Consider the following 144,179-nt stretch of genomic DNA (forward strand, 5'->3'; position numbering starts at 1 on the left):
AAGCGTCGACTCTACGTTCAGCGCTTAAAAGCGTCGATTCTACTTTAAGCGCTCAAAAGCGTTGACTCTACGTTCAGCTCTTAAAAGTGTCGGTTCTACTTTAAGCGCTCAAAAGCGTTGGCTCTACGTTCAGCGCTTAAAAGCGTCGACTCTACGTTCAGCGCTTAAAAGCGTCGATTCTACTTTAAGCGCTCAAAAGCGTTGGCTCTACGTTCGGCTCTTAAAAGTGTCGACTCTACGTTAAGCGCTTAACGCTCAAAGCTTACTCAGCGCGTAAGTTTACAACACGGTTAGCAACGCGTGACGTCACTATATAAATTTAAAGTTACTTTTTATGAGTAGTAATATATTTATATAAAGTCTGATTTTTAATAAAAAAAACAGTACAGTACAAATTCCAATCAGCGCCCCTAGCGGTTTGTGTCAGAACTAGGAAATCGTATGGGCAAATACGTAAACAAATACCAAAACAGTCATATTTGTCAAAACGTAAAGACTCCTGGTAAGGGTACAGTATGTTGAGTATATAACAAAATTAGGCCATACACGTTGACAGGGTCAAAAAAATAAAAAAATATGTAAAATAAAAAATAATAAAAATAAAAATCTACGAGTATTAATGTTTTTCCTGACTGCCAAGGAAGGGTTAAGGGTTATGTTTTCGCGCGTATCATGTTTGTAAATTTCTCTATAACGTCGAATCTTCCAAACGGCTGGATGGAGTTCAACGGTTCAGGTATAGTTATCTTTTTTTAAGCAACCAAGTGTCGTTAGATGTTTTTTTTGAAAAATCTAGCGTATCTTAGATGGATTTTTTGCCGTGTATAGTGTTACGATTAAAATAAATAGTTAAACCTATCGAGTAGAGTATTAAAATAAATGGGTGATTACAAAAATATTTATTGTATGCTCTAGGTATAATAAAATAGTAAAGTTACTGACTTATTGTCTGTCATAGAGATTAACACATAGCAGACATTAAGAGGGTAAAATAGGGGTTGAAATATGGTATGAAAATCCTTCGACTGTGAACTGGTCATCATATTTGGTGATAATATGATAATACTTCGTATCATGTATGTAAATTCATAGGTGGGACAATGCATATATTTTTGGTATAACACACTTAATTTGCTTACCTGTAATTGTTTAGGTAGATGTACGTACCTACATCTACCTACCGACATGTCTGCCAAAATTATAACTTATTATTTTATTTTTCGTAAGTTCTAGTAACTTTGGTTCTACTAACTTTAATATGGTTGCAAATATCCGACCTGTACCTAACCCTTATCATGAGTTTTTACGTTTCGACAAATATGACTGTTTTGGTATTTGTTTACGTATTGGCCCATACGATTTCCTAGTTCTGACACAATCCGCTAGGGGCGCTGATTGGAAATTGTATGGGCAAATACTTAAACAAATGCCAAAACAGTCATATTTGTCGAAACGTAAAAACTCCTGGTAAGGGAAGGGTACTGTTTGAAGAAGATGACGCTTTAGTATAATGAGTGGGTACCGTTACATAAATATATATACCTGAGTAGGTATTGTCTGAAGCGTTATGCGTTTATCGTAATACTTATAAAAAGTGGATCCTATATCTACATATTTTAAAGGGAATGGCGTTGTATACTCGTACCTGCCCACTTACTTTAGTAGCTCTACGGTATCTCTTCGCATTTATAACGGTAGACACATATAGGTAAGTGAATGGGTTATTATAATAATCACATTTAATGATCGAACCAACGAAAAAGGGCATAATTATATAAAATAATAACATCGAATATTTTTTGTTTACTTGCCCTTATTCAGATGGACTTTTAAAAGGAATATATTTTTGATTTTTATTTTTATAATTTCAAAAATTATGTCCTTTTTCTGTCTAATGATCGTAATTATTTAGGTAGGAATTATAAACCCTCGTATGTTCTATGTAGGTATTTATAAGCTACAGGTTTATTTTAATTATAATTATCAGGGTGTGTTTTTTCTTAATTGTACAGTTATTTAATTTTAACAATTTATTTTTATGAACTACGTATATTATTTATTGTCGTTTAGGTACCTACCTACTTACCTATACTGGTCTATAGGTAATTTTCTTTACTACTTTCAGACTTGACGAAATTGGTATAAGGTTAATATTATTAGCTGCATAGAGCACGAAACGTTATTTAAATATATATAATTGATTTTTTTCTTACATCCTGTATACATTGCTTTGTATGTTCCTACTTAAGTGAACCTACCACGGTAGAAGTAATTTTATAATACAGTTAAATAAAACATATTTTTGGATATTTAATAAGATTTTTGTAACTTATAAAAAAGTATATAAGAATATATCTTAACAGATATGCTTATTTATTGAATTTCCTATTACTCCCTAGTACCTACGAGGGAGTAATAGGAAATTCAAAGGTACCTACCCAAATATTTTTAAAGGCAATAATAATCTGAAAATATATGAATGTCTTATTTTAATTATAAATATCTACCTAGAAATTTGTTTTTTGTAAAGCTCAAGTTTTTAAACACTGCGTTAGTCTCGCTCGAAATACTCATTGAATATTCGGGTAGGCAGCCACAAACTTCCCGAGCTGAACGCTGGCGGTAAACCGAAATCGGTTTTCCGAACAATTACCATAGCATAATTCGCGACAATGAGGAACTGGGACCGAAGGCTCGGTATCAAAAAATTGAATTACAACTTTTGCGGAAAAAATGGAAAAAAATTCTGGTATGCCCACCATCGACCGGGGGCGTTGCTGGGGGCGGCGCCCGTCCCACCTTCGGTCCGTGGTGATGTAGAGGCACGCAGTAGTCCATCGGTCGCGACGCAACGCGCACGTCGTCATGCTCCGCGCGCCAGTGTGAGTGTAGTGGGGCAGAGGCCCATACGTTTGAAAATAGAAAACGGAAAAATTGACCCCCAGATGGGAGTGTACGAAGAGAGGGGCGCGATGCACTGGGTGAGACCTCACACATATTATATTATTAAAACAACATACGACAAATTCGAATTGTTCCCGCGAATCCGATTTGAAACGACGTTTGAATTAGTGCAAAATTGTTGTAACATTTGCCAATCGACTAGCAATATTACTTAACATGGAAAGCTTCATTCAAGAGTTGTTTAATGTATGTGGACATTTCAATTACTTTTAGAAAGTTATTAATAGTTTTTTGGTAGCAAACTTTTATGAAACTTTAACTATAATGCTTTAACAATATTTTTTTTAAAACTTTAATAAAAATTGGATGTATATTGTCCGTTGATTTATATTTTCGGAATTTATAAAAACTGAAAGTATAATTCTCAAAAAGTGACTTTTTAAAATAAATCCTATTGATAAATATGCATAACATTTATTTTAGAAACACTTTTACCTGCAATAAGGGGAACCGTGGGTAGATTAAATACATTTTCAAATCCATAATAATAAACAACTTATAAAGACTTGAAAAATAAATAAAAAATATCAATAATATTTAAATGCGACATAATAAACAAATATAAATGGTAGTTGATGTTAAAAGTAATCGCGGTATCAGCGTTGAGATCTTTTACAGGTTGATGTTGGGCGGCTGCCGTCTCTACATTTATCTGCGTAGAGTTACATTGTAGGTAATGAAGGTTTAATTAAATTGCGAAGGTTTAATTAAATGGGTCTAGTTATTTTCATTCATCGGAATTAATGTCCAGTCAATATGCTTTATATTGTACATAGTATAACAAATAGGTTTTCGCATTTGGTAAAATTGCTTTTCTTTTTAGAGCCATTTTCTTTTAAAGTGATAATATTGTTTCTTAAGTTTAAATACTTTTGACATGACTTTTCCAATTTTGTCCTCATATATTAACGTTACCTACGTTCCTATGCAAACGTTTGTTTAACATAAACATAACCTATACAATTTATCAGTCGATGTCAGATATCTTTGTTTTGTTCTAACGGGCGAGTTTTATTTATCTCTTATTCAAGAGATTAACTTATATTACTGCGACGTATGTAAATGACCGTTTTGATTAATAGCTGTAAAATTCCCATTAAGATTTTAGCAAGTAGCATCAATAAAATTTGTTTCAATATTTGAAGTGTAGGTATAATAAAATTTAAGAACCTTTAGACACAAGAAATCAATTTGGGCCGTCGTATTTTATCATCGTTAGATAACTGGATGGGCCGTCGGGCGGCGCTGGAGGTGCGCTTGAGACAGTATCGTTATGTATTTTTTATTTATTATTCTCACGAATAAATCACGGGGAAGACACTGAGACAATTAAAGATCTTAATTACGTGCATTAGTTATTTATGTATGTCCTAAATTAATATTGAATACAGCTTGCATTGAATAATCAGTTGCACAGTCTGTGATCCGTCGTATAAATTCGCGTCGAATTATTATTGATATCACATAATAATTATTATGAGCTTTTAAATAGTTTTAAAATGTGTACAACTTAATGTCGTCTTGGTTGCTTACGTAGTTCTATCATGGTGTTTTTTTTTAAAGTTTGATTATTGATCTCTATCACCGTTGCATCCAGCTTCAAGTATATAATTTTAAAATGTATTTATTTAATTTCTAAATATAGTACGTTTGTTGATTTTGTTTAATATTTAATTAAGTTAATTATAAATCGTAAATTAACGGATCGCGCAATATCTTATAGCTGTGATGATATAGGTACAACGAGAATAAGTATGATTACCTATCATAGTATTAAGTAAATAAATATAAAATATTATTACGGATTGTATATTAATTACTTTTAAGCTTACAATATCGTAGAATAAACCATAATGGACTTAAAAGACCCTGATTTCTTGGAAATATTTTAAAGAATATTGATTTTTAATTTGCCGACGCTACGGAAGTTAAAAAATAACATTTCATTTGACATAATAAATAGATAGTTTATTGGAATGATACAAGAACTAAATTAAAATTTACTTTTTTAGCTATAAAATAATGACAAAAATATTTTATTTTTATTTTAACCTCAAAATATCAGCCAACATCACATTAATTACTATTCGAGTTTTCGTTACTTTCTTTAAATAGGTTCTTTTTATTTTTTAATAAATTAGTAAACAAATATAATTTCACAATAAAATTATAATGTTCAGTATATTAATAAACTTCACTCTACCTTTATCTTGAAATGGATTATTGTATTATTTTTAGATAACTTGTCTACAATAAAACAAATAACAAACGTGGGTATTAAAATCCAAAAATGTAATACGAACTATTTTATATACCTGTATATTAATTTAAATTTAGTCGGATGTAGATATGAGTCATACTTATAGAATAAAGATTGCGAGTGTGAGGTGCAGTTGGGGCAACAAACCGATAACCTAACAATTATTACCCAGTAATTAATAATAACTGCCAGTGACATTCAAATTTAACGTATCGGTATCGCCTTTGTTGCTCTTAAACTCGGCATTGAAGCGATTGTGGAGATAACTCTTTACTCCAATTGAGAGACCGAAAGAGACCAATTTAAAATTGTAGAGAAAGAGAACTTTCTACTTTAGAGGAGAGACTGAAAGAGAGTAATTTAATTTCGTAGAGCAGAGTAATAGAGAAAGGGAGAAGAGAGTAGAAATGTAAAGTACTACAGGCTAAAAAAAAATATTATGCTAATAAAAATAAACAACTTTTAAAATTATAATCTTACTTGCACATACGAAACTTTGATTAAAATTTTACAAACCATATAAGTTTAACTTAAAAAAAGCGTGTTAATACAAGTTACTAATTAAATTGATCTAAGAAAACAATGGAATTTAAAAGTTTAAAAGACAATACAATATATTTTGTTATCCTCCAAAGCATTAATTTTATTTGTATTCTATTAAAAATCAACATTTCATAATATGTTATCAATAGCATAGCAAGAACATTATATTGTATGTCCATAGGCGATGGTGACTGCTTTCCACCAGATAACCCTGCCTTATCCTTATGTATACCTTATGTATACCTTAAAAAGTTTCTATTTAATTTTACATTAAAGGATAGTAATATATTAGCACCTACTTCAAGATTTTTCGGATTAATATTGTATAATTATTTTTATAGATTTATTTATTGCTTACTCTAATGACTGTCAATAAGACTGCATTTCTACGGCTCTAATTCAGGGTTAGGTACCATGTTTTAGCTAATCGGATTAGATAAGAGCAGCGGCCTAGTTGATTCGCAGGTCAATGCGGAGCACAGATCTCCAGGCGAAGGTCTTATGGTTATAGAGCTACGCTTATCGCCTCCATTTTACTTTACGGTTTCGATGTTAGAAGTATAACAATACTAATAACCAAGTTAATTAAGGCCTCGAAATAATGATTACTAGAAATTGATTATTGATCAGCAGATTTACAAAAAGACCTAAAAGAAATTACAATTGTGAATTATTGTACCTAACTAACTAACGTCTTAACGAATAACCTTATTTAAACCGAAACGTATTAAACAAATCATTTTAAATATTGAATTTGATGTAGATACTTCATAATAGAGATATCATTGCTCGTTGACTATCATTAATAATATAATTGACTATAACTGACTATCACGTAGGCCTCCCTTCGAAATGCTGTTTTGCCGTAATCAATACGCTTGACCGCAGTTGACCCGCAAATTGGAATAGAGGCTCCCATGTTCTGGATTTCCTTTGTCATCCCCTACAATATTCACAGAATGGGAGTAATGCTGTTTGGAGTCGACAACGCTAATCAATCAAATCAAACATTTAATTACGTGAATTTAAGTTCTACTTAAATCTATAATCTATGAAATCAATTTTAAACAATAATCTATAAAATCAATTTTATACAATTTTGCACAGAACAGTTGTCAAATTTTAAACATTGGTAAGTAAGCAAAATTTAATCAAGTATTAATTATTAGGTATTAACAAAACTCCGGGCGAAGTAGTAGATATCGACTCCTCTAATATTGCTTCAATTAATTTCCCAATCGAGATTTGCAAATTATTTAGTATCTCTTAATTGTTACATTTAAATAAGTTCTTAAAGCGTTAAACGTTTTCATTCCCTACAATTGCCTCCTGTAATTACAAAGAAAATGAAGGATTTCCAGGAAAACATTCGCTTAATTTAACCTATATTCAAGACGTGAGGGCACTTACACATCTCATCGGAGTGTGTAATATTGGTAAGACAATAAATTAAGTCTGTTCTAAGGCTCTGTGAGTTAGCAATTCTGATTAAATATGCTTCAAGATTTCTCGGTTATAAGGATTTTAGCAGTAAGTACACAGAGCTAAATTTATTAACTTTTCTTGTGTTTAGATTTAAATTAATTTTTATTTTTCATACTCGTTTGACTGTACATACTTTTTTCGTATATTCATAATTGTAATAACTATAAATATAAAACGCGGGAAATATGGCATTGCCCTAACGCTCGGTTAGCTACAGATTCATCTAATAGTAGTTGATTTTGCTCCAAGAATTAAATACATTCCAGGTGAAACGTTCTCGGAATATTGCCGCGTATGAATGGAAACAGATTGTATTCATAAAGAGGAATAACGATGCATATCATAACAATTTTGCGTAAGTTATCTGGAAGAACACTAGGAACTTTACAGGGGATTTTGTAACTTAAATTTATGTCTGCGGTAAAATAGGTATCTGTGATTTTTTTCAAAGATATTAGTAGTGTATTGGAAACAGCAAACGTAAATGTAGCCGACCTTTTTTTTTTTTGTTAACGAGGGGGAAACCTTCAAAAGGTATCCGGTGCCGTGGGAGGGACACAGGGTTATGTGGGACTCTTACCGCACTAAAACTCCCCCGGTGGCCGTCATCGGCGCTGTGTAGAGGACTCCGGGATCTCCAACGGAAAGCAACCGGAGTCCTCTTAGCGCTGTGCCCCGTCGGGCTCCGCCCAGATGAGCTTGATGCTCACCACACCGTCTGGTGATCACACATACCGCCGTCCTTCCCGGGGTCGCTGGCCGGGCGGTTTGAGCTCCCACTCTTGCCGTCCGCAACCCCGGAAGCCCCCTTTTAGTCGCCTCTTACGACAGGCAGAGGATACCGTAGCCCTATTCTGGTCCCGGAACTACAGGGACAGAATGTAGCCGACCTAATAACTAGAGGTAAGTATCACCTATAGTAGTAGCCTTCATGATAGGTATGGATAAATATTATTATTATTTTTTAGTATGGTTAGCGTTGAGGCCTAAGCTAGAACATCTCAATGTAGTATTCTACTGGAACATAACATCACTGTTCGAAGATGCTCCCATTTTTTTATTCTCATTATTTTTAGAAATTCGTCTAGGGGCACAATGGGTTGGTAATAGAAAGCCTTTTCTTAATAAAATATAAAGGTCTACGTTTAATTATTCAAAACATTCTCCAACTGATCAACTCTTTTAAAATAATTAAAATCTACTTTATTTATTTCGATTAATAAATCTATACCTACTAAAAGAAATAATTGAAGGTGGTAGAACCCTTTGTGGTTCGACTTCGGCGGCACCACCGTCAAACCTATTTCTACCTAATGACACCAGTTTTAGGTGCTGCTGTGTTCCGGTTTGAAGGGTGTGGTAAGGGAGACAGACTTTTCCGAGGCGTTCCAGCTTAGTCCTCAGGGGTAGCGGCGCATCTGTGGCCGACCTCAGGTAGGAATATCTAATCCTATCTGGGCTTGATTACAGATGTCCATGGGTGGCAGTAGCCACTTACCATCAGGTGGACTGCATGCTCGTCTGCTACTCTTACACTATAAAAAAAATTGGCCGCAATACTTTCTTAACATTAAATTACATACGTTATTTAATTAAAGAGCCTATAATAATATTAGTAGATACCAGTGAAATATAAAAAAACAGCGAACATACCGACGTAAGTAAAAAGCTATAGTGATACAAATGATTTTAATTAAAATTAATGAACCTAAGTAAAAATTCCAGTTGGATGTTTGATATGAGGTCACTACATAGGTACCCGTAGGTACCTACATATGTAGTAAAATTACCGTTAATTTTAGTGATCTTCTAATATACTTGAGTTACAATTGTGTTGCGCCCGGCGCTCAAAATCTCATACTATATAATAATACTAGCTGACCCGGCAAACTTTGTACCGCCTCAAAATCTATTTATCAAATATATTTGATATAAAATATAGCCTACGTTACTCGTGGATAATGTAGCTTTCTAATGGTGAAGATTTTTAAAATCGGCCCAGTAGTTTTTGAGTCTATTCATTACAATCAAACAAACAAACAAAGTTTTCCTCTTTATAATATTAGTATAGATTTATTTTGCATTTATATGCATTCGAATAACACAGCATTTGACGACCCTCGTGGCGCTACGGTCGCTATACCGGTCCGACGCGCAAATTGTTCCTGTTCGATCCCCGGTCAGACAAACTTTTGAATGATTCATTTCGATATTTTTTTTGAGTGGGCGTTACTGTCTTTACGTGTCTTCATGGCACCCACGACACGGATTATAGTGTGGGCTGTGAGTTTAAAGTGGTAAAGTGTAATTCCTAACTCTGATTGTGGTAATAGTTTCGTTACACAGACATCCACATGTTTCGAATTACTAAGCCAACATTATAATTTAAAGAAAATAATATAAAGTTTAATGTTTTAAATAGGTAATATATTCTGTTATGTATACAAGTTAAAATAAGATTAACCTTACATGTATGTAGGTATGATAAATTTATTATTTTCTGCACCATATCATAACCGGTGACGTTACACTGTAATATATAATTATATTACAAGTGCATTGAACTCGAATTAACGTGTAGAATGTAAAGGTGGGATCACTCTTCGTGGTTCAAGGCTGCAATGTTACTAGTAGGTACTATTTATACCTCATAGACCCAATATCCAGTACTTATAGTTGGTGTGGAAGCGTATGATAAGTTAAATATATGTAAAGTTAAATAATTGGTAGAGTGCGAGTCGAACTCGCACTCGGTGGGTTCTGTACCACCAATTTTTTATTTCATTTTTTTATTTAGTATCTGTTATACATATATAGCAGCCGTAGAAGTAAATGCATTGTAAAAATTTAAACTTCAACCTATTACGGTTCAATAGATAAAGCGAAAAACGTCGAAAAATAGAAGTTTATTTTTAGTATTTGTTGTTCACCGTTATACAAACTAAAAAAATCATATGTCTATATATTATGGTTAAAGAGGTGAGCCCTGTAACAGACGGGCAGATGAACAGACACGGGAGGTTTAGTAACAGGCTTCCATTTTACCTTAATATACATTTTAGGTACAAATGCCATGCAATGCGATGGGCCCGCCGCCGCCAGTGATGCATAAAATGACGTTTCAATTTGCAAAGGACCACGCTAGGAATCAATCAATGCCATTAGCATTGACGATCGACCCTTTATTATTGCATGGTTTGATTCAGCTGTAGACTATTGTGTTACGAAGCGATTTGTCAAGTGTAGGATCATAATAGAGGTTCCGCTGCAATCTGTACCCTTAGTATGAGTTTTTATGTTTTTACAAAAATGACTTGGTATTTGTTTACGTACTCGTATTTGCCCATACATTACTAATCAGCGCTCCTACCGGATTGTATTAGAACTGATTGGAAATATATGGGAAATACGTAAACAAATACAAAAACAGTACATTTTTGTAAAAACGTAAAAACTCATACTAAGGGTACTCTAAAGATGCAACGTTTGTTACAACTATTTATTCTGCAAATGAAACAATAAGTATTTAAATTTTTCTCGTCTTTTGTCGTTTTCCTGTCGTGTGTACGTTTTACTAAGCCTAAAGGCAAGTTATAATTGCGACATCCCTATACAGTATTCGCCAGATTTTCGCTATAGTAAATACAAGTAGTTTAGAAGCATGTAATATATACGTTTTATTAATTCTAATGTTAATCGTCCGCAGATTACATATACGATTGAATTCAAATTTAATACTAGCTCATAGTAATACTAGCTGGCCCGTTTTTAAATGTAAAGGGTGATCAACCTTTATCACTTAGGGGTAGGAAAAATAGATAGTAGCCGATTCTCAGACCTACTGAATATGCATATAAAACTTGGTAAAAAATCGGTAAAGCCGTTTCGGAAGAGTACGGTAACTAACATTGTGACACGCGAATTTTATATATAAGATAATAAAAAAGATAATTTTGTTGAAAACAAAAGATTTTGCTAAAGTACAATTGGAGCTATCTTGTTCTAATGACATCATCACTTCTATTTCTAATGAAAAGACAGTATTGTGCATATTTACTATTTTATTAAGTAACGACATCTACACTTACGTTGGTGACTACAGATTGGCAGACCGGTAGATATCATAGTAACAGTGACTTTGTTTACAGCAACAGAGTGAGCGGTACCTATCGTCAGCGTACGAAGCAGGGGGCGAGCTGTCGCCAGTAGCACCCGCCACCTCGCCAGGCTCGCCGCGCGACTGCACCTCGTGTCGCAAGCGGGAGCCCCCGGATGAGCCGCCGCCGCCGCCCCCGGAGGACGCGTGCGCCGGCTGCGGGGCTCGCATCACAGACAGATACTACCTGCTAGCGCTGGAGCGCCGCTGGCACACGCCCTGCCTCAGGTGTTGCGAGTGCAAGATGCCCCTCGACTCTGAGAGACGGTGTTACGCGCGCGACAGCAACATCTTCTGCAAAAATGATTATTTCAGGTAAGCGAACTTTTTGTTGCTTTGTATACTATTTATTATTTGTGGATGTACGTGTATGTAACGCTTTATACACGACAAAATACACCAAGATTTTACGTGCCCTGAATTTTATTTTATAAGACGAACCCTGATGTAGGTACTCCGACCCGCAACAGTAAATTTAAAAGCACAGCTTTGTTGACTAAAGTAGCCACGATTGAACATGGAACTTCCTACATGTCCGTGTTATAGCGACCGCGGGTTGTGATCTCTATTCGTTTTCATTTTTCATCTCACATACTTGCATAAGTATAACTCCTATAATCGTTACTATATCTACTATCTCCTATAATCGTTACTATACTGTTACTATATCGTTACTAAGTAATTATTACACCTAAGAGAAACTACCAAACTTAAAGATTAACGGAAAACGCGATAGTAAAAAATTATAATAAAATCTATTAACCTATTTTATTCAGAAAGCGATTGTTTAAATAACGGTTACCTACTTAAAGTGCAGCAAACAACATAATTGATGACGAAAACATGCAAATCAAAAGGAAAGATTAATCAAAATGTAATTACACTGATTAACAAGCAAAGAGATAATATTTAAGCGATGCATCATAAGATTAGTAAATAAACTAATGTAAATATTGCATCAGAGCTGTTAAAATAGAATACTGAAGAGCAGAGGGAACAGAGTTACGGGAATAATATCACTTTTTAAGTTTAGTAACTTCGGCACGTAGGCAGATATGAAATTGTAGTGGGTTTTTCTATTATTCGTAGTAAGAAGATCGTGAATTTGACATAGGTACTTAAGTATTAATAGAACTAATATTATTACGTAATAAATGTAATACTCATTTCAAAGGAATTATTTGTACTGAACCATTTTAAGGAGAATTTGCACGTATGTTTTAAATAATATTAATTGTTTATTTACAACGTCATGACAAGCGAGTACAATTTTAACAGCATAATTTAAAGTAAATAACTAGCTTATTCTAAAATGTTCAGTTAATTACTTTTTACATATTTACTTAGTGTCCTCGACTGTTTACCGCCGTTTTACGATTCATTCATACTAAAAATATATTATATTTTTACTATTACTTATAGTATTACTATATTTTTAACGCCGCAACAATTTACTATTTATATCGATTGCAAGTCAAACATAATTCCAAAACGAAACTATCATTGATTCGTTACAAAAGAGTAAAAAGTAGTAGGCACTTACTTATTCCTTTACTAACTTACTTGTAAAAGGTAACCATTGTAAAAGATAATGCATTAATAATCAGATTAGACCAGAAATCCCGATATTCACAGACGCTCAAATAATACCTAATATGTGGAAGAAGCTTCAAGTACCGGTAGTTTGGTTATCATTGCAATCATCTTGTAATAACGTAGCATTATAATTTTATTTATTTTTGAAAAAGTATTTATTTCTATCTTAAATTAAAGTTCGTCATAGAGTTGCAAAAGTTAACGTAAATCGATCCGAATTTCATAAATAACAAACTTATAAAATGTTTGTTTTGAGCCGTCACAACGATTCACGAAAGCTGATATAAAACGAATAGGTACTTACGGATAATATACGATCACATGCAATACATATCTTTACGAAAAGTCGCGTCTGGCGCTTGTGACAATTTAATAAAATTACAATTAATATTTTACCTTATCTAAGTATCGAAATGAAATACTTTAAGTAACGATGTTTTTACATTAACATTTTGGTGCAACGCAAGTGACGTTGACAAGCGGTCGAGTATTCGAACGTCGCCGTCGCGCCGCGATAATGTCATTTTACTCAATTTGCAGCGATAACGCAACGACAGCGAATTCAATTTCCGTATGGATGTTTGGTAGCGAAAATGTTTGATCTTAAAAAGTAGTGTGTGTTGCCAAAGAAAAGACTTTGGCGGTGTGAATGGAAGTGTGGGTGGTGAGATATCAGTTTAAACACACCAAATTTAAAGTACTTGACGATTAGGTTATATTTATAACCTTGTAAATATAAATAAATATATATATACATTTGCTATTGCTTTACTCGAGTGCGGATGGCAATATTTTCTGAGCCTATGTTTCACATTTTGGCACGTTGTAGCCCAAACGGCTTGACGGTGTCATGAGGGTTTGTTTGATTCGTCTCAATTGTGGGAGCGATGTAGGCTATATGTTCTAAGCAGTAGGGTTTCACTTTTTATAATCATTGCTAAATCAAATCAAATCAATTTTTTTTCATTCAAAATAGGTTCTTTACAGAGCACTTTTTGAATTGCTAATACTAAGACTAAAAATTTCTCAAATATTTTTAAAGATTATTTTTAACGTTAAGCATAACGTAAAACATTTTACAGCTGTATATTATTTAGACTAGTTGTAGATTGTACGATAGATAGTTATTCACTCATAATATGTGAAGTTAAATATAAAGTGATCGGTCATATTCATTACTTTTTTGGAATGAGAGATCATTATAATGTTTACGATATCATTATAGTGATAGAGACATCATTATAATGTTTACGATATCATTATAGTGATAGAGACATCATTATAATGTCTACGATATTATTATAAACAACAGTTTTTGTAATAAATACTAATACGTATTTTATTTATTTAATTTTTATATTATCTTTGGCAGATTTTTAAAAAAGTTACAGATGTTTTGGGAATTGCGGTTAAGAATTTTTATGTTTAATTGTGATATAAGAGCCATAAAATTATTATTATACTTTTGTAAGCAGAGACTTTTTAACTAATCCATGTCACACCAAAATTAATCTATTACAGTACCAGAGATAGAGTCCCTCGACAAAGGGGCAGACAAACAGACGGACTGACAACGGAGGCTTAGAATAGGGTCTCGTTATTACCCTTTGAATACGGAACCCTAAAAAGATTTCATATTACTAGCAGAATTAAAAATACATTTACGTACTCTCTTACAGTTATTTTTTTACAAAACAGGTTTAAACTATTGTAGAGTACGCGAGTTTTATCAGTAACAATGACTAATTACTATAAGTTTTATAAATACGTATTTATTATACATAATTTGTATAAAGTAATATTGACGTGCACCGTTTAATTAATTAGACACAGTCGGGAATCAAATCCTGCGGCGTAATCACTGACGTAGAGTTCTGAATTTCATCGTGGTTACGCTCTATTAGATTGCATACTACGGATAATGCATAAGTAGCGTAAATTATTTATGGTTTAAAATACATTAGATATACGATTATATTATCAGATTCATAGTAATATGATTTGTATATTGCGGCATTTTTATTTTACTTTTTTCTTTAGATGTGTTTATTCGTTTTTCATTTTTTGTAGATAATGTCATATAACACGGAAAAAAATACTAATGTATTATATACTAAGACGTATCTCGTAAAATATGCTTCAAATAACCAAAATCCTATTTATATTAAATGAGTAGTTATTGAGAAAATGTGGGACATACAAACTTACATACGTAGCGGTCGAATACAGATCCTCCTGTTTGGCGTCGGTAAAAAATGGCCATAGGTAATTTTGAGTAACAATTTCATATTACATTTTTAGAATCTAAAATTGAACGCTCTGAGGCGTAGATTTGTTATGATTTCATAAACAATAGTAATGTTTTATTAAATTTAAGGCAGCCCACGAAAATCTATATACCTAACAGTTCTCGACATGAGTATGACAGTTCTCGTATTAGTACAATGTCCGCGTAAAACTGCTAGTCCGCTCTGAATATAGAAATGAATCGCGCCGTCATAGCAAATTGTACTATACCTGCTCGCAACAACTTCAGAGCGGACTAGCAGCTTGGCGCGAACTAAACTTGCCTTCATATTCATGAACTACGCTATAAGTTTAATACATACTTATATCATCTGATATAGTACATCGATTTGAAGTACGACGTATGTTTCTATTCCCGTAATACACAGGTAATCTGTTATTGTCTATGAATATGTTATGAAACAACGGTTTTAATTGATAGTTTCAATGTGTTGTATGTAGATTAGGTAGATGTTTGGACTAGTTGTAATGTTGTATTAAATGTTGTGCTGTTTTAGCATACGTGCAACTAGAACCGACGCTGCTATACAATACGTAGGCGCAGCCACGTCTTGTAGGTAGCATCAGGTTTGATTCCCGATTCAAGAACAGATATTCGTTGTAACAATGTTGGGTGTTATTGTAAATCAATGATTCTATAGTAGGCTGTATCTAATACGAAGCTACTCGTAAATTTGAATTTGAAAAAGAAAATGGTATTTTTTTTCTATCTGAAATTTTAGCTGCGTTGTGGCAACTAAGTGAAAAATAAACAGAGAATATAAAAAAAAACAAACAAATGATAAAAGTAATATAAATTTAAAATTGTTTTTGTTCTTTTTTGCTCTTAACACAGTTATAAAAACATCGCATACTACTTTTGTATACTGCTAGATATACGCACCTATGGAAATAGGCATACATAGACCTACCTACTTACGTGTTGCATCAGTAAACATGAAGCAACCATTAGTCAGTTCTTAGGTCCATTGAGTAGGTGTGTGACGCTCATAACAAACGGGCGATGCTAGATTTGGGCGCCACGTCACGGGCCGTCACCCATCTGGGCGCTATCTGATGTACGTTTTACAGCCCACCCCGGTCACAACTCACTCGGCATTATCGCTGCTCACGTCTAACACGCACGCATCTCAATGGCACATCTCTACGGGACGTCAAACGTTTGCCTTAAAGCATGAGCGAAGCGGATTTTGAGGAGCGTATGAACGGATTTGGAATTAACAAAATTGACAACATTTTAATCTTCGTTGTGAAGAGACCATCAAAAACATCAAGCTTGAAGATATTTATCTACTAACTTTTAAGCCCAGATTAATGGAGTTTCGATTTGAAACACGCAATAGACTTTTCCAAAACTACAAAAAAGAAAAACGGAAGTCTTATCATTTTTTTTCGTTTTATACATACTTTGAATTGTAACTTGGGTTATTGGCAAGGCGGCGGAAGGTAACAGAATTTATAAAAGTATTATAATACAATGCCAAGAAATATATTGTTGAACAGAAATAAGCATGCTTTTTGCATAAGCATGTTTTGCTAACATTGGATTAGAACTATATTTATAGGAAAAGGAACTTAAGCATTGTATACAAACAAAAATCAAATGTCGAAACAAGGATATTGAAAGCCGCTTAAGCTTATACCTTGGACCAAAGTGTTAGCATTAGTTAAGATTCTTTTTTATATTTCTCATATATTCAGTTTTTACTGTTGACTCTGTCGTCGATATGTCATATTGATGTGAAACACGGAGACCGAGTACAGGTGTAATTGCCTGGGAAAAATTGTAGACGGAATTTTATACGTCGCAGCTTCTGTTGGCCCAAGGAACAAGCTGTTCCTATGAGGCATAGATAAGTATAGATATCTCAGCGCCTTGTAATCGAATAAAGCCATTAAATGGCTTAAAAGGCTGACAATTCTGTCAGCCATTTAAAGGCTGTCATGGTGTAATTTACGCAGAACAATGCCGACATGCGTAGTTAAGTGGTGCAAAAACACGAAATCGAAGAAAAATTGCGGAGAAATATTGTTTCATTCGTAAATGATCTAAAAACTACAGTTTTTTTAATATTTTTGAAACACGAAAATAGATGACGGTGACAATTTCAATTGTCATAACTCTTTGTTACGAGTGAGTAATCTTTACTAATCTATAAATATGAGGATGTAATCACATTATAAGGTTTCCACTTTTGCGTAAATCATTCCAAAAAAATATTCCAAACAAAACGAACAAAAATCTTAGACAAACGAAGACGGACAAAAATCTTTATAGGCAGGTTAACTGTGATTTACACATGTTGACAACATATACAAATGAACTTAAATTTTATAATAAGTACTTTTGTATAATATCAATATTTTGTTACCATTTTAATCATTCTACAACTAATGTTTAATAAAAATGAATTAGGCCCAGGGAGATTGTCCGTTGAAAAAGAATGTCATGCGAAAAAATAAAGAACAACCTAAAATAGATACCGCGTATACTTATATTGCAATAAACGCAATTATTTGCGATCTTGTGAACGTGCCAACGTTATCTCAATCTTCCATTGTTCGCAATCTTCAATTATTTTCTCAATATTTAAAGTATTAAATAACGTATTTCATGAATTTTGAATGTAAATTACATCATACATAAAAATTGTTCCAAAGATGAAGAAGTGAAAATGAACATCAACTTTTTTCTACCCTTATAAACATATCAATCACCTACCGTATAAACACCGAATTGCGTTGAATGATCGGTTAGAGACCACTTTGTGGGCTATCGGGCGGCTTTATCTCGGCGTCCTTTACCTCTCAAATAACATTATCAGCTCCCAGACCGGGTGAAATACAAGAAACAATAAACGTACATCGTAAACGTGCGTTATGTGGGCATAAATCAAATCGGGCCCGAGTACGAGACACTTGTTAAATTGCTCATAAAAGTCTTCAACGCAACGAATACGCGTATATTAGAGTGGGTTTATGGCGACTTGGAGCCGATGTTGGGCCGATGTATCGGCACGTTTGATTGGTGCGACCGCACTCAGGTCAAAGGCAAACTTGGTTCGGACTTCGAAGCTCGTTCTGTGCTATTCTGTGTATTCGCTTACTATTTTAGCAATGAATTCAAGCAAGAAGTCACCGAACTGGTTAAATGCAAATTGAAAGACTACACTTCTTTGAGAACTCCTTTCTAAAGTACTTTCAGGAGTAATTTCCTCAAGTTGTTTTCATTCGCTGTTATAGCAAATGATAATTGCCAATCGGAAAAACAGAAGTGATTTGAACCTCAGCACCCGTCAGAGAGACCAAATTTCAACCGGTAGACTATCACTGCTTTCACTATTTAGTATACTAGTATTCGGCTAGTTGACAAAGCTTTTCTCATATTTTAAACCACGTATGACGTACATACCGTCATTGTCAACGTAAATACGCTCATCAATCAATCGGTTCGTTCGACTAAGCGGTAGAAAATAGGTTTGTAAAGTTGAGCGAAGTACTCACTTACTTTATCTAAGCATACTAACAGAAAATAAAAGAGACTCGAGGTTGTAAAACTAGAATATTTTTATTAAAATAGGCGTGTAATGTAATATAATGCCAGAGATTAATGTGGGAACGGGTGAAGAGGCCCATTGTCTGGCGGTATGTTCCTCGTTGCTCCACTATACCCGGTTAAACTACGAAATTGATCTACTTTACGGGCGGATTTTCTGCATTTTATTTTTTGAGCAATATTTTGTTAATTTTTAGTGTTACATACGAGTACGTTTATAATACGAGTTTATTGATGATTTATAAAGTATGTTGAGGAAGCGCTTTTTTTAATTGCGTGGGTCCACCTACATCTAGAGTTAAATTATGTTTATTTCGTTTCTGATATGTCATCCAAATAAAAACTACGCTTAGTATTCCTGAAAAGAATGTCTAAATAAAACAAGTAGCAACAGATAAGCTGTATGAGCATTTTACGCAGGTTCCCTCCACAGTTTAAAGTAAAAAGCAGTTTTTTCTTACAAATAAAGTTCCTTTTTGTAAAAGTTACATCAAAATCTGTTCAGCCGTTTCCAAGTTTAGCGAACCAAAAAACAAACCACCTTATAAATAAAGTAGTATGCTAGATTTATAAAAGAAAATGATTAAGCTTTTTATGAAAATTGGAGTTAAAAAATATTGCAGTTTACTTGATGGTAAGTGTTAATTGCAGCCGAGTACATATGTGATGTACTCCTTAAAACAAGTCCTACCTGCAGCCGATGCTGAGGACTTAGATGGTCGTCTTATACTTCAGCCGTTATCCACAAATATAAACAGATGAACAAATATAAAAAATACAGATTTATTATACGTATATATACAAGTTCTTGCAAGCGGAGCATGACGCCGGCGAGCGCAGCTTTGTTTATCGCCCCACTCATTGTACCGCCGGCTCTAAGCATGCGAAATACCATTATTTAAACATGTTATTATTCCACGACTTGCTCCACATTCTCTAGGAAGCTTTTTAAAGGTGAGAATTAGACATCTCGATGTCCAATTGTCTCTCATATTAAAAAAATACCCATGAATGCTCATTAATTATACGTATTATCTATTCATTTATACTCGTATGTAGGTATAATATGTTTTCACAGCTATTCTTTCGACATTGTTACTGTCCCATTGGTACGCACGGGTTTCAGAATGAGGATTACTTAGGCCACAGTTCATTAAGCTGGCCACGTGTGTATTGGTATCTACACTTCATGTTTTGAGAAAGATCTCTAGTACATTTGAGAACCATTTTTAGGGTTCCGTACCCAAAGGGTAAAAACGGAACCCTATTACTAAGATTTCGCTGTCTGTCCATCTGTCGTTCTGTCCGTCTGTTACAGGGCTCTATCTCTGGAATCGTAATAGATAGACCCTCGATTTTTTTACAGAGATCGTATAACGGTGGCGGCTATAAAAACAAAAACAAAAACTAAAAATAAAAAAGTTAAATACAAAAAGGAGTTCCCATACAATAAAGTGCTATTCAATATTTTTCCAACTAACTTTTGAACCTTTATAGGTGGACGGTTCAAATTTTCACAATGTGTGTACTTCAATGGCTGCTATAATAATAAATATAAGAAATAAAAAAAAAAGAAATCTTGGTTGTACGGAACCCTCCGGGTGGGGGTTTGACTTACACTTGGCCTATTATTTAATATGATGTTTTTCTTCAAATTAAAATGTTTGATATTTAATTTCTAACACGCACATATTTTTCAAAAAATATGTGCCTATCTGGGATTCGAATCACCGATATATAACATCACCCAACTTAAGATTCCATTATTTGAAGTGATGTTAAGTATTAGTGATGTGAAGTATCAATACAATAATGACAACAATAACAATATGTTGTCGTTACTGTCAGTGGGTAACTCAAGCGTGGTCAGTCGTGTTTCTTGTACGTATAATCTCTATTTTCTTATTTCTTTTTCCACCTGTACCATACATTAGTAAAGATACTTCGCCGCCTTGAAATTGAATGAAGCCACAAACGGCTTATTTTAGTGAGTTCTTTTTTTGAATTCTTGACAAATAAAAACATTTTTAGAGAAAAATTACGAATAAATAACTACTACTGCGTAATTTACGTAATAAATAAATATAGTTCAAAAAACTAAAAAACACGCTTTTATGATAAAATCAACTAAAAAGCTTTCGGTATTCTATTTCATTCTTTCATACATGCAGGGTAAGATAAGGATGTATGTTGATCTCTTTCTACTGAAAAACGGAGTTACTCACTGACAAACATACAAATGAAGCTAATATAAAGTGTGTAATAAATCTACAAAGTTTGAACGAAATCTGGCCGTTTAAAGTGGGTCAAAATCGCGCCCAAAGAAGTCGGTTACAAACATACAAACAAACATACAAACATACAGGTGAAGCTAATAAAAAGCGTGTAAAAAATAATTATTTCAAATATTTTAGGGACATTTTAGCACGGACACGTGGCAAAACTTTTTTACGCAAGTATTTCAATTCTCAAAACTGGGTGTACATTTTCTTGTTAGGAGTTAGTAATCTTTAGTAATCTATGACCTGTACTTATTTTTTATCAATTTACATGCGTGTCCGATGTGATTGTGGCACGGTGGTAATTGTTTCCGAATAACAATGAAATAGTGCGGATCTTTCAGCAAATGTGTACGCAAAGTAGCGAAGTTGAAAAATAAACAATACTTCTTATAGATATTAATAGGACATACAAAGATTTTTGTGTTTGTGGTTGTGGTTACAAAGGATATTTACAATAATCAATAGGTACATAATTATCCTAAAAGAAATACCCAGAAATAAAAAAAATATATATAAAAACAACGGTGTTTTTATACTTACGGAATACTTACGGAAGTATTATGATGTTTAGATCGAAAAATCCTGGTGTTTAATTATATTAATGTTTTGTTTTCGATTAAGTATTTATAATAAATATAAAATTCATAATTACAGCATGTATTGTGTGTACAGACAGCCAAAGTACGGTTACAAAATGTTCTTAAAAATGATATTACAAGTCATAATGCATTGATCACAGTAAAACAAAAATAAAGTAGAAAACGCAACAAACTACCACAAAAAGTGTATACGTAAAAAACTTTAATGTCAATCAACAAATTTTTCATGTAAAATAAGTACTATAGATGTATCTATAAAGATAAAGATTAATTATAATCTGTACCGTATCTTTTATTGCCTACTCCCGTGGCGCGTTATCAGACCATCTCTACTCTACTGTTTATTTATGAAAAGAAATTCTAATATTTCCTTTTGACGGCATTCCGTCACTCATGGGAGTTTACTCCAAACATAGCTACTATAAAAGTGAAGCTTATAAAAAGAGAAATCACAAGTATCGCCCGCAAAAGATTCTTAAACCGTTGTTTCGGTTACACCTAAATAATCTCAGATACGCAACTAAAGTTTGTAACTTGTTCTTTTTTAAATAAGTTATTGCGTGGCTTATTCCGAGTTACATATTCGCGGATAAATTATTCGGGTTGCCTACACTTTTAATTGCATTGTACACTGCATTTTAAATTTAAAACGAATAAGTATTTAACTTATACTTTTTCGATTAAATTCTAACGGCGAAAAAATGCGTTTTAAACTGCGAACACAGAGCTAATACACGGCTAACTAGCTAAGTCACCTGGTTCGGTCACGGCTTGTCTTAAAATAAACAAGTGCGAAATAATTCCCGATCTGATAGACATAATCCCTCAACATAGAAGGCGATCAGTTTTGCTATCAGACCGTGGCGGGTTAAACTGTTTTGACTCCTCACATCAGCGTTCCATCTTACGATAACACTATTGCGTCTCCTCATAAAGTCTACTATTGCCCATGTGTAATTTTTTGGTCCGTAAAAGTAAATTTGCCACTTTACACGGCTGCCAACTTTTAAATTTGTAGTGGGATAAAACAGGGAAATAGTGTAAATAATAAGTATAAACAATAAAATAAAAGGCGTCTAATTAGCAGGTAAATTCGATTGAGAATAATAGATGGGAACAATTCAAGTTAATAATAATAAGGGAGGCAATGTAAATAAATATATATTTTTTTCAATCAAAACATAATTCTTTTCAATAAAATAAACTGAGCTTAAAAAGACGGCATAAGATTGTTTTGATATTATGAAATTAAAACTTTATACCAATAACATTATAGTAGTTCGTTCAAAAAACCTGTGTAACATTTTCTTTTCTTTTCTTTAAATTAGATGGCCGTTAATGGAATATACAACTGTTTATGCAAGACTGTCCCTCAAAATGTTGGACGGTTGGCAGCCTTATCGTTGATTAAAAATTATTTTCCCGTCGGAAGCTCGCGTGACGTCACGGCCCGTGCGCCTGCGCATAGCCTGACGGATTAGTGCGATCAAACTCTCGCGGATCACGCGAACGGTAATTATTTTTTTTCACTAATGTAAGGTCAACTTGTTATGATCGTTGTTATTTATTCGTTTCCAAGGGCTAGACCACCCGTATGAGCTGTAAAATATGGTTTGTGGGCCTTCTTTTTTAAAAACAACCCACAAGGCTTTGGATATTAATTAAATTTATTTATGCCTCAAATATAATGACAACCTTTGTTGAAATAATTGTATATATATATAATAATCTTAAATATTTTTAAGGAAATATAATAGGTGTTCAATATTTAGGTTTCCCTCTACAATATCCTTTTGTTAAAACAGCTACGCATAGCTCGTATGTTTAAGTTATATGTTTGTTACCGCTAAAAAAACATAAATTTTATCTTCACAAATAAAAATACCTATTGATTAATATTAATTCTTGTCATTTCTAAAACTAAATTAGCCACCAAAACGAAGTTATAAAGTAACTAAATTATCTACAACGTTCATTTGGTATGTCTAAATGAATATTCGTATTAAGTATATGTATTACATTAAAGGACGTGCGTTAACAAAATCAATTTATGCTTCATTGGAGTTCATGAGTTACGATGTTTCGGTGAGAAGTTTCTAAATGAGCTAAACTTATACGTACGTTTTATTCAAATTATTTAAGATGTAAATTTGAAATAATTTATATTTTGTATTACTGTTTAGGGCTATTTAGTATTTGACATAAAATAAACTTCATAGTTTTTCTAGCTTTAATACTGTTGTTAGTATTTGCGAATTAAGGTATCGATATGTATATCTGAGAACATCACAAAGAAATCGAATGCAGATATTTCCTCACAAAATATTCTCTCACCGTTCAACAACAGATCAAGTGGATCTGTTGATGAACGGTATACCATAATGTATCGCTGTTTGTTTGTTTGCACATATTCCGAGCTGTCAGCTTTTTCGCGAGCTACCATTTATAATCCATTTCTTAAGTAAGCTGTATCTAGTCTGCGATCGCACCATAACAAGTTCATTCATGAGCGATCGCTATCGCATGTGGGACCGCCAGTGCATTGTCTCCCAGTTCACACTGGCGGCGGGCGATGACCACACGCCGAAAACCTCCGCTATGTACTTGTACCACTTCTGTGCTTAAACTGCTTAACATTGGCTCTTGTGCGTTGTATTCGCACGTTGAGATGTCTCTGGGTTGCTTTACAAAGAGTGTGTTAAGCTCTATAAAGTTAATCATAAATAATGCGATCCGATTGCAACACAACTTACACCCGCTTTGTGGATGAGAAGCGAAATTAATATTTATTATTATTTTCGTTTATCATGAAAATACTTTTTCGTTAGAAACACTTGTTTTGAACTTAGAATAGTCCTTAAGTAACTTAGTTTTATTATTTGTAAAATAGTGAAAGTTTACTCATATGCTTATAAAACTACTATACTAATTCTATAAAAATAATCGTATGCTATTGCAATAAATAAGTTAGAAAATGTCTTCGCTTAGTTAAATATCCTTTTTATTCTTGCATTATTTATTGGTAGTAAGATAATACGTGAAAGTGAAAATGACAGAAACTACTAGATTCCATTAGCCACCGAGATTTGCGTGTTACTGATCAGTCGGCTACCGGATGCTCTACCTAGCTAGATAAAACTGACTAGGAATTAGAACCTACTATTAAATAAATCTCTTATATTTTAATCCGTAAAATTGTTTTACTTATTTCGTACTATTCTTTGATAAGTGAAATAGAAATATACTCCATCGCCGTGAAATTTAATGAAACCACAAAAAGACGATTTAACAATTATTTTTTGAATTATTGACAAGTAAAAAATATTTTTAGAGATAATTTACGTATAAATAACTAATACTACGTAATTTACGTAATTAATAAATAAGTATTTTAAACACTTAAGAGACATTTTTGAATGGAGACGTGGCAATAATTTACTCGTATTTACGCATAGATTAGTAAAGATTACTCACTCCTAACTTGAGAATGTACCCAGTTTTGAGAATTGAAATACTTGCGTAAAAGAGTTTTGCCACGTCTCCGTGCTAAATATCCCTAAAATATTTGAAATAATTATTTATTATTATGTAAATTCGTGTAAATTACACAGTATTAGTTATTTATTCGTAAATTTTCTCTAAAAATGTTTTTATTTGTCAAGAATTCAAACAAAGAACTTACTAGTTAGCTGTTTGTGGCTTCATTCAATTTCAAGGCGGCGAAGTATCTTTACTAATCTATGTATTTACGCAAGAATTTCAATTCGCAAAACTGGTTACACTTGTGAGGAGTGATCAACGTACCTATATTTTACTCATTTTACTATTAATAAGTCTTAGATCGATTACAAGATGACGATTTTTGTTTGATTTAACTGTGGTAATACATACATATGTAATAGTAAAGTATTATTTAAGAGGTTATCATTTTTGTAAACAATTTATTAAATATTTTATTTACCTATTAGAAGGGCGTGGATTTGTGATAATAACTTACATAACTCATAGTTTATCTTTTGGGTTAATTAAACTTTTTGAATTAATTAAACCTTTTGAATTAACTTAATGGGGTATATTTATATATTAATATCCAACAGTGCATGTTTTTAGGGTTCCGAGCACAAAGTTTAAAACGGACTTTATTACTAAGCCTCCATTGTCTGTTTGTGTGTCTGTCAACCAAAGGACCGTTTACAGATTACTATTATATCTTTTGTGTAGCCATAGATTAGTAAAGATACTTCGCCGCCTTGAAATTGAATGAAGCCACAAACGGCTTATTATAGTAAGTTATTTTTTTTAATTCTTGACAAATAAAAACATTTTTAGAGAAAATTTACGAATAAATAACTCATACTGCCTAATTTACGTAATAAATAAATAATTTATAATAATAATTTCAAATATTTTAGGGACATTTTAGCACGGAGACGTGGCACAACTTTTTTACGCAGCTAATTCAATTCTCAAAACTGGGTACATTTTCTTGTTAGGAGTGAGTAATCTTTACTAATCTATGTGTGTAGCTAAAAAATTAAATCTTAGATGACAAACATCAATAGTCAATAGTAAAATGTATAAAACTTGTTCCTATTAGACTAAACTAGTACTTATCTGTATGTGTTTCTTATACTTAAATGTTTTGAAATACCGTGCAAGCTAATCGTCCTACCTTCATAATTAGGGACATCCTATACCTTGCAAGCAATGCCGGTCTAAACGAATACCAGCCTAATAACTGTACTCAACAATACTACTATGTTGTAGCACTTTAAACTGTTTAACAAGCATGTCAACATTACTAGAATGAGTACTTTGCCTGACATTCAACAAAATTGTAGGTTTAATGTTGCTATAGTGTTAGTTTCTAGAATCTTTACCGTGTACCTATGTTTACCACAATCATTGATATACGGAGAAAAAGATCGTAAGGGAACGTAGGTATAGGAAGAGACTAATCTTGCGATTATGTTATAATTTCTTAATTTCTAGCATTTCGAATAATACTGTAATTCTAAGGAGGTGTCTATGTCGAGTAGTTCCTAGGACAGAAGGATTATTAATCAGTTCAAGTAAAATCAGAATTAAATAAAAAGAAAGTCATTATCGACTGGAAATTTGCATGCGTCGTATGTTAAGCAGGTATTATTGTAAAAAAGTCGGTTCTGTAGACTTTGTACAAAAGTTAAAATAATTGGCCAAGTGCAAGTCGCACTCGGAGGATTCCGTACCACCAAAATTATTATATTTTTAAAATTTTTAGTATTTGTTCTTATAGCAGCCATTTTAATATAAAAGCGGTTTATTGTATGGCGACCCCCATTTATTTTCTTTTTTTAGTATTTATTGTTATATCGGTAACCCTTATACATACTTTGTAAAAAAATCAACGGACAGACGGACAGCGGAGTCTTAGTAATAGGGTTCCGTTTTTACCTTTTGGGTACGGAACTATAAATATGAAAAAAAAAAGTAACAAAATGATACTGTAATAAATGTTGATAAGACGCTGGTACAGTGCATCTCAGATTTGTATCATTTCTCTAATAAAGTACTTCATGATTAGGAACATGTTTACAGTATAGCGCTTAAGGAAAAATACTTGGAATAACACGTTATGGCGTTCGATAACGTATTGGCACGGATCGATATGTCATCGCGAAAGCTGCATGCGCTGCAGAAAGAAATCACTTGCGCATTGAACTTTGTCCGAGTGTCGCTCATTCGCCCCGGAACCGCGCACGAGTCGCTGTGTAAACATAAACAGAGTTGTCACGCATTGAACAGACGGAGTTATCGATATCGCGTCCGGGTCAGCCGGGCGTAGTAGGGTTAGATATGGGCCACAGAATACCTATATTATCGCAACAGGCGCTGTAAGGCGGCAGCGCGGCGCCGTCATCGATGCCTTGTAATTAAATTGTAGGCGATCCACGAGTTACACGCGTACTCCATTTTGCTTAACACACTTTACTTGTGTACAAAGTCCTTTGATGTCCTGATTTTATATCAATTTTAGTTTAATGCGAATAAATACAAAATATTTGATGCGGCCAGCTGCATAACTACACGCAGTTGACATTTCGACTTTCACCTGATTGCGCTCCGTAGAGCAAAAAGGGGGTAATCTCTGGATGCGATAAGTTATCAACGTGTTCTGCAGACGCAAAGTACGACTTAACATCAGCTGTGCGCGTGCCTTGCGCGGGTATAATAATGTCTGGAAATGACAAGCACGCCACACAAACGTAATTACACTTTATAAGGTTTTATTTATGTCCTTACTATATTTATAGTTCCATCATTTTTAAAACTTTTGTCCTTTAAAATTTGGTCATACGTATTTATCGTCAATCTATTTATGTTATAGTTATAATAAAAAACGAGCAAACTGTTCACTTGAGTATAGGTAATGGCTACTGCCACCCGTGGACATTTGTAATCAACCCTCTTACGTTAAAAAAAAATCAAACTTCGGTCCTTTAAAATTTGGTCTTCAGTATTCATCGTTAACTTTTTTTTTACATAATAGCAAACGAGTTAGCAGTTCACCTGATTGTAGGTAAGTGGCACTGCCACCCATGGCCATTTGAAATCAACCTCAGATAGGATATGAGTCCTACTTACGGTTGGCTTCCCTTGAGGACTAACTTACAACGCCTCAGATAGGTATATCTCTCTTACCACACCCATTAGGTCAGAGCACAGCAGCACTGAACTGTGGTGCTTTAAGAGTTGAACCACAAAGTGTTTTACCACTTTTACTCAGCCAATTAACTGAGATTTTTTTTTACGGAGCGAATCTATATTTTTTTCAAGTGCATCTTTCACTATCATACTTTTATCTCAGATAAACATTGTTAGGTTTTATAACAAGTAAAGATCATGTCATATCTATGCGGGTCTCGTTTAAGCGAAGTTATCGCCAAAAGACTTAGCATCATCTCCCGAGTTAGTCACCTCAAACAGATAAACTTTTGAACTCGTTACACGTATAACAATGCTGCCTTGTATCTGATTATAACTATCATTATAACGTAAGTTTCTGTAACCTTAAACTGCACGTGATTTTCTTTTATGACGAAATAATTATCTATTTAATTATTATTATTACGAAAACTTTGTCGAATGTTCGAAATTCGAGCATAATCACAACTTTTTTATTGATAACAAACAATAAAAGAATTCGGTTGCCAAACAAAAGAGAAATGTTACTGAATGTTTTGCTTTCATTTATATTATTATGTAGATTGACTAATTACTATCATAATTTAATTTTTATTGCAGTATTAGGTTAATTTGAGGGCAAACGAATATAAACAGAAGGCATAATTATAATTACATTCGCAGATGAATACCTATATCAATTACAAATGGCTCGCGAAACATTGATTTATCTTCTTCACATTTATCTTTTGTACAAAATGTTAGTGTCTGCTTATTGAATGTGGAAAATGAATCCATATCCATAAAATACCCCACAATGCTTGTTTACAAAAACATTTGACCCATTTATGCATTGTCGACGCAGATGGCCCTAGCGGAAGCGTAACTTTTTGTGCTAAAACAAGTTAAGCCCGTGCGCGCTTGTGGTAAGGGTCATAAGAGCCTTTATGCGGTGCACTGTTAGGATCTGTTGACAAATGAATGATGACAATTATATTGTGTGGTTGGTCGCATTGTGCGATTGACGTCTTTATATTGTTGAATGTTTCCCGCGGTTCCGTTTGGTCGTTGTACCGTTCAATTTTTTTAAACAGGATCCGATTGTTATTACCTGCCTGTCTTGTTTCACAATGATCTCCAAATTAAATATCATACGCGAAGTGCCGAAGGGTTAATGTAGCAAAATTAGCTACACACTTGTAGGTATATTGTGTTGCATATGGAATAACATTTTTTTTTTGCAAAAAAATAGGTTACTTATACTGTGTAGCTAACAACAGTATGTTTCTATTTAAATTAATAAAAAGACTATATTGTATATTACCATACTAAAGAAAGTCTTTACTATGATATTACGTAGCTTAATCTATAAAGTGAAGTACGGGCGAGGTGTCGCATTCCACGCAGGTCATATTGTACAAACAATTCAATATGGATACCTATAATTTATATAATTACCAGAGACTTATTAAATATTACGGGAACATATGTTTGTACGATTCTGCCCGAGTGATTTATTTGCATTTCCAAATTTGTGGCCCACAAAAACCACAATGTGTTCAACTAGCTAAATAATGCGATTTGCCGCATCATGGAATTCGAATAAACTGATTCGCTTGTGTAATCCACTGATGCAGCGTGCCGTTTACCTTCGCCCCGTGTTACTATTAAATCTCATGTTTAACTTTTGATAGGTAAAATATAAAGACACTTCGCCGCCTTGAAATTGAATGAAACCACAAAACGTTGTTTTATCAGTTATTTTTTGAATTCTTGACAGATAAAAACCATTTTTAAGAGAAATTGTACGTATAAATAATTAATACTACGTAATTTACGTAATAAATATGTATTTTTAACATAAAATACATATTTATTTATTAGGGACATTTTAGCACGGAGATGTGGCAAATCTTTATTTACGCAACAGTTTCAATTCTCAAAACTGGTTACACTTTCTTGTTAGTAGTGATCTATCTATGTATTTTACTTATCTAAGTGTTTAACAAAAATCTTATCACAATGGCTTTAAGGTAATCTTCCATAGCGACACGATGGTCCTTCCTACCCAATATTCTGAGTGCCCCGTCCCTTGACGTTGAATTTTATTAAACATGTAGGACACTTCTTCAACGCGTAAATAAACAAAATATAATCAATCAAGATTTTATTTCAATTTGTTCAAGCCGATATCGAATAGGTGCGGAGTGAAACGTCAAAGTCAAGTTGTTGTTTCGTGGACTGTTGTGTTGTGGAGAGCTGTTGTCATCGAAGGCCTTTGTTGTTTTGTTATTTGAACATTGTTTGTTTATTCATGTTTTGTTACTTTTGTGTTTCATGAGAGGTTGTTGTAACGAAAGCATTGGGGTTGATATCGTACGTATGCACTCCATATTTTGACAGTACTATTTTAACTGTTTGGAGATTTTAAAAAATCTACATTATTATATTATTAATTCAGGATTTCTTTTTTAGGATTAACAAGAAAATAATAATATTACATCTCATTATTGACAAAGATTTATCTAAAGCATAAAAAACAGTTTTACGTCTTCATTTTACCTATTGCGACCAAATTGCGTTTAACAATGAGTATCGAGTCAGTGAGACAACATGGTACAATCCACTAAAATTTATATCAACATAATGTTGATATTACCTACATGCTTATCATACAGCTATGCATAGTTTCTTCGTAGTATGACACAAACGTACTGTATTTTATTTAATAGGATGCGTTTATTTTCCGAGCGTTATCTCCGTACTTCAAACGCGTACGTGAAATAATAATATTTGGCGCGAACACGGAGGTGCGAGTGCGGAGTTGAATTCCCATAGAGGCGTATTTTCTATTTTGCGTGAGAAACTAGTAGTGCGGAGTCGAGGTCTCGGTGGGCCACCGGCGTCACGCTGGCCACTATTGTGCAAGCCGGCACAGCGCGTGCATTGTGAGCCGCAGGGTCCTGCCGGGTGTTTATTTGCAAACACAGCGCGCGCCCTCCCGCGGCGCGGGGACCCCTCGCGCGCCGATATCGCAATTTGTTACGATTTTGGTAACACGATACGCGGACGCGGGTGACTACTCCATTTTCGATTGATACTCGCGCATTCGTACTTCCGTGTGGCGCTGCTGCGTTGCAATGAATAGAACTAAAAACTATTTGCCGTTACCACACAAATGTTTGCATTATATTTTCTTGCGGGCTCTACATTTATTTGTTGCTTTACGTTCGTTGAATGTGCCGGTTTTTCAAGGCGGGTTTGATTCCTAATTCTTAGGTATGTAGTAACTTATACGTAAGCTTAATTTTTTTGTGATGGGAAATGGATTTGGGTAGGTAATTACAAAATGACTGGATAGATTTCATTCGATTCGATTTCAATCGATTGAATTGATAAAATATGTAATCGGAATTGGTAGCTAAAATTTAACAAAATAATAATGCAGAAATTTAAAAAATGTGAAGTGACGTTATAATAGTATGCCTGTAGCATACTATTATAATTTTCAATACAAATACGCCACTCTGTAAAGCCGTGGGCAGAATGATTGTCACAAACAAATCTGAATACAACAGTTATCTCTAAACAAACATTATCACGCTAGGTACGTCCCCACAACGTCTTTCATCTCGAGCCATTAGCTAGCTTCTAAAATTGAAACTTTCGTTACATGAAAGGCTTTCAACATTATCGGAGTAACACCACAATAAAAATGTAAAACGGTAGGAAACAAACAGAGAAATAAAAAATACATTTAGATAAAATTAATAGACATTGTAAAATTGAAATGACAAATCCCGTCGATTTACACCAGGTTTTAAATCGGCTTGGTTTACGACGTTGATATCTTTAAAATAAACCGGTGAAGCGTGAGTCGGCGCTTCTAATGCTGCGACTATATAAATAAAATTGGTGACTCTATCTTTAATATCGAGTAATGTTGATTTTTTTAAATGTAAGTTTATAAAACAATTCGTTTTTATCGTCTATCATGTAAAATTTGATGCTTTCAGTACTGAATTATTTGGATGACAATTTAAAGATAAATAATTGTCATAATTTTTTCCATAAATTATTTAGGGTAGAAAATTAAAAACGACGCCTTAGGTGTGAAATAGTTTTGGGTACAGTTACTGTAACATTTTTTTTATTTGTATCTAAAGTATTTTATTTTGGATATAAGAAATAAACTTCTATATTTCTAATTCGCATTTTCATGTAGCTATATTTTACAAAAAAAAAATACAAAGATTTAAATTCACAAAAACAAACACGGGAGTAATTTTCTTGCACCTTTAGTTATTTCACTTATCCGTTTATACCGGTCCGGGTTATCAGAGGAAATACCGCGACGAAAAACCGTAAATTATATTCATTAATTATCGTATCACAACACTTCGGAGTTCTTAAAAACCTGTATTGATGATGATATCATACGTTTCGTTATAAAGTGCACGTTGTGATACGCCAAGTAAGTACATAATCAACGTAATGCTCTTCACGTTGGCCCACATTGTGGCGATATCACAGCCAAATGTTTGTGAAGGCGTCCATACGTTGGCAAGTAGTTCAGTTTGCTTCGTTCAGGCCAATGAGCGGATGAACCTATCAGAAAGGTTGAAATTGAAACGCTAGCGTTTGCTGCGATTTATTTATTCACTGCATACCACTTCTACGTACTTCTAAGAAAAAGATGATCAAAAAGAAATGAAAAAGAATACTAAACAATTTTCGGTTTGATAAAGCTCTACAAAGCGAAGAGTTTCTTCATTAGTGATTGCTATTGCCATTTTGTTTTGTATATACCATTTAATTACGACATGGGAATATGAAATTTAAAACAGTCACTGTGCGTACAGTCACTCTGTCAGAACTCGTAACAAACTAAACGCGCGCAATGTGTGGACGCTACAGCCATAAACCCTTTCACCTTTTTCTTCGAATCTTGTCCCAACTTGTGCACCAACATTCCAATATATACCAAACACTCGTTTTAAATGATGGCCATCGGCATTGGCCATACTTATTCGGCACAATGTTGGTCAACGTGAAGAGCCGCCGTAAGTGTAATATAAAAATTGAAGTGAACGACAGTCATTCCGAAATTACTGCCATTTTTAAATTCATATGCCACGATGTCAAAATAGGAATTTATTTTTGTGCGTCAGGCTAATCTTTGCTGAATCAATTTTGACGAGATATTCATTCAAAGATAAAACTTTACAGGAAGTAAGTTATGATATTATTTTCGGAAATATTTTGAATCCTTGCATAAATACCAAAATTATATGCACTTTTACAAAACCGTGTGGGAAAGCTCTTACTTAGAAAAATATTTTACATATTTCAGCGTTCACTACCTACATATATATTATATATGACAACTACATGTATATTATATTATTATATACGTATTCGATATAATATTCGCGTATAATAAATAAACAATCATTTCATACACTTTGTGAATTTGAAATGTTTAAAACAACAATACGATAATGAGAAAGAAACATCTACAACCATCTACAAACGCTCCAACCACACGTTTGAATTTGTGACAGTTTGGCAAGCGGGGTGATGCGGCATAACATGTACACTGTACAAGTAGATATTTGGTATTTAATTTGCAGTTATTCGTTTTTTTATATCCTTAGATGATTATAATTCGTAATACATTTAATATTTCTCGACGGGACCCAAAAGATTTTTAACAAATACCAACAGTAAATGCCTCCCGATGGTTTCAATTAACACTCATAAATGACACTCAGTTTTAATATGTTTACTCCAGACCGCAGTAAAACGTAATAAACATAAAGTTAAGTATTATTGCGTGTGCGCTTAATATAGTTTTATCATCGTCATTTTCGAAAGAAGCATTTTGCTCATTCACATCTGTGATTTCGTGATTCAAATATTTTTTGATCAGAATAACTTCGCTCACATCATATGTCAAATCCAAAAATAACACGTCCATATTATTCTGATTAAAAATTTTAGCGTTCTTCTTTTCTTAGCACTTTCAGTACATTTTACAGAAGGTGTAGGTTATTGTTATACCTAAGGTTAATATGCCCCATGTATTTTTGTATAAGTAATGTTAAGTAAATATTGAACTGGAGGACAGAAACTTGTAGAATGCCAAAGACGCGTAGGTATATCATGTAGGTAAATAAATAGGTACATGCCGAGGTCTCCGATCTAAGACGGCCCCGAGAATCTGCAAATTAGATTTAAAAGCTAAAAAGTATATAATTCTTGAGGTATAAAACTCTAAAATAAGATTTGGTTAGAATAGGACGGCCTACATTTTTATTTTAAACTAAGTATATAAAAATAACATTTCTTCTAAGTCCATTATACATTTAATCGTCTTTATAACAAAAAGCGCAGAGAGTGCTGTGTATTTAAAACTTTTATTAAGTGCGAATTACAAATTAGATACGAGTAGTTAATTTGTAATTGGCAGTTAATGAAGAAAAACTAAGAGAGAATACTAAGAGATTTTTGTAACGATCCCAACAGTGAATTCTGACAATCTGCACTCAACAAGAGTTTTACACTATTAACTGAAGTTTGAGAAAAAATTTCTTCACTAAAACATTTATTAGTCATATTTTATCCAGCTCAGTAGCAATTTCTATTCTATCAAACAATCATATACTTATTTTGAAAGCAAAAAAGCAAACCTACCCGCCCACTTCGATATTTGTTTTACTGTGTCTTCGTATTTGTTGTCCAGTGTCGTCGGGCGTCAAGAAACAAGTCTATTCACCCATTGCTTGACAGAAGCTGATAATTTTCGAACATGTGATAACGCGGAGCCGGCAGCGCAGAGATTAGACCCCATGCTCCATCACTCGTGGGAAATGGGAAATGTGTGGAAGTATAGATATGATAGAATAATTAGATGGGATCTTTGTTCGGTGTTGGAAACAAATAACTAAAGTAGGTAGGTCAGATGAAAAAAGCGTTCGAGATAAATTGTCTCGGCGTTCCAATTTTGAGGGGTACCAACACATTTGTAATCGACTTCATACAACGCCTTTTTCTATAAGTAGAGTGATTATAGAGATAAATGCTGCGTCTGTAATATTTAAATACTATTTATTATGTAAAATATGCCGTAATTTACTGTATAATAGTGAGTCTTATTATTCAATACGTGTAATTGTGAAATTATTTGCAATAAGTACCTATATCGATTTTATACCAATTATACGATTAGTCAAACATTTGAATTCATAATATAACGAAACTAAAAAATAATATGGCCTAGCGTCTTATAATTATTAAAGCCATAAAATTTTGCGATATAATTTTATATGACGCATACGCACTACTCTAGCGTGATTGCATGTCTAATAAGAAGTTACGTAGTGAAACGCCACTAGCCTATGACGGTACCATAAATAAATGCATTAAATAGCATGATACATTAGAATTTAGAACCTAAAACCACAGTTTACCACAAAAGAGACCTTGTTAACTGCGCCACTTACCATAAAATACATACTTCCCTGCAATTGTACAACCACAAATCATCGTGTCGCGTTGGCACATATTGCTGCACCATGTTATTTAAAATTGTACAACTATTATGCTCGTCGACAATGTCGTCAGTATTCTTTGCTTGCAACCCTTTAAATACCACTTCATACAAACAGATCTACCGTAAAAGCGGTCTTTAAATTCTTACCAATTGTCGATGTCACCACAATATGTAACCGCTAATTAATGCGGTTTATTTGTGCTACGAGGAACCAAGCAAATTATACGTGCGGACGGAGCACTGCATACAAACTGGTGAATTATCAATCATATCGGCCACTCCGTCGCCAGTAAAAACGCAACAGAAAACCTCGACATAATAATATTATGTCGGCAACGACGTCATTATAATCGTTGCCACGAATTCTATTATGTCAATTAAAATGGTAAACCTGATTTTCCGAGCCATTTGCTGACACCGCGGGAAAAAGCTGACACGTGCGTGCAAAAAACTGTGCACATTACAACGGCTATTAAGTAAACAGTCCAAGTGTGTAAGTGAGAATGTGCGGCTAATTTGCAATGAAGTTTATACCGAGCGCGGACGGTCGCTCGGGCGGGGCGGGCAGCGGGGCGGGTAGCGGAGCGAGCGGCGGAGCGGGCGGTGGCTAGCAGTTATTGGCAAACGGAGCGATGTGCGTTGAATTCGGAATGCGTTTCGCATTAGATTGGACCCTTGTGTATCGGCTATAAAAATATCCTAGTCCCATGTTCTTGCATGTTCACGTTTAGTAGTTCCTTTTTTGTAGTGTCTTGACGCATAATTTGCAATAACTTCTAATTAAGTTTATTTCAGTACTTAGGCTTTTAACTGCATAGCTGCACACAGAACCGTATAATTATAACTATAATGAATATTTAATCGTTTCATGGTTATTTATAGTTAGTGGTAGGTATCAACTAATAAATTCTATTAAAGCAGACGATGTCGCGGGCAAATGTTAAAGCTTAATATAAGTAGCTTCCAAAAAATGTAAGCTTGGGATTAACAGCGTATATACGTTGCTATGGTATCAGTTAATTGGTTATAAATATACCGATTTGGAAATATAAATATTACAGAAATTTTGCTTGTAACTAGTCTTAAATATCATTAATTACGTGTAACTTTGAAATAAACTTTTTAACCTTGTCTTGTTATTACTAAGCAAATTGTACAATTGTACATAAGTACATAATAAGAATATCATGTCGGAATAATACATTATTATGCAACTGCATGATGCATTTATCAAAGTTGTTTTACAGGCAATTTATACATTTTCATATTACAAACAACAGCTGTTTTATAACCCTATCGACGCTGGGATTTGGGTCTTAGTAGAAGCAGAATGCATAGAATTAATGTACGTGTTTCCTTCTGTGGAAACTAGAGACATAATCGCCACATGATACAAGCCATATATATGTACCTAGTGCCAGCAATTTATGCAAATGTGTTGCACCCCACTTAACACTCTCCATTCAACATTATGACTACAAACGTTCTGATATCACTTAATATAAAGGCAGCACTGCTTTTTCTCGCGGTTTTGCTATACTTGCGTTTTATTTTATATACATGCTGCTTTTTTTATTTTGTGCTTTTTAGACGCATTTAGTGTAGAGATCGGAGTTAAGAGTTAATTGATCCAATTAACCTTATTTGATTTTCTATTTTTATATCATCATGTTTTTTACTCAGATTCTTTTATTATTCTTGTATAACAATAGATAGATAAAGAGATGATCTACTAATATTTCGTGGCATTATAAAAAAAGATATAGGTATTTACAGTAATAATGAGTAATGGAGAATACGATATTCGTACTCTACAAACTTTCTTTTAGAACAACGTTTGTTTTATTATCTATTCAAAATACCTGAGTACACTTCCAAATTGGGCACAGGTGGGCGACAGATCTGAATCTTGTACGTGTAGAGATAATACAGCCTTTTGCACAATGGACCCACGGCTGCGTTGATACAAGACAATTTGTATGCGCATGTAGCGCAGGAAAGTTGGTAAAGGTATGCTTTAAACCAGAGGTTCCCAACCTTTTCTTGGTCAGGGACCACTTTTATTAGGACCATTTTTATTTATAGGTACAATAAAAATAAACTGTAAAAATGAAACTAAAACTTTAACTTTTATTAAAAAAACTCAATAGGAAAATACATAAAAATAAATAATAATATTATAGGATAAACTTTTGTAGTGTATTAATGTTATTTCTGTAGGTATTTGCATTATCTTTACAAGTTATAGGCAAATCATCATTTACTTTCAAACGACTTAATAAAAGTCTCGATAAATTTAAAATTGTTCGCGGACCATAATTTGGCTTCTGCGGACCACTGGTTGGGAACCCCTGCTTTAAACGTACGATTCCTTCAATTTTGAAATATGAATCTTACGGGTTCTAGTTTTATGACTAGTAAGATGATATTACGTGTCGTGAATATTATTAAATAAATAATGAGTATACAATAGAAGAAATGTAGAGTTTTCATTGTAAATATAATAAAATAGGTATATATATGTAGATGATACATTAAGCACTAAGCTGTTAAATTTTTTGTAGAACGAATATATTTTTGCACCATAGTCACGAAGGAAAAAATCGTAACAACTATTTTCCTAAGGCTTTAATTGGAATTCCTATGCATTATTAAATGAGGGGCTAAACACAGTAGTAGGACAATTTCAAGCAATACGATATTGTAGCAAAATTAAAACTCATTAAAACCACGTGATTAGTGTAAATCAGCGGGCTATCAATTTATTCCAATTTAAATTTGCCCGTCTAAAATTATGTTGCTAAGAATAAATCAGTTCCCACTCTCCCTACCAAGTGGCCCACTCATAAACTACTCAATGCGTATCACCTTAAAAAATAGTTTATTGGTGTACACAAGTTAAGGGGGATTTTTTTGGGTATGAATTTTTATTAACACAATATTATATCTTTGCTTTCTATGTTCAATGTACAATTTTTCATTAAAATGATTAAAAACTTTTGCAATCGGAAATAATGTTATAGATCTATAAAATATATCAATTTTGTGAATTTCATATTAAAACATTGAAACTACATAATTCCGTTGTTATATTATAGGCCTTGCGTAACCGCATCTAAGAAATGAATTTCAGAATGTGAAGTTTGCCTACATTGAGACCCAACATAGTTCAGGTTTCCTAATATAATAAAGTACTCTGTGGTTCAGGTTACGTTAGCTACGTAAGAAGGCTGCATGAACATACTTTCCAAGTTGTTTAAAGTTTTCACCGTATCGTTAAGTTATTTGCCAATTTTATAAGATGCTTTAACTCAAGTTCAGGTAAAGGATAGATGAAATTAATGTTGTGACCAATAAAATTTATCAAATGTTGTCTCGTATAAATACTTAATATTATTGAATAATTTTCGTCTTTTTATTAGGCGTAGTTCGATTTTGTAAGCCCTAAACATTTTCTTACAGCGTTGTGTAGATACAGTCGTCATTTAAGAAGTAGGTACGTACTTCATGTCCCTGTAGTACCGGGACCAGAATTCAGTTGTGTTCCGTTGGAGATCCCGTAGTTCTCCACCAAATGCCGAGGACGGCCACCGGGGGGGTTTTAGTGCGGTAAAAGTCCCACATAACCCGGCGTCCGTCCTATGGCGTCGGGTACCTTTTGAAGGTTTCCCCCTCGTCAACAAAAAAATAAATAAACAACATTATCAATAAACTACACGAAGACATAAAATATATGTTCTGTAATTTTTCAGTTTCTACATTTGCCTCTAGAAAACTTTACGTACCTACCTACTCAACTATCCCTCGATCAAATTTTGAACTAAGTTCACTTAATACCAAATAGTAGGTATAATATAATAATAGCATAATTGGTAGATAGGGCGAGTTCCCTAGTGGTTTATTTCGTCTACACGTAGTCAGTGTGGCGTTTCGGCCCATTGGCCGCCGACACCGTGACGACTGCGGGCTTAACCACAAACGTGTGGTGTTAATTAATAACGAACACCGCCATCTATCGGTGACGCCCTATTAATCTTGCAGCGACGGACTGGTGGCCATTTGTCGCGCCCATCAGATGATCAGTGTATTTAGGGCGAGGGAATGGTTTGAGAAAAAAAGTTTTAAAATTTTCTATGAAAACTGTGTCCAATTCGAGATGAATTTCATTCATTGCTTAACACGCAAACTTAATAATTAGAGACTTTTTATACCGTTACACGGACAGGCTTGATTTTAATAGAGATTTTTAATATAAGATAATATAAGAATCTATAAGAAAATTGAAAATTGAACAATACTCAAATAAACACAGAAACCTTAAAAATAATAAAAAGTACATTCCTAGCTCGAAATCGATTGATGTGGAATCACATAATTATAAAGCTTTTTTGAAAAAAAAAGAAAAACAATTAATACACCCTGTATTATATGTATTTTGCCATCATATAGTTTCTTATGAGGATCAAATGCTGGAAAATAATTATGGATACCGAAGTAAACCAAACAACTCATTTCATTCTAAACTCAATTCTGGACTCCGGTTATCATTTATAGGTTAGAATTTGTCTTTTTTTCTACTCCCATTAAAAATTGCAAGTAAACTTTATGTGAAGTAAAATAAAACTTCTTTGACATTTTGGCAGAATTTACTGTTAAACTAATGTACCGACTTCAAGTAGAATGTTTGATAAATAAAACTTGACATTTCACGAGCAACGATAGATATTTGATTTTCGAACGTTATTTATGATCAACAGACAAAATAATAAAATGTTCATAATACGATTCGGGTATGTTAATTCAGTTTCATGTAAGACAATTTTTAATATCTTTTCTATCAGTCACTATTGAGAATGTTATCTCACAACATTGATAATCAGTATTTCCATCAACAACAAAAGTGGCTGATGAAGTGACAGCCGAGCCAATTTTAGTGACAGCTGACAGTTCACTCGCTTTTTTAACCACAGAGTACCTAAATCGTTGAGACAACACGTTGACAATCAGCGGAACTGATTAATTAAAGTTATTTTTAAGGTTGTCCGCGTAAAACTGCCAGTCCGCTTTGAATATAGAAATGAATCGCGTCGCATAGTAAATTGTATGACTATACCTGTTCGCAACAACTTCAGAGCGGACTAGCAGTTTGGCGCGAACTATACAAAACATTTAATATGATTAACTATATTTTTTCCAAAAACTGGATTTTATCAGCTTTTATTTGTTGATAAAATTCCATCCTGATCATATCATTAATACACTTCTTAGTTTACAAATGTATTTTACTTCATTGCATGTTTCTTAAATTTTTATAGCCTAAGTTACTTTAAGTGGGGTCGTCCTTAATGTAAAGAGAAGAATTAAAGATCTAAGATGAGATTGGATATTATTTAAAATGTTAATATCCCCAATCACAAAAGTCATTCTGATAATGCTTATAAACAATATTGTATAAAGTTATGAAATTTTATTCGCATAGAATTTATACTTAAATATTTTTATTTAAACAATGATGCTGTTATACTGTTGTTAGGTAGGTATTTCAAGTACAGTCAGCTCCAAAAGTAGATGAACAGATTAAGGTTTAAAAATACACCCAAGTTTTCATAAAACAACTAAGTAGTACCATATTTAGATGAACGTCGTAAAGTTTCAAAAATAGATGAATACTACAGTGTCAAAAGTAGCTGAACAGTGACATATCATATTAGTGACGTTGACATTTTGCACATACTGTGCTGTTGATGCTTTACGATGTTCACCTAACTAGGGGTGTTTAGCTACGGGTACTTATAGACGTTAGGGTTTATAGGTATTTTGGAATTTTGATCTGCTCATCTAATAATGAAGCTGACTGTACCTATTGACGTAATTTATAAGTGCGAGTAAACGGCGGTTAATATTTTTTGTTTAAATATGATCAACATATTAATCAGATTGTTTTAAGCGAATTACATTATGGTGTTTATTAAAGGTAAGCATAATTTTATTCCGTTATATAATTGCAGCGATTATATCGTTTTTTGGCGTCTAATTATACGGTTATAAGTTACTACGTCTGTTCGTTGTCCACTACTGGTTTTAAATTAATGTAAATGCGCGATTAATTTATCCCTCAACTGGTTTAGGTAAACATCAACATTGCATGAATATATAAGCACAAACTTGCGAGTTGAAAATATTAAGACTTTTTTGCCATTTATACTAGGTGTTTATATTCCTAGAGATTGTTGTGAGTCGGGAAATTGCAAATGGCTAACATAATACATACTTATAGAAACAATATATGTTTTAAATAAAATATATGTAGTCATTATAATTATTCTTCATAATAAGAATTTAAGTGTAGGAATAGTAAATTTCACTTAAATGACAACATTATGTACAATAAAAACACGCAAGGAGTCGTGTTAAAAACATACTTAGCAGCTAAATACAAATGTGCAGCAAAATACCTTTGTAAAAAATAGTACAAAAACACATAATAAGGAGCTCTTGAAGTATTTTTTCGTTTTAAAAAGTGTTAAGGTATGTATGTTATGAGAATATACCTTTTATAATAGGATATAGTGGCACCTGTCAAATGAATTCGAATAATGCTGAAATGCCATATCATCGGATGAAATACCGACAGTACATATCATATACTTAAAGGTTACATGGCGTGGTCAGTACCTACCTATATTTATGTAAATTGGCACTAACGTTTGGTACTATTACTTAGTATGTACGTATTCGTTAAACCTATTAATGAGATATCTTATTTCCCTTGTAACGTTATAACATACTTCGTTACTGACTTCGGATGGCATTTGTTTGTAATCAATTTTAATCTGTGCAATGTTGTCGAGCGATTATTTTAACGAACAAAATATCATTTTTAAATACTGACCCAGATTCTCGTTTAAATTTTTAACCGGCAGCTGGCAAAATAAATCGTAAATTTCAACAGCTAAATAGCCGATTTAAATGCTGCCGAAGTGTGAATGAAATTAAAGAGTTTTGCAGTCAAAACGGAAAGGCGCGAACGTTTTTTTGCGTGAGTGGTGGTACTTCGCGGCACGCAGAGTAGGTGTTGGGGAAATTGGAATTCTCTCGCGAGTATCGAAATACCGATAGCGATATTAGGTATCGCTATTATCAGCGGTGAATTGGCGTGTTACATTCGTTCGCCGTAACACATTATTAACAAATAAAGCTCGCCGCGGCCATTGTTGGGCGAGGCGAGTCGAATTGGGTCGTTTCTTGCGTGAAACGCGCGGAACGTCGTGCGCGGGTACCTACTGCCGGTAAAGGGTTAGGTTTCGGATACCAAATTTTAATTCGATGCTCGTTAGTTTAGCGCTCACCGGATCGACTGATTTTGTTTCGGATTATTCACGGCCGCCCGAAGTGTCAGTAAGGTAGTTAATTTTGGGCCCGTTCAAATGCAAATTTTTATTTGCTAAACTGCATCATACCTACCTAATATTAACTGAATATAAGAATATATTTTAAGGTATTGTTAACTATGTCTAAAATTGATAAATAACACAATTTATAAATTTCTGGTTTGAGGTCATTACCCGATTATGACAACATCATAAAGGTGGTTATGATCTTATTATTGTACTAAGCTATACAAATATGTTATTATGATATTTTCGATCTTGTGTAAATGTATATTATAGTTGTATCTTTGAAAAATAGAATCAGGATTTGTTCGACGCTTCGTACAATTCTTACTATAGGTAAATGACGTCACGTAAAATGTAAAGTAACGGCTTATTGGGGCCGTAATTATTTGCTACCGAAAATTTTGTTTAAAAATCATATCGTATTTGATATACAATAAGACTTCCGAAAATTTTACTTTAATGCTGTTTGTGGGCGTTTCTTGTAGTAGTTGAGTTTAATTTGTAACTGTCTCGTTGTCTTAGATAACAACAATAATAGTCAAAAACCATGTATGCACGGACGTCGTAGTTGCATAATGCACGCAGTTTCTAAATTTAAACCGAAGTTATGGATTACCGAGAAATTGATAACAATATATTTATCTCAAGGTAATGTACTTGATGATAGCCCAGTGGTTAAGAAACGCGGCCTCTCGATCGAGGGGTCCGAGGTTCAAATCCCAGGCACGCACCTCTGATTTTCAAATTTATGTGCGTATTAGAAATTAATTATCACTTGCTTAATCGGTGAAGAAAAATATCATGAAGAAACCTGCATACCTGAGAGATTTATAAAAAAAAACATCTCAAGGGTATGTGAAGTCTACCAATACGCACTTGGCCAGCGCGGTGGACTATGGCCTAATCCTTCTCATTCTGAGAGGAGACCCGTGCCCAGCAGTGGGACAATAATGGGTTGATGATGAATGTACTCGAGTGGAACTGGGAGTCATTATGACGAACAGTGTTGTAAGGTACGAGTACATTACTTTGCAAGTTTGTTTCCGTCGGGTAACAGGCAACAAAGTAATCATGGCTTCGGGCTTTTTGTGTACTATTATTATGTATTATTATCATTTATATGTTTGATATTTTCCCAAGACTCCTCAAATTGATTGCCGGTTTTTCTGCGTTTCTACGAGTTTTGCGTAATTCTGTTAGCGTGAAATGTTTCCTGTGATGGCACATGTATTCTACATAATTTTGGTATTTTTACTTTTACTTTTTTATAATATAGAAGAAGCAAACGAGCATGCAGTCCACCTGATGGTAAGTGACTACTGCCGCCCATGGACATCTGTAATCAACCCCAGATAGTACTAAATATTCCTCCCTGAGGTCGGCCACAGCGCCGCTACCTCTGAGGACTAAGCTGGAACGCCTCGGAAAAGTAAGTCTCCCTTACCACACCCTTCAAACCAAAACACAGCAGCGTTTAACATTGTTATGAGGCAGAAATATTGGTGGTGCCGCCGGAGTCGAACCACAAAGAGTTCAATCACTTTCTAAAACTAACTAGAATCTCATACAAAAATACCCCACACCAACACATATACGTTACTGTTAGTTAAATGTATGTCGAAAGGGGTTGTTAGCGTGTGAACTGTGAAAAAGGCAACAGTGTAATTACTGAAAGAGGAGCTGTACCTAATTGGCTAAATCTGGATATTGGAAACATCTGAATCAAAAATAAAAAAAAACAAACCGAAATACAAATAGGCTAAGTGCGAGTCGTACTCATACACGTAGGGTTTCGTACCACAAAATTATCATTAATATTTCATTTGTAGTATTTGTTATCGCAGCAGCTATAGGAGTTAATGCATTGTGAAAATTTGAAATATCTACCTATTACGGTTCAATAGATACAAATAACAGAAATCGCTAAAAATAGGGGTTTATTGCATAGGGACTCCCGTTTATTTTCAAGCTTTTTGTTTTTAGTATTTGTGGTTATAGTAGGCATCGTTATATTTTCAAGGGTCTATTATTTATACTAATATTATAAAGAGGAAAACTTTGTTTGTTTGTTTGATTGTAATGAATAGGCTCAAAAACTACTGGACCGATTTTAAAAATTCTTTCACGTTTCGAATGCTACATTATCCACGAGTAACATAGGCTATATTCTATATGAAACATATTTGATAAATAGATTTTGAGGCGGTACAAAGTTTGCCGGGTCAGCTAGTTTTTCAATAAATAGAGCCATGTGGCAGACACGTCAACGAACAGCGGAGGCTTAGTGGTGGTATCCCTATAATAAAAAATGAAATAAACTATAATTAAAGGTAGTTTTTCGTAAAATTAAATGTATATTAGTATAGTCCGCGTGAAACTGCTAGTCCGCTCTGAATATAGGAATGAATCGCGTCGTCATAGCAAATTGTATGATTACACCTGCTCGCAACAACTTCAGAGCGGACTATAATACTTAAAAACTACATTAAGTGAATATGTATGAAAGAGTCATCTTTGCGCTCAAGCATCATGGCTGAGCGTGATGTACGGTCAGCTCCAAAAGTAGATGAACATATTAAAGTTCCAAAAATACCTATACATCCAAGCGTTCTTAAGTAGCTGAACACCACTATCACCATAATTAGATGAACGTCATAAAGTTTCAAAAGTCGATGAACACTAGTGTCAAAAGTAACTCAACAGTGACATATCATATAGTGACGTGAGCTATTTTGCACTTAGTGTTCATCTACTTTTGACACTACGATGTTCATCTAATTACGATGCTGGGGGTGTTCAACTATTTACGAACGCTTGGGTGTATATGTATTTATAATATTCATCTGCCCATCTACTTCTGAAGCCGACTGTACATAGGCAATCGACACACTTTACGCGATTGCCACCGTGACTCTATGTAATTTGAATTGCTTTTCGGTTTAATTCCAGATATTTTTACACGCAACAAACGTCGTTCGGCAATTAACAGAACTGACTCCGTATGTTACGGACAAATTGCGTTTATGTTTCTTATTGCGTTATGTTGAGATTAGGTACGTTGGACTGCGACGCAATAACGAATCTGAGATAACTTGCGGTGATACTGGCCTCATTCTGGAAGTCTAGAGTTCGAATCAATGCAGCTCTTTTTGAAAATACGTGTGTATTGGATATTAATTATCGTTTATTTTAATGGTGATGGACAACGAAAATATCTACATGCCTGATAGAGAGAGAGAAAAAAGCTTAAACGTGGTAGAACCCTTTGTGGTTCGACTCCGGCGGCACCACCGTCACACCTATTTCTACCTAATAACAGTGGCCATCTGTGTGGTATCTGGGGTTGATCACGGATGTCCATGGGCGGCAGTAGCCACTTACCATCAGGTGAACTGCATGCTCGTCTGTTACTCCTACATAATTATATAAAAAAAGAAAAATCCTTCTCAAAGTCTTACGTAATCCACCAACCTGCACTTGGACAAAGTGGAAGACAGTCTGTGGTGTGCCCTAAACCCTTTTCATTCTAAGAGGAAATGCGCACCCACCAATAATTTACCCTACTGTTAAAGATCAGTGAAGAATTATATAAAGATTTTGTAGTGACTTCGAAGCAAGTGTCTGAATGAAAAGCTTTATTTCAGCATAATAGACCATTTGCATAAACAGACATGCTGACCACACGACCATATTTACACAAACAACGCCCATTATCAGCGCGGTCGGAAATGAATGCTCTTAATAATTACCCAAGTGTAAGTCGAACACACACGGAGGGTTCCGTACCACCAAATTTTCATATATTTTTAGTATTTGCTATTTAGCTGCCGTTGAAGTAAATGCTTTGTGAAAATTTGAACTGTCTACCTAGTCAGGTTCAATAGATAAAGGGAAAAATGTAATAAATAGCGAGTTCTTGTACAGGGACGCCGTTACTTTTTTTTATGTTTTCAATATTTACAGTTATAACCACCGTTATAGGTACATACACTGTAAAATTTAAGTGTCTATCTATTACGCTTCAGCATAGAGCAATGACAGACGGACTGACAGACAGACAATGTTGACTTAGTAATAGGGTTTTTATTTGGGTACGGAACCCTAAAACGCCGAATGATTCCGATCTGGCAACAACACCTAACGATTATAATAGCCAGGACCTAGGTCAATCACTGGCTCAGACTGTGTGGCCACTGATAGCATCGACTCGTGACCGTCGTCCACGACTCGTTTCCCACTAGAATGGCTTCATTTTAACATTTCTGAGCGGGTCCCGTCTGTCAGCGGAAACGCTTACTTAGCTGCTTTCGATGTTTCATATATTTTTAGTAGTAAACGCACGTACTCATTATTTCTGAAATACTTTTTACATAATAAAAGTAATGAATAAAAACTCATTTTTTTTTCTGACAATCCATTTCATGACATATTATTCTCTAAACAATATAATATCCTTCTTTCTTTTATATAGTTTCCGGTTAGTATGCAACCCGCAATTAAACAGACTCTTACTAATATAAAATAATTTAAAAAATAATGTAATGAACATATATCCTTACTTAATACAAGTTATGTGGTATTTTTAATCACATTTTATTAAATATGATAGAATATTTTTTTATGTCTAAATTTTTAAAGTAACTATTTAATGATTCTAGTTATGATTATCGTTATAGATATTGTCATAACACTTTGTGGAAAACAAGTTTTAAAATCTGATATTTATCATAGTGTATTGCATTAGTATTTGAATTGGTAATTTGCTTAATATCGTCGCCTCTTTTTAGGGTTCCGCAACCAAAGGGTAAAAGTTAAACCCTATTACTAAGCCTCCGCTATCTGTCCGTCTATCTCAAGGCTTATCCTCTTCAGCCAGATTTTTTATAGAGTATGTAAAACAGTGACCGCTATAATAACAAATACAAAAAATGAAACGCTTGAAAATTAATTGTGCTCGCCATACGAGAAAGAACTATTTTTCTTTATCTATCGTAACGTAATACTCGTAGGTAGACAATTCACATTTTGAAAATACATTTATTTCTATGGCTGCTATGATAATAAATGAAAACATTAAAAAAAATGAAAATTTGGTGGTACGGAACCCACAGTATGCAAGTTTGACTACACTTGACCAATTATTCAAACACGATTACGACTAAAGCAAATAAAAAATAGCGTTATAAATATTTCCTGAAAAGTTAAATTAATTTAAAATGCCACAAAAAATACCGTGACGTTATTCGATGCTGGTAATAAAAACGAATATTTAAATGTTTTACATCATGGTATATATGGTATAACTTATGAATTTTCATGCTTGTATACCAAGAAATCTGTCATTCATGCAAAAACAATTTCCCTTTCGTTTGTTTGCATTCAGAATATATTTGCATTACATAAATTCTGATTGCGATTTTCACTTAAGACCTACATACCTGTATGATATATAATTAGCTTATTGAGTGCATTTATACCTATCGGAATTTACTAACGAAATGCGTGAGTTTCGAATGAATATCAGCATGTATATAAACAGACTCACGGCCTTAAACCGGTTTAGATTACAACTAATTTATGAACTGTGAGTAAATTACCTATAATTAACTCGCATAATCTGTAGGTAAGAGCCATGTGCTTTCATTAATGCTGTCTGATAAATAACTACATATGCTTGGTACTTAGTTATAGCGCAGCGGTGTTCCAATTTTCTAAGCACTAGACTCTATTAACAAATAACCTACCGTAATCCGACTCTTGCCTAAGGCAGTGATGGCCTGGTTGAAGCTAGTGGTATGTAAGATGATAGAGCCCTTTGTGGTTCGACTCCGGCGGCACCACCGCCACACCTATTTCTGCCTAATAACAGCAGTGTTACGCGCTGCTGTGTTCCGTTTTGAAGGGTGTGGTAAGGGAGACATACTTTTCCGAGGCGTTCCAGCTTAGTTCTCAGGGGTAGTGGCGCAACTGTGTCGACCTCGGGTCGGAATCTTATCTTATGTGAGATGTCAATAGATCGCAGTAGCCACTTACCATCAGGTGAACTGCTCGTCTGCTACTTTAATTTACAAACAAAAATGAGTTTTGCCTTAATTTTATCGAGACTATGAATCAGAGTTCCACAAACAAAAACCACTTGATTGGTTACCCACTCCGACCGGTTTGCCGACTGTCACCTTATGATGTTGTTTGTTGCGATGTGATGTGTAACTTGTACATCTTCACCAGATATTTATCTGGCATACATTTGCATTAGAAAGAATAAGTGACAACAAATATGGATAAGCTTTCGTTTCATTACATTTTTTACTTAATTGAAATATGTACAGTGGGCTTCATTAGTAGGTATATGAGCAGATCAAAATTTCAAAAATACCTATACACCCAAACGTTCATAAGTAGCTAAACACTCCCAGCATCATAATTAGATGAACATTGTAAGGTGTAAAAATTAGATGAACACCGTATGTGCAAAATGACTAACGTCGCTAATATGATACGAGTATGTCCCTATTCAGCTACTTTTTACACTTTACGACGTTCTTCTAATTATGGTTCTAGTTGTGTTTAGCTAACTTAGGTGTAGATATTTTTGAAAGCTTAATCTGTTCATCTACTTTTGAAGCTGACTGTACATATCAACTCTACAAAGCTTAAGATTTTATGAATGAGATGTTAAAATTTAAGATATTAAACTTAGTATTGTATAAAATCATATTTATATGTGCAATAGTTGAATTCAATGACTAAGTGATGTGATCGACCTGTTAATTAAATCAATATTGTTGTAAGTATCTATATTAAAACAGTGTCGGTTTTCTGGGCTATTGAATTTAAATTAACGTGTAAAGTCGCTCATAATCACATTCAAACTAAATATTTAGATTCATAATATGCAAATTTCTATCATTCTGATTATTATCTGTTTTAAGTACCTACCTAATCAATGCATGAATATTTCAAGTGGTACGAGACGGTGTAAAAACAAAATTATTACGATTATTTGAGTTAAAAAAATTATTGACACATCTAGATAAGCTTTGGATGTTATAGGTTGAACCAAAAATAAATGATTTAAATTCATAAAATTTGAATAATATCAAAGTTTTTAATTTTTGCCTAATAAAATACGTAATTTGAGTACGAGTATGTCTAGTAGGCACAAATTGACAATTAATGTCAATATTTGGACAGATTGATTAATGACAGGCGCAAATCATTAGAGCTTATTTTTAGTTTTTAGTTGTACTTTAGTAATTTTGATATTCCTACATATTTAAGTATTCAACAATATATTCAATATAGATATATTATATTGTATATTTTTTCACTGTCATATCTATGTTAAGAATCTTCTTTACATTAATCTTGATTCTGAGTTATGTGTGTATGTATGTTTTTGTTTAAGAGTTATGATAACAAATCAAGGTTGAAAGTCAGCCATGTATTAGCGTATTATTTACTCCAGGGTCCATAAAGATATACCATAAGCACCAAACTTTAAAAGGTTAAAACGCATTTTGCTCTATGTTCGCTTTACTATGCCGCTCATGTATGCAGTTTATCTTAAGCCCAACAGTGTTGATGGTAAGGACGGTGAAGATAAAAAAATATTACCACCATTAAATGTACGCTATGTGGAGATTTTGGTGGATAATTTTGAACTTTATTTTCGAGACAAATGTAATCAAACTGCATGATTTCTCAGCGTTGCACAGAGGGCATACCGAGGACTTAATTTTGTTAAAGATTTAGAAAATAATTCAGTGTCGTTTGATCGAGATAGGCCGAGTCGTGGAATCAGGACCACACCGGGACGTCTCACTCGGGAGTCGAACACGCTATCTTCGATCTCGTCCTTTTACCGGTTTTAATTATCTAACTAGAATTTGTTAAGTTCGGATCCAAGGGATGCTTACCACGACTGCTGGCTTATATGCAAATTAGGGATGTTCATTTGATATTTTGGATGGACCCGGATATGAATACGGATTTATTAAAAATATAATATTGGTTTCGGATACGATTTCAGATATGATGATATTTCGGATTATTCGATACTTTGGCTAAGGGTTTTAAGGAATTGTCAAAGTGAATAAAATACAAATAGATCATGATTTGATTTTATTTGTAAACAGCATCTGCTACCAAAAAACGTAATTTGTCAATTAGTGGAGGGAAACTGTCAAATTTCGAATTTATTCGAAATTAGTCGACTCTTTTTATTGGATTCGGTAACCATTCCAATTGCAATGTTTCCACTTCCAACTAAATAGTTGTAACTACATCATATAAGTAGTATAAGGTTCAGTCTAAAAGTGGGAATATTTCAAACTCAAAGTGATGATGCAAATTCTAGACTGTTTCAAAGAGACTAAAACACAAACTGTAAATAAATTTCTATGGCGCTTTATGTAATGCTTCAATTATGTGTGAATATACAAATAATATATATAATATATATATAACCATGTCCATGGGCAGATGTCCATGGGCGGCAGTAGCCACTTACCATTAATCCCATGGACATCTGTAATCAACCCCAGATAGGATTAGATATTCCTACCCGAGGTCGGCCACAGATGCGCCGCTACTGAGGCCTAAGCTGGAACGCCTCGGAAAAGCCTGTCTCCCTTACCACACCGGAACACAGCAGCGCCGAACACTGCTGTTATTAGGTAGAAATAGGTGTGGCGGTGGTGCCGCCGGAAACGAACCACAAAGAGTTCTACCACTTTCAAAAATAGTCAAATTATTTTTTATAACAAGCTGCATCAAGGATTCCCTGTTTCTGTGTCCTTAAATGGAACCATTAAAGTTTCCCATACAAACATTGAAAATATGCAAATTGTTTTCCTTGGGAGAATTTTGAATAATAAATGAACACAATAATTTTAATACGGTATATAGTATAGTATATTTTAATAACGTTAATTGTGTATCCTTTTCTAATTAATATTATAAATGCAAAAGTGAGTTTGTTTATTTATTAGTTTGTTTGTTACGCTTTCACTCCTTAACAACCTAACGGATTGACATGAAATTTAGTACACACGTTGTCATGGGCCCAGAAAATAACATAGGGTATCTTTTATCCCGAACAAGTACTGTTAACACGTCACACGTCACTAAAATTACAAAAAGACTAACTTTACGACGTAGATCTGTAAGAACTGCAGTATTATTTATTTATATATTTTTTATTTATTATTTTTTTCTTTTGTTTTGTTATTTTTTTTGTCTCTCTACATTATAGTATTTCATTTGTGTTACAATTATCCGAATAAATGTTTCTTTCTTTCTTTCTTTCTTTCTTTCTATTTTGTAATTTTGTGTGTGCTCCATTAAATAAATAAATACAATATTAGGATACAATATAGGATACACTATGTCTATGCGTGTTTACGTTTGGTATTAAGAGGTTGTTCACTCCAGCATTAGCCGAAATTTGATACATTTATTTGCTCGCTGTTTAGTACCATTTAGCCGCGGGTTATAACTTTGTCTGTCGACTATCCGGCGTTCCTTTTCACACAAAATGTATTTTATTTACTATATATTCGTTTAATTACAAATTCCGTTTTTTAATAATGTTTCGCAGTAAAATGATTAAAGGTTATGGTCTTAAGTTAAGTAAAAAAAAGTATGTTTTGATAATAGAAAAGTGATGGATTTTACTTTTTAAAATTGGTAATTCGCACTTGAATTCATTACTAACAAATTCAATACAAATTAAGCTTTGAACAATCATATAAAATGATGCTTATGTTTTGTATTTATTTATTATTATTATTATCATTTATCATTTGTTGTTATGATTATCATTTATTTTTATTGTTCACAGATTATACGGATCCAAGCGTTGCGCGCGTTGCAACACGCCGATCTCGGCTTCGGAGTTGGTGATGAGGGCTCGGGACCTGGTGTTCCACGTGCACTGCTTCTCCTGTGCGCTTTGCAACGCGCCCCTCACGAAGGGCGACACGTTCGGCATCAGGGATTCGGCTGTATACTGCAGGTTTGTTTATACTGGGTTAGAATTTAATTCTGATTGAATCTTCTATTAACGTTAAAGATTGAAGATAAAAAGAGACGTTCTGTCTATAAGCGTTAAATCACACACGAACGGGATTTGTATGGAGAAACTACTATAGCAGTCAAAAGTAATGATATTCTATCTAAATTTAAGTTTTTTTTTACAAACTAGTATGTTATTAGTAGTTCAACTTATTGTTACATGTATTACAATGATTTACATTTTTTGACAGGCTGCATTATGAGACAATGCCGGACTACGGTCCCCACATGGCGGTACCTCCAGGCCCACCCCAGATGTGCCCGGGGCCCTACGTTGGGCCTCCTCCAGGGGCGCACTACCCTCCATACCCCTCTCCCGAGTTCACGCGAGTCGAACCCGATGTTCCTAAAGGGCCCTTCTTCAACGGAGCGGCGGCACCACCACCACGACAGAAAGGGCGTCCCCGAAAAAAGAAACCGAAAGACCAAGATATCATGACACCCAATCTCGGTGAGTTCAGAATAGTGAAGACAAGCGCCAGCGCGAATTCGTACATTTTAAGCTGATCATAAGCGACGTATACCGCATTAAGACAATAGGCAAAACACGAACGGAATTTAGCACGAATTAGCAAGCAATGAATGTCACGCGTATCTACAAATTTAAGCGTTCTTCATAATAATGTGTACAAACTTCTCGTCGCCGCTATCATTTCGGCTTCTAAATGAATATCAATATAAACCTTGGGCCCGTTTAGCCGACAGAACGGTTACAATTTTATTAACACATTAAAGTCAAAACTGCACTTACCTCACCAGATTATCAGCGGCGACTTCCCGTGTGTGCGTTTTATAAAAAGAGAACTTTTTGCCTTTTTCAAGATATCGAAACCAGTCCGTTTATCTGGCCGGCAGCACTCGCCCGACCGACTCCGCGTACTCCGCGCCTTCACGAGAATTCCAATTCAATTTTGAAATTAGAGCGTTCTACTCGTGGATAAAATGATACTATAACTATAGCTGTAGGTATGACACAGGTAAAATGTTACCGATTTGTTAGTAATTGCGTCGTGCAAGTTATGATAGCTGTTTCGAAGTTGTTGATATAGATGAATTGGGGATCAATTATCATTATCATATATTTCGATTGCATAACAGAGTTGGCCCTGATTTAAAGAGTTGTCAGTTTTAACTTATATCGGAATAAATGACGGAATAAATTCCATCTGTTGCGGTTCCCTGAATCGTTTGATGTCTGCAATACGTATTTTGTCAAGGTCATGCTGGGGTCAGGAATTAAAAGTATTTCCTTTATGTGGGCTAATTCGCTGACCCGGTGGTTATTAAAAGCAACCCCAGGTTGGTCTAAAATAGCGCAAACAGGTTCCTCACGTGTTCCTTGAAGCGCTCGCGTGTCCGACGTAATCCAAAGTTCATCATACCCGCCACATTTCAATGAACCGACGTCTTAGCCCACCGCTTCACTTGCGGACGTGGGACACACGGTTACGGAGATCGGAGAGCGTTCAGTGATAGTGGTTGAAACTCGGTCTCTCTAACGGGTGACCGAGGTTCGAATTCCTGCCATGCACTTTGAATTTTTTCAAGTTATATGGGTATTAGAAATTGAATAAGCACGTCTTATAGAGTTGTCGAAGGACATTGTGATTAATACTATACACTTATGAGTTTGCAAAGGTGTGTGAATTCTACCGATTTGAACTTGGCTGCGCGGTAGACGATGGCTTAAACTTCGCTCGTCCTAAGAGGACACCCGTGCCCAGCATTGGGACTGTATTTATTTGGGTTTGATGACAGGGAAATTACAGATTTTTAACGCTAACTGTAGTGTATGGGTTACCGATTTAGATGTAAAGTCACTATATATATACGAGCACCTAACAAAATATCCTCTTATTAAGTATCAAAAACATGCATAAATTGTAAAAAGTAGCATTAATGTGACGTGAAATTTATGGTACGGATTGCATTGTTTACAATTCGAAGTATTTTAAAAACATAAAGCAGTTGCATGTCTTTCAAACTCAGTGACAATATATTCGGAGTGTTAATAAATGCAGCGATAGATCATAAAAATATTGCGGCGGCGCGCTCCGATGTTCAGGCAATCACTTGTGAAGACATATAATGTGCTATTTATTTTACAATGGCGTAAAATCGTAGTCCAAAATATCTTTTATCTTGCACAAACCGACTTTATTATGATGTCAACGTGTTATGTGTTTAATGCTAGTTATATTTAGGGATATCAGCTTTACACGACCACATGTATCTTTTACAACGGCGCGATTCGTTTTTAATAATTTATTTTGAAGCAATTTAGAGGGAAATTTGCAGTTCTAGTGCAATTACATACAGTAAAACATTAAGGATTAATAATATTGCGATTTAACGACAAAACGACTATTTAAGATTTGAACTATAATAAATGCGCTATAAAGTTTCGTTAACTTAGCATACGTATCTATAACGCGTCAGCCATTGACACGTACGTCAAATGGCTTAGAGAATTGAAAGATATACCTACGTATAACAGAGAACACGACTAATCCGTACAAATAATTGTAATTTGTAAAGTAATTATTTACGAATCGGACACAGAGTAGAGGGCGAGTAGAGCCGGCACCAAGTTCAGACGGCATGGGTAAACTCATGAATATTAATTTTGTATATCGCGTCTCGTATAAGACATGCATAACGTGACTATACGTTCCTTTTCGAATGGGACCGTCCCTTTTTCGGTTTTCAACCCGATGTCCACGAGAAAAACCTTGGAATGCGAAATAGTCCGGTTTTCCCAAACAGGGATCGTTAAAGCTAAGGAAAACAATTAAAAATACGTAAATATAAGTTTCATAAGATAAAACATTCATTTTATTTTGAATTACATTTGTTCCATCTATGTTTTTCAACTTTTGATAAATATTCATTTGTTTTTATACAGAACCTAAGCATTAATTAAATAAATTCAAGATTGACATTCTTACTACCAAATTGATCGCTGCAAAATTCTTCTTTAATGATGGGCTACTAGGTCAATATAGATTCAGTGACTATTAATTGATTTAAATATCATGTTTTTTTATAATATAGAAATAACAGACGAGCAATCCATCTGATGGTTAGTGGCTACTGCCGCCCGTGGACAGATAGGATTAGATATTTCTACCTGAGGTCGGCCACAGACGCGCCGCTACCCCTGATGACTAAGCTGAAACACCACTGAAAAATATGTCTCCCTTACTACACCCTTCACACCAGAACATAGCAGCGCTTAACACTACTGTTGTTAGGCAGAAATAGGTGTGGCGGTGGTACCGCCGGAGCCGAACCACAAAGGGTTCTACCACCTTCAAAACAAATTCAATAAATTTCTTCCGATAATGTAGAATCATACATCTATACACACATCGGTGGCGCACGTCTATACACAATCTATAATCGAATTGAAACAAACCTTCAAACCTTTTTCGTGTCCCGTTTTAAGATAAAAACAAATGGTCACGTTATACATGCAGTATAATGTATGTAGCAAGGACGTATGCATAGGTTATGTTACGCAATCTAAACACCGAACACTGTTACTTAAATTATGTAATTCACTTGCTGTTGTGTTTTTATACTTTGTTATCATAATTTTATACACTTTTATAATTTACTCGGAATTTGAATAGAGGCTTTCGTTTATTTTATTACTTGCTGACATTACTTACTTTGTATAGTAACTTAACTATATGAACTTAAAATGTGGTTGAATTTTAAAGGTTTAATGATAAAAAAAACTGTTTATTTTTTACACAGAAAAACCACTAACAATTAAGCATAGCGTACACAGATGTATTTGTTAACCAAGTCCTGTCTTTTCTATACATAAATCTATTTCATACGTGAATAACATCTATAAAGTAATTAGTAGATGAACAAAGAATGATTTAAAGATTATTATAACGTCTGCTTAACTTTAAACTGATAGCACTAAGTTGATAACCAAATAAATTCCCCTCTCATAATATAATAAGCTTATCTGATTTGAATCTCAATTAATTATTCAATTATTCAATAAAGAACCAGTAGAACAATTATTGTTTTTGTTGGCAAAAAGTCTTAAGTGAGCTAAACATATTTTTTACATAGATTAGAAGCAATCGCAGTACAAAGGGACCGACTCACCGACAATGCTCCATTCAGTGTAATTAACTCTTTCAATGCTGCCTAGATTTTCTAACGCGGTGTAAAAACGTTTTCACTTTGCATTTTTCTATCTTTCATCGTTTATATTCTTTTTATTGACTGTTTATTTGACTCATTAAAGTTATGTTATTTTTATCGCGATCAAAATTGTAACCGTTACGGCCGAATGAGTTATTTAAATATGACGTGTATTTTTATGTGAATTTTCCTTGCTATGTGACGTCTTATTGCGACGTGTAACTTCTAAACTTATATTACAGTTAACAGTAAATGCTAAATTTAGGTATGGCATGATAAAAGCAACGTTTAACAATGTTCCCGTGACTGAGTTTTGTGGCTAATAAGAAAATGTAAAAATTATTATCTACATCCATTGTTTGTTTATTCATCACGAATAACTGTAAAGCCGGGCGATTCAGTAAAAAATTACGTACAAATATGACACCCCTTGCAACCCTCTTTTAAGTATCGGATATATTTACAACGTAGGCGGCACTTGAGCTTACGGCGACAACGCCACCCCATGCAATAGGAAACTAAAATATGAGCTACCATTCCCATTTCATTCGTGCTCCCAAATCTTGTACCGGATGAGGGCGGGGACATTTTTGTCAAATAAAGTCACTATTCCTGACCGCAATGTTATAGTTGGTTCAAAAGCAACGGCAACGCTTTATCAATTCCCGTCTTATTAGTATTAGTAGGGTAGTGTTGGAGCTGTTGTCCCGATGAGGGTGTTGTTACGCAGACACACATTTTTTGTATCGCAGAAATAGCAAACGAGTAGGCAGTTTACTTGGCAGTAAGTGCCGCCTATCGATACCTATAATAAATTACAGACGTGTTGTTACTCCAGTGGACTAAGTAGGAATGCCTCTTTTAAGAGTCTCTTTAACTTACACCTAAGAATAGGGGTTCATTTATTTATACACTAGTTTTGCCCGCGGCTTCGCCCGCGTTTAAAAGAAAATAATATGACATACTAACATACATAAAACTGAAAATTCGTACCTTCATTGGAATGAAAGTGGCGCCATCTGGCGATAATTCTTCGTGGGCTCATGGACAACAACTTTGCTAAAGTTTACAATTCAATCCTTACTAATATCGATTAAAATAATCGACTTTTTGGTCCAAAAGATCGATTCTCCGATTAATCGATCTTAGATCGCCATCCCTAGTTCCCGTGGGATTTCCGGGATAAAAACTACCCTATGTCCTTTCCGGGACTCAGACTATCTTTGTACAAAATTTCATTAAAATCGGTTCAGTGGTTTAAGCGTGAAGAAGAGACATACAGACAGACAGACCGACAGACAGACAGACAGAATTAATTTCGAATTTATAATATTAGTAAGGATAGTACGGATTTCATATTTGATTCTTGTATTTTTTTGGTCCTTATACAGTGACCATTTAACTATTGATCATTTTACATAAAAAATGAGCACACAGTCCGTAGAAGTCCGAATCAGATTTCATATACGCTACTGTGTACATTATAGCCTATTAGATAAAAGTGATTAAAACCTGTAGCCATCATTTTTAACTAATTTTGCAGGTTATGAGACCGTGCATAGAAATGTAGGCATTCTGAACTGTATCGCAAATCGTAAAGTAATAGCGTAAAGCAGAACTAGAATTCTCTTTACCATTGCGTATGTTACGGAGATTGCGTGTTCGACATAATTACTGTTAATTGCTTGAAACAGATATGAGGAAGATTAAAATTAAAAATATGTTAATTTTTTCCTTCGGTCTACCTTAAAGTTGCTAATGCTTACAAGTTAATTATGTTTAAGAAATAACATTGAACTTAAAAGTGTTATACGAGTAAGTGCACTGAAGTAGGCTATAAGCTATATACTTTTATTATCGCACTGTTATGCTTGTTGAAAATATATTATCATTGCATATAAAAGTATTAAGGATAGGTAACTATGAAAGTCTTTTAATTGATCATAGTTGTAGTTGTAGCTTCATTTCGGTTAAATGTTGAATATGGTCAGAATATGACAGAAGTCCTCACAACTTAAAGGTACTTGAAGCAACTCTATAAAATATTTGTTTACATACACCATTCAATATCGATTACTATACCACTTTACACTAGATGAAACCTTTAAGAAACTGATTTAAATACAACAAGTGGATTTATTAACGATCTCGTCCTTGTTGTGTATGGTTATCACACAAAAGACACATTATTCGCTCCGTTTGACCTAGGGTACCTGCCATAGATGAAGAGATTATGCGCAAAGCGGTGACACCCACCAATTATTATGCGACAATGCGAAGCGATTGTCCCGAAACGCCGCCGCTTGGATGCTTTTCAAAGGCCACAGACATAGTGATGCCCGTTACCGACCCAATTCTGAGTCAATCGATAATCGGTAAGGTATAGTTTTTCTATCCCATTCGTATTTGAGTAAAGTAAAGTTGAAAAGACGTGATTTGTCGCACGCAGTGGGTATTGTCGGAAAAAGTAAAATTTGTTTGTATTTATAACATTTCCTTAAAGTGTATTAGAAACGTTTAAAAAAAGACATGAAGAAGAAAGAGTCCATTGTTGAAGTCTATAAATATTCAATTATAAAAAAAATGTTTATAATATTGGTAAAATATTATCTCATAGAAGACTGTGACGGAGATGTTATAAAAACGTTTTGTCACAGTTCAAACGACTAAATTTAAAGTAGAGTTTTAAATTTATGAATCTATTGCAGTTTCAGTCTTTTAGTTTTACTTTGCACTAGCTAGATGCACTGGCATTACTAAAGTCAGATTATACTGATGAATTGCCTACCTATATGAGTAGGTATTACCTTTGAAATAAATGACATGTGCGATGCACGGTCACTTCTGAACCGGTAACCGTTCTCTCTGTGTTTTCGGCCGAAGCCGCGACCACTCCCGGTTTTGGTGAGGCGGGTTTTTGTTAGGGCGGCCATTTTCGCGGATCTGGCTGGTTTTTTCGCGGCCTCCTTCGGACCGCCATATCAATTATAAGGGAACGTAGGCTTGCGTAACGCGGTGAAAGGCGCGCCGGTACCGAACCGACCCGCTACGTTTGACGGCCCTACGAATATGTATGACCCACGTAATAACCAGCAAAGTGTGTACATAAAAATGTCTTGAAGTTAACAAACGAATGCCTAAAAGCACACTTTTTAAATGCCTAAAAACTCAATTTTTGGACCTGATTTTAGTACCGGATTAGGTACTACAAAAATATCTGATCAGTGTCACTAAAACAAGTGTTATACATCAAATACCTAATATTTATTTTAAGGGGAAATAATACCCAAATATTCAAACATATCATGTTATAATATTCGATTTGGTTATTTGGAAACCGCTGACGATAGAGTTATGCGGTTTTGGTTCCAGTATAATAATCATACCACCATTTTTTTTGCACTAATTACATCACCGTAGGTAATATTATATTTTATTATTTCCGCGTTTATTTGAGGAAATCGGTTTTCACGTTCCATTTATATGGTCATTTTATGGTAAATGTAATCCATGTCTGATTTGAAATACTATTGTATTATGACATTGAAAATTTTGTACCGCATTGACAAAACAATGGGTTTATGGCTTTGACAAAGTTTTATTAATAATGAACTCCGTAAAATTGTAATATATTTGAAACGGTACCAATGGAACATACAATCGGTTGCCTTGAATTTAAAACTATAGAAGAATACTTTATATTTCTATAAGTTAGGTAAAAATAAAGCCTTACTACAAAATCATATCATTTTTTCTAAGAATAAAAAAATCGTTTATACAACAATAGTCTTCAATTCTGATTAATAAATGCTTATGATAAGTCTAAAAACGTACATATTAGACAGTCCTAGAATTCGTCAAGCCTTTCTCAAAGTCATTGCATAAAACGATTCATTTAATATTGTTATCGTATGGAATATCGCCTCAGTAATTCTCAGCACCAAGGCACAAGGCGAAGAGAACACCGATCAGATGGTGCGGGGTTATTCTGATGTCAAACGAGCGGGAACGCACGTGAATGAGCACACGGTGTGCACCAGAGTAAGGGCGTCACGTACCTTGAATTACGTGATATTCAGATTTTACGTATCACTTACGTACTAAAGTTAATTAATATTCGTTTAAATCATTATCTTGAATTAACGTTATTATTTAATGGCAATATGATTCAAAATTTGAACAACAATAGTCTTCAATGCTGATGAAAATTATTAGGTTGTACTTATTGATCATAGAATGCGTCAGGCCTTTCTTAAAATCATTGCATAAAACTATTCCTTTAATATTGTTATCGTACGAAATATCGCCTCAGTAATTCTCAGCACTAAGGCACAAGGCGAAGAGAACACCGATCAGATGGTGCGGGGTTATTCTGATGTCAAACGAGCGGGAATGCACGTGGATGAGCTTGAGTGGGCACCAGAGTAAGGGTGTCACGTACCTCGACTTACGTGATATTCAGATTTTACGAATCATTTACGTATTAAAGTTAATTAAAATTCGTTTCGAAATAACTTAATAAATTTATCGTAATACGATTCAAAATGATCTACTACTTTTTGGTTTTTCAATATGTTTAGTTAATTAACATATTAACAGTAATTGTTTAGAAATGCCAGTAATATTAAATTTGCTTTTGTGAGCAACTATTCAAACAAAATTTAAATAAGGATTTTAACTCGTCTTCTCAAACAGGGTAGGTACCTAGTTACGAATTCCAGACCTCTGATTTTTCAAAATGATAAGCTTATTAAAAATCATTATTACTTGCTGTAATGGAAGGAATACATTGTACTGAAATCTACTCACCTTCTTCTTAAAAACATTTTCAAAGGTTCTTAGAGAGTTCTTAAAAACATTTTCAAAGGTTTGTGAAATGTACCAATTCGTAAATTGCGAGAGAGATGGACTAGTCTAAAGTACTGACACTCTGAGAAGTGATCCGTGCCCAGCAAATTGTACGTTGCCTTAGAATTAAAGCATCCATCTACCAACAGTAAGTAATGTTGGTAAATATCTAGATGGTAAATATGAAAGTGCATATATTTGTATGTATGAACGTAATGCGGTTCTGTATCCTCGGATAATGCGGAACGCGGGGGCGGCTGGGCGTGACCGCACCCACACCGCACATCTCGGGATTTGTTTTTATTTTCGCAATATTTTGTTAATGGAATTATTTTCGAGTATGTAGCGGTATCTCAAATGTGGAAGTAGAATGTTGGTAGGTACGTATGGTGATATAGTATGTATATGTATGTAGAGGCATATGAAAAAATAAAACTTACATGAAAAAAAAATATTACTTTTATTTTTCTTGTTGATTAGACTGTTTAATTTTTGTCCTAGTCACATCTTTAATATGTTTATTGATAGGTTCGTTTTTTTGCAATGTGAAAATAGGTGCTATTCAAATAATTTTGAAATAGAAGGTTGTTGAGGTGAAATGCTTGATGTGAACACTGATATGGACATCCAATTTAAAAATTGTAACTCACGTATTTTTATAACGGTAGGACTTCGAAGTGAACTGTATTTTTTGTTAAAAAATCAAGATTCTGTCGTACAAATCAAATTATTTTCCCATATGAAAACTATATACTATTGAGAAACAATGTGAATTTAAAGTGTACCTATTTTCTAAATGTTTTTCATATCGGCATTGAGTTTCGTATCAATTTTCAACAGAAAGCATAAAGCTCTTGTTTGTGGAATCGTTATTTCGTATTGAGTTTAACAGAAAATAAAAATGGGGAACTATGGAGCCCGAATTTTAACTCAACGTCAGTTGTATATCCGGTTGCTGCGCAGAGTTCAAAAGAGATCAAATTTTTTTGGCGTGAAAATGTTTTATGAAGGCGCTGTTGGTATTCCGAGCGATGCTCATTAATAATTTTCGTCATTAACAGTTAGGTATTTTCGAGGTAGGTAGGAATTCTTTTCACGCGCCTCTAGTTCTACTACATTCCGAAACTTCATAACGGCAAAAACAAAACATGTGGGTATTGTAGTTGCAAAAATAAGAAACGTATATTAGTCCTAAAAAGCAGATAAACGCATATAAATATTTATTAGGGTTCCGTACGTACTATAGGGTATCAGCGAAACGCGCCGTCCTTCCGACTGGAAAAGAGCTTTATTTTTTGAACTGTAAAATTACAGACATATAGTCACATACCAGGCTCTTCACTTTTTGTAAAATACTGAATAATAGAGATAATACCAATAAATGAATAATTAAAAAGTTTAATCCTAGAAATACTTAAGTTTTAGACAGGTTCCGTCGCTTAATAATGATTGTCATTATTCTGCTCTACATCTACCGCCGACACGGAACCCGTTGATTGCGAGCCCATCTCGCACTTGGCCGGGTTTATTTTTTAAACATCATATTTATTATAAGGGTTGCGCCACAGAACACAAGTCTATAATGACTGACATTCTAGATAGTAAAGTTTGCACAACACAATAAAAACTGAACGCATACGGCGCGCAGTATCTCACACGCGACCGAATTTATTGTTTCGTCTTCAGTTCTCGGAACACAATTTTAACGTACTCAGCAAGTTAAAAACTTTTAACAATAATCATTTCGCAGTGCATTGAACTAAAAAATATTACAAATAAAAAGTTTCTTACATTTGTTTGTTCGTATGTTTCACGTAATAACGGTTGAAATGATTGTAAATTGATGATTGTGAAAAAAAACGTGCTTCTACGTACAATACCTATTATCTAAATGGTTATGTTTATAACGCAAATGTAAATCTTATATATATTAAATTCTCGTGTTCACTGTTAGTTACTGTACTCCTTCGAAACGCCTTTACCGGTTTTCACCAAATTCTGAGAATCGGCTACTATCTATTTTTCATACCCCTAAGTGATAAGGGTTGTTCACCCTTAACATTTTTTTAATTACATGGTAACACAACGTTTGCCGGGTCAGCTAGTTATAGATAAATCCAAGTGTAATCCAGTCTCTTCAACTGCTAACTCAAAAAATGTTCGTGTAGATACATAAAAAATTGGATCAACTCATAACAGAATGTAATATAAAAACAACACAATTAATTAATCCGTAGGATTACGCATAAAACTCACATTATAACTGGTTATCACACGTGGTTTCCGACCGCATCGACTCGGCGCTCGGTATTTCAATTTTACAAAATTTACATTTGTTTTTAATATTAAAATAAATTTCGGACTGTACTTCCGTAAAGTTTATATGTACGTAGAGACAAAATATAATGATATATGACAAAATATATCATTATGGTTTGCAGTGGTTCATTTGCTTTTTAGTCAGAGCTTTAAACATTTCAATGTTTTAAAATCAGAAATATTGTTTTTCAGTTTTTGAAAACCTGTTTTTTTTAAACTCATCGTATTCCCGGAAAGTACGTGATGCAAAATTCACGGAAATAAAATAAACAATATATAGGCAAATTCAATAATAACCAGGAAAACATACTTCCTTGGAAATCCCTGATATATTTATACCACTAAAAAATTGTAAAACTGCGCAAAACCACAAATGATCGTTACTAGAATTATAATTACAGTTTTCGTTTAACTTCGACTAAAGCCAGTCAGTTCGCCCTTACTTCTTCAAGCAGTGTGACGATAAATTACCCACTAACGGGAGAACAAAAAATAACGCTTCCTACTTCAATAACGGGAGCGAAGTAAATTATATGTCGTAATGAAGTTGTCGCATCTGCTTCGGGGGTCACGTGGTGTCACCTTGTATTTTTTTTGGTTTGTGTTAGTAGTTTTCTACCGGTCGGCCTCCTTGCTGCACCGCCATAAATTTTATATAGCCACGTCTACGGCAACCCGTGATTTATTTCCCGCCAAAATATGTGGCCGGTATTTTTTTTTTTAATTTCCTTTCGGCCTCGGACATTTCGAGTAGCGTCCGACGATCATACCGATATGGTGGTTGCGTTCCGTCGCCGACGGTAGTTGGTTTAAAAAAGGAATGTTTTTTATTTTTACTAAAACAAAAAGCCGTTTCGATACTTTTAAATTTTCCCTTTGTTCTTCGTTTTTGTTGTGATAAAAGATAACGATGTCACGAGAGCTTTAACTGAACTTTTGGTTTTTATAGCGAATACAATATTATACATATACACCGACTTATTTATTTCATTTACTTTGTATTATTTATTTGTATTTTACCTAAAATACGTATATGTATAGGTACATCGTACACATTGCGTCAAATGAAAAACATCTGTCATAAATATCCTAAGTACTGTCTACATTTACAAGCGCGCGTAAATATTATACACACAGGTAATGAATGGTAATACAGGTAACTTCTGTGTACACAACCGAAACAACTTCCCTTCACTCAAGGTCTCACTACCCGTCACTCGGCTAATGTGATATCCATGTTACTTCGTTTTGTATGCGCCGCTATCTCACACAAGACATCTGTATCAGTGGCACACCGACCCAATAGCTTTATATTGAAGCCTTATTTATTACTTGAACCTCTTTCGAATTTAGAATTAGGACATTTTGTTTATGGAACTCGGAATCAGGATGTTCCTTTTTTAGAAGCAAAGTTGTTAGCCGCTCCGATTAAGTTATAAATTACATAGGCAAGTGAATAACGTATTTATTTAGCCGCCGTTATTTTGTAAGTTGTAGGAGTACAATAATGTTACTTTCATTTTTGTTCTGTCAGTGTGAGTACAGAATTATAGAAGACATTGATATCTCCTTTTGTTTTTGGGCTATGCAGGGTGCCACATTAAAATAGTGACGTGCCAAGATATCGATACTTATCGTATTTGTAAAGTTGTAAATAGATACCACATTAGAAACAATATATTACTATTTTGATTTTAACGAGAAATAAAAGTTACTAGTTTTTGTCCTCGTTAAAGTGAACAGTAAATATTACTAAATAGTTTTATCAATTAATTGATTTACTTAAATAATAAAATACGCAACAACGAGCGATTATTAAATAATATTAGTTGGGTTGCAGACTCCTTTGTACGTATATAAACAATAAACATATAATATTTAATGGTATACTAAACAATTAAAAATAATACTAACAATAGCATAGATCTATTTGAATGATGCATTCTAATAAATATAATTCAGGCCGAAATATAAAGTGATCCTTATCTTATGAAATGTAGATATAGCCCATCACTACTACAGGAAACATTTAGAAATTATATCATGTCCGTTTCGATATCTATGGGAATTCCTCCGTAGTTTTAATAACAGTAAAAATATGACCGGCGCTCGAATCGTTCGCGCCACTTGAACGCGTGTGAGTTAAGGTCGCCAGTAGCGCCCCCTGCTGGCATGCTATGCGCCACAACACATGCGCCGATTAAATTAATAATTTTATTCCTACACACCCGCGCGATACGCTGACAAATCCAAGAATGCTCCTCAATGACTTAAGGGTTTTATTGTAATATGTACGTATAAATTCATTTCAACTTTCAATAATTATTCATTTTCAACGCACCTTCCTTTTTATATATCGGATATTTATTATTTTCGTTGTACTTCTAAATCTATGGGTTTGCAGCATCATTCATGAAGAAAAAACTCTAAACATAAAAATGTTAGTGGCCACCGGACGAGGTGATATCGCGTAGGAAATCTCGATTTTTTTGCCGACCTTAAAACATGAATGGTGCGTACGATTTATGAGATCACAATGATCTTTTTATAACCTACCCAGTTTTTATACGTATTTTTTCAGAGTTGCGTGTTATCTTTGTACATTTTGTGTCTCAATCTATTAATAATGTGTTCTTTTAGCAGTCGCGATGCTTTTTCTTAGGCGATCTTATTTATCGATAAGATGATCTGTCAGACGTCACTGTCTTCGGACGAGAGATTGTAATGTTCGTAAATAAAATAGTAAATAACTGTAAATTAGGAAAGGTGCGATGTCGTAAGTTGTCTTATTATTTCGACAGGTTTAATTATATTTTACTTATAATATAATATCTATTTGCACTAAAACGTCTCAATCGAGTGCTAACTCGTATTGTGCTAAGCAAAACATGAAAATTCTGTTGTATGCAAATCCTTCTTTGTTTGTTGAGAGACCGTATCAACTAGCTGGTGCACGAGCGCCCCAAGCGGCTCCACACCAACCAGCGTAGTGGGAGCTACCGCCACCCCCTATTGTACCGCTTCACTGTAGCAAGAGGAACACTTTAATAGTCTCAACGGCTCTTCGTAGTTTTGTCTTTGGTTTTATCGTTGACAGTTGGTGCGTAAATCATGTCGAGCAAGCACAAACGTTCCGTCAACGCGACGGATCTTGACCGTGATCGGTGAGGTGCCGCCTTTATTGCGTGGACAGTAAAGTGTACATGGCCTGTTCGGTCCGTTCCTCTTCAATTATGCCGGTGCAGGTGGACCAGCTAAAATCCAATAAAATGATATAAAATTATTACCGCACGAGATTCACTTAGCTTTACGGTTTTGCGTATTGCATCTGTTTATATTTCGCTTTGTATATAAGGTTCGTGTTTGTAATTCAAAAGGTAAATCTGTTATAGTAATGTTAAATTAATTTACTAGTTTTATTTTAACCACTAATATGTGGTAGTCAGTGCCTATTGTTACTGTAATCTATGTTTTCTAGTAAGTACAGGTCACTTTGTATAATTAATTAAATCTTATGAGCTGGTAACATAGTAGACCACGTTGCCCTAGTATTGATTTAACTTAATTTAAGCTGTGATGATTACTTAATTCCTTATTGTTTTATTTTGGATTATTAATGTGCACTTTACGTCTTACGATTTATTGAAAGGAGGATTTACTCTTCTAAATGGCTATTTTTCGCAATGCAAATTTAGGGAAGTAGTTGGAACAGTCCGAGTGCGGTAGATAGGTAGGTATGTTGTTGGGTGCCTTTCGCAAAAAGTAAACATTCTCCTCGGTTACGAAGCGCACGCTGGCGAGCGGCGCATTTTACGCGAATCGGGCGCAGCGGCCATTAGCTCAAGTAAAATGCTCCAACGGATCCCTGCATAATTACCTTTGGGGCTAATTGTTCGCGCGCAAACCACGGAACCGGCCAAGTCGTGAACACTTTCAACGGCTATTTATTATTTGTAATGAAAATATTCAGCTGGGGATATTTTTGTTTAACCGTAGCTACCAATAATACGGTCTAGTTTCCGCTATACTATTAACGCGAATAAAATCACTGGGTAGGTGTGAGGTAACTTTTTATTTAACGAGTTTGTTATCTAAAGATTTTTGGGTACGAAAAGGTATTTTTTATGAATTATGATGGTAAACTTTTTGCAGGGAAGTTTAGATCAACCGCAATCGTTTTTCAATAACTAGCAAAAACATTTATAACAGTTTCTAAAAAAACCAATACAGACGGTTCGCTGGTTTTGAAAAAGAAGAAAATATTCACCAGAACGAAAATGTGAACGTTCGTGTAAATTCGGTCCCAGTTTAGTGAAATCGGCTTCTTTCACAATAACGTTTTGTTGGTATAAAGTTACTCGTGTCGTTTTCTTGTCCACGTATGCCTGTGCTTTCGGGATATTTATTGGCAGCAGTTTTATTGGTCGTTAAAGCCGCGTCGCGTCGTAGTTCGCCTTCGCCGTCACGGATACGTCACGGTGGGACTGAGAAATTGTAACGGAAAACAATGTGGACTGCGTGTTACGATCGATTTACAAAATACATTTACTCTGCATTTGTGATTTTTACCTTTCCTTTGCGGTACTATTTATGACGGATTACCTGATTTGTGGCCTGACGACATTGTAATGCAGCAATTGGATCAAATTCGTAATTCTATAAATTTTATGATTTATTAATTCGGGAGTTATAGCTTTTAGAATTGTCCCAGCCAATCGGGGATATACCTATACCTGGTAATTATAAATTGAGTGTAAAGTTTTGTCTATGAAAGGAATTATATAGAGTTGCTATTATAAATACCTACCTTTGTATAATCAGATGAAATAAATACAAAATGTATATATTCGGGCGTAGAACATAATGCTAACATTAATGTGGTAAGAATCAATGTTTATATGATTTTCTCCGAGTTATGTTTAGACTACAATAGGCAAATAACCCAATTTTGTTACAGATAATATAACTAACTAATGTTAACTGCACTTCTGAGTTTACGAATTTAACAATTTTCGTATCGACGAATAATTCTGATATGTACCATATAGAGATATGTAGGTATATAGGAAGGATTATATATCCTTTCTAGATAATTTAACTAGTTTGATGGCACACGTAGGTAAAAGTATATAAATACAAAAAAAACCCTAGAATGAAGTCCTGCTAATTTCCCGTATAAATAAGACATTTTAGTCCATGAATTATAATTACAGTAAACGCGTAAAGTATGCACTATTTAGTAAAAATAGTGTTTACTTACAAATATGTGGAACGCAAACGACGGTCGGAGCGACGTGACAGAAACAAAAAATTGTCTTGCTACTTCGTAGATTCCTTAGAAGCCTTAGTCCTTAATGAATCATTTTGTAACAGCGAATTAGCAATGCGAATTGACTGTATTAATTTCTTTCTGTCCTAATTGTTCGCTGTGTTAATTCCTTTTATAATTGCTATGAATGTATAGTACTTCAGTACAAAGCCAGCGTCCCTGGACCCTTATATCACCGCCGTGTATTGATATTATGTCAACTTGTTTTTACGTTTCAAATTCCTCGACATTTTATGTAACTATTGTATGTAACCAAGCCGGTCGTTAAACACGAGTACATGCATGTAGCACATACTGAGAGAATTAATACATTATTTAAGTAGGCACTTAAAACATTGCGGAGTACAAGACGGAATGATATCTCACTTTTTTCCTTAGAATGACAATGCATAATTCATAATCGGTAGTTCTCTTGTTAATACAAAACGTCTATATGAGTGGACTGACGATAAATATTGCGCCTTCGTTACTTTGCGAAAACATACATTTTGCAATTTAACTGGGCTGTGCTTACATGACGCTAGTTCAATTCAAGTATGTCAGTTTCAGTTCTTTATCTGTACCTGCAATTTTATTTATGCTCGGTTTACATGGTGCCAGTATAGGTATCAAGTCAGGTATGTCAGACAGTTAAAAAGGTACTTTATAGCTGTTTATACAATACCAAGAACGTAATATGTAATTTAAAGCTATTAAGAACAGCGATTACAGCGACTAGTTTCAAGTATCTATCAATATTTTTTATTAAAGATACCAGGTTTAATATTTATTTTATGTACCTACATACAATGCTGTTTTATTGTCCTGTGACACTAATCTTTATTAATTAAGGCTACATTGTCTTTGTCATCTGTTATATTGGATACATAAATACCCCATGGATTTTATTTTCAAATTGTATTATTCGTGAAATTCACTATTCATTCTTACATGGTAGACAAACCTACCTAATGGTGACAAGACAAATCCTTGGTTAAGAAGCATACTTAACTTACTTAAGTACTTAATAATACTAAAGTTATGGAAGATACTTAAGTTTTATTTTAAGTATTATTTACTTAAACTCTACTTACTTAGGCAAGATTATACTTTTAACTAGCTAATTAATTTAAATTGAAAAAATGAATATTATTGAGGAATCTTGGTATACTAGCGTCATTTAAACTGCCAAAGTATTGAAAATTTTTTTATACGGACATTTTATTTTCTGGATAATTCAATAATGTTTGAATTTTCAACAATCAAACAAGTCAAACACTACGAAGACAGGAGATTTGAAACGTAAAACGTCACTCACACGACATGTTATGTAACATACACGACGATGTTTTGTATTTAGCAGCATCACTGTTCTCTTCTCGTACCAGATTTGAATCCCGAATACCTGGAGATGGGGTTCCGAGGCGGCGGCGCGTTGGGCTCCACCTCCCGCACCAAGCGAATGCGCACCAGCTTCAAGCATCATCAGCTCCGCACCATGAAGTCCTACTTCGCGATCAACCATAACCCTGACGCGAAGGACCTGAAGCAGCTCAGCCAGAAGACCGGCCTCCCGAAACGAGTGCTGCAGGTAAAGATTGCCATAATGTTACTTACCTGACTCATGATATTGTGTTTCCCGTTCCTCGATTTTTGTTTAAGTAAGCGCGTTTTTAAGTCGCTCCAAAATATCTTAAATCATCACGTTAAAACTATGCTAATTGACAAAGTATCGGAACAGTGGAATTCAATTCAATCGGCAAGTTAGTGTGAATTCAGTTTTATGATTGTAGAATCCTAATCCGACCGGTATGTAAAGCTAATGCGAATTTGATGTAAAGAATATCCCTCGATTGTATTCCTATCGTGTTATCAGTTTTGCGGCTTTGCGAAAGTATTTTGTATTTTCAATCGATGTTAATGTTAGCTACGGTTTGTTTTTCTATAACACATACATATATGTTTCGTTTTGAATTGGCTTAGGTGTTGTATACTTCTATGTTCCTAATTATTACAGTTTAATGACCTCCTTAGACATTTACAGTGTGTAATGACCGCCGCTGAAAGTATGGTGAGTATTTTTTTTATCTACTTGTGAATGTGTGGCACTCTTTGTGTACATGATGAATGACAGTAATGGGCTCTGTCTTTTATGTACCACGCTTGATGACTGCAGGTGCGTAGATAGCATACATTTTAGACGTACATTTTCGGCTTATACTAGTGTCGCATGTTTTGCCGTTTTCCTTATCGGTGAATTAAACACGTGATAAATAAATTAAAATTAAAAAATTAAACATTAACTACAAAACGCCAAATATAAGTAGGTACCTACCGTGAAATAAATACGTGTAACTTTATGTAATACGATATTTTTTTTCTTACTAATCATTTTCTATGCACAATTCTCCGCTTAATCGCTTTAAGGGTTGTTAAGTTTTGATCGTTGTCCGTAAGCCTTAAAAGCGCGTATCCAAGCGATACGAAATCCCTTTCAACTGCCATGGTAACGAACGAACCGCCATATGCGGTCCCAGTGTTCTCGAACCTGCCGATTTTTCGGTATATATGTGGCAAGTGGCAAATTTTAAGAAATTGTAATTATTAAAACTTTCCTGGTAATTTAAAAATATTTAGGGATGGAGTCAGTTTACTAAATCGATAGATAGTCAAGTATCAGCGAAGAAAAAAGATGGTCGTCAGGACGGAATCTGTGAAATAAAGGTATGTCAAGGAAAAAAACGTCTCCAAAATTGAATATCGTAATATTGTTGTGTCATATACCGATTTTGGGTACGAATATACCGATTTTAATGGGCAACTCTACCGATTTAATTTCGTTTCGTCCGAGAACACTGTAGCGGTCGGTCTAGCAGTTCAAAACAAACGATTTCACTGGCACATCTGCCCCACCATTACCAGAAGCGCGTACTAATAGATTGGACATACTTCGGCGTATCTTTACAGTTTAGACCTTTATATTGCTTTTAATTTGTTTGCGGTACGCGGCCCTTTAATGTGGATCTTGCACGGTACCTTCAAAGAGCCCTCCTTTGTTTTCGTAATTACAACGTTTTTGAGATCTGGCAACTCTTTCGTAAGACCTGTATTGGAGGTTTGTTTCCGTGTTTGTCGAACAAAATGCAAAGCAATTACCGGCCACGTGTTCACATTTTTAAATGCTCGTTCCATGAAATGTTAAAATTATTGAGCTTTTAATATAAGTGTTAAGACATTTAAATAATTTGAGTGAGGCGCGAAGTACTTATTAACTGGTATACGGTAAGCTCCTTATTTTTCTTCAACTAATAAAAATTATATTCAAGCGTTAGTTGCGGGAATTGAGGAAAACGGAAAGTTATTTAAACGCCGATCGGGTGTCGGGAAAAAATAAAATGCTGATATAAATACGTGGGTTGTGGATGTGAACTTTAAATGAAAAGTTACTTGCAGATCAGAGCGACGAGTTGTTACATAGCGAAGTAAACTCAATGTCGGCTAGTATAGGCTTTATTCTTTTTATGATAGGGTATATGTAAGTGATTGCTCACATTATCGCTACTAGGTTCTTTTTATGCCATGGTGTTACCATTTATCGACATACCGAGGCAATCCGGGCCGGGCCGGGAGGCAGATAGCGCGCGCCGCATAAATTTCTCCTCAACCAATTATACGAAGGAGCCTCTCTCCCTCCAACCTCCGAATATTGATCGGGATTTTTTTTCGCAAAAAGCTTACGACTTGCCGTCGCCATTTTGTGAAGATAAGAGCTTTTTCGTTTTTCGAACACCGACTTTTGGCTGGACGCTCCCGTGGAGAAATGCTGAGGCATATTTTTTATTTTTCGAGATATTATCGCTTCGACTCAAGATTAAAGATGTGAGAAATGCTTTACCAACGATAAGATTGTGACATTTCAAAACGCTACTCTCGATTACATTGCTGCTCGATTTAGTAAATTAATTTAGTTAAATTTAATATTCGCTTCTGCGATCCTCGCTTGGTCAAGGTTTAAGTAAAGAACGATAAAAAATATGTTTAAATGAAAAATCGAGCTTCATTCTCTGGTATCCTCTCTCATATTTAACTTTTTGTTTTGTTATATCGTGGATTAAGTTGATTTTATTAAGCGAATCACTCGCTTTGATATTTAGCGAGAGGTTTTCTTAATTGGATTAGATTTTATTTGCAGACTTCAACGCAAATACTAATAAGTCGTATGTAAAGGTTGTAAATACATTTAACTGTAATTCTTCCTTTACAGTCATTTGCAAATGAAATATTGAGACTTAGGATTTCTATATTTATTGACTACCGTGACTTCCCTCAGCCTTTACAAAGACCAGTGAATAAATGTTTATGTAGTTTCGTATAAATTGGTAGATATTTATTTTCCAAACCAATTCTTCCCACGGCCTTTTCTATGCACGGTAATGTGAATCGCACCTATTTAGGGCCTCTGTCATAATTATCATGATTTCATCATATTTCCTTTACCGGTGCAAACGTACTAAAATTTGATTACTCAACGTCGAAGACAAAATCACTCTTCTCCAAGTCCGGTTAGCCTTTCCAGATAAACGTTGCAAAATGTAATAAATTTCCACCATGAAACTTGCTCCTAAACTTAAACGTGTAAGTTTCGAGCCTGTAAACCAGAGCTGAACTGAGCTTAATAAATTAATCGCATAAAATTGTAGCGCTCATTAATCAACCGGGGTGCGGTTGGTGCGAGCGCAGCGTTTCCGTCGGATATCAAATTTGTGGCAGTAGGTACTCGTATAAACGTGCGCGAGAAGCGGTAAATCTGGTGAATATTAAGTGTCGCGTTTGAGTAGAGAGCGAGATGGGCGCAGGTGGCTCGGCCAGTCTCACGCATGCGTCTAATTGCCCCGGGCGCCCCCGTTATAACATACGCCGCGTCACCGAAACCCCGACGCGGGCGCATTTAGAACAAACCGCGCCATATTTCTCTCCGTGCGTCCGCAATTGCGTGATTTGTCACTCGCTCCGTTTGTATTTTTTTCTCTCCTCCTGAAAAATGAGTCGGGTTCAAGTAGCGCAGCGTAATTAGTTGATTGAAAAAGTGCCTTTCCTTGTTCGGGCTTGTTCCGCGATCAATCCGCCCGTTCGCCGTAAATGCTACTGGACTTTTTAATCGAACGATCAATTTTATCGAACAGTCGCTACTTCGAGGTGACGTTGGATAAATTGAATTATTTTATTAAAGTACTAAAAATTCATGCAACTGTTTACTTACTTAAAGCATAGGTTTAAGTTTGCTGTCCATCGATAAACCTATAGGTACCTATTTCAAGTAATTTCTTTTGGTAAATTAATTTTACTGCGCTATGGATAATTGATGATAGGTATTTTAACCTACCTATGATAGAATGGGCTTTTAGGTCAAAGGAGCACTGTGAACTTCTTATTTTGCCTACACCTTCGTAGGATTTTTACCGTATATCGTCTTCTTTCATAACGATCAAACGTTTAATTTAGACCGAATTGTAAACGACCGTGATTCTATTTTAAAACCGTTTTCATGCCGTGATTACGAGCACTATAAAGATGCCTCATGATGGCACACAAATAACCCGAGGAACGCAGAAGGCGACCCACCCCTGCAATTAGTAGCGGATGGTCACACCTCTCATTCGGCGAGATATAATTTTACTTTCTAAGTACATTTTGTGACAATAATAAATGTGACAATCCAATTGAATTCTGGCTCTAAGGAACGTATTTTAGAGCTTATATTTGTGTAAAGTAGGCCGTAAAGATCACAATCAAACGCTCTAGTAATTAGTACGAACGCATCGCTCTGGGACGGTCGGTTGGGCAGATAATTTCCGCCGCGATTTCAAAAGGCATCCATTTGTCATTTGGTCGCGCGTACTCGCGCCGAGCGGACGTGCCGCGTCTGTCTCCTAATTTATTCAAATATTATTTATATAAGGAAAAGAGGACTATTAATCACATCTCTTCAGTTTTTATTTACACATGTGCAGAATGTTTGAGCGCCTTTGATCGCGGTGTTTGTTTGGACATTTATTATGGCCCCTTACGGGCTTCATTATACGTACAGTTGACAATATTTGTTTTATTTATTGTTAATAATATTATATTTGAGTTGTTGTACATGTGGCTTATACGTTAGTTGACATATTTTATGAAGTATATTATCGGTAATATACTTCGGAGTAGTGGTAGAGTGTGAACCCTACTATTCGAAGCTCTGAATGTTCGGATTGCAAATATTCAAAATGCGGATATTTTGTACAAAACCTATGTAAATTTGTTGAGATTAAGTTTAAATCAAAAAGTTATTTACGTTTGACTATGAAGCTTTAGCTTAACGATCTATCTAACACCCTTCATTGAAATGTTTCAGTTTTAGGTCGTCAGCGTGCAAAACACAATTAACGCGATTTTATTATTTTTATGTCAAGAGGGTGTTTTTCTAAACTTAAAACAAATTTATGGGGTCACAACTCTTGTCTCTTGCCGCCATATTGAAAAAAGAGGAGCAAATCATTCTCATGCTCTATCAGGCAAGCTATTCATAGCACACAAAAATTGTAAGAACAATTATCGTCTCAAATGGAATTATCTACAACTTTGGTTCTATATATTTTGTTATAAAACCTAAAGAACGAGGTTAATATGGAAATATAAGAAGCAAAATTCTATCTAAGGTTTATGATCTATCAGATGAAAAAAACAGAAAAAAAACAGGTCAATTACCTGTTTTTTAGTCAAATCATGTGTTATCTTTACTGGAATGAGAATGAGACAAAATTACGTAGATACTGTAAGCTTACATAAGCTATACTAGTATGTCTTTAATTACATTCATTATTAAAACTTCGAAGATAATATAATGATATCGTCTCAAACTTTATTCGCTTCCTAACTAATGATTCGTTATTGTAAAACGAATTCACATGCCTACTCATAAAACGAAAAATTACAAAGCAGACAAATGAGTTGTGGTTTAAAAATATTACAACGGCCATACCAATTAGTAATATTTGGAGCCGAAATATTTCATGTTCAGCTGAATATAACTGGAACGATTCGTACAGATCTTTCGTTAATGAAACATTCGTAGGAATTGATCGTTAGCGGTTAAGCTCGAATATTTGAAAATCACGCTTTCCCGAGTTTATATTTTTAGGGTTCCGTACTCAAAAGGTAAAAACGGAATGCTATTACTAAGACTCCGCTGTCTGTCCGTCTGTCCGCCTGTCCGTATGTCCGCCTGTACGTTTGTTCGTCTGTCACAGGACTCTATCTCCAGAACCGTAATAGATAGGCACTTGAATTTATACAGAGTGTGTACCTATAAGGGTGGCCACTATAACAACAAACAGTAAAAATTTAAAAAAGTTGAACATAAAGGGGGGGCATCAAAGATGCCACTATTTTTTGACATTTGTTGCTTTATCTATCGAACCGTAATAGTCAGACAGTTCAAACTTTCACAATGTATTTACTTCAGTGTCTGCTATAATAACAAATACTTAAAATTAAAAAAAAACATAGAAAAAATTGGTGGTACGGAACCCTCAGGGTGCGGGTTCGACTTGAACTTGGCCAATTATCTCTATCTCAAGTTTACATTTCGAAGCAAATTGAGACGTAACATTTGATGAGAAAAGTTATTTTCAAATGACACTCGGCTCGATGTGACGGTATAACAAATGACTTGTCCAATGGCATACCTCTGCAAACTTATTTAAGTCGCTCGCAAGAATAGCACTCGTTGCTTTCAAGTGAAGAGAGCAAAGCGATTGTGGATACTGCTTATGGATTTTTTTTTATTTTTACATTGAAGTTTAACTCAAACATAATTATTTTAAGCATTATATAGTGTTGAAAATTTTGTGAGTCTTGAATTACTTTATATTATAAAGAAATAAAATACAATGTAACACCAAAACGGATAATTTACATAAAAACTACAATATAAATAAAACCCTATATGTATCTTCGTTTATTAGCAAATATCTTACCAACAAATTTGTCATTGCCACTAAAAATAACTTTAATTACATTGGTAGTCTTGTCCTTGAGGTAAGGCGTTCATGTATCAGTCATATTATAGGTACATTCAAAGTATAAATATAATTTGAACACAAGTATTTTGATTAATGGAATTTGCATACAAGTCTCTTGTGAGAAACATGTGTAAAGAGTCTTTTGTTTCTAATAGTTTTACTGTGAGATGAGGACAATAGTACGAAACGGACTTTGAGGCACGTAAATGATGAACCATGCCTCGCTAGCACGCAACGACGCGTTGCGCTTGTGTTTTGCAGCCGCCTCACATTGTTTGCTAGAGAATTTAAAATATTTCTCGTGGGCTTCACAATTGAAAATATTTTTCGTTTCATGACTTTTCTCATTGTTAGGCTTACTCGTGTAATAGATAGCAATGTTGTTGAGATAATGAGGGGCAGGCAACCACGAAGCCCTCATTATTTGACGATTCTTGTTAAGTATCAATTAAAGCGAGAGAATTAAATTGTGCCTACAAAGGAATTTTATGGAAGACTGGCATGCACGGCATTCGCTTAGATTTTAGCTTCAGCGCCATTTGCTTCTATTATTTATATCACATAATACCATCTCGACTTATGATCTCGACACGTTTTTGAGGCAAGTTTGTCACGAACAGGTTTTGCGAGAAGCCTTAAATAAATAAGAGCGATAAAGCCGAAATATGATTGATTGGAGGTCTTCGTTTTATGCCTCGTGTTACGCAATGTAAATTTTACGTTAATGTCTTTTTTGTTGATAATTCGAGCGTGTTTGTTGTCCGAACAAGTTCGTTCAGTGGTTGGGCATTTGTAGGTGGGTCCTTAGCCTTTGATGAGGCCGTTTAAAAGTTGAATGAGTACAAGTTGAATGTGGCGTCATTCATAACGAGTACATTTTTCTAGGGACCACCGTGCTCCCGTCTTATCTCGGCCCGACAGGGACGGCATGTGCGGACGTGGGATCATCAATCGTGCGCGAGCGCATGTCGTCTACTGCTCTTTTCGCCCATTTCTCATCTGAATACCGCTTGACGCTATCGTCTCACTTCTCATGTTATGATGGATTTATGAATAGTCTGACAGACGTGGGCGGCATGCGGTAATTAGTTCCGAAATAAAAAAAAAATACAGTCACATCTATGTGTAGGTAATAGGTACACTTTTTGCAAACCTTACTTTGCTTATTACAAATCTACCTCTATTTGTTACAAACTCTATAAGTAGGTACATTGTTGTAAGTAGGCTATTGCGTATTTCAAATCTTTAAAAAGCTTTCAACATGAGGTAAAATGAATAAGAATCATGAATAATAATAACATTAGATTATATAATATCCATCCACAGAGTTATTACCTAACTATGTCAAATAATATGGTCCTATGCGCACGCGCATCATCAATCCATAATTGAATGCATAGCTGTCGTGTCAAGGTTCAACGAAACTTAATCGAATTCCGATTGATTCGTTTAGCTTTTAATATGAGCATCCTAGTGTATAGTTTTTTTAAGCGTAGATGCGAATAAAGACGCGATTATCTAAATTTGGCATTAGGCAAGACGGCAGCGGCCATGTCGCGGGGGGCGGGGCCAGCGGGCGGCCGCGCGCCATTGGCCACAAGAATCGCGCGCGCTGAACGTTCGCGTTTTAAATAATACGCACGCCAAGAACTATACGAAGGAAGTCAAACTTTGCATGCCCGGTATTTTGATGTAGGCAGGTATTTTCAGTAGACAACAGGCCGTAGGCTTCGTTATTTGATAAAAATATTGAATATGTGACGCCAATAAAGTATTTAGAAAATGCATAGAAGTCGTAGGTAAATATTGAACCTGGTTAGACCCAAATGACTGTGAAGAGTTTATGAGTGGTAAGTTATCAATTGCATCATCTTAGTCTATTGAGGAAGATACAAATGAAGAATGATTTACGTTTGCTCATGATCGCAACTGAGAGGTAGGTAATGCTCACAATTCCAGAATTAGGAGAATGCCCACATTCTCATTCCACCAAAAATTACAGTTACAGTTTTTGGTCAGCAGTGAGATCGGTGAGGAACAAGGTGGCGGAATGCATCGAATGTAGTGCATGTGGCGTTGCGGCGCGGTGGAGCGGCGGAGCGGCGGCCGCTGGGCGCGCGGCGCCGGGGACAGCGCGCGTCACGCTCGGCGGCGGCCCGGGCGCCCCGCGGGGTAATCTCGCTAATTACAGATAAAATCTGCACTTCGGAACGCAACCCACAACGGCAAATCCGCGGAACGCTCTCACGTGCCCCACAAAAACGGCCGCAAAAATGTGGAAAAGAAAATAATCGAGCTTCCGCATCCAGGCCGAGTCGAGCGGAAGCTAATTACACCGAATAACGTCGGCGGATCATGGACGAACATTCGAAGACTTCAAACTTGGCGCTGGACCTTTTTCTCGTTTTGCTGCGCGACCCGTATTCTTTTTAAGGCGGGGCGACTTTTTGTTCGGTCCGCGACGTTTCGATGCATCGCATTGCGCTAGCTTTATTTTCTCGACCGAAACCAATTTTATGTTTTTTGTTCTCAGGTGTGGTTTCAAAATGCCCGAGCGAAGTGGCGAAGGATGGTGACGAAGCAAGAAAACAAGATGGCAGAGAAATGCTCGCCGGACGCTTCTCTGGAGATGGACATGTACCACGGGCCGATGGGCTCGATCCAGTCGCTGCCGCCGCACAGCCCGCCCTACAGCGTCATGGGCCCGCCGAGCCCCAACTCCATGGACTGTCCATAGCCCCACTTTTGCGCCTTATGAGCGCAACCCAACGGGCCATTACCATTGAACATGTATCATCCTTTCGCGCTCTATTTGAACGGTGGAAAGCCAGAGTGAAACGAACTCTTTGCTAGTGATGATCAGGCGATAGCCCAATGTGTAGTGTGTGGACTTTATACATAAATATCGGAAATGACTTTACACGTAACCAGACTGAAAATTGGCCACAATTTGAAAATTACGAACTTAAAATATGTAGAGCAACTCATGTATATTATTTAATACGTTTACATAAATTTGTAGATGAAATAGTTGTTTGTTCTAGTGCGTGTTTCAGATTGTGGCTTTTTCGTGTATCTTGCGTTTAAAAAGAAGACATTCTTCTTCACTGATCTGAATACGAAATCTCACAGGTTGTAAATTTAAAATAGTTTATCATTGTAGTTATCGCTAAATTATTTGCTAATACCTTCTTATTGTGTAATGTTATTCTAGCCTTGCTAGCACGTTCAAATGTATAGTACACCCGCTAGTATATGCGGACGTTTTGTTTGCAGGCTTTGTATACACAGCTCATGTCATGTGTTTATTATTAATTTGGACATTGTGCATATCCGTCCATTGCGCTACAAATTCTGCTTGAAGTTGTAACATACACATTTTTCTTATTCAAAATTTAACTTATTAAACGTAATGTTTGTATATTTCGGCGTGTAGACAGTCATTGATTGGACAACTCATTACGCATTGTATATCACTCATTTAGAGTAGTCTCAGGTAAAATTTCGTCAATTGGGATGTACAATGAATTCAATTAGAAATCCAAAGTGGGTTTTTCATCAATGTACAAAAATGTATGATATTCTGATTTATAAATACTTAGTAAATATAATCTCTTATACGTCACCGAATACTGTTAATACCCGCGTTGTGATCGGTGATAACTCTTAGATACTTATAAAAATAGGGTTCATCGAAGGAATACGATGAAAAATGGTTTTCTATTAATATATACTATTTATTTATTGAACATTCACTATTTAAATTAGGTGATAAGCTATTTTAAGCATTATATTATAGTTAAATGTGAAATTTTCCATAGTGTATAATATAGCGACGTAGTGTTAGATGGTAAGTAGGTTAAGACAGTGGTTAGGGAAACCTTGCATACGTGGCTATCCATTTTGCTGGGAATCATTACTAGGACCTTCATGTTGACATAAGTATGTATAAGCATTACCTAGGTATAATGTTTTCCAGCTAAGTACACACTGTTAGTTCCTTTTTTGTATAAATATATTCATTATTGAAGTAATTATTCTCATTAGCGTACGGGACTAGTAGCGACCGACAAAATAATCTTTAATCTTACTCGATTCGTAGACATTGTCATTACCTACGGATATGGGAAATATATGTAAAACTAAGTAAGCTGTGGTTAGAGTCCGTTAGAAACTGCTAAAGCCAGTCTTGCATACGGTAGGTAATACCTGTGTGACAAGCAATAACAACTCGTTAATAAAAATATTTCCAACTTTAAGAATTACTTTTTCTTTTATTAACTCCACGCCCTCAACCTCTACTAACGAAGAATCCGCACAAGTAAATATGCAAAAATATTAAAACCATCCACACACTTAAAAATACACAGATAATCATTACTATTTATATCCACTTGCAAACAAGTACTGTGATATGTAACTTAGTTCCTAATGAAATTCTAAGATTTTCTAAAATTATTCTAAGAAGGCTTAGAAGGGGTTTAGATCCCGCTAATCCAGTGTGGATTGGTAGTTCTTAAAACTTTATGAAGCAAGCTGTCCTCATGTTTTCCCACACCATTAGGCATAGCAAATTATTATTAAAATGAATTAGGTATATAATCATAATATATCATATATCTTTGTATGATGACTTTGTTACAAGTAGATATAATGCAATTATTTATCCAGTCGATAATAAAGAACTGTAAATAATTTTAAATGTGGTATAGATGACAGTATATGGGAATATACAGTACTGGAGGCACGGCAGTGCCTCCGCCAAGTCGAGCCAAAAGAAGCGGCACGGCCGTACCGTCCTTTTCCCGCAGCAATTTGGCCCATTTTTGACCCCCTGTAACTTCGTTTTGAATTTTTCTGGATGAATTTCGGGGACAGCAATACTACCTATCAAAAGGTATGTTAGATAACTCTTCACATTCAGACATTACACACAAGTTCAGAGACGCACATTTATGAGCATGTAATGAGCTTATATAATATAATGAGCTTAGGTAGGTTGCTAAATGCAGCAAAGGAACAGTTAGTTTAAAACACGAAAAAGAGTAAGGAGACTCTGGATATATCTATACTAATATTATAAAGAGGAAAACTTTGTTTGTTTGTTTGATTGTAATGAATAGGCTCAAAAACTACTGGACCGATTTAAAAAGTTCTTTCACCATTCGAAAGCTACATTATCTACGAGTAATATAGGCTATATTCTATATGAAATATATTTGATAAATAGATTTTGAGGCGGTACAAAGTTTGCCGGGTCAGCTAGTTAAAAATATACAGATATATTTAAGTACTATAAAATATAATTGATGTCATTCTTGAGATAAAGGAAAATTAACGATACCTTTTACTGTAACTTTTATCAAGAATTTAAAAGCTACACTACACAAAATAAATAAATTTAGGTAATATGCAGTTACATAGAAACATGTACAAATGTACATACAAGCAAAAACAATACACTCAATGTAAGTCGGGTAATATATCGACGATGTAGTAGCAATAACTCGTATCTCAATTTTTCACGAAAAAGCGATTTTTGCATATTTGGACTTAAAATCACGTATCAGGTCGTCCTTAAGACACCAGGTCCTTAGGTTCAAAATTGAGCAAAATCTTGAGTTTTTTGAGTTACGAGTTATTGCCAATTCGTCGTCGATATTGTGCCACTGGGATTCAGAGCGTAGTAATTTGTAAAGGCTGAGAGAGCCTAGCGGTATTCATTTCGGCGTCCTGTATCTACACAAACTGTGGTTCCAGGTTCGAATACGAGGTAAGTAGATGTTCTTAATTTCAAATTTCAGTAATAAGAAACTCAAAGAGTAATGTCAATTGATATTGTATTTGATACTGGTCAATTCACTTTAAAATCGAACAAACCTTATCTACTTGTAATATTTGAATATTCAACTTAATTATACAGTTTCACAATAGCATTATTAATTTAGCGGTAAATAGACAACTACATAACCCACGCAACGCTTAATTTAAGGATCGCCTTCAGAAGCTAAACTTTAGAATTACGATCTGTCACATAGGCGCGTTCGACGGGGACCGCTGAGTTATGTTCTTTTAATTGACACAATAAATAAGAACGGCCGGCAGCTGGGCCGTTGGGTGGTCCCCACCGGATTCCTTTTTCGAAAATTCTCGACTTTATCAATACGACGAAGATCAGTATTGCCCTACACCTAACTGGAGTTTCCCTCACCCTCGCGTCAACGAGATTATATGATAATGCATGTTTATTTTGGGCGGATCGTCGCGCTCTATGATAGACAACTTTATTATTTATACAAATAGATCATTCATACTTTATTTCACTACTGGTAGAAGAAGCTACCTACATGACATGGGTCTCTTCAAAAATGGTGTAAAAAGAGCTCTCCTTCAAAACCGGCGATGCATTGGAGACTCCGCCGGTGTTGCAAATGTCCATGGGCGACGTTGACTATTTTCCATCAGGTAGCATGTCAGATACTTTATCGTTAGGCTCAAATATAAGAAAGCTAATTCATATCTAACTCATTTGTTATTACGTCTCAATACCTTTATCAATAACCTTTTATCCGTAGTTAGTTAGTTATCCATATCAATAATGCACAGTACCCTTACCATGAGTTTTTACGTTTCGACAAATATGACTGTTTTGGTATTTGTTTACGTATTGGCCCATATGATTTCCTAGTTCTGACACAATCCACTAGGGGCGCTGATTGGAATTTGTATGGGCAAATACGTAAACAAATACCAAAACAGTCATATTTGTCGAAACGTAAAAACTCCTGGTAAGAGTACAGGAGGAAAATCTGTTTGAAGTTCTATCTGATGTTGGTTAAAGAAATATTGCTAGCACTAAGTCTTTTATATAATGTAGGTACACATATTTTTCCTTAACACTCCAATCAGACCAGAACCCATCACGGCCAAAACTACTGAAAGTCGACACAGAAAGGAGTGGGGGTGTTACCACCGCAACAAAATCACGTAAGTGGTTATGTCAGCATTGTTGATTATACTTTTGATAATTAAAAATCTTGTGCTAAACTCTAACACATTCGTGATAATAAGTAGGTATGTAAATGGTTAGAGTAGACATTTTTAGACATTATTATATATAGAATAATATACAAATACTCCTCCTTATCTGAAGGATCACTTCCAGTATAGGTTTTTAACGCATGATAAAACGCTTCGGTCGTCTAATAATTTAAGAGCCGATGTTCCTCTGCATTCTAGCGGTTTTTTTCATTTCTCATTTTCTGTTCAGGCAGTACTGCTTTGGAACGCTTTGCCCGTGCATATCCGTAAAGCCCCCAGTAAAGCTGTGTTCAAAAAGCTTGTCCGAGAGCATTATTTAAATTCCTCATCGAACTCGTAATCTCCTGTCGTTACTATTTATGTGTATTTATTTAATTATATATATAATAAATTTTGTTTATATAATTTAGTTTATTTATATGTATTTATATATAGGTATATATACATATATATATATATATATATATATATATTATAATATATGCTTATTAATCATTTTAATATGTATTTTTTCTTACTTCTAATACATATTTATAATACCTGCTGTTTTCATTATTGTTTGTCGTTTTTTTTTTATTTTCTTGCTTTGTAACACCTGCTGCAAATTCTCTACATCCACCCAGGGTTGACTGGTAGAGAATGCCATCAGGCATTATGTTTGCCCTTTTGCACATTTTTAGAGGTGATGCAATAAATTTTAAATAAATAAATAAATAATAGAAGTAAGAAATATTACTTAAATACTATTATTCTAATTAATATTATAAATGCCAATGTACATTTTTTGTTTGCTTGCTACACTTTCGCCATAACTACAAAAGCGATTGGCATTCAATGTTGCACTCACGTTGTCAAGAGTCCAAAAAGGACATGTATAGAGTACATAAAACAACATTTGTTATCGACCTCTGACACGAATAAACCAGCAGATAAAAGCTAGTCATTTATATATTTATCTATAACCATTAACCAGCAGACATAGATTAGTAAAGATTACTCACTCCTAACAAGAAAGTGTACCCAGTTTTGAGAATTGAAATAGTTGCGTAAAAAAGTTGTGCCACGTCTCCGTGCTAAAATGTCCCTAAGATATTTGAAATAATTATTTATTTATTACGTAAATTATGCAATATTAGTTATTTATTCGTAAATTTTCTCTAAAAATGTTTTTATTTGTTAAGAATTCAAAAAAAGAACTTACTAGAATAAGCCGTTTGTGGCTTCATTCAATTTCAAGGCGGCGAAGTATCTTTACTTATCTATGCCAGCAGATAAAATCTAGTCATTTATATATTTATCTATAATTCCAGTGCATTTTTATGATATTCCACGTGAATATTTGGCGTTAAGATATTACACTATAAAATAGATCCATTTACAACGTTAACGTAACGTTACATAAATAAATATCATAATTGTGATAATTATGTTTATCTATATAATTTATTAGGCTTTAAGCCTTAATATTCAAATCGCCTGTAAAGTAGGGTGATGTAGTGAATAAAGCTTGTTTAAGGGATTAAGGGCCTCCCCTTGTTTGCACATTATAAATTTTATCGCATTACTATAAGCACTATTTGACCTGCTTGTACTTACCATTACATTACACGTTGTCTGTGTTTACACAATATTATTAATCTGCAATTAAGTTTTAAACTGTGATTTTTTTAGTCGAAATTATAAATACAAGAAATACTTACCTACTTACTTATATTCGTAGAAATAGGTTTAAAAAAGTTCTACAGTATATATCGCGTTGCTTAATAGTGAAGATTTCTTATATATTTTCATATTTATTATATTTATGATAATATACGGATTATGTAGTTACTATTTCGACTACATTAATAAGTAGGTATATATTTATTTTATCTAAAACTGAAATGCCACCTAGTGCTTAACTATTATTGCCTTATATCCATCCATTCATCCATTAATATTTTATTTTAAGGTCCATTGCTGTAAATATGTCTCTTACAATTGGCTTTCCTAAAATCTATCCTATGCTCTCGGAATCTAGCTTTTTCGCTTTCTTCTTCAAATCCCCGGTACACTTGGACAAGAGTAACCTGTTCTTCTTTTGCCTCAACATGGTCGTTATTTCAGAACCTACCTTCCCCGTCGGTATCAGTCTTCCGATCGATGATGTCAGCACATTGCTACCGCCTTCTATATACGTGTGTATGTAATCATTCTATATATTATGTAATCATTAGTTTCCAAGCCATGTTTGTCTTCGATATTAATTAATCTCGAGTTTACTTTCCAGAAGCATGGATGTAATATAATATTTGGTACTAATGACCTGGCGTCTAGAATCGGACTAAGCACTGATTGGGCCTTAACGAGACCATAATATCAGTTACAAATCATCGTTGCCTCTAGTATATAGCTATATGTAGAGACTAGCTGACCCGGCAAACTCTGTACCGCCTCAAAATCTATATATTAAATATATTTCATATAAAATATAGCCTATGTTACTCGTAGATAATGTAGCTTTCAAATGGTGAAAGAATTTTTAAAATCGGTCCAGTAGTTTTTGAGCCTATTCATTACAACCAAACAAACAAACAAAGTATTCCTCTTTATAATATTAGTGTAGATATAGAATTTACAACTACGATACATATATTATCTACCTATGGTTCAACAAATATAACTTGTCCTCAACCGCAGTTCGTATGTATATGATGACCAGTATCGTTAATATATTATCATTATCATTGTTTAGTTCAATCAACCTGATTAAAAGTCCATTAAAAAATAAGAAATGTTTATCATGGCGTATTTTGGTAAAAATTCATATAAAAAGTAATTTCATATTTTTCCGAAAGATTCAGGTACTTTTATTGGTAAAATGAAGAAGAAAGAGGAATTAAAGAACACTATCATTTTGGTTGCAATAAATCTCAAATATCACAACTTTAGAATTAAAAAGGTAAAAGTAAAACCGCAAAGGTTAGTGGAAAAATACCAGAAAAAAGTTATCAGGCTGACCTGAAATTAATTTAGTGCCATATTATGTATGTCGTTCAATACGTATATAATACGATATTATTATCATACTTATAAGATGAACTGTCGCTTACTCTTGCGGGACTACATGTGAAGTAAAATAAAAGTTAAAGTTTTGTATAGACAGACATATTTTACGACAATTTATTTTATTTATACTATATATAGTTTAAATGTATACCAGGACGATTCATCATGCAAATGTGTGTAACTAACATTTCCTAACTACATATGTGGCATTCAAATATACTAAGGGTGAAGCAAGAAATGCAGCGATGACGAATTATATCTTCATGTTTTTTGTAACGATAAACAGAAACATGTATGTGTCACCGTGCTATGCATTAGGTATATTTTTTGCGTGAAAGCATTGTCTTTCCATACGGTGAGTCCGGCGAATTCAGATTCTGGAGGCCTGTTGTTGTGGTTGGTGCATAAAAACTGGTCCCACGCTCTTGCACGCCAGAAATCCGGTAGTCACCATTCAAGGGCGAAAGAGATGTCCATACACATTCGTATTACATAATCGAAAAGGACAGAAATACAGTCACATAACGGGACGACTGCTTTTGGTCTCAGCTTGGCGCGGACCTTTGATGTATCGATGTATACGTATCGACGTAATTCGCGGAAGGGAGTCGAATTGTTTCATCGAATTCGTGTTCAGTCGTGGTGCCTATAGGACTGTAAGCCAGGAAATGTTTCATCGATGACGCTGGGTCCAAAGAGTCAAATACATTAAAGATAGTTTTTTATAATATAGAAGTAGCAGACAAATTTGCAGTCTACTTGATCTGTAATCAGTCCCAGATAGGATTAGATATTCCTACTTGAGGTCGGCTACAGTAGCGCCGCTACCTCTGAGAAGTAAGTAAGGGTTTCATCACCTTCAAACTGTAATAATAATGATATTAGATAATGTAAAATACCCAGAAACATCGCATTGTTATTACTGTCGTATAGTTTATATACATAGTATACCTACGTAGAGCTGGAATAGTAATATTAGGAATAATATTGTTTTATTCTGCTCCGTGATATGCAAGACGGTAAGCGATATTGCATAGCCTTATCAGGAATATTTTAATTGTAGTATCGTATCAGATACGGTCCGGATGCTCTAATCAATTCGATGAAGAGAATATCACTATTTCCGAAGTGAAATAAGAAGCTGAAGTGGAACAAACTTGTACAATAATTATTTTCAATAATAAAAACATAAAACGGTTAATATAGGAAGATAGCGAAATCCTGAATATTTTCAGGGTCGAAAGCGTACCCAATTAACCTAAGTGGAGAAAACCTATTTTCGAGTGAAATTGAAATGTGTGTTCTAAAATAACAACCTGGATACAGAAAAAGCATATTTCGATTTCTGATTTCCTGCAGATAATAATAACTTAAACCTTATTTCTGCATTATCTTTGTAAAAAAGTAATTCCCATTAATATTCGCTATAATATTACATTGTTAACAAGGTGCATCAGAAAGTCGCATATAAATATTATAAGACATATTTTGACACGAGTGTTGTTTTAAATATTTAAAAGTTTTGAACTATATGACAAGGTGCGAAGGTGGTAGAACCTTTTGTAGTTTGACTCCGGCGGCACCACCGTCAAATTTATTTCTGCCTTGTAACAATAGTGTTAAGCGCTGCTGTGTTCTGGTTTGAAGGAAAACATACTTTTCCGAGGCGTTCCAGCTTAGTTCTCAGGGGTAGCGGCGCATGTGTGGCCGACCTCAGGTAGGAAAATCTAATTTCATCCGGCGTTGATTACAGATGTCCATGGGCGGCAGTAGCCACTTACCATCAGGTGAACTGCATGCTCGTCTCTCATCAACCCATTATTGTCCCACTGTTGGGCAGGGGTCTCCTCACAGAATAAGAAGGATTAGGCCAATGTCCACCGCGTTGGCCAAGTGCGTATGAGATTTTTTTTACATAGATCTCTCAGGTATGCAGGTTTCCTCACGATTTCCTTCACCATTTTAAGCAATCTAATACGCACATAACTTTGAAAAATCAGAGGTGCGTGCCTAGGATTTGAACCTCGGACCCCTCGTTCGAGAGGCCGAGTTTCTAAACCATTAGGCTGTCAATGATTTTTGCATGCTCGTCTGGTGTGAAAAAAATGTGACAAGGTTGAATATCTTTAGTTGACAATTTAGGCTTATGAGATCAAAACCGCAGCGCCTGCTTGGTTTCTTTTTTGTACGCTCACTTACGAGTATAAATCATGTGCGTACGCAATGTTGCGTGCAGTTTAAAACTTTGGGGCGTTAGATGTCAAATGACCCTGCATAGGGTTGCCACTTAGATGTTCATAAATATTACATTAGTTAAAAATTTAAAACGATTTTATAATTTTGTAATGTTATAATGGCAACGGGATATATTATTAAAACGACAATTTCATAATTGGTAGGTAACTGGTGTGATACAATAGTTACAGATAAAGTGGTATGCACACGATCTAGGGTTAGATTTCCGGTTAGATAGGCAGTGGAATTTAAATTTAGATGATTGTTTTAGATTTTTCCACCAGTATAGACAAGACTTAATAACCATTAATAAAATAACATGTAGACAGCATTTTTTTGTTTATTAACATGGTGTATACAATTTTGAATGTTCGTTGCAAACTGCAATAACGGTAGTATTTTTTATTTATATCGGAGGTACTGTATCCTTTCGTTGCTGTAAGCGAAGCTGCGTCTGCGCACAGTTCATATCAGGGCGGCAAAAACGTGCCCAGAAATAGGTCGTGCCCCGTCTAATGTTACCGCATCCGGACGCCGCAAATGGGCCGTGCCGGGGCAAAAACTGTTCCTTAGGGTCATGGGCCCGATTACACTTAAATCACCTACTTGCTATTGTATAGGACTCAAAGGTCACCGCTTTTGAATGTTATTGATTCGATGCGGTTATATCAACTCTTTATTTATTTTTGCCAATGACACAATGTTTGTATTGTTGAACTCGAATTTGAGCGTAAAACAATTTTATCGTAAGATTCGGAATTTGTCTTTAGTAGTAACAATTTATATGAACGACTATGTGATCGTATTATCTTAAAGGTCGTTGAACTTGTATTGTTCGATTTTTAAAGATTGATTTGATATTCGAAAGGGTTAGCACCTGCGTTTAGGGGCCCTCAGGACCGGAGGCTCGGAGCGGACCCCCCCTTCCTCCTCTTAGTCAGCTAGAGAAAAGGTAGTCTACAATTTTTAACATAGTTGTTGGAATTATAAAGTTCTCATGAAAATAGTAGGTGGGATCCTCATTAAGGTGAATAGAGAACTTCAAATGTATATGCCTAACAAAATGAATAGACGCGACATTCGTATCTTTTTGCAATGAAAAGAGGACTTGAAAGATTATATGCAATTAGTGTGACCTTGATGTCACACTGAAATAGTGAAATACATAGTTTTTAGGGTTCCGTACCCAAAATAAAAACGGATATCACTAAACTCAGCAATCTCTCCGTCCGTCTGTCATCTTTTGAACAATAGATAGACTTGAGTATGAAAAACGGTGGTCGCTATAATAAACACTAAAAAAATATATATTTTTAAATACGGATGCTTATATGAGGACCCCCCTCATATAAGAATACGCTAGTTGTCGGTGTTTTTAGCTTCATATGTTGAACCAATCGATTGACAACTTAATTCAATTAAATTTACAGGTTAATTGAATTGTTGAAATTCGGTCACTCGATCGAGGGGTCCCAGGTTTAAATTCCAGCATAACGGATTTTTCAAAGTTTGTGCATATAAGAAATTAATTATCACTAGCTTTAACGGTAAATGAAAACATCACGATGAAATATGCACACTGGAGAGATTTATAAAAAAAAAACTCAAAGAAATGTGAAGTGTACCAATACGCGCCTGGTCTGGCGCCTGGCTATGGCTAGTTCTGAGAGGAGACTCGTGTCCAGCAATGGAGATATTAGACATAATATATAAACTTCGGAAGTATTATAGAACATAAATTGAAGGGAAAAAGAATTTCCCTACAGGTATAGCATTGTTAAGATGCGGCATTCTTATAAAAACTTCTATCCCACTTCCCACTGACAACGTCTCACATTGATTGACGTTGGACATGTATTTTAGAACGACTTATTACCAGTTGGTAGGTAAGTAATAATTCTTGGATGATATTCTTGTGTTTTCACGCGTCCGTTCTATTTAATTGCTAATGTGTTTTAAGGTCTTCGAGGGCCAAGTTAGGTGATACATCAGTAAAGTATTTTTTTGTACAGAAGGTTTATTAACACCCGTTATCAATATTCAATCTATTCAATGTTTTGTCGACCAAAAATCGTTTTTGATAACTTATTCATACTGGAAATTGTCTAATTCAATACTCAATACTTTATTGCAATCATGGTTTTCAATTGTTCTATAAAAAATCATATACAATTTTAGAAACACATGAACCCACAATGGGCGTAGCAATGAATATGAGAGCGGCCGATTTATATTTACAATTAAACATTGATATCAGATTTACAACATTATTTAATTTAATTAGTATTTATTTCTTTGTTAATAATAATCATTTTATTTTTTTCGTATTTTAGTTTTCTAAATATTCGCTTAATTTGTAATATGCATTTTTTATTAATAATTCCTTTAGGTTGGCGTAGAACTCCTTGTCGTTTTTGTTTGATCCATAGATTAGTAAAGATTACTCACTCCTAACTAGAAAATGTATCCAGTTTTGAGAATTGAAATACTTGCGTAAAAAAGTTTTTCCACGTCTCCGTTCTAAAGTATCCCTAAATATTTTTATTAAGTGCCATTACTGGTTGAGAAAATCTTAATTCTCTGCTTTACATGAATGACCATAAAACTCAAAAATCATTTTCCTGGTAAACGGTATAGTTTAATCGCAAATAATTTCTATTTTAATGTGTAAATATACTGTGATTATACATATATACGAGTAATCGACACTATAAAATTAAATGATCAACAAATTCGCATTATTCTCTACCTGTATCACTCTTATTTCATTTTTTATTGTACTTTGTTTGCTATTAAATTTATATCTTAAGTCTGTACAGTCTGTAGCAACTAGTAAGCAAAATCTGTAAATGTTGCGCACGTTTATAATTGGCATGCACACGTGTCTAATACCAATAGCGTAATACTTATAGAAATAATTGTGTACTGCTGTTGTCGTGCAAATAAATAAAATAAAAGCCAAGGAATTAAAAAAATACCTATCTGTCATGACATAGTAAACTGAGTAGGTGGTATATTTGTTTAAGACGAACACGAATAAATTCCACCCATACAATACCGACTGGCTGGTCAGGCAGAGAAAAAAACGAACATCCAAAGTAACATATATGAAAGTGACAAAAACCCGTGTACAAGTTGACAGAGTTGACAACGTCATCGCACGATCACGTTGGTGTTCGATCAATTATGTTTGATTCATTGAGTACACCTGACAGAGGATATCGCGTCTCTCGCCGCCTCCAAAATATTGTGATTTAGATTTTATCTGACTGGAGCCAAATTAATATAGGCTAGCGGCGACTGGAGCCGTGGATGAATCGATAAAATTGTGAGCTTATCAATAAAGTATAGAATACGTCGACTACGGATTTTATGTGCGAGGCTGCAAGATATATAAGAAATCTGGATTCCCAAGCTGTAAAATAATAAAGTGTTTATTTATGTAGGCTTATAAGGTATCTAAGCAATAAGATTTTTTTCAGTCGACAAAGTCTAAGCAAACTTAAATATGATTGTCGTCATTCTTTTCAAAAACATTCAGCTCAGATATACTTATATGTAGTCCAATAGGTATAAGTAGATATCATCTACCATGTGCAAATATTAATATGTCCATCTGAAATATATATCAAACGTCAATTAATGTGTGATGACATCAGTGTGAAGCCAGATGAAATTTTTGTATGAAAATCTTTATACCACTTTATAGGTATTTAGTATCTTTGTTTCATCTATATCGTATAAAAAATCTGTTAAATAAGCTAGAGATAAAGGTTACTTCGGTCAATTAAGTACTAGCTTAATATAGGTAACTTTAACCGTAAAATCTTGGTGACATTCATTACTTTTGCACGAAGCAAATGAACAACTGAAATAAATAAGTACCGTTAAAATGGAGCCCACTCCATTCTAAGCACTGTTCTAACTCGCCTAAACACACGAAATGGGCACAAGTGAGAAGTGAGGATCGCTTCACTGAGCATTCGTCTTGTTTTTTGGCTGTGATGGCGCCATCTACCTGAGACATACCAAATCGATTGATGACGATCGATTAGAATATTGTCAACTGATGCAGAGATAAAGATTAGCCGGCGGTCACTTGTTGGGCAATTTTCGCGACATACTAATAGCATAACAACTGCTTTATAAATAACTTAAAAAAGCAAATTTTATAAGAGATTTACTTTATAATTAAACAATGTGTTTGATTTTACATCTTTTTAATAAATGTTACAATATTGAAAAATACAGTTATAAGTTAAAACCAGAGGAAGAAGTGTTTCCATTAGTTTTGTAGCCAACGAGCTAGCTGTCCATCTGATGGTGAGCGGTCTCAGCCCATGGACAACTGTGGTTATCTCCATAACAGTTTCTGCCTGAAGCCGATCGCTGATGAGTTGCCGCTCCTAAGAACTAAGAGAAGTCGGCATCCACACCGTTCCACCGTAACACAAGAACTGCTTCATGCAAAAATATATGATGGTGGTACCTTCCCTGTCGAACCATACTGGCTATACGACTTGAATTGGTATAACAACTCCAGCTCCAACATCAATAATTAATTATATGTACCACTCATAGATTAGTAAAGATTACTCACTCCTAACAAGACAATGTACCCAGTTATGAGAATTGAAATAGTTGCGTAAAAAAGTTTTGCCACGTCTCCGTGCTAAAAGTGCTAAAATAGTAGAAATAATTATTTATTTATTATGTAAATTACGCAGTATTCGTTATTTATTCGTAAATTTTCTCTAAAAATGTTTTTATTTGTCAAGAATTCAAAAAAAAACTAATAAGCCGGCTTCCTTCAATTTCAAGGCGGCGAAGTATCTTTATTAATCTATGGTACCACTATGTATGTAAAATTGTATATTATTTACCTTTAAAAGATACAAATACGCACACGTATGGAGTTTCTTGCGCCGTTTCTTCTCCATAGCGATACACCTTACGAAGCGGTGGTAGTTTGTTGACTTTCAAAAAGTATTCTATATGAATAAATTTTGAATAAATAAGATTTGAATTTGAATTAGAAAAAAAAACAGTTGAAAATCCTTGGGTAATAATCATCATAAACAAAAAAGACTATGAAATTACTATCTACGATGGATAAATATTTGAAAGTAATATTAAACCCTCTATAGAAAGCTACTGAAGCTGTATCTAATCGATAAGTATATAAAATTATCTATACACGTTACGGTGAGCTAAACACGCGTATAATTGTAATCATCCCGTTACGGCCTGTATCCCATGTTCACTCCATCCCAGCATTATACAATACGTATAGTTCGATACACTTGCCAAATCTCTTCAGGACATTTTGTACCTTACAATGTGGGTGTAGAGCACGAAAAGCAATGAGGTACATACGTCTAATAAACAACTTTGACGTGTATACGCAGTAAGTGGAGCAACAATCGTATCTAAAAGAAAATCGGGACTGGAAACACACGGGAACAATTTGTGCCGATAACAGCTAGACATTACTTAGTAACGTATGTTACTTAATGATTATTTAATTAATTTGAAGGCGGAAGAGAATAATGATTATTTATGGCTCAAGTGTCACCACCACCCATCTGATGTGTAGACATCGTATCATGTTTGTAGGGCGTGGTAAGACGAATGCACTTACAGGGATATTTTATCTCATTCTCATTGAACTGCTTACTTATTTGCTATCACACATATATAAATATTGCTTCATTCTTCATTTATAAAGGAATTTGAACCTTTGTCTCCTCGATCGAAAGGCCGAGTTTCAACCTTTAGGCTATCAGATAGTTATATAGAAGATGAAAACTATCGATTTACTATAGTATATTTTATTTAAATAAAAAAATGGCATTACAAATTAATGGCGACCGCTTAGCCGCCAACAAAACCGTCAGCGGTTAAGTTAGAAATATTCGACCCTGTGTACACCATACGCCACTACACGACATTGTTTCAATACCACACGTACTGCTATTTGAAAGTATACCCTATAACTTTCTAGTAAAATGGCTTTTGTGTTACACTCATAAGCAGTAATCACGGCTTCAACATTCTCAGCCACGTGGCTCACTCCGGTGCTCTCGCGCCCTATGGTTAGGTTAGGTTAGGTTACTTATTGCTTCATAAAAATAGATTGGATATCGATTATGGTTACCTGAACACAAAGTGAACTATTTAGCACGTGTAGAATATCGTAAAGAAATAAAAATGGTAGTATAAAATAAAGTGGAGCGTCAAAGCGTCAGATAAACGTCAGCGGAAACGTTAGAAATATTCGACTCTGTGTACACCATACGCCACTGCACGACATTGTTTCAATACCACACATATTGTTTTTTGAAAGTGAACCTTATAACTTTCTAGTAAAATGGCTTTTGTATTACACATACGAGCATTAATCACGGCTTCAGCATTCTCAGCCACGTGGCTCACCCCGGTGCCCTCCCGCCCTATTGTTAGGGTCAAAAAACAAGCCAAAACCCACCTACATATCACCCCACTCGTGTGGACAAAAGAACAAGTATTCTTGGGAAAACAACGTAGTTTTCGATAGCGTATGTTGTAGCGTTGAGCGAAATTCTCATGAGATTTATAATTATGTAATTAAATATGGGGTAATATTTGATTTAATTCTGTCGGATAATTTCTGATACTAGTCAATATTTTAGTAGGTGTTATATTAAAACAGAAGGGATTTCAAAATAAATGCTTGTAAATACAATATATTCGTTCACGATCATCAAATTTTACTATACATAAAATCCACTAATTAATAAGACATTGCTAAAATCAGATGATATTTTGTTTATATAACTTATATTTTATAGCAAGACAGAATATATTCCAAAATTATAAAAAAAAAAAAATATGTAGGGTTTGGTAGGTGACCATCAATTATCAATGATTATCAGCAATTATGTGATCAGGTCCTGAATCATTATGATGTGACTGTAACTGTAGACTAGTAGAAGGTATATAATTAGAATGATATAATTGTCTTTATTAACCCAGGGAAATTACCTAAGTTGCAGAAATATGAGGCAGGATTCAATTTAGTAATGAGGTTTAGCTATAGATTTGGGATCAAATTCAATTAGACTTTGTTCTATTATCATCATCATCAACCCAGTACTATCCCACTGCTGGGCACAGGTCTCCCCTCAGAATGAGAAGGATTAGGTCACAGTCCTCCGCGCTGGTCAAGTGTGTATTGGCATTTGTGTATTTGCGTATTGACATTTCACGTAATTGAAACCTTTTTTTTTATATTTCTCTGGTATGCCCCCTCATGGCTCCTGCCTCATGTTTTCCTGTATGGTTTTCTCACGATGTTTTCCTTTACCCTTTTAAACAAATGATAATAATTAATACCTAATCCGCACATAACTTTGAAAAATCTGAGGTGTTCGTGCTTACCTAGGTTTTGAACCTCGGACCTCTCGATGAAGCGGCCGAGTTTCTTACCCACTAGGCTATCACTATTTTGTTCTAATTTCAATTCAATTCCAGTCCATGGGATGCGGTGGCCGCCTGTTATCAAAAGTAAAGTAATCAAGTTGTCATGAAATGATCTTTTAATCCAGTAGCCTAATGCTAACGAGTCTAGCGTTATGGTGAGATGGCGTGCTAGGTCTCATAATGGATCATAATCATCATAATGGAGTCGGAAGATGGTCTTTACCTTAACGTAAAAATAAGTATATGGCGACGGATTAACTCGGGGACTGATTGGTTTCTCTGATTAATTATTTTGATAGACAAAATTTTAAATTATTATGGTAAAGCATATGTAAGAAAATTGGCTCTATATTACTGACAAGCGCATTTCTGCCAAAAACAGCGGTGTTAAATGCTGCTATGTTCAGCTTTGAAGGATGTGGTAAGGGAGACATACGAGTACTTTCCCGAGGCATTCCAACTTTGTCCAGGGGTAAATTACAGATAAGAATATAATCTTATCCGGGTTTGACGACAGTTTTCCAACGGAGGCAGTAGCCACTAGCCACTTACCATTAGACCATGGAAGGCGGTAACTGCTTACTATCAGGTAGATTGCATGCTCGAATATTGCCCCTATATAATTAAGAAAGTTCTATTTCTCCAATCAGATGCAATACAGAGAATATACGTGTATATTCTAAAGCCTGTTAACCTAGTTATTGTGAGGTTGATTTAGCGCAAATTGCTGCTTGGAGAGAGATGCACGGGATCAAATGTATCAATAACAAGATTCAATTAACAATATCTTAGCACCGATTATTCAAGGTGCTAACTATTACAACGATATTAGTATTGATACAAATTTAGCATGTTCGAAGAAATTATAATATCAGCGATGTGGGTTTGAAATGTTATTAATCCTGGCAAACTTTTACCCGCAGGTTCGTTCGCGGTCAGAGGTTTATATTTTTCCCTTGGAAACGGTAGATTTTTTGGGATAAAAAGTAGCCTATGTAGTTTTTTGAATTAGAAGAATGTCAGCATAACACTTCGTTACAATCGGTTAGTAGTTAAGGCGTGAAAGTACCAAACATTGTTTGGTTTGTGAGAGTTTTTTTTATAATATAGGAGAAGCAGGCGAGCATGCAGTCCACCTGATGGTAAGTGGCTACTGCCGCCCATGAACATCTGTAATCAACCCCAGATAAGATTAGATATTCCTACCAGAGGTCGGCCACAGATGCGCCGCTACCCCTGAGGACTAAGATGGAACGCCTCGGAAGAGTATGTCTCCTTTACCACACACTTCAAAACACAGCAGCGCCTAACACTGCTATTATTAGGCAGAAATAGGTGTGGCGGTGGTGCCGCCGGAGTCGAACTACAAAGGGTTCTACCACCTTCAAGAAAAGGATGTTTGTTGTTCTCACAAAACAATTTTGCAGCAAGAAAAATTGGATACAATATCAGATATGATTCCCTGCTGGCCCTAGCGACAATTATTTTGAGAGGACATCCTTGCCAATTAGTAGGAAAGTAGCAATATTCTTACTATTTTGGTCGTACACAAGTGCGTAGGCATTATATCACTTACTTACTTTTCGCAATGTTTGTCTAACAAGGATTAATAACAAGGATTAACAAGGATTGATAGCTAATTAGATCAGGATATGTAATAGTCAAACTTCTGTTATTACAAAATAACAGTAAATATTTTACAAATTATGTTTACTGCTTATGTAAAAAGACGCTTTTTACTCCCCCAACTAAGTATTTATTCCCTGTGTAGTGGGTGTCATGGAAACACACAAAGGCAAATATTAAAATACGCAGAAGATATGCAAATTCATCGTTCGGATGTCTGGCCGGGGATCGAACCAGGAACCCTTTGGCCATCAGACCCGTATGGTGACCACTCTGGCACGCGAGTGTAAATATGTAAGTCATAAAAGAAAACTTAAAAAACATAATAATGTAAAATAACTTCTCATATAAACAGTTGAACTGTTACATACAGAGAAGGAAACTGGAAAGAAGCTTAGTGATTGCTTAGAAATAATTTCCTTCATTTTCCTATAAAAATGTCAAGTTCAAAGGTATTAACGCTGTTTATTTGCGAAATTCAATGTCGCACTCGTTAGTAATAAAATGAAAAATACGATATTGTTATGTGCCTATGAAAAATATGTTGTTGTTATCAGTATTGGGATTTCTTTTATTATTAGTACGTTATTACGTCCTCGTGCCTCGTTTTATATGTTACATATGTTGTACTGCTTCAAAAGTAGGTACAGCATTGTAGACTTGTCTACCTATGAATTTTGGGACAACGTATAAAAGTAGGTACAATACACAAATACGCAAACCCGGACCAGTTATCCACATTCATCATTCAGATCTGTCTCGCCGGGGATCGAACGCGGAATCTTTTGATGACCACTGATGACCATTCCGCCACGCGGGTCGAATAAACCCATTAGGCACATTGTCCTACTGCTGGGCACGGGTCTCATTTCAGAATGAGATGGATTAGGCCATAGTCCACCGCGCTGGCCAAGTGTGAATTGGTAGACATCACATAACTTTGAAAACTTTTTTTTATATTTCTCAGGTATGCAAGTTTCCTCACGAAGTTCTCCACGACACACGAATCTCACGATGCAAGTGATAATTAATTTAATAAGCACTTAATAGGTATAACGCACATAACTTTGGAAAACCAGAGATGCGTGCCTGAGATTTAAACCTTGGACCCGTCGATCAAGAGACCGAGTTTCTTAACCACTAGGCTACCACTGCGTTACATACACATGTACTTGTACATATCAATCTTTTTTCGTAACAGTCTAGCGTTAAAACAAAGGGTGTTTTGTCGCTGCTCAATCAAATAAAGCCGTACTGATGCTTGTAAACACGGCCACCGCCACACCTGCTCCTAACGAACTACGTATCGTGATTCGCCGGGCAGAAATAATCTCGTTTCGTCAAGCATTCATCGTGTGTCGTCAGCCTACCATCAGTGCACGTGTTCAACGATTTTGAACTCGTAAAAATGCAATTAAAACTGTTTCTAAAGGGTGCTGCCGATATGTTTTCTGTTTTTCAAGATTATGCGTAGCAAGTACTATTAGTAATCGTATGTGCTGTATGTACGTAAGCTTTTTATTATATTGGAGTAGCGGAAGCGTGCAGACGACCTGATCGTAAGTGACAACTGTCGCCCATGGACATTACTGTTTAATTAACCCCATAGATTACATTATAATTGTGGTAAACATATAATATACAAGCCAAAAGTTTATAATAAATCAAAAATTACTTCTATTAAAATAGGATTATTGCCGATCACATATTACCAATTGAGACTTACTAATTTCAAAGGTCAACAAGTACTTATCAATACTCAGACAAGTGAAGTACACCCTTTTAGGAATTAGTGCAATAATTACTCGAAGCTCAAATCCCACGTAGTAAAATACGAGTGTCATTAAATCACGAGTTTAAACAAACAGAGGAACATTGCACGCGCAGTTCCAACAACGTTTGAAATTCAATGCTAATACTGGAGAATTTCTCGACGAATAAACATGTTAAATCACGTAAAAACAAATAAGTAGGCGAGCGAATAATAGAGTAGCGAGGGGCCACGCGTTCGACACGCGCCCTTACAAATCCTACTTGATTTCAGGCGTATAAAACTTACCCGCACACGCTGCCGCTGAATGGAGGAAAGCCGACAGGCCTTTCTAATGAGCGCACGCCTTCCGGAGGGACTGGGAAACCATCCGGGAGAGGACTTCGTTAATGTGGAGCGACGGTTAGTGCTTAGCGTCCATTTACTCATACCTAAAGCCGTACCACACGAGTGGGAAAATCAATCAGCGCTGCTTTATTTTAATTTACCACTGAGCGGTATTTTTTATTTGGAAATATTCCACACATTTCATCTCTGTACTCCGTACATAATCCCCTTCGTTTTCAATGGCGCTCGAATTACGGATCATATCGAATATATAAAATTACTGAGATGTCTGGATTTTATGTCTGGATCATCTTGCTCATTTCAGCATTACCAACCCTTGGGTGGGTACGACTTTCCTTTCAGCATACGAGGGCTTAGGCCACAATTCAATTCACTAGTAACGTCGAGTTAGAAAACTTGAGTAACAAATTATAAATCGGACAAGTTTCTTTACTACGTTCTCCTGCAAAGTTAAAGCACGTGATATTTCAATTTCATCATATAGGTATATTGTACAAATAAACAGAACCCATTCATTTCTTAAATTTTATTTTTTGGCATTTTTAAATTAAAGAAGGTCCGGTTTAATTCAAATACATATGTTAATTGTAAGTTTCAAACATTGCGATATATTAATAAATTTAATGAGGCAAATAAAACAACTAACACGTAAAGTAAATGTGAAGCAATCGAGAACGGAAAGTTCTTCAAAGATCCAATTATCCGGTGATTAGTAGTTTTCCAACGTAATTATGAATGAACGGCGCCTGACAACTAATACTACCATTAACCTCTCGAGCCCTGCTAAATAGCTTGTTTATGTTGATCGAATCACATATCACCCACGATCGTCGTCTATTCCATTAGAGCTTTAGTAATCCCGCCCTGCCCGCTCGCCGGTATCCGATTACACGGATAAAAGGAGTTTACGAGGAAAAAAATAATAAAAACCGTCATAATAGGCACGTGGCGAAAAATAATAAAGTTGGCAAAGAGGTTGGTAATGAAGAGAGGCGCGTGACCCGGCGCGTGCGCCGCCGCGCTCTCTAATGAGTGCGCGCGGCGCGACCGCAGGCCCCTGGGACCCGCACCGGCTACACGACCGCCTTCCGACCTCCTCTACACACGAATTTAATAACCTCGCCCGGTCACAAGTGAACCGGTTTCTCTCACCAATAATATGCGCTTCCATGCAAATTGTGGAAGGTAAGCCTATTGTCCTGGTAAGGTAATCCTTTATGTTGTCCAGCTGTGTACCGCTGTACCAAGCAATAGATTTAACCATTGTCTTCTTAATTAAAATGCAATGTATTTTTAAGCTTCGTAGTATCCATTTAACATCAATTATAGTTTTCACAATATATAATGTATGAAATATACATTCGTGGATGAAAATTTAATTTTATCTTTCATGAATTTTATAGAAATAGGATCCTACCGATAAATTACCAAGAAACTTGAGGGAACTTTTGCGTCAACGTGGTTATACGCTATTGAGATAGTTTACCTCGCCGATCGCAACAAGCCGTTTGTATTCAGCCGCATACAAGGTACTGAGGAAACTGACGAAGTTGCTCGTGAACTTTGAAACTTCTGCCGCGGCAACCTACCGGCAATTGGTACAATAATTATAGCGTGATATTGTGATCGGAGTGTTGTAATATTGACTACTCAAATATTTTAGACATTATTGAAGTTAAGTGTGGTTTTGAGTTTGAGCTGAGAATGAAGTTACGTTACTATGTTAAGTATAATTTACACATATTTTAACTTTGGTGTCCCTTAAAATTATACTAGATTGTAATGTTGTCTTGTTTGTGTCTGAAGAATATGGATTATCAAGTGTATTATATTAAACTTATCAGGTGTTATAAGGGCCTCTAGCAGCTGCACAATATACAAATAATGATCAATTTTGGAATTCAGGAAAGGAGGTCTCTCTCGTCCTATTTGGAGCTTGTGAGTTTTGACAGATTTCCGTAACTTGGAGTTACAATAATAAAGGTAAAATTTAAACAAAATTAATAAAAGTTAGTTTTCGCCTGGTATTTGAAATACGCCGATAGGATAAAGGATTAAGATTTTTTATTGATAACACAAAAGTTTATCAATAACACCAAATAAACAGATTATATGAGATACAAAGTGAAAAATGTTCTTAATTATTTTGCGTATAAGCTTATTCATATCAAAAAGTTAGTAACGATAAAAGTTTACTCAAATTTTATTACATCTATAATGTAATATTAAATTTATTGGATTATTTTTATTTATTCTATTTATTTGGATGTAACTTTTTATATTTATTTTGATATTATATTATATCAAGTACCAATATCTATTTGTACCCAATTTTGTACCTATATAATTTCAATTATTGTATTTTTAATTTCTGTAATGATTTCAATTAAAAAATAAGAAATATTTAAAATTATGAATAAAAATAACATATTAACATACTCCTGCCAGTAAAAAACAGAATCATATTTAATCCATAATCGATTATAATTATTATTAACTATAAACCTTTGAAAATGCGAGTGGACTTTATAATAGGAGACGCGCCCCAATGTAAACCACAGCACATTTGCTTCTAAATAACCCCAGCGTGCGGTTAGTACAAATGCACTGCGGGTTAAATTCCCCCCAGGTACTGCTTCAGTAGTTAAACTGTAACATTTCCATCGCATGGAATAATGCGGTACAGACGTGTAGATAAGTACAAATAATGCTATGGATTTCTGTTTTGAAGTCAGAACCTATTTAGCGGCTTTGTGCGCTTTTGTGATGGGTAAAAATGTAAAATTCGTGTCAGGTCACGTTTCCTGATCGAAAACTCGTAATGAGTGTCAGTTAATATTTTTATTTATTATATTTTATTATTCAGGTTAGGTTTCGAAAGTTTTCACATATAGTAATGTAAGTAGGTATAACTAGGTTAAAATGCTTTCAACACACACAACTCCTTATTATGATTCGTTGTGGGCACCATGCACACAGACATAGACGAATACACAAACACTCAGATTCAGAATAAAAATCAATATTTCTATTCTTATCTAAACATTTACCTTGGGATCGAACCCTCAACTCTATGCCGGTGAGGCCGGTATGATGACCGCTCCGCCAGACTGGTCGTCATGAAAATATCTTCATAGGTTAAAATTGCAAACATGTTACTGCCCTGAGGACTGAGTCGTCGAGACTACAACTCTATGTTACTCACTGTTAGGCGTGGGTCGGTGTCCACCTATTTCTAGCGAGGAGCAGTTTTGACTTTTCCGTGGTGTCATCTTAGTTCTCATATCTTCTGAGATCTTTAGGTAGAACTCCTCTTGTCCCTGTAGTTCCGGGACTAGAATAGGGCTACGGTATCCCCTGCCTGTCGTATGAGGCGACTAAAAGGGGGCTTCTGGGGTTGCGGGCGGCAAGAGTGGGAGCTCGAACCGTCCAGCAAGTAACCCCGGGAAGGACGACGGTGTGTGCGGCCGCATACTGTTGTAAACATTAGGTGTGTGGGAGGAGCGTAAACTGCTCTCCCAGGGAAGAGCCCGATTGGGGCATCGCGCTCGGAGAACTCCGGTTGTGTTCCACCGGAGATCTCGGAGTTCTCCACCAAGCGCCGAGGACGGCCACCGGGGGGGTTTTAGTGCGGTAAAAATCCCACATGACCCGGCGTCGCTCCCACGTCGTCGAGTACCTTTTGAAGGTTTCCCTCTCGTAAAAAAAAAAGGTAGAACCCCTCTTCTGTTAGTCAGTGTGAAACGGAATGAAAGCTTATGTATTTAATTCTAGACAATGTTCACTCTATACATTATCTCTTTGAGTACATCGGAGATTTATAATGGGTGCATGCATGAACAACAAAATTGCTTGAAATTTCAAAAGTATCATTATTTACTATCGAAGTAGGCATTATCTAAATTACCATTTCAATGTATTATTATAAATTAAATTTAAATTCTATTAACATAAGTATATATACGAGTACCTATACAGGTACGAAAGCTTCGATACACGAGCTAGAAAACATAGAGGTAAAAATTGATTTGACATATACCAAAAGGCCAGTAATAAAAAATAAATCGCTAAGTCTAACGACAGTTTTATCGTCCCTAGTCTAGTTGAGTTAAAACAATCACTAAACGTGAAAGGTCTTTCGGTGGAATCGATTCAATTCCGAGCGTCGATTAATCAAACACGGTCACCATATATCAGGCATCGGCCGCCCTGACCACTGTGCTCTAGGATCCCAATATAGGTCGAGCTTCACCGACCTGGTTAATGGATGAATCGTTTTTTATATCAAATTAAATATGACAAAAATATATTGCAAACGAGTTAGCAAAATAAAATTAGTCCAGAGTACTTATGACCAAAATTTTTTTTTGACTAAAAGTTTCAGTCGTGTATGATTAAATAATTTTTTTCTTAAACATTTCACTGGTTTGCTTAATAGACAAATTAGGTAAATTTGTTTACCTGTTTATACTATATTAATACCTTTTTTTGTTTACGAGGGGGAAACCTTCAAAAGGTACCGGACGACGTAAGAGCGTCGCCGGGTTATGTGCGATTTTTACCGTACTAACCCGTAAAAATAATCATATTCTGCTCTTAAATTTTTAGTCAACCCTTGTAATATACTTTTTGACATATTTAATTTGATATAAAACACATTTCGTCCATCAACCAGCTCGGTGAAGGTCGACCTATACTGGGATCCTCTACTACGGCGCTTTCAATTTACTCAGCATACCCTTCTTGCTTGGTTTTAAGGTCCATAGTAGATTGTTTAGTGCAACGCTCGGGAAATATAAGGCAGCGGGGCTACGAAATTTGTAACGTATTAATATTAGTTTGAATTTCGACAGCTAAATATAGGTTTTAGTGATGTAACAAATGTTTGCTTTCTTAAATGCGAATACGAATGGGAGTCTTCATCTTCAGTATTCGCGAATGATTATGCTTTAGATGAAAAATTGCAATTTAATTTGTATTCATGTAAGGAAAGACATTCTTTTTTTAAATTAAGTTATGATTTAGTCTGATATTTATACTTAATTTGGACTAACAAGAAAAAAGAGAATGTATTTCTATTTGCGTACCTTAACTCTGTTTCATAATCAAGAATAAGTATTTTTATTGTAATACCATTCCCATTAAAATCTATAATGTCACTAGCTGACCCGGCAAATGTTGTGTTGCCATATAAATAAAAAAATGTTAAGGGTGAACAATCCTTATCACTTACGGGTTTGAAAAATAGATTGAATATTTGAAACTGCGATGGTAGCGAAGTCTGTTGAATCCAATGTGAAACATTTCAAAATCAACAACTACTTACGAATTAAAAATACCTTTTTCCACGGACTAAATTGTGAATCTAAACCATTCTTAAGTCCCCTTGAACACACACAACAAATTTCATCATAATCAGTCCAGTCGTTTAGGAGCAGTTCAGTGACATACACACGAAATATATATATAAAGATTTTCGTATGTCAAATACATGCTAAACATTCGCATCATATTTTGTAAATGCGAATGCGAATGTCAAAATTATGCGAATATTCAGGAGTGCGTCTACACATATTTGTTACATCACTAAAATAGGAATTGCCTGAAGCGAGCTATTAGATCAGTTTATCCCAGCTTAGCATTGTCTGTCGTCGACGTTGTGGATTCATGGCTAATGGATTTAATATTTATCCGACTAATATAGCAATTCAGTTGTCAAAGCAAAATCATCTTTGCACTGCAATATTGGTTTGAAATGGAACATATTAACAGTACTGAAAATTAAGCGCTGAATAATTTTGTAAATCGTTCGTGAATCACGTGACACTCTGTTTATAAACTTTAATCTTTGGTTCGCTTGATTAATTTCAATAAAATTTAATGAGTGTACTTATGTATGGTTCGGAAAGTAGTATAGATAGTATAGGAGGACTTTTGAGCCTGGTAAGTGGACTAGACGGCAGGTGGTAGGTAGATTGGTCAGATCCCGTAGTTGTATATAAATTATGGTACTCGTAGATAAAATAGCATTTTTTAAATGACATATTGGTATATTTTTGTCTATGAGCAAAACAAAACACCGATACATGCTTTTAATTAACACCGAAACAGTTAAATATCAATTTCTTCTTCCACAAAAAATACCGTAAACAAAATTTAAAAGAACAACAAGGGTCGCGTGTTTCGTGGCCACACAAAAGGTGTGTACCCTTTTTTATCTTTTTTTGGTATTAGATACAAACGGACATTTTGTTAGTCAGCGCCCCGATTTATCTGTATCGGGACATCTCCAAAAAGGGCTATAAGTGTTGTAAGCGATGATGACAGCTCCTCTCGAAATTCATTCACACGTAATATGATAAAGACATCTAGTCTGATACTGATAAAATAGCTCGCGGTATGATGCAGGTGCTATAAAATGAGCATTTTTGTAAGTATACTAATTTTCGTTGCCGAAAACAATACACAGTTAAAGTAACAAGTAATTTAATTAAAAAATCAAAAACCCGACTGCACCAAAAGGCTGAAGTAGAATTTCCAAAAGCAGTGAAATAGGCATTTCATTATTTTTATCCAGAAAAACAAATACAAAGTTTCATCGTAGGTATCTGCTTCAAAAACAAAAGATGTTCAAACAATATTATCCTATTTTATCCTCGTAGTGCTCATTTACGCTATATAAAGAACCTATGTGTAAAATTCCAGCACGCTTAAGTTCAGCGGTTTCCCTTTGCGTTGATCTCTGGCACCGCAATTCACTAATTTAGTCATTCAGCCGTTTGTTAGATCAAATCAAATAAAAAAAGACAAACATACAAGATACGCGCGAAAAACATTACCTTCCTTGGCAGTGGGGTAATAAATATTCCTTTACCTATCCTAAGTCTTCCTATTTTTTTGATTAACAGAATTAAGGTAATTAGATTCACCGTTTTATTATACGTAAAAAATGAGATTTCGATTTTAATTTTAAAAACAATCCCCAAACTGTAAACGAGCATGTAGACTATTTGACATTAACATTAATTATAATTACTTAAATTATTATAAAGATCTGGAAATGTAAAAACAATATTTAATTTAAAGATAAACAACCAACCCCTACACTTAATACATGCGTCAAGGGTGAAGTACTGACATGATTTAAAATCCGGTCATTGATATGCGAGATTATGACGAATAGCCGGTAATAAATGTTTTGTGCTAATTTCCATGCCAGAGGCGGCGTGAAATTGATCATATTTTATAGTATTTGCCGACTTACAATCCCCAAATACGACTCATTGTTTCCACCCTCGTGTTTAGTTTTTTCTGAATCATCTTCATATTATTTGTTATTATTCATGTAGTCCAAGTTACAGAATTAAGCGTATTTTATATTTCGGGAAGTTCCACACATTTTGAAGTAAAAACTCAAAAGCTTAAAGTAATTAGTAATTAAGTAGTGAGTAAGTTTAGTAAATAAAATAAAGTAAGTAAGTAGTAAATTTTAAGAAAATTAAAAATATATTTATGTCAATAGCATCATGATACTCATTTGTCATGTAAGTTTTAAATTTCTTTTTTTTTTATTTCATGTTTATGTACCAATTTTCTTTTCGGAATTATATTCTTATTTAATATTTATTGCACAAAAGTAATAAAGTTACCGTAGTATCGTATAAATAGATATCAAGAGATATTGCACGTTTTAATTTCGTAAACGAATTCAAAACGCTCTTCATTGCGCCAGACCCCATTTGCAAGTGTTTAGGTGACGTTAAAATATTAACGTTAGGGTTGACGTGTTTGACGATTGTTAAAACTCGAGGACTGTTTGCTTTTATTCTCCCGTTTTTATTTGATAAAAAAACAAATAGTAGTTAGGTGGGATGGAGGTATTGTGTTTCGGTACGGAGTATTTTTCGCGTGATAATTGCGTGTTCGGTGCCCCCCCGTGTGGGGAGCCGGCCAATTTTGTGGGAAGTTACTCGTACTCTTTGATTTATATGTCCATCAATGTCGTTTTCAAAAAAACCTAAAACAGCCAACGCGATTGCTCTCACGTCGAGTTTAACCTCCACCCCGTTTTGATCTTTTTCGCGAATTGAGTCTGAGCGGAAATATTTGCTCTTTTTGCTCAATTATCGACGTAACACGCTTAATTGGGGAGTTATGAAAATTGGACATGGAAAATGAATATGATTTTCAGTTTAATATCTGCTCCAGTAATTCATATTATAACGAGCTACCCTGTGACTTCGCTTGCATGTAGGTTACAGCGTGCGCTGCTTTTAATATAATATTTTTGAAAGAAAACATAGTAACCTATATTATATGGATGGGAATATAAATCATAATTGTAAGTAACAGATAAATAACCCATGTTTAGGCGTGCCTAATATTCAGCATAAGAGTGTAGGCATAGTAATATATAATAAGATCACGGCAATCTGATTGTTCCTTGAAATAACAACTATATTTTGATTAGTTATTTCTTTAAAACGTATAAATGACACGTCTTTAATCAATTATTATATTACTTACTATACTCGTATTATCAACCAATTTTCAATGTTGTGACTACCCATACAATTTCTAAGTTGTGACACAATCCGCTAGGGGCGCTGATTGGAAATTATATATGGGCAAATACGTAAACAAATACCAAAACAGTCATATTTGTCAAAACGTAAAAACTCATGATAAGGGTATTGTAAATGGTACGGTAAATGGTACACCTATTTCTACCTAATAACAGCAGTGTTAAGCGCTGCTGTGTTCCGGTTTGAAGGGTGTGGTAAGGGAGACAGACTTTTCCGAGGCGTTCCAGCTTAGTCCTCAGGGGTAGCGGCGCATCTGTGGCCGACCTCAGGTAGGAATATCTAATCCTATCTGGGGTTGATTACAGATGTCCATGGGCGGCAGTAGCCACTTACCATCAGGTGGACTGCATGCTCGTCTGCTACTCTTATATTATAAAAAAAAAAAAAATTTGTACTTAGCTATACTACTTAAGAAAATAACATTGTCAGTATTCTATACAGGCAGTCCTCTTACTTACGGCATGTTAGGTTCTCGAAATACGCGACGTAAATTGAAAAGACGTTAGTCGAGGCATGTTCAAATGTAAAACTCAAGGGTTAGGATCCACGCGGACTCAAAATGTATAACAAAACTGTATTTATAACAAAGGATATACATACTTTACTATCAAACCTTCTTAAAATAATTATATTGACTTCGCGACAAGTGAATTCTCCTATGCCGTAAATCAAAACAATTGACGTATGCTCGAGGAATAGTGTCAAAACATTGTTCGACGTAACTTGAACGACGTAAGTTGAGTGCCTGTAGTCCTGTTGGTAGTTCTTAATATATCTTTATATATATATTTCTTATGTGCGTGTGTATGTCACTGAACTCCTCCTAAACGACTGGGCTGATTTTAATGAAATTTGTTGTGTGTGTTCAAGGAGACTTGAGAATGGTTTAGATTCACAATTTAGTCCGTGGGAAAAGGTTTTTTTAATTAATTTTTAATTCGTAAGTAGTTATAGAATCGGAAACTATGCATTTGATCAAGTGATGATCTTTAGCAAAGTTGTTGTCTAAGAGCCCACGAGGGTTTGGGAGTTGGTAAGACCAATTTTCGACAGATGGCACCACTGTCATTCCAATGCAGGTACAAATTTTCCGTTTTATGTATGTCATATTATTTCTTTAAAATGCGGGCGAAGCCGCGGGCACCACTAGTAAATAAATAAAAATCCTAGTATTTTAAAATTGGTAATTTAAATAAATCATTAACTCGAATATTATTGATGTGCACATAATTCCCTTCCCTAGGGACTAGCAAGGTACCTTCGTAATTGGCGTGGGGTGGGCAGGGGATGATCGTTGACATATGCTCAGCCTCCCCACTGTTTGAAACATCATTATCTCCAATCAAACGGAAAATATGACCGTTCATTAAACAATTTCAGCCCTTTGTATGCGTGATAATGTTAGGTTATCTGGAGTCCAAACTTTATAGCCATCATGTGCTAATTTATGTGAAGACTACACCATTCTATTTTTTTATAAGATTGAAGTAGCAAGCTAACGGGGTAAAGGTGGTAGAACCCCTTGTGGTTCGACTCTGGCGGCACCACCGCCACACCTATTACTGACTAACAACAGCAGTGTTAAGCGCTGCTGTGTTCTGGTTTGAAGGGTGTGCTAAGGTAGACATACTTTTCCGAAGCTCTCCAGCTTGGTCCATAGGGATAGCGGCGCATCTTTGGCCGACCTTAGGTAGGTATATTTAATCCTATCTGGGGTTGATTACAGATGTCCATCGGCGGCAGTAGCCACTTATCAGGTTGACAACACGCTCGACTGCTACTGCTATATTATTAAAAATATAGTACACTAGCTGACCCGGCAAACTTTGTACCGCCTCAAAATCTATTTATCAAATATATTTCATATAAAATATAGCCTATGTTACTCGTGGATAATGTAGCTTTCGAATGGTGAAAGAATTTTTAAAATCGGTACAGTAGTTTTTGAGCCTATTAATTACAACCAAACAAACAAACAAAGTTTTCCTCTTCATAATATTAGTGTAGATATAGTTTTTGGTTACAGTAATAGCTACAGCTTGCTAATGTAATTATAGTAATTTATATTCATCTATTTCTATATAATAAATTTCTAATACGCACATAACTTTGACTAATCAGAGGTGCGTACCTGGGCATTTGAACCTCGGACCCCTCGATCGAGAGGCCGAGTTTCTCAACCACTAGGCTATCACTGCTAGTGTTGTAAACATTCGATATATTCACTTATTATTGTAAACATTAAATATTGCTAACCTATACTTGACTTATTACTGAGTGTAAACATGCAATGTTGCGCTACGCATTAAACACATTATCTGTTTATTCACACTCTTTAAACCAGAGTACATAATATGATCACCGTTAATATTAATTGCAGTACATTTTCCGGTAATGCCGCCGCAAGCCACGCTTTGCGCTCACCTCGCTGTCATTATAAAATACGAAAGGTTTTAATAAGTTCGGAAAATGTTGAAAATTTAATGGCGTAATTGTGGATGCGGTTTGGTGGTTCGATAATGATCGCCAAATCTGATAGGATATTTAAAATTTTATAGCGTAATGATTTACGTTGCTGATAATTTTCTTTTTTAGTTTCACGACTTTGTGATTTTATATCTAGGGGATAGGTTGGATAATTGTGAGGACTCGACAATATTGTGCCAATACTGTACCCTTACCAGGAGTTTTTACGTTTCGACAAATATGACTGTTTTGGTATTTGTTTACGTATTTGCCCATACAAATTCCATACAGCACCCCTAGCGGATTATGTCAGAACTAGGAAACACGTAAACAAATACCAAATCAGTCATATTTGTCGAAACGTAAAAACTCCTGGTAAGGGTACTGGTACAAGTACATTATACTAGTCTAATACTCACGGGTCTAATCCAATACGGTTCGGTTTCGTTCAGTCAGAAGTCAATAAAAGTAGACGAATCCAACTTTTCTTAAACATTTAATCCGTAATTCAAAAGCTCGTAAGAGTATATTCCTAAACATAATTTTTATGTCAATAATTTTGTCATTTCAAATAATCGAATAGGTAGTTGGTTTTGCCGTGAAATCAAGTAACACTCGTTGTTTTTTAAACCTTCCCCTTATGATTAATAGTGATTGCTGCGGGCATATGTTACAACAGCCACTTATTTTCGCTGACATCCATATAACTCCTAATTTTCTACAATAAAGGCTTGACACGCTTTATTGTTGTGGTAAAAAACAACAAGTTTACAATGAACATAATAAGGGACAACACCCCGACATTGTCCCGAAATCACATTACGCGAAGCAAGCACCATACTAATACAATGCGGTACTTGTACTAAACAACGCGAGGAAACGATAGGCGAATAGCGATAGTTTAAGGGAACGGATAAATACACGTGTAAATTAACGTCTAATTATAAAGCAGTTTAGAATATCAATGGCCGTGGTATCTTAGTCGAATCACAGCAAGTACCTGTACACGTTAATTGTATTTAGGATAGTATTAATACATGTCATATTTTAAAAACATTTCTAGTTTAGTAAGTTTTTTAATTTATTTTACTTAACTGTACTTATTATGTGTTAAAACTTAAATGCTCCACTAATCGTAAGTGGCACACACACATGTATTGTGAGTACATATATATTGTGAGTCTATTAACTAACTAAATTCGTCGCTCGTTACTCGTCAGCAACAAAACACGTACCTAAAGCGACTAACACACTGCAATTTGCCACTAATGAAGTTATTGTCGCGTCACCAACACATACACTCTAACCGGGTAATTGTTCCATTCAGTGAGCTCAACCCTAGGCGTTTAAATTTTATGGTATTCGCCGCCCGATATCATAATCATTGAGTTTGAAATATTGCTTGTCAATTTGTGTTTGCCGGCGAGGTAATGATGTCGGTTGGTTTTATTGCGCGCTTCCGAGGCTCGTTACAGAGTAAACATCGTTATCATTAGTGGAAGACAGTGTGATTGTGATTGTAAAGCTGTAGTTGTGGGTACTATAATTGAATTATAGGCACGACTCGCTCTAGTCTTCCTCGTTCGAGAAATCTCATCGGAATTGGCGGTAATAAAAACAGACTTGTTCCGTTGAGGTGCACTTTGCGAGAATATGTGGTCCGGAAATTTATGTTGCAATCATATATTAACTCTTTTGTGTGTCACATTTAAAATAAAAATAACGTGTTTGTCACAGCGAAGAAAATTATCATTCTATGTGTCAGTATACTCGGAATATTTGGGTTTATTTAATTGATTGTAAATATTTTATTTAATCATTTGCATTATAGAAGAAAGTAATATAAACGTCTCATTTGCTCATCTCCTATATTATAATTTAATAAAAAAAATGCCATTCCGTACTACCTACATATGTATTACATCACTCAATAAGTCCTGGACCGGGCACATATACAGGTCCTCTAATAAAAAAAATATTGTATCTAGAAAATATATACCTTTATATGACTTCTTTTAAAATTCAAGTTCATTCAGACTATTATTTTACAAGTTAGAGGTTAAGATGACACCCCATTGGCTATTTTGACGGTATATTGTATGTAACATTTGGAGTACTTTTTTTAACAAACCCTTATCTTTTGACGGACAGTAAAAGCTGTCGAGAACTCAAACGGCGACAGGTGTGCGATCAAACGTATAATCTTGTTTAGGTGTATCATAAGTCACGGGGGTTGCACGAGGGGCACCAACTGAGTACCGCGTAACAGTCAGCGAGCAGATTGCAGGCATAATCCCGTCTCAATCGCCCCTTATATCGTGCCACCTGATCACAATGTACCATCCGTAAAATGAATCAGAAATTCTTTTTACATTTGAATTTGTAATTTGAATGAATAAATCTGTTATAAAAAGACTTGACTGATTCATCGTCGCAGAGCCTATACTACGCAGTTACGCAGGCACGCACCAACGAAGACTTTTTGATATCTCAACTTTTAGGCGGTTATAATATGATATTGGTATAAAAATTTGCCAACTTTGATGCAAACTCCAGGAGACTTAGTATTTATTTGGAATTTCTGGTTGAAAATAATAAAACAAATATTAAATATTTACTATTTATGTAAAATATTGAGTTACTTACTTACTGATTTTTAATGAAATTATATGTGTTATATAAAACAGTTAATAGCCTAATGGATAAGAAACTCGGCCTCTTGATCGAGGGTCTGATTTTTCATAGTTATGTGCGTATTAGACCACCTGAGGCAACGAGTGTGACTGAGAAATAGAAAAAAAGTTTTCAAAGGTATGTATGTGAAATCTACCAATTCGCACTTGGCCAACGTTGTGGACTATGGCCTAATCCTTCTCATTCTGAGAGGAGGCCCGCGCTCAGCAATTGGAGATTAATGGGATGATGATATACGAGTACGGAGTTGTATTACATGGAGTTTCTTTTGCCGCTGCTTCTCCACGTTTAACACTGCTGTCATAGAAATGGGTGTGGCGGTGTTGCTGCCGGCGAACCACTAAGAGCTCTACCACCGTCCAATACTAAAATTAGTAGCCTCTTATCACAGACTCCTCGTTAACAGTCACGGAATTATATTTTCGCACTTAATAAATATTGTTAAGATTGAACGAAAAACAGAAATAGAATGGTATATTTAGGTTGCCGTAAATATAAATTAATCTTCTAATATTCGTAGGTGTCTATTTTGCTACATTGGCAATTCAGGCGGGATTCTGCGAAATTATTTTCGTCTTGAAGGCCAGGTAGGTCATGTGTTCGTAATTACATAGTTATATTTCTTCCATTGATTTTTTTACAGCTACTACTAGGATTCCCTGTATCGTGTATATAGAAAAACACAGAGACAATAGAAACACGCAAATCTAGAAATAGAAACCTATATTCATCATTTAGATATATGTCTGGCCGGGGATCGAACGCAGGATTCTCTGCTCGTCAGACCGGTATGGTGACCGCTAAACGTGGGTCTTTTACAAGTATAATTTGCAATTTTATAAAAGCAGTATTAGGCTGAAGTAGTTGTTCAAGTGTCAGTTCAGTCAAGTGATCATTAATTACTTAATTAATTACTTATTAATTAATTAATTAATTACGCACATTACTTTGAAATATCAGAGGTGCCTGGGATCTGAACCTCGCACCTTTCGATCGAGAAGCCGACTTTCAGCCCCTAGTCTATTACTGCTTATTTTCTACTAGCAGAACCTGCGGCTTCGCTCGCGTAAAAAATATGATATGACATACAAATAACTGTAATTGTAAATTTGTACCTTTAACAATTTTAACGATAAGGTAACATTAATATTTATATTTTGATGAATAGTTTTCCCCGCTTTTTTCACATTTTCCATTATTTCTTCGCTCCTAATAGGTAGTTGCAGCGTGATGTTATATATCCTAAAGTCTTCCTCGATAAATGGTCTATTCAACACAAAAATATTTTTTCAATTCGAACCAGTAGTTCCTGAGATTAGCGCGTTCAAACAAACAAACAAAAAAACTCTTCAGCTTTATAATATTAGTATAGATTTCTCTTTCTATCTGAATGTGCATCACTAATTCAAAATATTCTAAAAAGTTTTTACTACTACTTAAATGTATTCTTTTTAATTTACCACAAAATTAAGGTATCATTTTTTTACATTTTCATATCTTACGTTTTAACATAAGTTTAAGTTTAACCTTTAATAATATTTTTAATAATATGTCTTAGAAACATGGAATATATTGCAACATACGGTAACTGTACAAAAAAGGTTGAGGACTACTGACCTGTATAAAAAGCTCAATTTTAACTGTTCTTCGTTTTAAGTAGGTCCTTTGTCCTTAAAGTCCTTCGATGTGTCATTGACTGTGACATTGCGTGCTAAATAAAATTTGTACCTTTACGAAAAATAACTTATGCTAATGTTACCTACATTTATTTTAAGATACAAAAATAAAACATTTTGACAATAATAACAACGTACAACGTTATTCTGGTATTTTGTAATGTGATTGAAGTTGTAACTTGACTTTTTGATATTGTATTAACATTAAATTAAATTAGGCCACAAACTAAGTCCTGGTCTCATAACTGTTTTTTTAGGAATATCTGAAGGGCTCAAAGTCATCAAGACTAACGGATCCTATCAAAGGGATCGTAGCTTCAGTCGAAGTGAATTAAAAAACCGGCCGGTATACCTCCTAGTGATGTAAGTATGAGGTATGATGATTTTCTTTTTGTTGTAATACTTCTACAAGGATATGTGTAGATTTTATTGAAGGGTAAAATCAACCAAAATTTAATTTAGGCTGATGGCTTTACTATAGCTTGATCTACTGGTAGCTTTAGCCATCGCGATCTTCAAAACTACTCGTATTTGAGCAATTATTTAGCATATCTACAGAGAATACATGCGTGTACCCAGATAATAAAGTTATGACGATTCGTTGAAACGAGGTCTCTCAATCGAGGGGCCGAAGCTAAAAAACCTGGAACGCACTGATTTTACAAAGTTATGTACGTTTTATAAAATTAATTATCACTTAAACAAACTTAAACGGTGAACGAAAACAACCTGAGGAAATTCGTGCGCACTCGAAAAAACTTTTAAAAAATTTCTCTAACGTATGTAAAATCTACCTCTTCGGGTTTGGCTACCGCAGTGGATACGGCCTAACCGTTCTCATTCAGCGAGGTGAGCTGTGTCAGCAGTGAAAAAGATTTTTAAAAAATTTAATGACGCAGTTTGTTTTTATCAACATCGGTCTCGTAACTCCCGTTTTCGCTAATCCATATAGATTGGAAACATGTTCCGCATTTTTTTAGACTCGGATTTTGTCAAAAAGGCTCACTTGAAAAATTCACCCTGTATATGCTATTATAATAGGCCACCTGTCTTGTCTTGAACCAATACGCAATGACGATCGGTCTCCAATCTCCAGAGGGGTCCTATTTCCGTATAAAAATATATTCTCGGAGTCAGATTATATTTTTTTGTACTTATTTAAGACGTTGTATAGGTATATAAAATTCTAAATGTATACTTACAGTACCTACCTACTATAAATCTACTTAAATTACGAGGATACGCATTACTTTGTATTTTTAAATGGCAAGTAAATTTACTTGGAGGCTTTTTAATAATATGATTTTAGTTAGTTGTAACAGGTTATGTATCTTAATTGATAATTAATAGAAAATATATAATGTAGTAAACATACATGACTCCAAAATAAACAAGTTTGTATTAAAGTAATAGTAGTTAGTATTGTGTATATTGTACATGTAATAGAACATAAAGTATATTGTACATGTTATTGTACATGTGATGTACATTGTACAATATACACTGTTAAATAAAGTATTTGTGCCTACACGTGTTTCCTCACAGAAATGTTAATAGCAGTGAAAGAAACAGAAAATTCAGAATAAAATAATATTTCCTCCATTCGGTAAGAATAGAACGGTTCTTAAATAGGGGTCTCAGAACTGCTACGTCACCCGCCAGCCTGCAATCATGGCCTCCTCAAGATAATTCCGTCCGTTCATAATTTGTAGTTAACAAAAAACCAACACTGTCGAATAATATAATTATGTCTGTTTTCTACGAGTGTGAAATGACTAGTTCAATAGGACTAACCGGGGCGGTTTCGAGATGAAAAAAATACGAATCATCGAACAAAACGCAATCTTGGTGCACGTTTTTGAAGTAAGATATTTTTGATATAAATTGTCTTGATTGTTATAAGTTAGAATTTCTCATTTTTTTTCTTTCAGTTATTAATCCTACTTCGAAAGTATTTGAGTAATACTGAACGTAGAACGAAATAGGCGACACGTGTAGGAGTAATATAACAAAAAGTCATACAGCCGTTTCAGTTAATACCGCTAGTTTTATCTAGCATCTCTGGTTCCAGGTGTGCTATATAAACAAAATCCTGATGATCTAGCCGGGCGGTTGATTTAGTGCCGGGCGCTCGGTACGCGCGTATCGCGCCGTCATCGCACCGCACGTCTGCCGCAGCGATAACGCTGCTACGTGCGACTGATATTCGCTTTTTGTGGGAATAAAATAGTTTTCTATTGTCTTGAATTAGCGCTGTATAAACAGAACGAGCCGGAAACTGCGTCCCGCTGTGTGGTTTCCGAAGGGCCCACGTATAGCCATATCAAATCTGTTTACTTTCAACAATGAGCCCGTTTGTTTTCAACAACGGTACAATATTTAGATGCGTTCGTTAGGTTAGGATTTCTGCTGAATTAATTGGCACGAAACTGCCTGAAGTTGAGAGGTGCCCAGCTTTTTGTACAGTTGTAACTGTCAATTGACAGTTGCTGGTGCGGACGGATTTGCTGTCGAGTATTTGTTTTTATTTGTGTCGGATCTATTTTTAATCCTTGCTTTCGTTGCTGTAGTAGCTATACCTAATACCAACTCGTATATAGTTACAGTAGTAATCCGTATGAGCTCTCTTACTATTTCACATTATTATTTTTACCCGACTGCCAAGGAAGGGTTATGTTTTTCGCGCGTATCTTGTATGTTTGTCTTTCTTTATTTGATCCGATCTAACAAACGGCTGGATGAATTTCAACAGTTAAAGTGTCATTATATTTGTCTCAATGACCCGAGTGTCCTTAGATAGGTGTTAGTAAAAAAAAATCAAAATGGCGGATTTTTGGCGCGAAATAGTAACACATTTAAAAAAAAAAAGTTAACCGAACCTATCGAGTAGGGTATCAAATGAAAGGAAATTAAACGGAGATTATAAAAACATATTTGTATATATATAAAACAGTAAGGTGACTGACTGACTGACTAACTAAATGACTTTTTCATTATTCAGAAATCAACGTACAGCCTAAACCAAGGACTTTACAGTTCTGAAATTTTGCACACAGGTTCTCTATATAGCTTGAATAAGTACTAAGAAAGGCCTTTTGGAAATTCTACCCTTAAGAGGGTAAAATAGGGGAAAACAGTTTTTTTGAAATCCTTTAATTTTGAAGCAACTACTATAAAATTTTGTATTTGGCTTTCTGGATGGGAACAAGGACGCACTTATTTATCTCCCTCCGAAAAATCAACCCCGTAGAGGGTAAAATAAGGGTTAAAGGTTCATTTGAACTATCGTCAATTTTGAAGCAAACACTATGACATTTTGTATCAGGCTTGTTGGATAAAAATAATGAAATGCTACCTCTAACGAGGTAAAATAATGACCGAAACTTTGATTTACTGAAGTTATATATCTTATAGACCGTAAATGGTGAATTTTTTCGCGAAATTGTAACACGTTTTAAAAAAGTTAACCAAACCTATCGAGTAGGGTGTCAAAATAAAGGAAATTAAGAGGAGATTACACATACATTATATAATATATCTTATATATAAAATTCTCGTGTTAGTGACCGTACTCCTCCGAAACGGCTTCACCGATTTTTACCAAATTTTATATACATATTCAGTAGGTCTGAGAATCGGCCACTATCTATTTTTTTTACACCTAAGTGATAAGGGTTGTTCATCCTTAACATTTTTTTATTTATATGGCAACACAACGTTTGCCGGGTCAGCTAGTACATATATACTCGTATATACACATCGAGATGACTGTCTGACTAAATGAGAGAGTTGATGTGCCAGAGATCAACGCAAAGGGAAACCGCTGAACTTAAGCGTGCTGGAATTTTACACATGGGTTCTTTATATAGCGTAAATGAACACTACGAGGATAAAATAAAATAGGATAATATTGTTTGAACATTTTTTGTTTTTGAAGCAGACACCTACTATGAAACTTTGTATTTGGCTTTCTGGATAAAAATAATGAAATGCCTATTTCACTGCTTTAGCAAATTCTACTTCAGCCTTTTTGATGCAGTCGGGTTTTTGATTTTTTAAATTAATTACTTGTTAATTTAATAAACTTTCTTTATTTCTTGCACTATGCAAGGAATGTATAAGTAGGTTCCTACTTTCCTGGGCGACAGTATTGTATGTACCTAATTGAAAAAGGCTTTTCGATAAATGGTTTATTTATTTTCTAAGAAGTAAGAAGTAAAAGCGCAGTACAACTCATAACGGTTATCATTTAATCCTTACGTAGAAATAAACCGTTATACATACGTATTCAAATACATATCAGTCATACATAATGGTGAGTGTAAATAACGGACTACCAGTCTTACAGGAACAAAGCCAGTCAGCCGTCAGTATGTTACGTGATTGCTCCTTGTTCTTTTACAATTTATTAACAATAGCTCTCTAGCCTTATCTATGGTGCAAGGCATGAACTTTTAATCATGTTAGAGCTTTATTTTTAATACTCATCAATCCATTACTGTCTCACTGCTGGCCACATGTCTCCTTTCAGAATGAGAAGGATTGGGCCATAGTCAACTGTGCTGGTCAAATGCGAATTGGTAGACTTCATATACCTTTGCGATTTTTTTATAAATCTCTCAGGTATGCAATAGTATGCATGGGACAGTAATGGGTTGATGATAATAATAATGATGATGATACCTTTGTAAACATTTTTTAAGATTTCTCAGGTACGCAAGTTCCTCGGGATACGTTCACCGTTTAGGCAAATAAGCAAGCAAGATTCAGAGGTGCGTGCCTTGGATTTGAATCTCGGATCCTTCTATAATTGACCGAGTTTCTTAACTACTAGGATACCCTGCTTTTTAATATTAATAGCACCTATTTTAAAGTAGTAGCAAGTATTTTTACTTTAAGTAAGACATGTTTATAAAATACCTATATAATAAACGATTTATTTTTGTAAGTATTTTTGGGAGTTGTATAATATACTATATATTACGTTTGCTATATGAATTTGCATTTCTGATTTACGCGTCTGTGAAAATCTCCGATTAAAACTCAAACAATCCAAATTTCACTTCAATTAGACATTTTCTATTATTAAGTAATTGTCAAACAACGATGTTTAGGGTGGAAGGATCGAAAGCCCGGTTAAAGTTTGCGTTAACGTTAAATATAACAGTAACTTTGACGGTAGCGATGGAATGTGAGAATTCTATGTTGCACCAATTGATTTGTGATTAACGTCATTTGTGTCGCTGTCACCGCAATTTTTAGTCGAAAATGACAGATAGGGAAGTTGACAAATACAGTAACTTAAACCGATTGAAATCGAGCGGTTAAAATTAACTATTAGTTATGACGTAATTTCAACCTCAACTAAAATGGTGCAACTAATTATTTTTTTAACCATGGCTTTGACGGTTGGTTAGGCGTCTGTAAATGTTAAAGTTGCCTGATGCAACCTACCTTTAGCCTTCAAAATTGGATAGATTAAATTTTAAAAGCGGTAATTCGTTAAAACGTGTAATTTGTTGAATTAGACCAACCGGGAGCATGAGGTCTAAATCCAAGTGAATATCACAAATGAAGACGCGTCGGGGCCGAGTTCGAACAAGTGGCGGCGCTATGGTCATTTATCAGCGGCGGACGAATATGACAGCCGATGACGGGACATAAAGCTGCTGGATTCGGCATTGTATTGAATTGTCAGTTTTAGGGTTCGGTAGCGAATAAGTAAAAACGCAAACTATTACTAAGTTTGTCGGTTGTTCGTCTGTCATAGGGCTGTCACTTGAACCACTATAGATAGACTCTTGTTTTTTACAGTATATGTATAATGGTATCCGTTATAACAAAAAATGAAAATAGCTTGAAAATAAATGGGAGTCGTCGTACAAGAAATCGCTATTTCTCGACGTTTTTCGCTTTTTCCTTTCAAGCGCAATACGTAGACTCAAATTGTGTAAATATATGTCATTATTATATTGCTTATGATAACAAATATTAAAAATAAAACTTTAATAATAATTTGGTGGTACGGAACTGTCCGTGTGCAAGTTCAACTCGCACTTGGCTAGTTGTTGGTTGACCATAAATCACGTCTAAGTTGGTGATCGTTGGGACCCTTGTCAACCTATGACTGTCGGTGCATAGGTCTTCTTTCAGAGCGAGGTAAGGTCATAGTCTACTGCGTTGGCCAAGTACGAATTTGACGTCACACTTTGAGAACGTTTATAAACTCTCAAGCGTGTATATTTTCTTACCATGTTTTTGCCGACATTTAAGCAAGCGATACTTAATTTAATACGTACATGATCTTGATAAATCAGTGCATGTCTGGGATTCAACCTGGGACCCTCAAATTAGGAGACCGTAAATTAAACTATAGTCTGATTCATAATTAGGTGTCTAAAATGTAAACAAAGAAATGTCATTGTCAAAATACGATTACAGGTATTGCAAACTATAACACATTAACAAGAAACGAAAACTTTCACAAACTCAACAAAAAATAAAAATTTAATAACTGCACACAAATAAAAAAAACGCGCTATGAAAACTAGAAAACATTAGAGTTCGACAACGATCGCAAAAATGAATAATATCAATTACGAAACCTAAAAATGGCGGCACAAAAAATGTTTTGGATCCCGATTGTGTTACCATTATCTCAATTTAATTTTCTATCATAAATCTTGTTTTTATTATTATTAGTGTGTTTAATAAATTGAGTTAATATGAATATTGCAAAATGTGAAATGATTTTAATTTATGTAGATTATTATTTTAGTATCGTTGAATTAATTTAATATTGTCAAAAATAAGAAACTACCATTTGAAAAATATTTTCTTGATAGGTCAACACCTTTGTTTACATTTTGGACACCTAATTATGAATCGGACTATAGTAGGCTATCACTACTGCATGACGGTAGTAACGAGACATAATTAAATGTTAGCAATAATGAAATGCATGTAATTATATAAGCAGGTGTGAACTCGTGTTAATTAATAAGTAGTTTTTTTAAAGCATAATGACGTTGCTATTGCAAATTAAAATGTCGTGTTTGAACATGTGACAGAGTTGTTTTTTTCAGTAGGTCTTTTTTCAGCAGATGACATTTTATAAGTCTAAAGAAGCTATGTTTTTTCTTATAATATAGAAATAATTTTTAGTCTTACCTGTTGCAAGAGATGTGTTGCTGCTCTCAAGGTATTATTTTGAAAGCCTCGGATAAGTACGTCTCTTTCACCACACCTTTTAAAGCGCAACACAGCAGCACATAACACTACTGTTATTAGACAAAAATAGGTGCGGCGCTGAGCCCTCGGGTGTCAACCATAAAATGTTCTACCACTTAAAATTCAACATTGGTCTGCATTGTGAAATGAAAATGACACTAAAACAGCGCTTGTGGTAAACGTTTTCTTTGTATATTGATTTTCTACGAACATTATTATAGTCTGTACTGAGTATGTTTGTGTATAGTGTGGGTATAATGATCACAATTAATCAGTAAGGAGATCCGTACTCAATAGTGGTATATATAATTGTGTAGTTGTAGACCAGGGTTGTGGAGCTCGGTATCCGAAACAGTAATCGGATCCGATATAAAAGTTTCAAATTATATCGGATAGTCTAAATGAGCCACAAGTATAGCTGCGTGCGTTTCTATAAATAACATCAAATCTTTAATTATAATTTCTTTACTTTAACAATTCCTTGAAAATCTTATATCCGTAACTATCTGAAACTATCTGAAACTATCCGATAATCCCTCATAACAATTCTACGAGTTTTAACGTTTGCTTTTAATTTTATTTTGTTAGCGTTATAGTTCCGTTTTTGAAAATTATGCTTCTGAATTTTAGTTCCAATACGGTTCACGGGGGCGCTGTATGCGCGAATTCGTAAACGTTGAACGTTTTCGAGCAAACGTAAAGACTCATACTCTCTGCATGCTCATACAGTGGTCTGCATGCTCGTTTGCTTCTTCTATATTATAAAAGAAAAAAACACATACTTGCATCTATTCGAGTATCTAAACCAGGTATAACATGTAAACACGTAAAACTGGTGTGGTTCAATAAAGTATGTTTAATGACACTTCGGGCTATGGGAACATCTGTTTCCGCTATTGCCACATTCCCGTCGGTTACGGAAATAATTTGACACTCAAATGCCTATCGAGCATAATATTATAAAATATTTGTTCAGTTCAAGTATTAGTAATTAATAATATAATGTAATTAATATGTAATGTAATGGTTTTAGAAATGTAAAAGTAGCTAACGAGCTGTCTATCTGATGGTAAGTGGCTGCCGTCGATGGACATATGTAATCAATGGGTAGGAGTTCTGCCTGTGTTCAGCACGAATGCGTTTTTACCCTCAAGGACTAAATTGGAACGCCTCGGTGGCTATCTCTTCCTTACCGCACCCTTCAAACCAGAACAGAGTAGCTGTTAAGATTGTTATTAGGCATAGAACTGTATAAGTTTAACAATTACACTGGTATTCATGAGTTAAGTTTACAAAATAAGACAAATAGCAGGCAAGATAGAAATATAAAAAAGATTAGAGAAAATTATTTCAGTATGCACTTACTTCATATATTTTTATTAGAATGATGTGCTTAATTCATATTTTATCATTCTTTATTCATATTCATAGCAGTGATAGCCTAGTGGTTAAGAAACTCGGCCTCTCGATCGAGGGGTCCGAGGTTCAAATCCCAGGCACGCACCTCTGATTTTTCAAAGTTATGTGCGTATTAGAAATTAATTATCACTTGCTAAACGGTGAAGGAAAAACTTCGTGAGGATACCTGCATACCTAAGAGATTTATAAAAAAAAATCTCAAAGGTATGTGAAGTCTACCAATACGCACTTGGCCAGCGCGGTGGACTATGGCCTAATCCTTCTCATTATGAGAGGAGACCCGTGCCCAGCAGTGGGCCAGCACTGGGTTGTTGATGATGATGATGTGCTTAATAGGATAACATTTTACGTATAGTTATATAAAACAATAATATTATTAAGATATACGTTACGTTTTATATAGCACACATAGCCTACTGTTCTGAAGAACATAAAAGAGAGTTCAAAGTCAAAAAATCAAATTAACATTTCCAACTCAACTTTTGTGTCTGAAAATAACGTGACGCCTAAAATAAAACAAAAATTACGGACTTTTCCACGCTTAACATTTCCATTTCTTTTTCTCACAGAACGTATACGAGAGGAATAGGGATATTTAATGAAAATTATTTTTATACATTTGTTTAGGTGTTTTTTCTAGTTGTACTCATCATCATCAACCTATTATTGTCCCACTGCTGGGCACGGATCTCCTGTCAGAATCAGAAGGCTAGGCCATAGTCCACCGCACTGACCAAATGCGTATTTGTAGAGTTCACAGACCTTTAAGATATTTTTTATAAATCTCTCAGGTATGTAGGTTTACTCTCGATGTTTTCCTTTACCGTTTAAGGAAGTAATAATTAATTTGTAATACGCACATAACTTTGAAAAATCAGAGGTGCCTGGGATTTGTACTTCGGACCCTTAATCGAGAGGCCGAGCTTAACCACTAGGCTATCACTATATTGTAGTCGTAGTGATTTTATCTATATGTATATATACATATCTATATATATTTTATAATATATACTTATTAAATCATTTATATGTATTTTTTGTTATTCCTAATACATATTTATAATATCTGCTGTTATCATTATTGTTTGTCGTTTTTTTTTTGTTGTTTTGTAACACCTGCTGCAAAAACTCTACATCCACCCAGGGTTGACTGGGAGAGAATGCCATCAGGCATTATGTTTGCCCTTTTGTACATTTCTTTATTTTTATAATATAAGAGTAGCAGACGAGCATGCAGTCCACCTGATGGTAATTGGCTACTGCCGCCCATGGACATCTGTAATCAACCCCAGATAGGATTAGATATTCCAACCTTAGGTCGGCCACAGATGCGCCGCTACCCCTGAGGACTAAGCTGGAACGCCTCGGAAAAATATGTCTCCCTTACCACACCCTTCAAACCATAACACAGCAGCGCCTAACACCGCTGTTATTAGGTAGAAATAGGTGTGGCGGTGGTGCCGCCGGAGTCGAACCACGAAGGGTTCTACCACCTTATTCTACCATCTTTTTAGAGCTGACGCAATAAATTTTAAATAACTAAATGTATTTACTACACTATGTACTTGTGTTTACTACTATGTATTCACTACACTATATTATGTAGTTACTACACTGCTCTACGATGAGTAGAGCGCGTGCACTTCCCGTGTTCGCGCGGTCATCCTCCGCCAGATTTAATGATAATCGTTATTGATGATTGCGAGTAGATATCTAACGTTTTTATTGCTCCCGGGTGCTGTGGTCCAAACGAAATTTCAAGTAGATTGACATTTAAAAAATAATTTTTCATTTTTAATTTTGAAATCTTTCATGAATTCTGTTTGAAACGTAAAAATAGTGAGTACATTTTGCTGGTTTTCATTATTACTAATTTTATCTAGATTTATCTAGTTAATGGTAAATCTGTAAGAATATGTTTATACATGCCTGAAAATTAATTAATATCTATATTTTTTAAGCCTTCTCGTAAAAGATCACGATACAATGTCATTCGCGGTATTTTGTCATCCTTGCACACGTAAAATTTACAAAAATAATAACAATTTTAAAATATTCCAAACATTGGACTTATTTGGAATATTACGTTAACAAGTTTAGTAACCGCTTCTGCGTCGTCAATCGCGTCTTCTTATAAATTCGACCACCGGAATACCTTAAACAATATATGCCAACTCACCGCGGTTTCGGTCGGCGGCTATTCTGTACGAGTTGCATTCTTCGCTGTATAAAAGAGTTAACGTGTTAGTTAGTTTGTTGATTGAGCGATTCATTCTCGCATGACGCCAGGAATTTGTAGATAATAGTGGTAGCTTGCTTTGATGCTGCTGACGGGAAGTGCTCCTTAAAAGAATTTGAGTGTGGGTTGAGCTTAAGCTTTTCTTTATGACTGTGCTGTGGTGTTAAATTGGAAGGTGGTAGAACGATTTATGGCTTTACTCTGGAGGCACCAGTGCTCCAACTATATCTGTCACTCTAAACCAGAACACAGTATCGCTTAACACTGCCTTTTTTAGTTTCAGATTATCACAAGGTAGTAGAACCCTATGTTCGACTCCGGCGGCACCACCGCCACACTTATATCACCCTTCAAACACAGCAACGTCAAGTGCTGTGTTTGAAGGGTGTGGTACGACAGACATACCTTTCGGAAGCGTTTCAACTTAGTCCTCAGGTGTAAAGGCGCATCTGTGGCCGACCTCAGGTAGGAATATCTAATCCTATTTGGGGTTGATTACAGATGTCCATGGGCGGCAGTAGCCACTTACCATCAGGTGGACTGCACATTAATCTATTACTCCAATACATTATAGCTCTTTAGCGTATGTAGACGATAACAAAATATAAAAACCAGTTTACGAAACAATTATTTCTCTAACTTTTTGCTTTGTATACCAACTCTAGTAGATTTTAACTACTTAACTGTTAAATAAACAGTTAATTTACCGTAATTTATAGTAAATTATAAACTAGTTTAATGTCTTAATAGTAATTGAATAAATTATTCACGAAGGTTAAATTCTTACAAGGTCTAACACTACGTAGTATAAATGTAACAATAATTATTACTAGAAAACTTGTCAGGAATTTATTAAAAACAAACAATGTTTATAAACCGAGAACATTTTACTTCACAATTTTACTTTACAAAGTTAACAAAATAGCAATTAAGCATACAAATTATAGATTCGACAAGAAAAGTGGCAGAGTAACGTTCTTTACAATAATCGGAAAATAACTGCCCAGAAGGCGATCTGCAGTGCCCATTTATACGCCCCTTTTTACTTAATACCCTCATTTTAACAATTACATTTTCTATTTTCTGTTGACGTTCCTAACATTATAATATTTACTATCCTAATTATTTTTATATTCAATCAGTTTTTTTTAATTAATTGCCGCTTTCTATTCAGTTCATGCTAATTGCAAAATCGTACTTAATACTTACCTAATACTTTTAGCTACGTATTATTGTAAAATAACTAACATGACTGTTGGAATGTTACATAAAGATTAAATAATTGTCGAAGAGTGACGATATAATTTATTTAAAATATATAAGATTTTTTCTGTATAAAATTGAAGGTGATAGAGCTCTTCTCGATTCGGCTCCGCTATTTCTAATTTATAATAGCAGTGTGAAGCACTGTGGTGTGCTGGTTTAAAAGGAGATACTAATAGAGGCGTTACAACTTAGTTCAAGTCAAGGGTAGTAAGATATGTGTGGGCGACCTCAGGCAAGATTCCTATCTCTATGGCTATTTCAGATTCAACAGCAGACAGCAGTTATCACTGCTTAGTGGCTAAGAAATTCGGCCTTTCGATCGAAGGGTCCGAGGATCAAATCCCAGGTGCCTTGGATTTTTCAAAATTATGGGCGTATTAGAAATAAATTAACACTCGCTAAACGGTGAAGGAAAACATCGTGAGGAAACCTGCATACCTGAGGATTTAAAAAGAAATCTCACTATGGCCTAATCCTTCTCATTATGCGAGGAGTCCCGTGCCCAGCAGTGAGACAGTGATGGGTTGATGATGATGATGATGGGCGGCAGGGGCCACTTAACATCACATGATCTTCACCCTCATTTGCTATTTTTACGTCATATAAAAATACAAATTAAAAAAAACTATGCGTCAGGGGTGTTCACAATAAAAAAGATTAGTCACCATCACAACGCCTGTAAATCGCTAAGTATTTTATTACAAGAATCAAGATGAAAGCAAAAGTGGAATCAGACATACGAACTTCCCGTTGCAATCAATCAAAAATATACTGTGAATAACGATGCGGCGACCCTCGCACTGCCTAATGAATAATTAACCACAATTCCTCTAATTTATTCACGTAAACCCTCAACCATCGTATGCGCTGTAAAATAAAGTCGAGAATAGAGAATCAGCTCACTCGTCGACCGCATATATTTCTAGCATCGAAATTCCCTGTGAAGAAACTAAATCCTCAGTTTACCGTTTAAGTTCTTAATGGCACATTTTTTCCTAAAGCGAATATATCATAAATAATGATACGTAACACCCACGGGAGTAAACGGTACGAAGGAACTACGATTTTATAAACTTTCTACTACGTCGAGTACCTACTAATGTGTCTCGATCATACATTCATTTTAATTTTGACTTTATGAAGGCGAAACGAATTAAAAAAGCATACTTTCTAAGTGATTAAAAAAATATTATATATATAATTTAATATATTTTTTTAATTTATATCATTTTAATATGTTTATTAGCTTTAATATTAAACAAAAAGGATATTGATAATATAAATATATTTTAATGTGTTATCATCCCATATGTTAAGGAATGCATCTCCGTTTAAAGTGTTTTTTATTTTTTAAGTATGTCAAGTTATATTAGTTAATAAGTCCTTATAACTCATGATGATGTCATGCGGGATTATATATTCTTATCATTGATAAGCGTGTAAAATCAATAACAATATACATTCTCTTTACTTATAAATGCAATAACTGCTACGAACATATACGAGTGCGGTGATTAACCCACATATTCGATTATTTTATTATTCTTACTGACTTAGTATGTTTTAGCTTTGCTTTAGAGTTATTTGTACAAAAGAACTCGTAAACTGAACGAAAATCTAAAGACATAACAGCACTAGACCTTATTCATGCTACGTGAAGAGCAATGAGCATGCAAGAAATAGAACAAATTGTCCCTGCGGTTTCAAGCGCGTTATAAAAATGTACCTTGTTGAATACTAAAGGAAATGATTCTATCTTTCAATCCGTTATTTGTTAGAATCCGCATAAGTAGGGCAAGCGGTATTTGAAACTTTACTTGATACGACATATAATAATATTACATTTTTCTATGGCGTGGGGTTAAAAATCCCCTTTTCAAAACGATCCCTTGCATCTGGAAGGGTATATTTTTATTACAATACTTTTTTAAAAATTGTATGTTAATAAGAGTCTATTTAATTGCTGGTGAGTAGCATTCCAGTGGGAAACTGAAATAGTCAAAGATGTCATAGAAAGGATTGTCGGAGAAAATAAAGAATGGCGTTGTTATTGAATCTTTTATTATATAAAATAGTCTTTTAGGAATAATCAGCTGACATATCTATTTCCCTTACTGAGTCAATACGAATGCAACTCGATTCCAACTCATAGCCGTACCGTCGGTAGGGGTCTGCCCGCGGGCCGTCCTTTGTAACCCGAGACATCGCTCGCGCCGAGGCGCCGTCGCCACGACTTCGGTCATGCGCGACAACGCAAAAACACGACACATCCTCAAAATAATCCTTCATATTTTTTTTTAATTTCTCGCATTATGAACCTAGCTGTGAATGATGGTATAGCGGGCCGGTTCCGACGTGGACTTTTTGTGAGTCTAGCGAGGTCACGAGGTCACTTTGTCCTCGAGATTATTGCTTTAAGGTTATTTTTTATAAGTACGCATAAATCTAAGATATTCGAATTAATATTAATATATTTTATTTGCATTTTATCAATATATCAATATCAATATAGGAGTAGCAGAAGAGCATGCAGTCCACGTGATGGTAAGTGGCTACTGCCGCTCATGAACACCTGTAATCAATACCAGATGGGATTAGATATTCCTACAAGATGTCGGCTTCAGATGCGCCGCTACCCCTGAGGACTAAGCTGGAACGCCTCGGAAAAGTATGTCTCCCTTACCACACCATTCAAACTAGAACACAGCAGCGCTTAACACTGCTGTTATGAGGCAGAAATAAGTGTGGCGGTGGTGCCGCCAGAGTCGAATCACAAAGAGTTCTACCACCGTCATAATACATAGAAATATCGCGTAACAGCGATTTGGAGAGGGTTCTATTTCGGCGGTATCCTATTACTTAATGATCTGTGTGGGGGAGAGATAATCATATCTGCCTGACCCAGATTAAAGAAATTATTGATTTAGATACCGTCTTGGTTTGGAGGTTCTGTCTTCGTCTTTGTTAGTGTTTGTAACCCAAAAGTTAGTGCATATAGTGTCATCTTTATTACTTACTATATTATAGCAGATGCTCACTATTTTGCACTGTAGTTTTATGTTCGCAGGAACTTCACAATCAGCTTTGCCGAATATTTGTCACAGACAATTATCAACGAAGCCGAAAGCACAAGTTATTTGTGGTTCCGCCTTCCCGCACTGTGTCGCGCGCTAAATCACCTGTTCCGCGCACACTTGCAACATTGAACGCGCTCATGGATCATTATCCGAACTGTGATGTGCTTGCTGATGACTGGAAGCTGATCATGTCTGTATGCTTGGAGTTCTGTGAGTTGTCTGTATGTTAGATCTGTCTAGTTAGTGTAAGTGGCCTCGGCCGTTCTAATTAGATCAATAAAATAAATAAATAAATGTTACCGGTTTGTCGTTAGTCAAACTTTTTATAATATAGAGTTGGCAAACTAGTAGTATGGACTTTCCACCTAAGTGACCATTTCACGCCTGTCTGTAACACTTCTCATAGGTCGATCGCAGATATTATGTTGCTCCCTCTGTGTGATTAGTTATTTCTACTAAGTGTATTTTACTAACCCGTTCAAACCTTAACACAACAGCCTTTACTAACAGTAATTTTAGGTTACTGTAAGATAATAATTATATAGTCAGATTCATAATTTGGTGTCAAAAATGTAAACAAACAAATGTCATTGTTAAAATATGATTACAGGTGTTGTAAACCCTAACAAAATAACAAGAAACAAAAAATTTAACAAACTCAACAAAAAATTTAAACGAAACTTAAAAATGGCGGCACAAAAAAATGTTTTGAATCCCGATTTTGTTACCATTATCACATTTTTTTTACTATAAACCTTGTTTTTATTATTATTACTGTATGGAACGAAATTGAGGTAATATAAATATTGGAAAATGTAAATTGATCTTAATTTATTTAGATTATGATTTTATTACTTTAAATCGTCAAAAATAAGAAAGTACCATTTGAAACATATTTTCTTGGTAGGTCAACACCGTTGTTTACATTTTGTACACCTGATTATAAATCGGACTATAGTGTTAGGAATGATGGTAAGAGTAAGAAACTTTAATTGTCAAATGCGTTACTCTGCCACTTTTGTTGCTCATTTGCGTTTAATTGTTTTTCTGTTAATTTATTTTCGAAAGTTAAGGGTCTCGGCTTACAAAAAGTTGGTTTTTAAATAAACTAAAGACTACGCTAAAATCGATTAAAAACTAAAAACCATGCTTAAATTACACAAGGAAAATCGTTAATCCTGATTCCTGACTGAGAATGAGATAACATTATTAAAATCGTGTATTGTCATAGCAGTGATAGCCTAGTGGTTAAGAAACTCGGCCTCGAGAGAGTTGGAGGTTCAAATCGCAGGCACGCACCTCTGATTTTTCAAAGTTATGTGCGTATTAGAAATTAATTATCACTTGCTAAACATCGTGAGGAAACCTGTATACCGGAGATATTTATAAAAAAAAACCTCAAAGGTATGTGAAGTCAGCGTCAGATGGCCAGCGCGGTGGACTATGGCTTAATCCTTCTCATTATGAGAGGAGACCCGTGCCCAGCAGTGGGACAGTAATGGGTTGATGTGTATTGTGATCGGTTCTTGGTAATTGTTCAAAATTTTAAATTAATCGGACCGTTTAAAGTGGGGAGAAATCTTTATATACGTTTACGTACATACATACGGGTCAAGCTAATAAAAGCGTGGTAAAAATAGTTGTGGTGCTTTCGGCATCGAAGCACGAGGGGCTGTACGTCCTTATTGATAACTCATTAATTATATTCTTCAGCTAACTATTTAACGGCTAAATAAATTGTGATTTGTAACAGGAACTACGCATATTTGTTTTTAGAAGCCAAAAACTTTATACATATTAATGCAAACAGGTAGTGGTTAATTGTTTGATAAGGATGTAATTAGTGATTTTATTTATCTGCATAAACTAAAAACGAAATATATTTCCTAATATTATCATAATTATGTGCCTTTTAAAATTATTATATTTAATTTTATTGAAGTAAATTTGTTTTGGCATTTTTTCTAGAAGATTGTAATCATAACAATACAGTATCATTAATTAAACTTAATAGTATAACCATAGATTAGTAAAGATACTTCGCCGCCTTGAAATTGAATGAAGCCATAAACGGCTTATTAGTAAGTTCTTTTTTTGAATTCTTGTCAAATAAAAACATTTTAAGAGAAAATTTACGAATAAATAACTAATACTGCGTAATTAACATAATAAATAAATAATTATTTCAAATATTTTAGGGACATTTTAACATGGAGACGTGGCAAAACTTTGTTGCGCAAGTATGTATTTCAATTCTCAAAACTGGGTACATTTTCTTGTTAGGATTGAGTAATCTTTAATAATCTATGAGTATAACTAGAAATCTATAAAAAAATTAGTGCAAAACGAATTTGCATTAATATAGCTAGTGTGTAAATAAGTGTAGCTAACCTAACCTATGTAAGCATACATATAAAAATAATTGTAAATATTTTTTTTTAAATTTCAATACTCGTATTTAATTTACTAATAAAATAAGACTAATCCTTCGACAAACAATTTTTATTCCCGCTCAAAATATAACTCAATCGTCAAGACACGTTTTTTTTACTTTTTTTAAGATAACTCATAAAATCTTAGCAGCCAGTGTTTATATAAAATAATTAAATCAAAATAAAACTATAATAAATAGTAAAGTTTTAATAGCTATTTTTTATGATTATCGGGAATCTCGGGAACAGTACTTTCTCGGGATAAAAAGGTATCCTATGTTCTACACTGGACTCCTGACAATGTGTGTATACAATTTCATAACGTGTCATCATTATTTAAGGTGTGAAAGAAACCGAACAAACAAACTCACTTTCGCATTTATAATATCAGTTAGGATAAATCGTGACAAGAAAGGTGACGTCATGTTCTTGATCGTATTTCAATTGATTTTTCAAATTAAAAATGCGTTTAACATGAAGTCAAACAAAGAACATGAACATAACATGAAGAACAAGAAAGAATAACATTGAATAATGGCCGAGCAATAAATACCCACACCTTTATTTCACGTTATGTGATTTATAACGTATAAAAAAACGATAAAATGTTCTTTAATATAATAATAACTAATTAGTTTCGGTATCTTTAAAATATTTTGTGAACATGTCTGTGACTTTGCGAGGAAACATTGAATTTATATTACTGAATTCTGTGGAATGGTTATAGGTCGAAATTAATGAAAGTCTAAAAACATCAGTGAATACTATTGTACATTTCTTGAAGTTGCTTAGGTGTATAAATACCAATAGTAGTATCTTGATAAGCAATATCTTATTCGTCAACCGATTTATTTCCCAAAGATGGGAACGGGTGTCCTTTCAGTTTCCGGGGCGGGCCAAGTGCGAGGACCTTCTTTTGTTTTATAATATAAGGGTAGCAGACGAGCATACAGTCCACCTGATGGTAAGTGGCTACTGCCGCCCATGGACATCTGTAATCAACCCCAGATAGGATTAGATATTCCTACTTGAGGTCGGCCACAGATGCGCCGCTACCCTTGAGGACTAAGCTGGAACGCCTCGGAAAAGTCTGTCTCCCTTACCACACCCTTCAAAACGGAACACAGCAGCGCCTTACACTGTTGTTATTAGGTAGAAATAGGTGTGGCGGTGGCGCCGCCGGAGTCGACCTCAAAGGGTTCTACCACCTTCAAACCTACTACACATAATGATGAACTTTCGATCTACTCGTACTGTTGCAATTACACTAGCAATGCAATTTCACGTTTCGTTTCAAGTTTCGTTTCGATTTCGTTTAATATATCACAACAATTTCGTTTTAATGATTCCGTTATGTTACAGACCGATATTTTTCGTCAAAATATATAATTTTATCCAAATCAATAAAGTCGCCAAATTTTTATACAAGAATTTCTCGTTAAATTAAAAGTAAAAAAAGTGAAAATTAAAATTTTATACTTCAATTCAAAAGTACGCTATACCGTGAAGTATTTCAGTTGTGGTAGATGCCGTCGACGGAATATTAGACTAAAGGTAAAATAACAAGCTGAAATAAGTGCTCGCGAGAATAACGGTTTTATTACACGAAAACATTGTTGAGACGATTCTAAGTATGCTACTTACTCAGACTCTCTTGCAGACTAAGGAGGATGGGGGACGGAAGGGGTGGTCCGCCTTGGGCCCCCGATCCTGGGCCCCAAATACAGTGTTATTATCTAAAAAACAGGTCGACGGAATTGGTCGGTACTTGTCGGTAAGTCGGTAATTCAATGAACCATTTGTAATTTTGTAACATAAAATTTACTTTTTAGGTCCATTCAACTTTCCGCTCTGGTTCTCCAACGACTTAAGTCCGTCACTGCATGGACTGAAACGGCTATCCTTTTTCGAAAAAATATTATGGATTTTTACAGATTTAAAGCAGTATAGAGCTTTCGCATTCTACTGTAATTGTGCGGCTTTCATTGAGATTTTCTAGATTTTTCTTGGATGCCTACGGGCATCTTTAAATACCTATTAAAAGAAGAGTCGTGTAGTCAAACAAATGCAACCGATACCGAGAAAAATGCTAGTCAGATCCATTGTAGATATTAATACGTTAATACGTGACTCATTACTTCCTTCTAGGCGTTTTTCAAATATTTTCTGCAATGAATACGAATAATTGCGAGGTCACAAATGTGGCGGCTAGGAATGGGGTTTCCAAGAATGCACGGCATTGGTATTTTCTGAATAACTTGGTGTAAACGAGCCGTAAAGCGTGGAATTCTAGAAAAAACCCGTAGGAAATAAATCCCTCTATCATCGCTCATAATTGTACATATGAAATAAGACTTGGTGCAACAAATAAACATGGATACGGGTAATGGGATTGGGATGTATAAAACTATGTATCGACCTAAAATTATACAACCTTCATTTAACCAATTGCTTCATTTAACCTATACGGGGTTGACGTTAGCCTTTAGCAATTGCATCTATGATCGTTTTCAGTTACGAGTATATGGAGGTTCTTATGGTATTCTATATGAGGTGGCTACGTCGTTAAATACATACAGTTTAATTCGAAACGAGCTTTTGCCCGCGGCTTCGCTTGCGTTACGAAGTAATATTTTCATCCCCTATTTTATCCCCTTGGGGGTAGAATTGATCAAAATCCTTTCTTAGCGGATGCCTACGTCATAACATCTACCTACATGCCAAATTTCAGCCCGATCCATCCAGTGGTTTGGGCTGTGTGTTGATAGATTACTGTCAGTCAGTCACCTTTGAGTTATATATATTTAGATAGCGATACCCTTCATACTAGGACAGTGTAGTAAGCTCTACACTGTTCCAGTATGAAGGTATGTAAGGTAATAAGTATGTATGTATCAAATTGTAATTACCAGCAGTGCCATCTACATTACATTTTTTGCAATTTATTTGAACGCTACATTATGTATAATCTGTTGTTAATGCTTTTTGTCTGTGTCTATAACATTTTTCTCTTCCTGTGCGTGTGCCACTAAACCGTTGTCTTATTAAAAATAAGGAAGAGATATTCACCGTGGCGTTCCAATTTAGTCCTTAGGGTTTTTTTTTTATAATATAGGAGTAGCAGACGAGCATGCAGTCCACCTGATGGTAAGTGGGTACTGCCGCCCATAGACATCTGTAATCAACCCTAGATAGGATTAGATATACCTACCTGAAGTCGCCACAGATGCGCTGCTACCCCTGAGGACTAAGCTGGAATGCCTCGGAAAAGTATATCTCCCTTACCACACCCTTCAAAACGGAACACAGCAGCGCTTAACACTGATGTTATTAGGCGGAAATGGGTGTGGCGGTGGTGCCGCCGGAGTCGAACCACAAAGGGTTCTACCACCTTTAAACGTATTTATGGCTGACCATAGTTACGACTCTAATATTATCTGGGATTGACCAAAGATGCTCAATATCCATGGGCGGCAGTGACCACTTACCATCAAGCCTCGTTTGCTACTGCAATCTTATAAAAATCCACATATTTCACGCTTAAGGAGATTGCTATCTGAATTATGATGAAACTGATAAGGCGAGGAACAAATATCATTGTGTATCTTCAACTAAATCGTATAATTATAGCGGTAAGTAAAGGTTGTGTCGTCATGGTACGGAGGCACCGCTACGTTCATCAAGGCTTGTTCGAACTTAATTCTTGCAAAATAATCTTGCAAATTAAAAGATGCTATCACCAGTACCCTTAGTACGAGTTTTTACGTGTTTACAAAAATGACTGTTTTTGTATTTGTTTACGTATTTGTCCATACATTTTCAATCAGCGTCCCTAGAGGACTGTATCAGAACTGATTGTAAATATATGGGAAATACGTAAACAAATACAAAAACAGTAATTTTTGTAAAAACGTAAAACTTGTACTAAGGGTACTGCTCCCCTTTTGATTTGTGGTAATGAAGGGGGCATCGCCAAAAATTGCAGCAATTATTGTTACTCTTGTTTTTTTGTGTTTCGCTGCCCTATTTCATTGTTTTCTTCATAATCAAAAAGTCTTTAATATATGAAAATTATTCCACTTTAGTAATTTAGTAATCTTAATATATATAACTCAAAGGTGACTGACTGACATAGTGATCTATCAACGCACAGCCCAAACCATTGGACGGATCGGGCTGAAATTTGGCATGCAGGTACATGTTATGACGTTGGCATCCGCTAAGAAAGGATTTTGATCGATTCTACCCCCAAGGGGATAAAATAGGGGGTGAAAATATTACTTCGTAACGCGAGCGAAGCCGCGGGCAAAAGCTCGTATAGTATAGGCACTTTTAGATTCTTGGTCATTATAAGTAGTTATTTTACTTACTCATGAAAATCAGGTGCGATTTCTCAGTACGTTCTGACTCCCAAATTGATATAATAATAGTAATAATAATACATTTTTATTCACGGAATACATTAGCACACACATGACTAAAAAAACAAGAATCAAAACAAAACATAAATATAAAAAAAACGAGTTCTTACAATATTAAAATATAAGGAGGGTACCGCGCTGCGACATAATAAACCGTAAAACGGACTACCCTCAGCCTATGCCATGGTAGTGTAACCAAGGCGCTGATTTTCAGGGTACACCGAAATAAAGGGACAAACATGGACGGCTGTCTTTGTAACACAAAATAATTATTGTTATTTTTTTTAATAACATTGATTAATGAAAAAATAGCAGACAGATAATAATTATAATAAAAGGTAAGCATCGACTATAATAATATTTATAAAAAGTTTATATTTTAATTGCACTAATTATTTATTAAATTAAGCTAAACGATATATGCTAGTGATTTGACTAACGTCCGGTAGTAATAATAATATTAAACACACCAGTAACACGTTTTGCTTACAAGCCATCGACTTAATCACATATAAATTAATTATTATGACGCCAGAGTCGAACCTCGAATACTTTATGATTGTACTTTATTATTGTACTTGTAATTTATGAAAACCACCGCTTACAATAAGAAGGAAAACTTGGGTTTTTCAAAGTCCATCCAGTGCATTATTATAGATACTTGCGGTTATTGAATTATTATATATGGCTATTTTTGTATTGGTTTTACATCAGTACAAATTACAACAGAAAAGGATTTATAACAGGAAAATAAATTTAAATATAGGCCGTTGGGCCAAACAAGAAATAGGTCATTGGGCCAAAATAACAAAACAACAATTATACCTCTAAAGCATAGATTAGTAAAAATTACTCACTCCTAACAAGAGAATGTACCCAGTTTTGAGAATTGAAATAGTTGCGCAAAAAAGTTTTGCTAAAATGTCTCTAAAATATTTGAAATAATTATTCATTTATTACGTAAATTACGCAGTATTAGTTATTTATTCGTAAATTTTCTCTAAAAATATTTTTATTTGTCAAGAATTAAAAAAAAAAAAATTACTAAAATAAGCCGTTTGTGGCTTTATTCACACCACCGCCACACGTATTTCTGTCTATTAATAGCAGGTTTAAGGAGTGGGCTAAGGGAGACATACTTTTCTGAGGCATTTCACTTAGTCCTCAGGGGTAGCGGCGCATCTGTTGCCGACCTCAGTTGGGAACTCGGTCTTCTCTGGGGTTGATTGCAGAGGACCATGGGCGGCAGTTACTTAACATCGGGTGGACTGCAATCTCGTTTTAAATTCTATACAAGAAATAAAATAAGGACAGTTAAGAATAACTAGATTCTGAAAGTCGGCAAAAATATTTCAGTACTATGACAACTGACGGTGCAACTTTTGTGCCGTGGAAATGAGGTCGCGCCCTGGCGTGGGACGTAACATGTGTGGACAAACTGGCACCAACCTACATACACCTGCAGTAGTGTTGGGGCTGCAGCCGTCCACGCTCAGTTTCTGAAGCGCAAATATTCTTCTATTATAAAATAGTATGAATTTGCGCTTGCAACTGAAACGTTGGGTCCCTGGTCGGCTGACATGACAATTTATGAAAGAGATGTCCCAAAGACTTTACTCTCATCGGGTGATCAGAGGGTTGGCAAGGTTTTCGCCCAAAAAATCAGCCTTGCTGTACAGCAAGGTCATCGTTCTGAGCAAAAGAAGCAGTTCTGGATGACGTCTTTTTTTTAATTTTAATCAATTCATTTCTGTTAGTTTCAAATATTACTGTTCAAAAGTTTCTTTAGAGTTCAACCGCTAAACTTACAAAATGTCAATTATTTGTTTTTGTTACAATTCGATTATATATCTAAATATATATAACTCAAAGGTGACTGACTGACGTAGTGATCTATCAACGCACAGCCACAACCAACCAACCACTGGACGGATCGGGCTGAAATTTGGCATGCAGGTAGATGTTATGACGTAGACATCCGCTAAGAAAGGATTTTGATCAATTCTACCACCAAGGGTATAAAATAGGGAATGAAAATATTACTTCGTAACGCGAGCGAAGCAGCGGGCAAAAGCTCGTTGTGTATAAACGTGCGCCACCGATGTGTGTATAGATGTGTGTAGTGATAGCCTAGTGGTTAAGAAACGCGGCCTCTCGATCGAGAGGTCCGAGGTTCAAATCCCACGCACGAGGCACGCACCTCTGATTTTCAAATTTATGTGCGTATTAGAAATTAATTATCACTTGCTCAGACGGTGAAGGAAAACATCGTGAGGAAACCTGCATACCTGAGAGATTTATAAAAAAAAAATAAAAAAAAAAATCTTGAAGGTATGTGAAGTCTACCAATACGCACTTGGCCAGCGCGGTGGACTATGGCCTAATCCTTCTCACTCTGAGAGGAGACCCGTGCCCAGCAAGTGGGACAGCAATGGGTTGATGATGACCTAAGGGGTAAATATAGAATCCTATAACCGAACCGCTGTCGGCCCGTCTGACTGTCTATCACAGGGCACTATCTCATTAACCAATTAAATAGTAACAACAATAATTTCTAAAAAAAATGAAGTATATTTACTTAGGAGGTCGCCATACAATACACCGTAACACGTTAACAGTTAAAATATTTACAATGCATTAAGTCTATGGCTGCTATGATAATAAATACTACGAAAAAAAAAAAGAAAATTTGGTGGCAAGTGTGCAAGTTCGACTCGTTCATTGTCTGTTATAAAAAAATCTATAAATACAGCTGTAAGTTAGTCTAATTAGATAACATCTCAACATCCGAAAGTCTATTTGCTGCCTAAGTTTGAAGCACTAACTCAACGTCAAGTAACGTTATAGAAACTGTAGGTAATTCGGAGAAGTAATTACAGGATAATCAACAACTTCTGCTAGTTGTCAGTCTCTATGGTTGTTAGAACTTCAATAAGTACTTCAAGTGATACTTGGAACACTAATTATTGTTTCGTGAGACAGGAAGTTAGTTGAATTCTGTTGAAATTTATTTATTTATTTATCTTACGTCGATGTGATTTTTTTATTTTATTAAGGTCTAACCATTATTCTGTCGGTCTGATAATATGTGGCTACTACCGCACATGGACGTTTGCAATCAATGACTGATAATATTATATTCCTGTCTAAGGTTGCAACAGGTGCGTTGCTACCCTTGAGGATTAAGTATAACTCCTCGGATTAGTATGTAGTTCTCTCTATTCAAAGCGGAACTCAACAGTGCTTAACACTAGCAGAAATAGTTGTATAAAAAATATACGAATAGATAACCTCTCTTCCTTTGGGAAGTCGTTTAAAAAATGTTATAAAAATACCAACCTGCAGTCGGCTGCGGTAGCCTAATGGTTTAGAAACTCAGCCTCTCGAACGAGGCGTCCGAGGTTCAAATCCTAGGCACGCTAGGCACCTCTGATTTTTGAAAGTTATGCGTGTACTAGAAATTAATTATCACTTGCTTAAAACGGTGAAGGAAAACATCGCGAGGAAACCTGCAGGCCTGAGAGATTTATATATAAAAAATCTCAAAGGTATGTGAGGTCTACCAATACGCACTTGGCCAGCGCGATGGACTATGGCCTAATCCTTCTCATTATGAGAGGAGACCCGCGCCCAGCAGATTTTTTTTTCTTTTTTTGTATAAATCTCTCAGGTATGCAGGTTTCCTCACGATGTTTTCCTTCACCGTTTAAACAAGTGATATTAATTTCTAATACACACATATTTTGCAAAAAAATCAGAGGTGTGTGCCTGGGATCTGAACCTCGGACCGTTTGGTCGAGAGGCCGAGTTTCTTTAACACTGGGCTATCACTGCTTTTGACATGGTGGTGAGGTAGCCGTAATCCCGCCATGAAGAGTTTACAAAATAATCTACATATTATATATAATATTTAGATGTAATATTCATTTGCTTATTGTTTATTATGTACACAATTATACTGTTTATATTAACGATATTTTATAAAAAAACTTATATTGAATTTGCCGACAGTAGGTAGGTAAAAAGCCGGTGTATGATGAAAAGTTTTAGAAAATCGTTTTATATTTATTTTCACTTAATTGGCAATGAGCAAACTCGCAGACATAATTGGCTGTTGCCGTTTTTTAGAATTTTCCTGCGCTCTTCAGATTAATTAATAAGGACAATGAATACACAGATAGAATACTTGGAAATAATTAATATTCGAATGTATTTGTAATTTTTATTTCATCATCTGACACAGTTTACACATGAACTCAGCTTAGCTTTTGCATATAAAGTACGTGTGTATAATAGACAAAGATAAAAGTTCAGTACTTTCTTTTTAGGTTGTCAAGTGATTTTCTCTTATTAATATTTAATCTATCCAATGTGCATAGATTCATAGTTGATAGTTAAATTTGATTGCGTTGTTGTTTTGGGTGGCTATTAACAGGTTTTACTGTTAGCATGGTTTTTGGAAAATTTTAGATTTTAGTCCAATATCGATCACGAGGCGACTTATTATTGAGCTTGTGATGTTCACGCGGTAGTGCCAAGCTATTAAATAATCATGCCACGTAGTTACTATAAAAAATAAATAGATTTTAATGTTATAGTCATAAAATTATTTGGTCATCTTACAACGATACTACTAATATTAAAATATTATAATATACTAGCTGACCCGGCAAACGTTGTGTTGCCAAATAAATAAAAAAATGTTAAGGGTGAACAACCCTTATCACTTAGAGGTATGAGAAATAGATAGCAGCTGATTCTCAGCCCTATAGAATATGCATATAAAATTTGGTGAAAATCGGTAAAGCCGTTTCGGAGGAGTACGGTAACTAACATTGTGACACGAGAATTTTATATATAAGATTACATGTTACATTCTAAATCCAGGTCAAAAAGCTTCATATCATTTCTAGCCCCTGAGGAGACGCATGTCGATCAAGCGAGAGATATATGTAGCAGTCATTTGTTTCCCCCTAAGGCTACTATTATTTCG

General features: G+C 35.0%; 1 protein-coding gene across 2 annotated transcripts; it reads left to right on the forward strand.

The window, feature by feature from the left end:
• The first annotated feature begins 2,831 nt into the window (after window positions 1-2,831).
• On the forward strand, window positions 2,832-82,416 carry Bmap-A (apterous A). Of its 2 annotated transcripts, XM_073074764.1 has the most exons (6): window positions 2,832-2,981; window positions 11,401-11,723; window positions 53,211-53,384; window positions 53,635-53,894; window positions 71,477-71,679; window positions 80,685-82,416. In XM_073074764.1, exons 1-6 carry the CDS (start codon window positions 2,946-2,948, stop codon window positions 80,886-80,888), a joined length of 1,200 nt encoding a protein of 399 aa, XP_072930865.1. In that variant the 5' UTR covers window positions 2,832-2,945; the 3' UTR covers window positions 80,889-82,416. The 2 variants fall into 2 exon arrangements, with proteins under 2 accessions (XP_072930865.1, XP_072930867.1); XM_073074766.1 differs by lacking the exon at window positions 71,477-71,679.
• The last annotated feature ends 61,763 nt before the right edge of the window (window positions 82,417-144,179 follow it).

Source organism: Epargyreus clarus, unplaced genomic scaffold, assembly GCF_041222505.1.
Source record: "Epargyreus clarus isolate Ecla_fem2 unplaced genomic scaffold, WU_Ecla_fem_2.2 ptg000007l, whole genome shotgun sequence".
Taxonomy (NCBI): Eukaryota; Metazoa; Arthropoda; class Insecta; order Lepidoptera; family Hesperiidae; genus Epargyreus; species Epargyreus clarus.

Excerpts from the sequence above, each read along its gene's own strand:
- Bmap-A (XM_073074764.1), top strand. The coding sequence starts at position 2,946 with ATGGGAGTGTACGAAGAGAGGGGCGCGATGCACTGG. Across the intron at positions 53,895-71,476 it reads TATCATGACACCCAATCTCG|ATTTGAATCCCGAATACCTG; the intron begins GTGAGTTCAGAA and ends TTCTCGTACCAG. Across the intron at positions 71,680-80,684 it reads TCCCGAAACGAGTGCTGCAG|GTGTGGTTTCAAAATGCCCG; the intron begins GTAAAGATTGCC and ends TTTTGTTCTCAG.